The sequence below is a fragment of the Callospermophilus lateralis genome, chromosome 2 (genome assembly GCF_048772815.1).
Source record: "Callospermophilus lateralis isolate mCalLat2 chromosome 2, mCalLat2.hap1, whole genome shotgun sequence".
Taxonomy (NCBI): domain Eukaryota; kingdom Metazoa; phylum Chordata; class Mammalia; order Rodentia; family Sciuridae; genus Callospermophilus; species Callospermophilus lateralis.
This window is the reverse complement of record NC_135306.1, coordinates 32236685-32372871: the sequence shown is the minus strand read 5'-3', so window position 1 is coordinate 32372871 and position 136187 is coordinate 32236685. Positions and strand designations below refer to the sequence as shown.

The 136187-nt window shown below is 41.1% G+C and overlaps 3 protein-coding genes across 4 annotated transcripts in view; 2 read left to right on the top strand and 1 right to left on the bottom strand.

The window, feature by feature from the left end:
- The first annotated feature begins 23997 nt into the window (after positions 1-23997).
- Tgfbr1 (transforming growth factor beta receptor 1) lies at positions 23998-81891 on the top strand. 2 transcript variants are annotated; one of them, XM_076845771.1, is made up of 9 exons: positions 23998-24148; positions 55095-55340; positions 58390-58620; positions 64003-64233; positions 68556-68723; positions 70700-70856; positions 72759-72883; positions 73915-74045; positions 77537-81891. In XM_076845771.1, exons 1-9 carry the CDS (start codon positions 24064-24066, stop codon positions 77660-77662), a joined length of 1500 nt encoding a protein of 499 aa, XP_076701886.1. In that variant the 5' UTR covers positions 23998-24063; the 3' UTR covers positions 77663-81891. The 2 variants fall into 2 exon arrangements, with proteins under 2 accessions (XP_076701886.1, XP_076701884.1); XM_076845769.1 differs by having other exon boundaries at positions 58378-58620.
- A 44711-nt stretch (positions 81892-126602) lies between these two features.
- Positions 126603-130836, bottom strand: Alg2 (ALG2 alpha-1,3/1,6-mannosyltransferase). The gene is made up of 2 exons (XM_076843248.2): positions 130470-130836; positions 126603-128034 (listed from the first exon to the last, which is right to left on the bottom strand). The coding sequence occupies exons 1-2, from the start codon at positions 130815-130817 to the stop codon at positions 127132-127134; spliced, it is 1251 nt and encodes a 416-aa protein (XP_076699363.2). The 5' UTR covers positions 130818-130836; the 3' UTR covers positions 126603-127131.
- A 341-nt stretch (positions 130837-131177) lies between these two features.
- The window catches only part of Sec61b (SEC61 translocon subunit beta), an 8349-nt gene continuing 3339 nt past the window's right edge, over positions 131178-136187 (top strand). Inside the window, exons 1-3 of the mRNA XM_076843247.2 lie at positions 131178-131269; positions 131464-131561; positions 135987-136088. Coding sequence (XP_076699362.1) covers positions 131267-131269; positions 131464-131561; positions 135987-136088 — 203 coding nt within the window. The 5' untranslated portion in view covers positions 131178-131266. The remainder of the gene's footprint in view (positions 131270-131463; positions 131562-135986; positions 136089-136187) is intronic.

Sequence of the window (136187 nt, the reverse complement as noted above, 5' to 3'; positions counted from 1 at the left end):
GCCAAAGGGGCATGAGGCATATATGGGAGGCACCTACTATAATCCCATTTAGCAGCCAGCCCCTGTTCTCATCAAGCCCCCATCTGTTCTAGACAATAATTCCGCCTTGTCTGTACTTTCCCTTTCTGTCATTTCAGTTACTCGGGGTCCACTGAAGTCCAAAAATATTAAATGGAAAATTCCAGAACAAAAAATTCCTAAGTTTTAAATTGTGCTCCATTCTGCACTGTGCTATGAAAGCTCACACTGTCCCCCTCCATCCTTCCTGGTATGTGCATCATGCCTCTGTCCAGCATATCTGTGCTGTATATACTACACGCTCACTAGTCATTTAGGAGCTATTCCGGTTATCAGATCAACTACCACAGTATTTCAGGGCTTGTGTAACTGAAAAATGGCCCCAAAACACAGGAGACCTGTCAAACCTGGCAGGCAGGCTTCTGGCAAAAGAAAGAAAAACACATACACACATATAAAATTATAATGAAAAGATATGAACCACAGAACCAGAAGGCATTTTAAAATATAAAGAATTCTATATACAATTTACAAATTTAGATTTTAAAATATAGAGACAATTGATAATGTGTTATAAAAATGTGATGATCAAAATTGATGCAAAAATAAATTAAAAACCTGAGTATTTTACTAACCATGTATGAAATTTAAAGGAATATCAAAAAGCTTCTCACCTGACAATGAATTCCAACATCATGTATAATATGTGTATGTATACAGCAACGATACATTTTTAAAAGCAAATTAATTAAATACAGTTAAAACAGCAGTTAAAACAAAAACCTAGTGGTAAAACACTATCTATTAATGATATTATACTAAGTTATGTATATTTTATGTGAATAAAATTTATTAAAAAAATCTCCTCACCTTACATACACAAATACTCTGCATTCTTTGCTGGTTTTACGGGTGGGATAGGTGTCATTTCTCCTAGAAAGGAGGATGCTACAGAAACAATATAAAAGTGTGGACAAAGTGAAAATAAAAGCTATCATTGCATTCCACCTTTTGTATGTTCAACAGACAACACACACACAAATTTCCACATACACAATTTCAAGAATGCTCTAACTCACCGACAAAAAAAAATTCACTCACTTTCTTCTTAGGGGTTGACAAGCAAAGTAATATCCAGCTATCTCATCCAGCTTCAAGCCCAGGGTCTCTGGGTGGTGTCAACTCCAACCAATCAGGTCCTAATGATGGTCTGTCAATTATCAATCATTTATTGAGCACAGATATACACAAAACTGGAGCAACTGCCCTTGAAGATCTTATATTCCAGTAGCAGGGACACATAATAAACATGCAAGCAAATAAATAGTTGAGGTGAACTCAGGTCGTTCTGAAATCCGCTAAAAGAAGACAGGTGACGGGGTTGAGTGTAATGGGGGCAGGGGAGCTACTTCACCTGCAGAGACACTTCTGAAGAGTTGACATTTAAGTTGATCTCACCTTTTGATACTCTTGATGACATCTTAAGTTGTGGTTGGTTTACTAAGATATCTGGATTCAGGTATAAGTATAAAACTATTTGATTTCTTGTAACTGTTGTTCCCAACTCTGCTCTCTATGGCATAGTCCCTTATTGCACAGACCCGTAGAGACCTCCAGGGAAGTGTATTAGTGAAGGTCCAATCAAAAACCAGAAGGCACTTTAAGTAATTGAAACAGAAGGAATTCAATGCAGATAATTAATTACATGGTTGATGGAAAAACCAATAAATGAACTGAGGACAGAAAGTCTATCCAGGTATTATCGAGAGGGGAAAGTGAAGGAGAAGGTGTTACAGGAGCCCGAGGCTGGAATCAAAGACCAAGAGTCGGATGGTGTTAGGCCTGGAGACAGGAAGGAGGAAGAGCCCACAGCTAGAAATACCACTGAGACAGAGTGGGTGGAGGAGAAGTATCTGGATTCTCTATTTCCTTCTGTATCTAGTTCCTTGCCTGCCTTGGACCATGTAGCCAGCAGTCAGCTGACCCAGAGCTTGGGAAACACAGTCCCTGCCAGAGTAGGGTGGAGAGGAGAGGGGCACAGAGCCCCAGGACAGACACAGGAAGGTTGCGTAACTTCCGTTAATCAGAGTCCATCCACCTAAGTCTTCAGTCTCCTAGTCTATTTCCAGCTGTTCTCTCTTCTCTGCCCTCAACTGAGATCCTGACTCCGAGGAAGATGGAAAGGAGGGTGATCCAGGCCTGGGATCCGCCTGCCGCTTCCTCTTCTAGGCCCAGTCCTTCCCTCGTATTTTGTTTGGTGTCGGGTCACCCCTCACCACAGACATTGCAGTCCCCGCAGGGCAGAAGTTTCTTACCTAGCTCCTGTCCTTCTCCACTTCCCAGTCATCTCAGGAACTTTAGAAAGGCGGGAAGGGGGACAGCTGGTAGGATAAATCTGACGCCCTTCAGTAAGCAAGGCCTGGGGTAGGGGGGGTGACATGGTGGGCAGCTCTCTTGAGAAGGTGGCATGCTTTAGAGTTCTGTTGTCCCACCTCTGGGCTTTAGCTGGAATTCCCAGCTAACAGGGAAATCCCAGAGAACATCCTGTTATGTTTGAACAATGCAAAGGAGGCAGGCTCACAGAGATCTGGGCAAAGAGTGTCCCAGGAAGATGAGACAGCAAATGTGAAGACCTTGAGGGGCAAAGTAACCAGGTGTGACTAAGCAGCAAAAGGAAGTCATAGGAGCGGGGACAAGAGTAAATGAGGAGAAACCGACAAGCAGGCAGATAAAGAGCATGGGTTCTTCAGATTTTATGTCTGCTTCTTTGAGAAACTGCTAGAGAGAGTTTCTACAATTTAACTGATTTTTTTTTTTTGAGACAGCAGATTAGATAACTGAATGTATTATTATGGCATTTTTTTCCCCTGTCAGTGAACACAAAACCCATATTGACTCTTCATATACCCCAAGAGTCTCACAAACACATGTTCCCCTTCTGCAACTCAATGAATTTAATTACTGAGATACATACACCTGTCTACATGTTAGTTCTCTGCAGATCTATTAGGTTTATTAGTATGTGAACTTGTTTTGGGAGAACCGCTCTGACTTTTGGGTGCTGCCGAGACTAGGGAGCAAAGGGAGCAGTTATGGCAGTGGTGCAGTGGTTTAGCTGAGAGCTGCCAATGTCCTGGGCTGGGGCTGAGGCAGAGGAGGTGGAGAGGAGCCGACAGGTCAAGATGAACTCAGGCGGAGGAGCCCTGCCCAAAGTCTGTTATGTGAGATTCCTGGTGTTTCAGCCTGGCTGGTTGCCTGGACAGTGATGCTATTTCCTGGTGTGGGGATGACTCCATAATGAGATTTGTTTATGATTCTTTGTTTTCTTCGTTTTTCTAGCCCCAAGTAGAGTATCCGCCCCTTAGCAGTTGCTCACTAAATATATGATGAATAAATGAGAAGGCTTTTGGATGGATCAGGTTACAGATGAGAAACCTGATGGATATACTCATGTGCTTCTTGCCACTTATGATTCAGTGATACATTGGATCACTCTATGTGTATTTGCCAAATTTCTATTTTAAAATGGGGGAAGAGTTGGGGATGTTGCTCAGGGGTAGAGCACTTGCCTCATAGGCATGAGGCCCTGGGTTCCATTCCCATCACTGCAAAACAAAACTAAAATAAAAGAAAAGAAACACATCAGCACATATAAATATATAAATAAACACATCCAGCGTAAATAAAAGGGGAGAGGGGAAACATTTCCAGTTGTTACCAGCCAAGAACCTCTATGCTTCCCTTCTGGATGGGGACAGCAAAATGCTCTTTGCTGGCAGAGGAGCAAGCTCTTCCTGTCCACCTATGGGTCTTGCCCATGGGACACATGGGAGAGAATCCATTGAGCAGCTGAAAATGGGCCCCACCCCTGAGAGACTTCTGCTGTTCCACACAGGCCCAGAGGAGTGTCCACTCCCCAGCCAATCAGCTCTGAGTGAGGAAAGTCCACACCAGCCCTGGGCTGAGTTCCAGTCAATGCTGCTTCACCACGGTGCTCCTCCATACTCCAGCTTCCTGTCGCCGATGGGTGCTTTTGCAATTCTTTAAGGAAAAAGATCATCAAACCCTCAGCACTCTTGGGGTCTATTGCAAATAGAGGGAATCTCTCTTTTTCCACCTGCTGCTCTCCCCTGCTTTTAAACAGCCTGGCTTTGATGGAAATATCCTTTCTGATAGTTCCTCATTAAAGGACACAGGAAATGGCCAACACACTTCAGCCTCCCCACATCTTTGGACCTCAGACCTTTCGAAGCAGCTGGTGCAGCCTGCCTGGCAGTTCACAATCACTGGGCTGCCAGCTTCTCCACCCAGAAGGGAGGAGACCCCCCCCCCCGGCTCCTCCCACCTAGCATTAGCCACTGGAGTTACCTACAAGTCCCTGTGTGCAAGTACTAACTTCTGTATTATTTAGGTTTCCTTAATTATGGGACAGAGTTCCAAGTAAAATTAGTTTTCCTAAAAAACAAGAGTTACTGATTCTTGTTAAAAAAAAAAAAAAGGAGGGGGTATACCTGGCCTGGGCATCCAGATCAGCATATAATATCGTCAAATCCTTCTCCTCCCCCTCTCACCCCTCTCCCTCCATTGCTGCTTCAACTTCTCTCTGTGCTTGGGCCTCGTGGTCTCTTACTTCCCTGTCTGCACCCTTGCAAGGACAGGCACGGGAAGCGTGGCCCTGAGAAGCTCCTGGCTCATATTATTAGCTCAGTTCTGCCAAAGCAGTAAGAGGGCTTCTCTCTCCTCTCCCTGCTTGCCTGGACACAAATCCAGCTGATGGGCCCAGCTTTGATCAGTGTCCTCATTCAGTCTTGGTGGCTGGATGTGATACTATATTTGGTTTTTGTCCATGCTTCCTGGGTCGTAAGTCCCTCCCTATGTCAGGCCAGAGAGACTAGAATTTCTCTTCCCCAAAGCAGGTCAGATGCTGGAATCTTCCTCTGAGTTACTGGCTTGGAGCTGGCTATAAAGATATCCTCTGACCTTTTTGTCTGATAGTAAGCCCCCCATTTGAGGAGGGGTCCTTACTGTGCCCTCCAGGAAGGAATGCTGCACAGAGACCAAGAAGAATCTGAACAGAAGGGACTTGCTGAACAGGTGGGGGTTCCTAGAGGTGACACTCCCAGAGAGGGCATGTTATCTCTGTGTCCCTTTCTTCATACTTCTCCCTTCATACCCATTTCATTGTCTGCATCCTTTTTAGTATCCTTTGTAATAAACTAGTAAACGTACGGATTTCCCTGACTTCTGTGAGCCACTCTAGCTAATGACTCAAACCTGAAGAAGGGGGTTATGGGAACCTCAGTACATTGCCAGATGTCAGAAGCACAGGTAAAATGACTTAGGGCTTGCAACTAGCACCTGAAGGGAAGGGGGTTGGTTTGGGGGACTGAGCCTTCAACCTGTGGGGCCTCACATTATCTCCAGATAGATAGCATCAGAACAGAACTGGATTAGAGGACAGTGTCTTCTGCAAAATTAAATGCTTACTTGCTGATGGAGAGAAACCCCACCCCTTTGGGGGATACAGAAGTGATCTCTGTAGTAAGCACATAGTAGGAGAAATTGAGTGTGCATCAGAGGCTTGTTTTCCGTGGCAACCACAGGCCAGGCATGGTCCGGCCCAGGTCCTGTCATCATCTCTGTATTCTGGCAGCAGGAATCTGTGATTGGCAGCCGAGACTCCCCAGGGGAGGAGCAGGTCTACACAGGAGGGTGAGGATGGTAGGAGAGAGAAGCTGGGTAGGCAGACAAGACAGATCCCCTTGTGGCAAGTCAGATGGAAGGCAAACAGTGAGTGTTCAGAGGCTGCTTTTTGTTTTCTTTTCTAACTGAAACAAGCAAATGGAGCTGGTGGACTGGGATTGCAGGACGTGAGCACAAACATCTTCCTTTGTGAAGAAATGAACTGAGGGGGAAATGGCGGGGTCAGTCCTTCCCAGTCCAGGGGGCTCAGAGGCTCTGGGAGAAGGAGGCCTTTCCAGATGATGACTCAGTGTGGCCTGTCATGCCTTCTCCAGTCCTGTGCCATCCAATTTGCCAAAGCCAAATAAATAGGAAGTGTGGCAGACAGATTCTTTTTAGTAGCAGTACGCTTGGGTTTGTTTTCACGGGCATGAGGCCACTGGAAAGCAATTATTTTCCCTTGCTTCTTTGCCGCATCAGAGAACGGAGCAATTTTAAAGGGCAATTTCAAACAAGCAATATTGTAGCCTACGAAATGGATGGGTGTAGGGACTGCCAAGCCGGCTGGGCTAAAATGTCATGACTCGTTCTGATCGTAGTCTTTATGATTGAGTCTTAGTGTGCCAGACCTTGACATCACAGCCAACCCTCTCACACTCCAGAGAAGGAAACTGTAGCCCGGAGATGGGCATGGAGCACTTAAAGGGCCCCATGAGTTACCGGCAGAGTGAGGACTACCGATGAGGTCTTTTAAATTGCTGAACGGGATCTTGTCATCAAGTTCCTCAATGATGCTTAATGAAGTCAATAAAGGGGCATCTGCTGCGAATTTGCTTCCAAATGTCCTTGAAAGCAGTTGATGGGAAATTCCTACCTGGTATTGAATTGAATTATTACGTCAATTCACTCCTGGCGGCCAAAAATTTCTCTCCAAAGCTACGGAGATGTAAAGATGTGGCTCTGTCCTGCTTTAAGCATAGGGGTTTTGATTTCAGCTACCAAGGTCATCCTTTTGCTGATAGTCCTTTGCTTTCCTGATTTCTGAATTCCTGTGGTCTGGAGTTTTCGTACCAAGGAGACTGCTTGACCCGTGATTTTTAGAATCTTTGGTGCCCTCTGGGTTTCCCCATCTGGTCTGCTAGGCTGCGCTGCTCAAGTCTGGCCCCCATGTTCCTCCCTCAGCACAGTGAGGCCAGAAGGTCATTTGCTCCTCCACATCCCCCAGGGCTCTGTCCCTGCAACCTGACCCTTGCAGAATGCCCTTTGGCTGCTCCCTGTGTTGAGCCAGCTGGGGGCAGGGAGATGGGAGGGAGGAGAGTGAGCTCAGGTACATATTGCCCAATTCCCCTCTCTGTGGGACCTCCAAGGGCTGGATGTGTCCCTCCATTGAAAACCACACCTCCTGTCAAGTGGCTCCGCCCTTCACAGAACTCTGCTGGTCCCAGTAATTGTCCCTCCCCTCACCTGTTAGGTCATGGGCTGATGCAGCACCCACAGAACCCAGTGCTCTGGTGAGTCCTGTGGGGTTCTGGATTCTCCCTTGTGGCTTCTCCACACCCTGCTATCCCTTTCAAAGACAATCCTTTATTAAACTCACCTGAAATTACCTGATTTGAATGTGCCACCTGTGCAGCTGGGACTCTGGCTGGCCAACTACGATGTGGCTCCATCCTAGGTCTCAGTCTACCACAGTCTCTGGGACGATATTCTGTCCCAAGAGGGGGACTCTTCAGAGCCTACTTTTAGGAGTCAATGTGTCTACAAGGTTCTTGAACGTGGACTCCTACATCCTAATAAGTTCTTACCTTATTCCTGAGAAGGAGCCTCTAAAAACTTATAGCTGAACCCCTCACAGAGACGGCCAGGAGCCAGGAAATCAAACTCTGAGCAAAGAGGTTGCAGAGCTGTGCTGGCTGGCTGGCTAGCCCCGGGTCTCATGCAGCAGAGGGAAAAGGACAGGGTCTGGTGATCTTGAAAGAGCATCTACCTGGCATCAGAAGTAGATGGTTCTTGTGCTTCTTCCTGGGCACAGGGAAAGGATCTATGTTCATGCTTAGCCCCAGCTCTAAGAAGGAGCAGCACCCCACTGAGGGCTTCAGGGAAGGTAAAACTCAGTACTTTACTCCTTCTCTAGTCCTCTCCCCCAGTAATCCCTGAATTCAAAGTCCTCATCTCCTCAAGTCTAGTCATCAGGCCGCAAGTTCCTGTTCTGAGAATTGAGCTATTCAGCAATAGCCAGTGTGGTCGTCGTCTTTATTTCTATCCCTCATCGTGCTAGACACAAAATATGTTAGATTGGGAATAATTTACAGTCACTTACAACCTGCTTGTTTCAGACTGCCACTTGAGCACAAAACTGTGTGGGATAGCAGTTTTGCAGAAGTAATAGACAGTTAGTTGCAAAGATACCCAAAGTGATAATATTATCTCACATTTTTTGCAGTGTTTCACAGTTTGTCAGACATTTTCTCATGCATTATGTATACCAGTTGACGCTCATAATAAACCTATTATATATGTGTATATGCATATCATATATAATATACATATGTAACAGATACACATCCATGTGGATGTGTGTGTGAGTATAAAATGTATAGAAAGAACGAGTCTTCAACAAATAAAACGACTTACCCAAGGTCATGTAATCAGCCAGAATCAATTACCTCTTGGTATTTGATGTGATCTCATTGTGTAATATATTGGTTATGATGATATCTGCCTTCCACTAGAGTCTGTGAGCTCATCAAACACAGAGTTCATGGCCTATTAAATTGTCATACATACCGACAGGTGTGCATACGTGTGTACCATGCATCTTAAATGGCTGGTGCATACTGAAACGCCTGGTCCTGTATTTCACCACTTAAACTAGGAAACTAAAGGCTACTGTTACTGTGGAGGCTTCTCTCCACTCTTCTCTGTGTCTTTATTTCTCAATCCCTTAAACTCTATTCTGAATTTTGTCTTTATTGTGTGAATTCATTCTTAAAAACATGTTATTCATCTCTGTATATCATTTAGCTTTTTATAAGTGGGTACATGGCTTATTTATCCTCACCTGTCCCTCCTGCCATGTCCTTCACCTACACAGTTTTACACATAGTAGGTCCTCGGGCTAGCCTGGTTCTGGCATAACAAAATAGAATCTGCCTGCTCACTGTCATTTTCAAGGTGTCAAAGCAGTCTGGTTACAGGATAGAGCTGAGTTCTGGGTATCAAAAGTCATGGGGAAAAAACACACTGGAGCATGCCTCTATATTGTGTGCCCAGGCTGCTGCTCCAGGGGTCCTTTGGAGCACAGGGGAAGTCCTAATGAGCTGCCCTACTACTTGAAGCTGCTGCAGTCCCATTTGGAACTCAAAAAAAATTTCTTTCAAGTTCTTTCTTCTGAGTCCCTAGTGACAGTCACCATCCACTCCTGTCCCCTTAATAACTCTCCATTAATCCAACCTCCACTTCTTTACACATTTCCCTCTCAAATTCCTGGACCACATTTTACCACCATTGCAAAAATGCAAGTAGTTTATTCAAACTTTACAAATAGCATTTTTAGAGGCTTGCATGGAGCTCAGTGATAGAGTGCCTGCCTAGAATGCACAAGGCCCTAGGTTCAACCCCCAGCATGCCCACCCCCCCCACACACACATACACACACACGATGGCATTTTTCAAACTGTGGCTCATGGTCCATTTGTAAGTTATAAACTCAATTCAATGGGCTCAGACTAGAATTCTTTTAAAAGTAGAATTGGGCATGACCTTGTCAAGTAGCCAAGATTACAAAATATAGGAATGTGTTCCCAGTAACAGAGGAGAAAAAATATTTGTGAAAATGTGTTTTTGGTGTGTATGTGTGTATGTGTATGTGTGTGTGTGTGTGTATTCTAGGCCACAGTATAAAATGTTTTTATTACTATGGATTGTGTTCAAAACTTGTTTTCAAGCCACTGCCCAAGTGGAATCTTGCAGAATGCTGGCTGCTCACTCATAGGGCTCTGATCTCTCCCCTGTGGTAGGAGAGTCCATGGTTTGGATGGCTGGAGGAGTGGCCATGAATGAATCCAACCAGTGACCACAGTCTCAACTCTACTGCCACCGTGATTGGTTTAGGGATGGGCACTAATTCTAGACCTTGGATCAACTAGGACATGTCATTCCCTGACCACAGTGAGGGGGTGAGGGCACATGACCCAATTGATCTAGAGATTCAACTTTCAGGGATTCCAACCAAATCCTTTCACAGGCCAGGAAATCTTACAAATACATGCTTTGGTGAATCCCAATCTGGTCGAGACACAAAAGGGCTATTCACTGTCTACCCCACCCCCACCCCGACCAGAAATTGCTGGGGAGGGAGAAGGTCAGATCCCCAACCAGATAAGACACAAGGTAATTTCCAAGTGACATCATTAGTAATCCACTTATAAAATTCATGGTTTTGCTGCCCCAAGATAGCTCTCTTGGTGACCACAGTCCCCTCTCAAGCTCTGGGTCCCCTTTAAGCAGTAGTTTATATATTTTTTTAAAAAAATGTGGGTTCTCAGAAGGCTGAATTCCTAAAGAAACAGAGATTTGGGAGTCATCAGCAGGTCTGTCCAGGGCAGCAGGTCTGTCTGGTTGTCCAGGGAGAGACATAAGCCAAATAAATATGGCCTGGGGAGCGCTAATGCTTAACAGAAGAAAGATCAGGCAGAGAAAAGACCTGAGTGCCTATTGCACTATGGTGGGCACAAACAGGACAGTCTTCCCTCCTGCTCCCCTCTGGCAGCCTGCCAAGACCTGGTTTCCATTCCCTTGCCAGACTCCAGACTGGGTAGTGGGAGAAGGAGAGGGAGAAGGCCCACTAGGTCAACTAGATATATTTTATTTGGAATGGGCCATGATCTCTCTGGAAGGAAGAAGACATCCAGGAAAGAGGATGGGGTGGGGTGGGGTGGGCATAGAAAATTAAATTTGCAGAGAAAATTAAATGCAAACCCTTCCGATACCATTAAAAGTTTTCTTTTCAACCAAAGTTTAAATGACTTTTGATGTTTAGAGAGGAGTCCGACTGCTGTTTCTTTGGATGAAACATTATAATGAGAGAGCATAGGAGGTGGTTAGAGGTAACAATACTACCATGTTAGAGGTAACAATACTAAGACAGATAATTAATTGTAGGTGGCCCTCTCCCTCACTGAACTGTGAGCTTCTGGAAGGGAGAGAGAAAGAGAAGGATACAGGAGGGGATCTACTAATGTTTGAGGGAGGAAAGAAGAAGGGATGCAGCAAAGAACTCATGCTTTATTATACAGTCCTGTCCCTCCAAGGGTATCTGCCCTTTCCCACTAAACCTTGTTCTTAAAGGCCAAGAGAGGAAAGCAGTGCATCCAGGGAATATTGATTCCACACTGGCTTTTTGTTGGAATCATAAGGAAAGAATTCACCAAGAAAGTAATATGGAGTCCAGTCAGAATAACACTTATCAAGAATACAAGTAAGAATGAATGTTGATGAGGATGTGGGGGGAAAGGTACACTATACATTGCTGGTGGGACTGCAAATTGGTGCAACCACTTTGGAAAGCAATATGAAGATTCCTCAGAAAACTTGGAATGGAACCACCATTTGATCCAGTTATCCTACTCCTGGGTACATACCCAAATAACTTAAAATTAATTCAGTGATGCAGCCACACCAATGTTTATAGCAGCCCAATTCACAGTAGCTAAGCTATGGAACCAACTTAGGTGCCCTTCAACAGAAGAATGGAAAAAATTGTGGTATGTATCCACAATGGAATATTACTCAGCCATAAAGAAGAATGAAATTATGGCATTTGCCAGTAAATGGGTAGAACTAGAGATTATTATGCTAAATGAAATAAGTCCCCCAAAACCAAAGGCCAATGTTCTCTCTGATATGCAGATGCTAACACATAATGAGGGGGGAGGGAAGAATAGAAGTTTAGTGGATTATACAATGGGAATGAAGGGAAGGGAGGAGGTTGAAAGAGAAGGGAGGGAGGATGAGAATAGGAAATACAGTAGAATAAATTGAACATAACTTTCCTGTGTTCATATACGAATACACCACAGTGAAACTCCACACCATGGGATCCTAATTAGAGCTCCACAGAAATGAGATCCTAATTAGAATAAGTCATACTCCATACATGTGTAATATGTCAATATATTCTCTACTGTCATATATATATATATATGGTACAAATTTTAAAAATAAAAAAAAGAATATGGAGTCCTCTATAAATGGAACTCTAAAATTGGCATAGAGCAGAACCTTCCAAAAGCTCAGACACCCATTCTGTAAAGTTAGTGGACTTTGGGCGATTTCTTCTTCCATTTCCCTTAGCTTTGCAGTTAAATTCCTTTGGAAAGCACCTAACTATCTCAACTATCTATCTTAGTGCAAATAAGGAAGGGGTTGGAGTTACATTCTAGGGCACAAGGGAGGAGCCAGGAACTACACTTCATTGGGGCTGTGAATAATGACCAGCAGGCAGAGTTGGGGGTGTTGGCATGGTCTACCTCACATGAGCAGGACTCATCCATTGCTCAGGCTCTGTGAAATCTCTCCTAAAAATGCATCCTGGCCTCCGTACTTGACTCATGTGAGATATTTCCCAGAGTCCAAGTTCTCTAGCCACATGACTTGTCAGTGTGGCTCAGCTATGGTGCCTTGGAGATGCTGGAGCTCTTATGAACAATCCCGCTTCCTTTTCTTCTCAGGATCCAAAGATTTGGGGCCTCTGGGCCTCTCGGCTCTTTCCTGGAAATGCCACATGGCTCCTTATGATGGGCTCATTTGCTCTGGCTATCATGAGTCCTCAGATCTTCCCTTTGGGCTCTTGTTTGATCCAACACGTTTCTGGGCTGAGTCTCCTGTGCAGAGCACTACAGATAAAAGGGCCATTGACCCTATTGGAGATTGTAGTTCAGGGAGCATGTCAAGGGGCCAAAATAAGAGATCACAGGACCTCAATGCCCCATCAATGAGGGTTGTTTTAGAGCTAGATCCTGGGATTAAGAGACACAGTAGCTGAGACATGGAGGATGGTTGATTGGGAGGAGGGTGGTAATCCTTTCTGCCTGAGAGCACTCTCTTTTCCCATCAGGGATAGTGACAACCAACAGCTATTGCTCTCTGTCTGAGAAACGTCCCTTCTGGTAACTGGAACCCGGTGACAGTTCCTTGGGGAACAACTTTTTTGACTTCTCCTTAATCGCCAGTGCTGTATAGGTCTGGTGGGGCTGCCAATCACAGTGCCCCATCTGTCCTGACCTCCCTCCAGCAGAGGCAGGCACTTGAGGAGGATTAGCCAATCACAGCAGCACCCTGAGATTCCGGCTGCAGGAGCTGCTACCAGGCCACGGTTCTCAGCATTAGGCAGCACGGCATGCTGCACCCCATCATCGGAAATGGGGAGCAGGCATTTTTATTTTTGTGGTGGTGACTGAACAGTTTTGGAAGCACTTCTGGCATTTAGTGGCCAGGGGTGCTGAACATCAGCATAACCCAGGACAGTGGCAAAGAATTGTCCCATTAAGAGACTACTGGCTTCTCTATAGAGAAACCCTGACCCTAAGAATGAAGAGAGTCTGTCCCTGGGATTTTATTTAAGAATGTCTGGCAAGAGAAGTCCTCTTCCCTTGAGTTCCCCAGCTGGGGTGAGCCCAAAGCCACTCTGGCCAACCCCTCCCACCCACAAGGGATGCAAGAAAATGTCTGGGGCTGGGGCTGGGGCTCAGTGGCAGAGCGCTTGCCTTGCACATGGGAAGCACTGGGTTCAATCCTCAGCACAACGTAAAAATAAATAAACAGAATAAAGATATGTGTCCATCTAGAAGTAAAAAAAAAAAATAGAAAATGTCTGAAGGAGAGAGCAAGGCCACTCCAAGAAAGGCTGAAGGGGCGATGGTGAGGCACAAGGGAGCTGGTGACATCATCTGCCCTTGTCTTTTTCTGTTATGACAGCCAATTTTTTTTTTTTTTCTTAAGCACTCTTGATTCAGGTTTGTTTCTTTTGTAACCTAAAGAACCCTGGCCTAGAATTTAGGCCTAGAATCTGATGCTTCAAGAAGTGATGCTCTTCTTCCCTGGGACAGAGGGAAGGGACCCAGGTTTTAGAAAGCAGCCTCAACCCCATTCTTCCCCCACCTCCCTTTGTACTTTCTAAAAATAGAGAAAACTGTCCATAAGAGGCCAGACTAGAAGTCAGGGTCTCAGCTCAAACAGCCTGCCTGTCATTAATTAAGTCAAATCTAAGCTCCTGTCTCTGGGGTGGAGATGTGACCGTGTCCTTATTACTCCATCTTGCAGTGGACGGATGCTGAGATACATGAAGGCCTAGGCTCAGGTCATGGGAACTTGTGAGCTGGCGGGGCCCCTTGGCTGCCTGATCCTGTTGATTTGGCTTTGAAGTGGGATGTGCCAATGGAACTAGGAACTCAAGACACAAACAGAAGGGCAGAGAATTTCCGGTGTGCTGAGACTCGTCACCCTTCTTGCTGGCTTTTCCAGGTGAGGTTGTATGTCGGCTCTCTGAGAGGTCCGATTTCCTCTGCAGACCAGCAAGGGCAGTTGGCATCCCTCTTGGGCCCGGAGCATTCTTAGAGGCTCCTTGTGGCCAGGACACCATGATCAGATGAAGATGGGATCTTTTGTCCTTCCTCTGTTAGGCAGGAAGGATTTCTAGAAGGCTGGGACTTGCCTGACTTAGGGGAGGTGGGGAATCTGCTCACCTTTAAGTTTCCTTGATACAGAACGGCTGGCCACACCTAGACCCTCATCATGTCCACTCTTCACCGCCCACCACCTTCCCACTTCCTACCCCCATTGCACAGAAAAACTTGAAGTCATTGTCAAAATTATTATTATTATTATTATTATTTTTGGTGCAGCAGAATGCAGGCTTAACTACTGTAGGTATGAAAGGGAGTCAGGAAAAAAAAAGCTATCTGGCCACAGAGTACAGAAAAGTTCTGCTTCTGAGGTTCTCTCCACTTCTCTAAATTCTAGTATGTTCTCTCCAGCACTTTCTCCTCCTCTCTTTTTCAAGCAGATATCTCCAAATGTTTGAGTTACTTTGGGAGAGTCTTTTTAGTGTTTCTGAATATTTTGTTTAATTTTCACTTGAACCAAGGGTTTGCTCTCTACTGTCTCTGCTTCTAAGGGATTCCTTGAGTTTTCTTAACTTATGATCAGTTTTGTAAACGTCCTACAAATACTGGAAATTGGAAGGGGGCTCTGTCCACATAAGAGTGTATTTGTGTGTGCAGACCTAGTCTTGGTTGTTATCCTTGCTTATTTTTTAACTGCTTGACTAGCCAAATAGAGCTGATTAACTCTCGGTGGTTCTGCTGTGCTTCTGTTAAATCCAGTCATCAAAAGAGGACACTGCTGTTTGTATAATTCTGAATGTGCATGTGAATGTGTGTGTGTCTGTGTTTATAAAATTGAATTTGTGCTGGTCTCTGGCAAAGAGGCCACAGAGGCAAGCACTCTGTGTCTCGTGGTCTCCCCTCACCCCTTTTTCTTTGTGCTTTTTTCAGAACATGTGATTAAAGGGAAATTTGAGCCAGAGGAAGGGGCAGTGGCAACCTATTGAAAACCTTCAATTTGTTTGGACCACAAGCAAATCTTCCCGATTGACCAGGAGAAAGGCCAAGCTCCACCGGAAACGATGCAACAGTATGGGGCAGACGAATACAGAGGGAAGGTGGAGGATTTTAGTGGGGCAAGGCCTCTAGTCGGGCAGGCTGGAAACAAGGGAAGACTGGTAGGTGACAGGCAGGCAGGCAGTTCTGGAGTCTCTAACAAGGAAGCAAGATATTTTAATAGAGAGCAGCCGCAGGTTCTTGAAAAGCAGAGAGACAACTTCATTAGGAAGGTGATCTGTACAGAGAAAACACTCATCCTCTGGGCTGGGTTTGGGCCTGAAATGATAAGAGGGAGGCTGGGCCTGACCGGGAAGAATTGACAACACCAGGGACAGCCGTGTGGGTAGGGGCCTAAGACTGAAGCCTAGTCACCAGCTGTGTCCTGGGGAGATTGTGTCCAGGAAAGGAGGCTGGGATGGCTCAGAATATCCAGGATCCGAAGGCAGTACTAGGAACTGCAGAGCCACGGACTGCAGCTGTGGACCACCTCTTAGGGCCAGAGGGAAGATGCTCAAACTGCTGGTCCCCAACCCTAACTTAGAGGGGCCAGGAAGCCCACATCTCACTGTAGATCTCTAATGGAGTAGGGAGGGTGATGGCGCTGGATGTGTCTCCAGGGAAAATGGGGAAAGCAGCAGCGAGTAGGAACAGCTTAATGGACCTCAGTCCTTGACAGATCAACCAGGCAAAAAAGAAGCAAGGATTAACTTCCAGGATTAAGTGCACTTAAACACACCCACAGACACACATGCCCCCACACACAGATTCACACGCATAAAAATTAGAGTCCACTTCCATTTTCTAGTTTCCATTGGACATTGATAAAACTAAACATAAATTAAGAAAGAAATGAATTTCCTAAAGCAAATAAATGTTTATCCACAGGTAATATTCTTTATCCACAGTGTGTTTAAAATTTGACATTCATGACAAAAGTGTATGTGAAAACAAAACAATACAAAACCCCAGACCAAAGAAAATAAAACATTTTCCTGAAGCGAGCATTTGGGGGAACCAGCTTGAAGACAGGAGTGGGGGTAGACAGTCTGTGGGCATATTTCTAATGTTAGAGAGGCACAGCAACAATGCCAGAAGCTGACTTTCTCTGGTACTCTATTTGCAAAATAGCTTTTGTTTCGATCGTTTTGGATCTCTATAGTAGTTAAAAATGTGTTCTGCTGTAACAGTGATTTTTAATTTGAATAATGCAGGAAGTCAGGTAGTAAGAGTTTTGTTCCTGGGAATTAGTAGATTGGACCTCCTCTGAAAACACAACAAACAAAACCCACAAATAAACAGACCAGTGAAACTGCAGGGGAAATGTATTGCTAACTGCGTTTATGAATTGGCAAGAGAGTAAGAGATTCTCAGGCCAAAAACCTAAGTGAAAGAAGGAATTCAGCAGAGCATATTGAGCGCTGCAGCTGGCTGTTGCTTTGAGGGTATTTACGGAACCAGATGAACTTGAGCTTCTGTTGTGAGGTCTCAGAGGGCACGAGGAATCAGGAGGCAATGATCAGGGCCATCCAAGGCCCCTGCCTACTTCCTCCTCTATAGATGGAACCCCAAAAGTCTACACCCCCAGTGAAAAGATGAAGCAGAAATAACTACTAACCTCGTCAACCCTCAGGAGCTTGCAAGAATCTATGTGCTGAACCAAAAAGGAAAAATAATGTTATCGCTGAGAATTTACAACCAGTTATCTGTCACTTTGGTAGTTTGAAGCTCAAATTCATATTGCCTATGTGTTCCAAACAACAAACAAATGAAAAAAAAAAAAAAAGAAAAAAAAACCCACTCAAGCCAATAAGTAATTTAGAGTAATTAGAGACTGGTGGTTGTCCAGGTGGCAAAACCCAAATGCAAAGCCTGGATAGAAAAACTTATTTTTATATGAGATCTCAGAGAATTTTCACAAATAAAATCTCAAGGAAAATAAGCAGCTTTCAGTAAAAAGTAACTGTAGTTATGTACAGGCACTGAGAATGACAAACGATAGCAGAAATAGGCCTACAAGAATTCAAATACCATCATCACACACAAACACAACTAGGAAATAACTATGATTGCTAAGCTGTTTTTTTTTTTTTTTTTTAAAAAGATCAAACTGAACAAGATAAGTTGGAAATCTGGAACTCGGGAATTAAAGTTAAATCTTCATGGAAAAAAAGAGAAGATAAAATTTAATAATCAACTTCATTTAAAGTTTTATTTATAGGATAAAAACTTACCGAGAAATAGCTTTGACAAATATTATGAAATTCTTCTACTTATAAAACTACAAAACACTGTTGAGAGAAATTAAATACTAGAATAGATGAAGAAATATACCATACTCTTGGATGAAAAGATTTAATATTGTAAAAATATAAAGCATCCCCAAATTTACTCATTGATTCAATATAATTGCAATAAAAATCCTAGCAGGCATTTTTTTGATTAGAAAAATTAAAAACTATCACTGAAATTTACCTGGGACTATAAGTATTTGAGAATAGGCCAAATAATGTTGATGACAAAGAAGAACCAAGTTGGAGAATCTCCTCTAAGACTTACCATAATGTACAGTAATCAAGACTGTGACACTAAGATAGGCAATAGATCAGTGGAAAAGAAAAGGAAGTCCAGAAATAGACCCATAGATATACAAATGATTTTTGACAAAGGCACCAGTGTAATTCAATGGGAGAAAGGAAAGTTTTTTTTTTTTCAATAAATCATGCTGGATTAACAAAAATGGTAGTACAAGAAGAGCTGAATTCAGGCTTCACTTCTTACATAAGAGTTAATTCAAGATAGCTTTTTAAGGGCTTAAATGTAAAAGCTAAAAATATACAACAGAGGAACACATAGGAAGACATCCTTGTGATTGTAAATACTCTTTATATATTTATCAAAACCCATAAAATTTATAGTACCAAGAGTGAACCCAGGGCTGGGGTTGTAGCTCAGTGATAGAGCTCTTGCCTAGCATGTATGAGGCCCTAGGTTTGATCCTTAGTACCACATAAAGATAAATAAATAAAATAAAGGTATTGTATCCATCTAAACTACAAAAATATATTATTTTTTTTAAAAAAAGTGAACCCAAATGTAAACCGTGTCAGTGTAGGCTTGTCCATTGTAATGAATGGACCATTTTGGTACTAGAAGTCAGTATAGGGGAGGCTGTGTGTGGGTAGAGGGCAGGAGATATATAGGAATGCTACATAATTTTGACTCAGCTTTACTGTGAACCTAAAACTGCTCTAAAAAATAAAAATAAAAACAAATAAACAATAAAATCAACCCAGAAGAAAACATCGATTGCCTATGAAGAAGAAACCACTAGACTATTACCTGATTTCACCTTAATAATGGAGGCAGAAACAATGAAATGCTATCTTCAATTGTTGAAAGAAAACAATTACCAACCTAGAATTATATCTAGTAAAAACATTGTTCAAAAAAAGATTACATAAACCATTTTCTAACATTTTAAACACCAAGATTGCTTGCCTCTAGTAGACTCCCACCAAAGGAAATTTGAAAGAATATACTTCATGCAAAATGAAAGTGATTTGAGATGGCAAGTCTGAGAGGTAAAAAGAAAGTTCTGAAGAAAGTGGTAGAAAAGTATTTGCGAAAGTGGACAAACCTATTTGTCTCTTGATATCCATGCCTCTTTGCAATATGGATTTTCAGTTCCTTTTATTAAAAAAATGGAGCCTGTTTCCCAATTGAATAGAAAAAAGCAAACTCCATTGCAGTTTCTGCTATAGTCTCACTCCACTCAGATCACTACTGATACCAGATGTGTTTGGGGTTTCTCCACACACCTGGCAACTCTTGGGTTCTGCAGTAAATACCAGCTGGGTGTCCTTGGATTCAATTATAATTCTGCATTATCTACTGGGAGATAGAATTAGACCCTACAGGTCAAGGGCTCAGTCCCCACCAATTTACCCTCTTCCTTCTGACACACCAGCTATAAATTAGGGTTTCTAAGTGCCTTCCTTTGCTAGAGCAGCTCACAGAATTCATGTATATTCACGTATGTTTCTCACAGAGAAACATGTACGTTTACCACTTTGTTATAAGGATATTTCAAAAGATACTGAAAAAGAGACACATAGGCCCAGGTGTGAGGGAAAGATTGTCACTTCCATGAAGAGCACCACCCTCCAGGAGTCTATGTATTTAGCTATCAGAAGATCTCTGAATCCTGTCTTATGGGAGTTTTTAATAGAAACTTCATTATATAGGCATGATTGATGCATGAACAACTATGTCAAAATGTAATTGGACAAAAAGGGAATGATCCAATGTTAATAATCTGGGTGGGAAAACTCAACAAGGCCTCTCTGTTCGGATTCTGCAGCATTCCTTCGTGGGGGTGATGGATAGGACCCTTTCTCCAATGCAGTCTCATGATCTGCTATCAAGCAAGGTAGGCCAGGGAATTTCATTATGGCCAGTTCCAAGACAGAAAGATTAGTGTCTATGACCAGCTTCATGGAAGAGAAATTCTTTGGCCTACCTTGGGAAGACAGAAATTCTATGGCCTACCTTGGGGAGCCAGGAACCATGGATAAAACCCAAAATATATATGCATCATAATATTACCCCCCAAATTTGGGCTTGGTTCAATTCATGCCCCAAACAAACAGCAGGGTGTGGTAGAAATGAACCCAATGATGTGCTGGTTCTAAATCTAAGACTCTAGAGGTCTTGCACACTTTCTCTCATTATCTTGGACCTCTGGACTGCCTTGTTAGCAAGCCCAAGCTAGCCTGCTGGAGGATGAAACACCACCTGGAGGCGCTGATCTAGACCATCACCCCAGTTAACCTGTCACCTGACAGCAGATTCCTGGGAGAGCTCAGCTGAGATCAGCTTAAATTGGCCTAGACCAGAGAAAGTGTTTAGCTTACCCACAGTCTCATGAGAAATAATACATGGTTGTTACTCTAAGCTACAAACTTTTGGAGTAGACTGTTACACAGTTAAGAGTTCCAAGATATTAGCAATAGCTTGTATATTGGTATAAATTAATAATAACTTGTAGGTTAAAATAGAAAAACAATATACAATAATAATGGCCACACCTGTAATAATATATAGAATGGACCTATGACTAGAGGCAAAATGTTCCAAGATTAAAAAATATAAGAGGTTTAGTTTTCTCACATAGTAAGAAATAATAATTTCAGAACTGGTTCAGTTGTTCCAGGAATATATAAGAACCCAGCCTCTCTTTTTCTCTCCACTATCCCTAGTTTCTGATGTCACCCTTATATTTAGAAGAGGCTGTTGTTATCTCTAGGCATTGCAACTGTGTTCTAGGCAGAAAAAAAGTGAAAATGAGATGAGTCTGTTTCTTTTTTTATAGGGAAACAAACTTTACTTTGTAGAAAGTAAACTTCTGTTTGTGCCTGGTGGGCCACACCTGTAATCCCAGCTACCTGAGAGGCTGAGGCAGGAGGATCACAAGTTCAAAGCCAGCCTCAGCAACTTAGCTTAGTGAGATCCTGTCTCAAAATAAAAATGAAGAAAGGGGCTGAGACTGTAAGTCAGTGGCAAAGCACTTGCCTAGCATGTGTGAGCCCCAAGTTCAATCCCTAGTATGTGATAATAATAATAATAATAATAATAACAACAACAACAACAACAACAACAACAAGTAACATATTTCTAGACATGAGCATACCTAGGTGCAAAAGCCTGTGGGAAATTGAGATTTTTTTTTCCTTTAACCTGGGTGAATTGCTTTCCTGAAAGAAATTAGTATTCTGCTATGAAGCAAATGTTGGAATTAATACAGATTAGGCAACTCTGCTCTTTATTTTGGAGAAAGCATCTTACTTGAGGGAATAATCCAGAAGAAAAAGCAATAATATACTCAGCATAAAGATTGAGAGGAAGCATTGTTCAGGGGACAAGGAATTGGAGGGAGTCTTCTAGTTCTAGCTCCATAGCTGACTTGCTGGGGGATGATTCTCAGTTTCTTCCCCCTTGAAATTAAGTCATTGGAGTCAACAACCTCTAAGCTTTTTTGAGAATTTTTGGAGATAGTGAAGGAATTAACATTTATGATGAATTTCTTATGTGCAATAGCTCATTTAGACCTCACAACAAAAACATGCGTAGGTGTCATTATCCCACTTTATACTACAGAATGCTGAATCTCAAAGAGCTCAAGTAGCATTCATAGATTCAGATCTTGTGAGTGACAGAGTCAGAATTCCAATCAGAATTTCCAAGCCTTCAAAGCCCTAGGCTTCTTTCCATGGCCTAAACTTTCTCCAAAGGCAAACAGGCTCATTCATTTTTATTTACTGAATTTTAAATAAACCAGTGTCTTTTGAAGTGAATCTGGGCCAGGTGTAGCAGAATCACTCAGGATGGAGTGATAGTGTGTGTGGGGTGTGGGGTGTGGGTTAGGGGTGGGGGGCTAGTGTTCATTACAAATGCAGATTCTCACACTGCCTCCTGAGGATCTGAAGCTTTCTAGGTCTAGCCCCAGGAATCTGCAGTAGAAAAAGCTCTATAGGTAATTTGGAGACACTTTAAAGTTGAAGAACCATGATTTTAAACTTACAATTTATTGTTCCATTCTAGCATAACTTATTTATGGATCTGTGGCTCATGGAAATTTCCTTCCAATATCAGGAAGATAAAATTTAAAAATAGTTTGTTTCTCCTTCCTGTTCCTCAGTTTTCTATTGAGCACACTTGATTCCATGGAAAATGTTAAGGACCTGGAGGTGTGTCATAGAAGAGATCCTCACACTGATTAACATAGGATCTGTAAGGCAAAAGCATGGATTAATATGAACTTAGATGCTGATTGGAATCACACAGAGCTGGAAAGGGGATGGGCAAAGGAAATGGCATTAACTAAATATTTACTATGTTCCAGACACTGTTCCAGACACATTATGTCATTTAAGGGACCCAAGACATGTGATTCAATCTCTTTTATTTATAAATGGGGTAGATACTATTATTTTTTTACATTTTAAAGATGGCTAGAGAAAAGCAACCACTTTCTGAGATGAAACATTCATGCATACAATAAAAATCTCTTGAGGTTTTATATCATGTAAACCACTGAGAACAGAACAGCAAAAAGGCAGTGTAAAAAAACCTCAGGTGTGACAAGGTCCGTCAAGCCTCCATTGAAGCCCCTGGAACCAGAGGCCGTCTCTTTGGACAGGGTGAGTCTGAGCCAAGGAGAGTTTGCTGCTGGTGGGCCTGGAGCCCCAGATAGCAGGCTGTAGGCCTCCAAGTTGCAGGAGACGCAGGCTGGGAATGGTTAACTGACTTGTTCACATAAATGTCCTAGCGTGAGGAGAATAGAGCAGGTCTCAGACCCCAGATCCAGTCCCTGAAGGAAGTCCCTCAGATAACTTGCTCAGCGAGCAGCTCTACAGTAATTTACCAATCGATACTGGAGGCTGGTTGATTCCTACCAAGCTTTATTTAATTCCGAGTTCAAATCACACACAAAATAAATTTTTTTCCTTAAAAGGTTCTGCGGAAAAATGTTCTCTGTGCTATGGAACAGCCTCCTTGGCTGTGTTTGTGTCTGAAGAAAGGACTAGTCTGACAGGAAGAATTACAAATCTGGAGCTCATTTTGGCGTCCCAGAGGGAAGGTGGGTGGAGCGTCTCACAGTAAATTAGGAATTCAGAATGAAAACGTAGTGGAGTTTATTTGGGTTTTTAGTGACACCTCAGAATTATTACACAGGCGTGTCGGAGACAACTCAAAGTAATGATGACTGCTCGCCCTCCGCCCCGCGGAGGAGCTGGGTGCTAAGTAAGGGAATCCCTCTCCTTCGTGGGATGGGGTGAAGGACCCTCGGGTTCCAACCTGAAGTAGGTGTTAGAAGAGGGCAAGAGAGCGGCTTGGCTCCTCGAGTGGGTTTGTTCTGGAGAGAGGAGGGAGGCTACTCGGGGGGTGTGTCTGAGCTCAGGATCTGGATTCTGAGGGTTTGGGGGCCTGGAATTTGGGGAGAGGCCAGGTTTGGGGTGGACACTAAGAGTAGTCAGAAATAGGTGCCTGGGTCGTATATGAATGACACTGAGGAAGAGTCTTGGCGGAGATCTGTTGAAAGTTGAGGCATAGGTCTGGGGAGGGGAAGTTGGAGAAGATGCAGGGGCTGACCACAGAGCGGATCTGGGTGGCGCGTGTTGGGGGTTTGCTGATGCAGGGCTGTGAATGGGGGGGGTCATGGTGCAGTTGGAGGTGAAAGAAAAGAGCGTCAAGTGGCCACAGCAACTCACACAGAGACCCACCCATCGGCTCGGCCCCGCGCTAAGAGGGCTGAAGGCTGTGCAGGCCAGGGGCTGGCTAGACCCTGCCCCCACTCGCCTCCGAAGCCGGGAGCCAGGAGCAGCTCCGGCTAGGGCCGGGGTCTGGCAGCTTGGCCCCCGGGAGTGCAGGGGCGTGCCCAGAGGCTGGCGCCCGCGGCTCCACATTGGCTGTCTGACGGGCCCGCGGGCGGGGCTCCGGGCCGGGTCCCGCTCGGGCGCTCTCAGCCTGCGGGAGGCGGGGCCGGCGGGAGCCCGGCAGCCAATGGGCGCGCGTCCCCGGAGCAGTTACAAAGGGCCGGAGCGAGGCCGCCGCGGCGGCGGGGGAGGTGGGGCGAGGCGAGGCTTGCTGAGGCGAAGCGGCGGCCGGGCCGGGCCGGGCCACAGGCGGTGGCGGCGGGACCATGGAGGCGGGAGCCGCTGCTCCGCGTCGCCAGCTGCTTCTCCTCGTGCTGGCAGCGGCCGCCACGTTGCTCCCGAGGGCGACGGGTGAGCGGCGGCGGGCAGGCGGGCGGCCTCGGGGCGCGCGGGCCGGGCCCGGCCTCTGGCTCGCTCCTGCTCTTTCTCAAACATGGCGCGGGGCCGGGGGCGCAGGTGGCGGTGCTGGGCCCTGGCAGCGGCCGCCACGCGAGCCGCAGGCGGGCGGGAGCGTGGGTCGGAGCGCGGCGGACGTGCCCCGCAGCCCGAGGCCGCCCCACTTGGGGCTCCCCGGGGGCGGTGGCGTCGGGAAGAGCCGTCCGAGGTCTGGGGCTGTGCTCTGGAGAGTGAGTGGGCGAGGACCGGAGGTGAGAGGCTGGCGGGCACTGGCCGAACCGCTGCTGCCCTCCCGCTCTGACACCGTGTGGCTTTGCACTGGGCACCCCAGCCCCAGGCGGGTCGGGGCTGCCGGGGCCCGGGCGGGGTTGGGGTCGGCGGCGGCTTCCCGGCCCGGGTGTGGGCTCTGAGCCCGAAGGGCGTCCCAGGGCGGTGGGAGGGGGCGCCCTGTGGCCCAGACCCCCGGCTCGGCTGTGCTGCCCTGGGCTTTGGCGCCGGCCCGGGCCAATCCTGCGGAAAGGGCTGCTTCTCCAGCCAGGGGGTGGTGGAAGGGGAGCTGCGAAGCTTTGTGTGAGGAGGCACGAAGATGCGCGGAATGTTTCTTCTTTTCGTGCGTCTGGAAGTGTTGAAGTGAGTCCAGTAACCAGAAGGCTACGGATTGTTTTCGTAGTAGAAAACTTGAACGTTTGCTCACTCGGCAGGGTTTGGAATGTTTGAATGGGAATGACTCTGTGAATTGATCAAATGCTTTCATTTCCTCGAAGGAACATTGCTTGTGATGTTCCTTTTAATCAGTCACAGTATTTTAGAACCAGAAGTCTGTGTGACTAGTTTTCAAGGGAGAATGCTTGCGCGGCTTTCCAAAATATGAAATCGGGTAATAATAAATGGTTGTCATCTACTCTGGCGAGGGTAGGAGTGAAAAACTTTTGTTAGCGACCGAACTAAAATATAGAGTCTCAACATTAGCATCTAAAATAGAGCAAAAGTACATTTCTGTTTCTGAAATCGGGTAGCAAATGTCGAAATAAACAACCTCTTAAGACTGGAGATGCCAATTACTATTAATACTAATAGCTTCTGTTTATTGAGATTATTATTTTGTAAATGCATAAAGAACACCAAAGTTCATTAATTCCCACAGCCAAACCATCAGGGCTAGTGGCTTTTGCCCCATTTTATTGTAGATGTGAAAACTGAGGTGCAAGGCAAGTATTTACCAAGTGTTCAAGTTAGAATTTGCACTTACTGTTCACTATTTCCAAAATATATACTCCTGATATATACACCAAATTAGTATAGCCCATTTTAACTTTTCAATCTTCTGATAGGCAGTTGATTTCATTACTCACTTTTTTATTTTGCCCCCACAGTTTGAGTATCAAATTGGCTTTTCTCTGATTCCTCGCACATTCTTGAGTCCCTTTACACAGGTCTGCATTAGAGGAAACAATTGTGCTTTTGACCTTGGCATAAGGAGGAAGGCAGGATGACTGTGTGAATAAGTGGAAGAATTAATGTAATTATTCATCAAACAAAATAATATTTCAGTACTACTACTTGAATACTTCACTGTTTTCCACCTACAGTACTTCAAGTGTTTGTGGGTTTAAGAAACAGTGTTGGATTTAATTGGATGTTCAAAATATTTCTTCATCCAATCCCAGGAGGAGTTCACAGCCTACATGGGCACACATACAGTATAAAGTTGATGTAAATGCCTATGTTACTTGAAGCCCAGACTTCCTCCCCTTATCTGGTTAAGTTGATATTTCAGTTCTTCACTCTATACATTCTGAAGAAGTGCTCTTTTTTTTTTTTTTTTTTTTTTTAATAATTTAGCTTCCCTGTTTAAGACTTGCTATCATTCCTTATTGTTTGAGGATCAATTTTGTATTTCTTTGCTCAGCTTCTGGTCTTTCCAACATAAATTGCTCTAGGGAAATTGGTTTATTGTCCCTGTTACACAGTTTAGTACCACGATATCTACATACATATCCCATGTGAGAATGCTGTTTACTTCCTTTATACCTAAAACTCAACTCTGCTGCCTTTTTTGACTTGTTGCCATCCGCTTAGTTCTGCCTGTTGTTACCCACCTCTAGTTGCTTTCCAGTGTTTCTCTCATCTAGGCTTTTCCATGGGCTATTGCCAAGCTAATCTTCCTGTATCATCCTGTACAAATTTATAGGATTTCCCATTTGTAGTCAGCACCTAGAGCAAAACTTGAGGCTTCTGATTGGGTCATCTTAGCGAATCCAATCAGAAATCTCACTTCTCACAACTGCAAACCCTCAGTTCCAGTAATCTCTATTTTCCCACTAACTCCAGATTGTTGAGCCTTTTCACTACCTATTTAATTTGCATCTTTTGTGGAGCATGAGGAGAGTATTTTCAGTCTTTACTTCCTATACTGGTTTAGTTCTCTTTGAGCTCTTTACTTCCTTGACCCTATAGCACTTAAAGCTTGTGCTGTCCATTTCTACCATCTTGCACTGTTATTTAACTGCATTGGTGTATTTTAGGTACCCAGAGGGCAAGAATCACACCTTTTCTTTCTTTCATGGCCTCAGAACCTAGTACTGTGTTTTATATCCTGTTCTGCATAAATACTTGTTGATTAAATGAATTCCATTTGAGCAGTCCTACTATTTTATGCTAGTATAGGTTATGCAATATTAATTTATGATTCTCTGTATATAACCAGGAAATGTTATATGGTGTGATGAAAGAAGCAGTTATTTGATTTGGTTATTAGTCCCCAATTCACCTCTACTTTTGCAGAAAATGGGTGATAACCTGTTTTGCCTAATTCACATGGTTGTGAAGATCAGATGAGAAGCTGTGTGCATATTTGAGTTTCAGGATACTCTTTTGTATTGTTAGTAGTAATTAGGACTGATGTTCAATCAGCAATTCCCATTGGGTCACTTATGTTTTGATTGGTTAAATATCCTTTCTGATTGATTTTTTTACCCTTGTAGTGCCAATTATTACATATTTTTAATTCCACTCCTGTATAGAAGCATTAGTATTCAAAGAGTGAAATAGTGTAGGCTGAGTGTCTAAGGAAGCCTTCCTGGACACTGTGGGACTTAAACTGGCTTTGAAGTGTGGCTAGAATTCAGATAGGCAGACAGTAGGATTTGATGAGTATTAAAGTTTTTTAAGTTATATCCCCCACTGACCTGGGCCCTACTTTAGGACAGGAAATAAAAGCTTTTGACTGACTGACAAGTTACCCTTTGGTAATAGGTTTCTTATTCTGTACTGTAGGGTTTGGATGTATTAACCTCTATTTCCTCCCCACCCCCAACCCCAATCCTAAAAACTACAGTAAATGGCTGGAAACAAAATAGAAAGGTAACATAGATAGGCTGAGTGATGGAAAATAACATGATGGGATGTCCGCCAGGCTTTCTAATGGTAAAGTCAAAGGTGTATCATCACTTCTGTTTACAGGTGCAAAAATACAACTCAGATTCAGTGAATTCCTCAGGGTTGCACAAAAGTAGGACTTGGCCAGGAACAATGCTTTCTGATTCCAAATCTTGAAAATGTGAAGAAATCAAAGATGGAGGAGAAATAGGATTAGTGGGATGACCTCTCTAAGTGAAACTGGTCTTGAATTTCTCAGAATTTATGAAAAGTGAGTTCTGAAAAAAAAAAAAAGTGAGTTCTGCAGTTGGGAGGGAGGGAGAATGATTATAGGTTAAAAGTTTTCAAGGGAAAGGTCAGTTTTTAAAAATTTTTTTTTCTTTTTATTGCTGATAAAAGGACACCTGGTATAGTGATTACTGATGGAGAAAAGTGAGTTTGTAGTAGTTTGGAAGACAATCTTGGGTTAAGTAGTATAATTGAGTTAGGCTGGATTTGAACAACCTTGGTTAGATTAGAATTTTAGATGATATCCTTTGCTGTTGGAATTGCATAAGGGAATTGTTGTGATCAAACTAATCATGTGGAAGATAAATCTTGTTCTTGTTGCGGCAGGGGGGTGCTAATGTGGGGGTGACCCTTGCTGAAAGGTTCTAGGTCTGGTTGAAAGTTATCCAGATTCTACACCATTCTTGTAATGCCTTTATATTGCATCAGATATGCTCATATATAATTGAAGTGAGTTTTGAAAATGCTGTTACCCTACGGATGGCCCTTTTGATATAAGAGCATATCTCTTTAGACCACAGAGCCCCCTGCAGATGTTGGCTGACCACATTCCTTTTGCTGTTCTTTTTGGTCATGTCTTACATAATGCAGCATCCTCTGAACAGATGGACTGTGGTTTGATAGCATGTGATTGGGTCACATCTTTGCTTCCTGCTTCTGGAATTAAGGGCAGATGCTGGCATGTCTCTCAGGGATTTTTATGTTTTGTCTCATAGAACTAGCTCCAGGAAATTTTTAGAGTCTTCTCAAATTTATGATCTATCTTGACCCAATCAAATTCTTAATTCATAGGCTATTATTTAATGCCTTTCTTAATTGCATTTTCTCAATGACAAATCTAAGCAGTTGCCACAAACATTAAAATTTGCTGCCATTCTGAATTGTATACATTTTTAGTTGTGTAGTTTGCTTTCAGCCCAAATATTACAGGTAGATTTTATTAGATGTCTGGTGCTTGCTTATCTTCAGCATGAACTTAAAATTGGTTGACTTGTCAGTTTTCTCCTTTTGGACATCCCTTATCAAGCACTAATGGGGTACATATGATTAGTTTTTTGGGTCCAATTTTATAGATCATGTTTGGCCTTTTATAAAACTGCTTGCTCATTTTGGCAACATGAAATAATTTCTAACTTTAGTAAGAATGACTTGCAGGCTGTGTACACATGAGTTGCTTTGACATTTCTTGAAAGAATATAATAATGTGCCAGCCATTCTACCTGCCTTGTCTCATTTAATTCTCATAACCAACCCTGAATGGTAGTTGTGTAGTAACATACAAATTTTTTACTTATGTGCTGGTTAATTCCCAAAAGATTATTTTTAAGTCCATTTGTTTCCAGGGCCGGGTGACCAGAAGATATCTGCGTTTTTTTGTTTTGTTTTTAAATCAAGGACCATTTATTGATCTTTTTATGTGTATATCTTCGTTTTGATGACATTGATTCTAACCATTCTTTTCAACTCTCTTTAACAATAACCAAAGATGTTAGTATTTTGTCTTTCATCCTTTAATCATAAATTTATGAAAGGAAGACCCTTCTTGAATTAGAACAATTGTAGATTAACAATAGTCCAATCTCTGAAACTCAAATGATTGTTTGTTACCATTAACTCCATTTGCCTGGATAATCAGAGTTGACCAGAGGAGTTTGTTCGTATTGGGACCTATTTTCTATCTATGAACGTTTATAAATAGAAGAGCATCTGGTTTCCATTTGACAAACAAGGAAACTGAGGTCATGCTGTTAATCAATGGGGCAGCCTACATGTAAGCACTTCAGGGTAAGTGCTCTTTTGCATTTATTGTGCTGTTTTTTTTTTTTTTTTTTTTTTTTTTTATACAGTAAATATATTGTTAGAGCCACTTCAGTAGGAAGGATGTCTTCTTTCAGCCACGGGAATTTGCTTCAGCTTAATTGCAGTTTGGCTCTTTTGCAACGGCAGTTTACTCAGGTGCTTGCCATCTTTGACCTTATATTTTAAGATAATTTGAATTTCACTGATGAATTTCACTAATGATAGTTGATCGCTTATTTTTATCAATTTATATATGTTCATAGAAAACTTTGCTTCTGTAAGTAACACAAGCATGGAACTAGAAATTTGAACTATGGGGGGAAAATCTGTTATTAACAGTTTATCTTTTCCTGTCCCTGTGCATTTTTTTTAAGTAAAAATGATTCCACTTCAGCAGTTAAGCAAAGCTAATAAAAGTGGTTTTTTGTTTGTTTTTTTTTTTTTTTTAATGAGGCTGGGGTTGTAGCTCAGTGGCAGAGTGTATGTTTAGCATGTACAAGACCTTGAGTTCAAATCTTAGCACAAAAAGAATTTTTAAAAAAGTGTTTTTAAGTTGGCAAAGAGCTTTAACTTGTAGAAGTAGCTAACTCATTTTTAGCAAATATTTAATAATGAGCAACATGATGGGAAGTATTAAAAAAGATGAAACTGACTTGCTTTTAAGAAATAGCCTGGGCTTGGGGTTTAGGTCAGTGAGAGTTACGAGTGTGAGACTCTGGGTTTAATCCCAGTACAGGGCAGGGAGTGGGGAGGAGAAGAAGAAAAAAAGAAAGAGAAAAGAAATACAAGGTTGGAGGAATATAGTATATTCAGACTCAGTAATAGCAACTATGAGAACTACTTTACAGAAATGGTATGGGATTTGATCTCTGTGCCTTGCAGCAAGGCAGGGTTTGGAGTGGATGACATCTGGAAGGGAAGTGTTCCTAGGCTGGGGAAGATGACATGTGTGGAGAAGTAACATGTTGCCTTTCAAGAATTTTAAAGAAAGAGTGAAAAGGTCATGATATAAAAAGGTAGGGTGAGAGAATTATCGGCCTTGAAAATTAGGCAGGTTGTTTAGTATGGAAAAAAATGTTTTCTTGTATGCCAGAGGAAATGGAGCAGAGGGGAGTTACCTAGGGAGGTTTGGGAGTTGTTTTGAAGGCATCTGGAATGGAGTAGAAGTGTGGCTCTAAGGCATTTCAAACATCAGAGGAGTTGATCTGTTCTTTACATGCATGCTCTTATTCCCCCACATAATCTCCATGGCCTCCTCCCTCATGACTTGCAAGTCTTTGTTCACATGTCACCTTCTTCTCAGTGATGTTTACCCTGACTACTTTCAAAAAAATTGTTATTATCTACTCTGCTTTTCTGTTGTAACCCTTCCTTCTGATATCAGTATTTACTTACCATGTATACTTTCTTACTATGGTTATCATTTCCAACTAAAATATAAATTTCATGAAAGCAGATACCTTTATTTTGTTCACTAATGTATTTCAAGTACATAGAAAGTGCCTGGTGCATCATAGGCATGAGTAGATGTCTGTTAAATGGCAGTGGATCTCAGCTTTAAAAAGATAGTGCAGAGGGCTGGCGATGTGGCTGAAGCGGTAGCGAGCTCTCCTGGCATGTGCGGGATGCTGGGTTCGATCCTCAGCACCACATAAAAATAAAATAAAGATGTGTCCACTGAAAACTAAAAAATAAATATTAAAAAAAAAAAAGATAATGCAGAAATCGGGGCTTGTGGTTCAGTGGTAGAGCACTTGCCTGGCACTGAGTTCAATCCTCAGCACCACATAAAAACAAAGAAATAAAATAAAGGTATTGTGTTCATCTACAACTAAAAAAAATATTTTAAAAAAAGATAGTACAGAAATTAAGAAGGACTTCATAAAAGGAAAAAAGTGAAGTTTTTACACCTGGAAGATGTCTTTAATAAGAAATTTGGTGAGAGAAGGATTAAAGGGAAATTAATTCTGGCTTGAGCATGTTGAGTTAGAGGTAAAGGTAGCCAAAGGAATTGTTCAGTAGTCAATGAAGGTAAAAGACTGGATCCTGTTTGGAAATGGGAGAGAACCTACAAAGAAAGGACTTATCAGTGTTTCCCTTTTACCTTATTCTCTTTTTCTTTTGGATTCCAGTGGCCCAAAAGACCACCTTACATGGTGTATTTTAATCCCGAAGTCCTAGTTTGGGTCTGGGAGCTCTGCTCAGCTCACCACAGTGTTCTTTCCTCCTAGGTTGCAGGTCCATGTTTTGTGTTTTCCCCCTAACTCTATAACACCAAAGCAGTATGTATTCAAAACATGATCTTTTGGTTGTACTAAAGTGAGTAAAATGTAGGTCTCTTGGGAATCTGCTCTAGTGTCTATTAAGATAGAACATGGGAAGTTTTCTGTTTGGAGGATGAGTTTATACTACTGGTCAGGTTGTAATTGCAGTGTTATAGATGTCACCTTAGTTATCGCTTAGAGTTCTCTGATGGCTCTCTTATTAAATGAGTTTCCTGCTACTGTTTTGTTCCATGAGCCAAACACTGGTCCCATTGTATCTCTAGAACATCTTTAATTTTCTGTTCAGATTGATCCAATCAAAGTTTGCTTTCTTTCCAGTTTTGAAGGCAGATTCAGTTCATGTGACTTGGTTCCCAGCAATTTAATATAATCTTTGTTTATCGGAATAGGTGTCAAGGAGGATAACTCCTAACTTACATGGCCCTTGTAAAGATAGTATACAGCGATGTTTATGAAGTTCCTAGCACAAGCCTGACAACTGTTGGTATTTTTGTAAAGATAGTGTACAGCGATGTTTATGAAGTTCCTAGCACAAGCCTGACAACTGTTGGTATTAGATAAGTGGGAATTATATATTTAAATGAGCAGAAGACTGACTTTTGGGAGAATTAGAATGATTGATAGTGAGAGACAAATTTCAGCTCAATGTGAAAAAGGTCTTTCTATCAAAAGTAGCTGTCATAAAAAATGGAACATTATAAGAGAGTTTGTTAACTGTCATTGGAAATATCCAGATAAAAGCTAGATAATCTCTCTGAGAAGTTGTAGAAAAAACTTGCATTGGGTAGTAGATTGGATTTGATTATGTTTAAGCTCTGTTTCTACTTCAGAATTTTGTACTTTTAGGTATAATCCCAATTTACTTGTTTACTATTGAACATACAGGCTAAACCAGGATTCATGGTTTTAAAATAAGCACTATCTTGTAACTTTCTTGTTGTATGATAAAAATTTACTTACTGATTGGCTCATGTTCCAGTCATTTTCCAGAAAAGGATTTAGTAAGCTTGAAATAAAAAAATCAATAATGCCAAAACTGTGACCACAAAAGGTAAGAACAAGTCAGTAAAAGGAGAAGAAATTATCTATAATTTTAACTGAGGAAAGCTTTGACAATTTAGACTTAACTTTTACTTTTCTAGCAGCAAGGGCAAATAAGGAAACTTGATAGTTTACATAGTTCTCATTGCCTGTTATTGAGAATTCATGAGGAGCCTGCCACTTTCATTAAAACGCCAAGATTGCAACCCTCAGAGAATCTCCAAGTGGATAATGAGATATCACTGGACCTGGCAGTGTTAATTCTCAGGCTTGGTTTCTTTCTTTCTTTTTTTATTTTATTTTTTTTTTAATTTTTTATGTACTGGGGTTGAATCCAGGGGTGCTCTACCACTGAGATACATCCTCAGCTCTTTTAATTTTTGTTTTGAAACTGTTATGCTGAGTTGCTGAGGCTGGCCTCAAACCTGACATCCTCTTGCCTCAGCCTCTTTAGTCACTGGAATTACTGGTATATGCCACCATTCCTGCTTCAGGCTTTCTTTTTAACACGTGTTGAGGGTCTGGTTTAGTACTATTGCCACTGTCTTTCTTGTCCAGTTTAAACTTCTGATTCAAGTGTGGACACTAGTCTTTCTCTCATGCCAGTGGAACAGCTGATGTAAGACTAGGATATTTAAATCAAGCTTTGCTAAAAGCTAGGGCATAATGAATAGAGAGCAACATGAAACTATTTAGCCTGGCTTACAAAGCATTTTCCTAATGTTCTTATCTTTTTGGCCTATTTCCATTTGGCAGACATCATCAGAGTACTACCACCAAAGATGAACAGAGTCAGATGTTTACCTTTCTTCACACAGGCCCAAGTAGGCCAAGTAGGTCTAGACTATTTTTGCTTGGGTTTCCTGCTTAAAGAGCTGTGTCATTTCTGGCTGATGAATGTTGGGAATAATGACTTTAGGAGAAACCACATTTAATCAAAAAGTGTGGCCCTACTGTACCAGTCTCACAGTAACCCTATATTAATATAAAAGATACCCACATGCATTTGCATCAGAGGCATTCTTTGGTTAGAGGCATTCTGATTTGGGGGCAGAAAAACAAGCTTCCTGTACTTCGGTAGAATCTGTTGTAGAAGTCTTTGTATAGGACCATTTGGAAATAAAGTGAACGATTTGTTTTTATCACTTCATGATTCATAAGGATTTACTTTCCTTATTCTGGCTACTTCAAATCTGTTCCAGCATTTCCTTGTTCTCACCGACTCAACAAGGAAAGGACTGAACCTTCCTATTTTTTTGACATGCTTCAGGGTAACCATTCCATCTAGATTTCCTAGGTGTGAACCTCACTGATTACATAATAGTGTATATTTATAGTTCTAGGACACCTTGTGCAGGCATCCTATTACATTTCTACAATATAAGATTCTTAAATATGCATTGAAGTACAAACAGGTTTCATGAGAAAAACAAAACTGGCTCTTTTTTTACTAGAAGCAAGAACTAATATACATATTTGTGAGCTCTGAACATGGAGGATATCTCATATACCTGAAGAGGAGAAACATGGAAATAGAAAAGCAGAAATCGTGGACTTTCATTTGTGTATATGCACACACGTGCACACAAACACACAAAATATGTATGGTTTTTTATTTTTTTTGGCTTGATGTATTCATTCCCAAATTGAACTATAATGTGCTCTAATTGAGGGTCTTTGTTTAGCACATGGCTGTTGATTTGAGTATTCTCCAATTGAGAAACTGACATTTTAATTTTGTTATTCAGTGTGCAACAGATTTAAATAAAAACATCAAGATGGTCTATTGTAGATTTCCTTCAACAATAATTATATGTAATTATTTTACCAAAATAAACAAGTTAAAGTAGTTTTACTTATTTCATCTCATTTCACATTTGGTGGAAAAAAAAAATATATATATATATATATATCCCAGACGCAAGTTTGCTTGTGTTTCTCAATGAGAGAAAATAAATTCTGATTCCACATCCCTCCAAAGCATTGTAAAATTAGTCTTGATACTGAAAATGTAATATAGCACTGCAGATTGCTTTCCTATTTCTTTTTTCATTATTTTTCTTTCCTCCTTTCCACGGTGCATTTTACTTTCATTCTTTGCCCTCTTATTTTTTTATCCATGTATAAATTTGAATCTTTATGTTCTCAATACTCATTTTCCCCATGATTATAATTATTTCTTCTCCTTTATCTTTTATGTTTTTTTTAAAGGCTACATAAATATTCTTCAAGCTAGATTGCTAGATTTCATCATTTAAGTTTTGTCAGATGTAGTTTACCCTTACTAAGGTAATCAGTTAAGAGTAGTATGTGGGCTATGTGCTCCTCCCTATTTGACAGACAGCCACATATTCTTGGGTAGAGCCAGCTGTGTCCCTGAGACATGGTGGTAAAGGTTGGTGAAATGGATTTGGCTATATTGGGCACCTGGTTATCCAACTCCAACAAAGTGGGTATTGTTTGCCATTGATGGCCCCTTCATTGACCTCAGCTACGTGGTTTACTTGTTCCAATATGATTCCACACATAACAAGTTCAATGGCACAATCAAGACAAAGAACTGGAAGCTTGTCATCAATGGAAAACCCATCTTCATCTTTTAGGAGCAAGATCCTGGGGTGATGCTGATGTTGAATATGTTGTGGAGTCTGATGGTGTCTTCACTACCATGAAGAAGGCTGGGGCTCACTTGAAGTTGGAGCTAAAAGGGTCATTGTTTCTGCCTTTTCTGCTGATGCCCCCAGGTCTTCTAAGGTTGAGAAGTACAGCTCCCTCAAATTTGTTTGCAGTGCTTCCTGTACCACTGTATAAAACCTGGCTAAGGCATGACAACCTTGGAATCATAGAGGGCCTCATGACCATAGTCCCTCTGGTAAACTGACATGATGCCATGGGGCTTCCCAGAATATCATCAGGGCATCCACTCATGCTATCAGGGCTATAAGGTCATCCTTAAGGTGAATGGGAAGCTCACTGGCATGGCCTTCAGAGTGCCTAACCCCAGTGTGTTGGTCACGGATCTGATGTGCTGTTTGGAAAAAGCTGCCAAAAATGATATCAAGAAGGTGATGAAGTGGGCATTGGAGGTCCTCCTAAAGGACATCCTAGACTACACCAAGAACCAGATTGTCTCCTGCAACTTTACAGTTCCACCTTTGATACTGAGGCTGAAAATACCTCTCATACTACTTCAGCAACATTCTTGGGTTAACCCTTTTTAAACAATCATATTGCTAGAAAACTGCATGAGAGAAAGCTCCTGTGAATGTTCATGTGCCTATAGTGTACGTTGTGTTCTATCAATGTTGCTTCCTACAGCTGTCTGAAGGCCAGTTCTGATTTTCTATCCAACATCTAGAACATGAACTGGCACGTTGTAGGAGCTCAAAGAAATACTTGTTGAATGAATGCATAAACAAAATTTTAAGCATTTGATTAGATGTTGGACACTGATTCATTTTAGCCCTCAAATAATCTTCATTTAGCCCATAAATCTTCAGTGACTGAGCTATTATAAATTTAGGAAGTAAGTTGAAGAAATTTAGGCTCAAATAAGTGACTTCCTAAGGATTACTTAGCATATGACTGGAAAAGATAGGAGTCAAACTAAGTCTTTTTGTCTCTGAATTCCATGGACTTAATCACTATATTCTTAATAACAAGGGGTCAAATTAAAATCTAATAAGGAACTATACAAAAGTATGTTTAGATTGGGGAAAATAAGAAATTTAGTTATTGTTTTAACACTGGTAGAAATAGAAGTTTCCCATTTCTTTTTAAGGCCTTGGGTAACATTAAGTGCACACATCTGCTTTCTGTGTTAACACACCACTCTCAACTCACTGAAGTGAAACAAAAATAAAAGAAAGGTCACTTGACAGAACCACAATCATAATTATACCAAATGCAGTTTTAATTCCTACCCTTCCTGATCAGTTAATAATGTGTCCATTTTCCTATCCTTAAACATGCTTTTAGAATATCAGTTTTGATATTCATATAGTCTTCCATTTATGATTGTATCATAATTTATTCTGTCATCATTTTGTCATTCATACAGATTTTCCATCATAAAATTGTAACAGACATTTGTGTGCTTATATTTTTGCTCTCATCTATTATTCAAATTCTAAGGATAAGAATGAATAGATTAAAAGGGATAAACTTTTAAAAAGCTTTTAGTGAATATTGGCAGATTATTTTCTAGAAAGAACATAAATTTTGAAATTAGTGTAAAGTGGCTATACTCCATATAGTGAGTATGCTGAGTTACAGTTTTGAAGAAGTGAGGGGAAAAGGATGAAGCATGGACAGGCATTTTAATTTTTTTATAACTTCAGTAGGTATAATATACTCAAGTGTTTCCAAGCTCACAACACATTTTTCAAAAGTATAAGTGAGTGTGTAATGAAGTCTCTTCCCACTCCCATCTTCTTGGCACCCAGTACCTTTCCTGGGAAACGAGGTTACCTATTTTTTTTTTGTACCTTCATAGGGAGATAATTTGTAGTGTACAGTATTTAAGCCAGTATCTTTCTCGCTGTCTTCTTTCCTTCCTTCCTCCCTTCTTCTTTTTTTTTTTTTTTTTTTTTTTAAAGAACTGATGTTACCACATATTAAATACACTGTTCTACACAATGGTTTTTCACTTAATACATATTAGGTGAAACAGTCTACATTGCTACATATAAATATCATCTTTTCTTTTTTGATAAATAACTGCATGGTCTTCCATAATAGAATCATCATTTTACTTTCCCAGTTCTATTGATAGATACATAGTAAAGGTTAGAAACAATGTAATATAAAAAATTAGGAAATTAATAACAGAATATAAGCTGTGTATATAATATGCTACATTTCTTCTGGTTCAGATTGTTTATTCATTTGTTATTTGGAACATGTCCTATTGCTCTCCATTTATATGAAGAGCAGATCTCTAGTGAGATCTGTTACATTGAATGGGCTTGAGGGAGAGGTTTCAATGTGGGAATTTGGGGTAGTTGAAAGGAGAGCACTGATAGGAAAAGAACTTCAAAATGAAAGGTGGTAACAAATGAAAGAAAATTTGTTTCTTGCCATTGGACAGCCTATTCTTAGCAAACAAATTTTGCTTCGCTGTTTATTGAGGATCCTGGTGGTAACAACTACCTGCATGCCAATGGAATATTCTGCCAATGTTTATTTAAGAAACACTGGATTTATCCTATATACCAAATAATGAACAAAAACCTAATGATACAGATGTGCAAAAAAGCATTCAGTCCTCACCCTGAAGAATCTCACATTTGGAGTTTAGTAGATTAGCAGTTAAAAAAATGAGGGGTATTGTAGCATCTTGAAGGTGTGAACCTACATTAAATTGGTTGTAAAATGAATTGGGTGTATGACTTGATATAACTTGTAAAATAGCAATCTTGCTAAACTTACGAGTGTCAAATTTTAGACCAACCTGTCATTCAGTGCAGGTGATTCCTGTTTTAGGAAACAAAACTTACTATATCTTGATGTCATTGTTTAGGTTGTTTTCGTACTGGGGATTGAACCTAGGGGTTCTTTACCACGTCCCCAACCTTTTTTAAATATTTTATTTAGAGACAAGGTCTCACTGAATTGCTTAGGGCCTCAGCCTCCTGATCTGCTGGGATTACAGTTGTATACCAATATGCATGGTGTGGTTTAGTGTTATAGTAAGATAAATGGACTTGGTTGCTACATCTATAAAGTGAGGTATTTGTTTCCATAGCTAGGATAACTTTCAGTTCCTACTTTAATTATTTGATTTTTCTGAGTGATATGGCAGATTTATATTCAAGGAACACTAAATATTTATCATATTGAACGTTTGTGGGATTTTGTACCCTATTTTCCCTACCATCCTGGATACAGTTAACTGTAAATTGTCTATTCTCTTAAAATTTGTAGTTAAATCAGTTTCCCAAGTCAGCTAAGCAGATCTTTTATCTAGTACTTGTGTAATTTATTTTATTTTGAACTTAAATGAGAGCCTTTGTATTAGTCCCCTCTGTTAAGTCTCATCTTGCCACTGGGCAGTCTATTCTTAGTACTATTTTCTCCAATATCATTTAACATTACATTAGCTAATTCCATGGACTGTAGGAGATCAGAAAATGAAAGTATTGTATAAAAAAAAATAGTGGTTGGGAATCCAGGGGTGCCTCCATTCTTCTGAGATATGGATAAATATAATTTATCTGTGAAGATAATATTTTTGTTCTGAAGTCCTAAATTTGGTGTCAAAGAGTCATTTAGATTAGATTGCTCTTCGTTTTGACAAGCTCACTTTAACATTACTGCTGCAGGGTAACCCCAAGGCGGTTGAGTTGAGAAGAATCAATGAATGCTTGAGAGAGTAGGTAGTCAGAATTTTAGCATTGTCTACACAGATAAGCAGCATATTGAAAAAAGAAAAAAGAATTTACATGATTCTTTAGCTGATGGAAGAGAGCCAAGAAAGGGGGATGGTTTCTTGAGAGAGGGGCGCAGCCTTGGGAGTGGAGAAAAGGGGGAAGGAAGATGACTCAGAAGAATGGCACAGAAGAATAGGTTAGATGATAGAAGAGATTAACGTTAGTACCTGAAAAGATTTGTTATACCTTCTGACTTTTCCTTTCACCTTTGCCAACAGTGGTGCAGTCTGCTTTTAACTGTAGCTCAGTGAACTGAATAAAGGACTTGTTTAGGTCTTTCATGTGTCTGTTGGTGCATATTTGTAATATGTGGGAATGCACTCACTGCAAAGTAAAGTATGATTATGCACTAGTGGTCAGGGCAAGGGATTCAGAGATTATCACCTGCAAAGTCAGAATGGTGGAAATATTGGATTGCTATCTTTGATCAGAGAAATCTTCATCCCTGTATTCCTTTTTAGCTGCTGAGCTACCAGCAAGAAGGAGCCTACGGTTTTGTTTTGTTTTGTTTTGTTAATCATGGTATTGGTGGAGTAATGCCGCATTTGGTTTTGAATATTTTGGCTTTTCATTAAAAGGCAAGCCTAGCAGAGGATTTTCTGGAGGCAGTTATATATGAATTTGGAGCACAGGTGAAAGGCCAGGAAGTTCAGAGATGTAGATTTGAGATGTAGTAAAGGGCTGAGAGCACAATAAGTTCAGGAAGTATAATGTCATGTCAACTAATTAAGGAAGGGTGTCACTGTGTTTCATATCCTAGGACATTATTTAGAAAAGAACATTGAATTCAGCCAGAAGGTCATCCTCAGAGAATTTCAGAGAGATGTTTCAGAAGAGTTTTGGATTGGGGAGAATAAGTGATGGAAGGATAGAGAGGGCAATTAGCAAGAGTTGGAAAAGGAAAGTGTTTTCATAAAAAGAGGGTAGATTGGGTAGACACTTTCACTTTAGGCCTGGGAAGACAAGGTTTTTGATGCACATTTTTTATTTCTTTGGCAAGGGTGATAATGTCTGCTTCATGTACTATACAAATCTCTCTGTCTCTTCACTTCTCTTGACAGGTGGGCTTGTGAATCAATCCTTGGTAGTCCTGAAGGTATAGAAGTAATAGTGCTTCCTTGTGTCACCTCCACACATTTTGAAATGAGATAACTATGGTCATCCTTTTCAACTTGGGATTTATCACTCTGATTTATTTTAATAATACAATAAAGATAACCCTAATAATGGTCCTGCTGTTTCTTTGTATAATTATCACATGCTAGGTGATAATTTATTTAACATGCTAGGTGTTTGGTTTCTGGTTGTCCTTCACATCACTCCAACATCTACAGACTTTGAAAACTCTGATTTATTCTGCAATATTTGGAAATTTCATTGCTGGTATTTGGATTTCCTGGCAAGGGACTGATGCTTTTCTGTGAACATAAAAGCTTTTCCTTTAGTACTGAATGTAGTGAAATCTTTATGCAGACCTTTTTTATTACAATCAGTTATACATGACAGTAAGAAAGCTTTTCTATTCATTGTACACAAATAGAGCAGAATTTTTTACTTCTCTGATTGTACATGAAGTATGGTCATACCATTCGTGCAATCATACATATACCTAGGGTAATGATGGCCGTCTCATTTCACCATCTTTCCTACCCCTTTCCCCCTCCCCCTCCCCTTGACCCATCTAAAGTTCCTTCATTCATCTGATGCCCTCCACCCCCCAATTATAGATTAGCATTCACTACCAGAGAAACATTTGGCCCCTGTTTTTTTGGTATTTGCTTATTTCACTTAGCATGATGTTCTCCAGTTTTATCCATTTACCTGCAAATGCCATAATTTTATTCTCTTTTAATGCTGAGTAATATTCCATTGTGTTTCTTTATCCATTCATCTATTGAAGGGAATCTAGATTGATTCCACAGGTTAGCAATTGTGAATTGTGCTGCTATAAAATGCTGTTTTTAAGTCCTTTGGGTATATACCCAGGGGTAGGATACCTGGGTCAAATGATGGTTCCATTCCAAGTTTTCTAAGGAATATCCATACTGTTTTCTAGATAGGTTGTATCAGTTTGCAGTCCCATCAGCAATGTATGAGTGTATGCAGACCATTTAATAAGGTCTTAAGTTAAGTCTTGAGACTTTAACTTAAGTTGAATTTTAGTTGCAGAAGAGCTACCTATGCAGACTTAATTATAAAGTGATGGTTAAATGAATAACACCTTCTGTGCATAGCCAAATTTGCACATGGATAGGTTGCTACAGCTCCTTCTGTCTTGCCTGTTGAGGAAACTGGAGTTTCCCTTTGATCTTTATTGTGAGGTGTATCCAGATTTCAAAAATGCTGAAGTATGAGGAAATGTGCATCTCAGAATTAAGAAAGCCATGTCTACTGGTAGAAATTGGAGCATAGAAGCAAAGTTGGGCAGTATAGTATAAAGGTATGAGGTAAGGAATTGAATTCTAGGGGTCTAAGAAGGAAACTGTCCTTGATCTACCAGGGAGCCTTTAAAGTTTAGAGTTACTTAGTATAGGGATATCAGGACAGAAAGTATTCACATGTATTTCATTCATGTTCATGATGATAATCCACTAGGAATTCACATCCACCTGTAATCTGCATAGAATATCATTATAGATCATTTTGGAAGTCAAGTTTTGTTTTCCTCATTCGTAATACAACAAAATTGAATTACAACTAGTTGATCTTCAAGGTTTCATGTGATTCTGTCAATCTAGGATTCTACAGTGGAATTTTAGGTACCACTTTTTTGAAGAAGTATTTTATTGTTGGTGGGTTTTTATCATATAGTAATTCTGTGTATTTACATAATAATTTGTATTAGTTTCAAAGTGTGTTAATGTATAGTATCTCATTTGGCGATCTCAATAAGATGATGAACTAGGTTATGAAGGTATGTTCATTTTGCTGATGAAATGAAACCATTATGTTTAGCAACTTGGATAGTTATTTAAACTTGGTGAACTTACTTGGATTCTAACCATTAAGGATGAAATCCTGCCACTGAGAGGAAACCAATAAAAAACCCAAAACAAAGCCACCCTCAAAACAAACAAAAACAACCCAGTCAGAATTTCTTGCTTATAAGTATCCACCTAGCAGATTGTACATAATCTCCAAGTTCCAGTTTGAATGCCCTGTGCTGCTTTTCTTGATACATTTTCTACCTCAGCAGAATTGAAGTACTTAATTTTCCTTTGTACAGATCTATTTAGTGCTTTACTCATCCACACCAATGAACTACTTAAGTGCAGATAACTTTGTTGTCCATCCCTACACCCCATATTAGCACTTAGAGATGCTCAATGAATAATTGCTGAAATGATGAAAAAGTCAAATTGGTGATGGTATTGCACAGTGGGAAAATGAACTTTGGCTCTGGGTATGGTGGGAAGGAGACACCATTTTACATTTCTTTTAGATGAAATATTGCTCTATGCATGCATTTAAAAATTAAAACAAAAACCTAGTTTAATAAAAGATTGAGGTGTAGCCAGGGGTCAAGATCTTTTAGTAAAATTAATTTGAATTTTTAAGAAATGAGTATTAAAGTTCATGTGTTCATGGAAATCTTTAAATTCCTGTTTTAATTTTTCTCTAAACTGTTTTGCCATGTCACATAACAATAATTTTGTATTTAATTGAGAGTGGCAAAACAGAATTTTAAAATTCCCTGAAGAGATAAATTTGTATTGTATGATGTTTATGTTTGTCTAGTGACCTGTTCTTATTGAAAGAGTAGTTAAGAGAAGCACTTTTTTCAGTGCACTTTTTCATGTTTACCATAATATAATGATTTCTTTGAAAGAAAAAGTACTGAATGTATTTTTCATGATGTTACGTAAATTGTATAGACATGAAACTAGATACAACCCCTTATGTTTCTGTCTCATTTACCACTATAAATCAAATCTGCAAATTAAATACAAAGACAACTATAAAAAAACTCAAATTAATTCAGTTATTCAGTGTGACAGATGATGTTTAGGTTTCACAGTAGAAAATGAATAGCCTTAGGTCTGATTCCACTTTAAATCTGTTTCAGTATTTTTACTTCAGTGGTAATAAAAGCTGCAAGTGCCTATTCTCATCAGTAATGTTGTGTAAGATGATACTAATGACTCCAGGACTTTGTTGGTAATTTCAGAATAATGAGATTTGATACCTAACCAAAACACTTGCCAGCAAACATTCCTTAAAATAGCAGTTTTAATGAGATCTCAGCTGTTTTATTCACTGGTATATAAGGTTAACAACATTATATTATTGAAATCTTCATTAAATGGTTTTCTAAACCAATTAATTATTGCCAGAAATGAGAATAGAGAAATGTCATTCTATACTTAGAATCACATTCACTACTAATGAACTTTTGCGGATTGAACTACAAAGTTAAGAATCATGTAAGATTTCCATATATTATAGTGCATACATAGTATTGGCTTTTAGGCTTTTGGATTTTGGTTATGCCGTACCTATATTGCCAGATGCTTCTATGATTCAAATTCCCTATATTTTTTATTGTTACAATTATTGTGAAATTTTTCTCTGTGTAAAGTTTGTCACAAAGGCATTTGACCCAAATGAGATCTTCACACAGCTACAGAAGCAACGGTAAAAGCTTAGTGACAGTGCTTTTTAGCCAGTGGCTATTTATGATCCAGAATATCCAGAATGTTTATTATTATTTTTAGATTATCTTTGAAATGAAAATATTTTTTTTAATGTGCACACAACTCTTAAACTCCTTTTCCCATTATGTTTGTGACCTCTTGAATCCAAAACATTGTTTTAGCAAATATTTTTCTGATCCTTACCTAGGGATCCAGAATTGAAAGACATGAATAACAACAAAATATGGCCCTTCTTAAGGTAATGAGAGGCACTTTAACAGCAAACTATAAATAGATTGATTTGCACTCATCTTCAAGGTATGCAGAGGAATGTGGGAACATATTGAAAGGATCTACCAGTTATCTGAAGGCAAGAGGTATAGAGCATATTTGGAGAAGATCTTGTTTGAATAGAATCTTAAGGATGAGAGACAGAAGTGAGGGGTTTAAACTTGGTTGAGAGAGTACGTGTAAAGATCAAGGTCAAGAACTAGTGATCATTGTAATAGTTAAGAGTTTTACCCTAGTAAGTTTTGATTGTTAGACAAATATTTAGCTCTTATTTACTCAAGGGCAGCCATGGTGGTCTTTGAATACTAGAAGCATATTCATGACCGTGTTTTAGATGTAGCAGTTACCACATTGTATTATAATTTTCTCCTTCAGTAGTCATTGGAACTCTTTGAGGACTACAGCTGTGAGTTATTAATTTTTTGTACTAAGCTTTTGGTAGAGTAACCAGTAAAGGTAATAATTAGACTGCATAGGTGTGGGAAGCCCTCACTGAATGACTGGCATTCTCCTTCCCAGGATTGGAGAGCTCTGTCGGTTACTTTCGTAGGGACCTGGATATTGCCCCGATCCACGAAGTAGCAGAATGTGTCTTCAGACATAGGCTTGCCTTTCTGCAGCCCCATGGGTCGAATTACTCTCATCTGTCCTTGTAACCCTGCCCCTCCTGACCTTTTTTGGATGGAACTTTCTAAGAATGAAGGTCCACCCAATAAAAGCTCACTTCCGAACGCGCTCTCTCTCTCTTGCCAGCCTCTCGTGACTTTCCTCACTCTCCCATTTGGGGAGCTTGAGGCCGAGAGTAGAGGAGCTATCTTGAAGCTTGACTTAAAGTGTGTGTCTGTGTTTTATTTGGTGTCCCAGGAAATTCACACAAGCGACCTTAAGTTCAGCTGTCCATGCTGGCCCAGGGTGGCAGGTGGCGCCCAAATAGGAATCGCTTATAGGTGAATTTCCAGGTTGATTGAGAGTGCGCTATAGACATTTAGTGTACAGTGAATTTTTTGAAGGGTAATGGAGGAAGCAGAAAGTTTTAGAGCCAAGAACATTAAAGAATTATCATGGGAAGTTCCATGTCTTCAGATAAAGAAATGTATTTAACAATTCTGGAGATGATAATCACCCAGAGAGGAAAACAAGTGAAAAGGAGCTAGCTAGCCCAGTTCCTAAAAATGTTTAGCAAGATGTTCCCATGGTTTTGTCAGCAAGATTTATGGGGTTTATGAACTTGGGAGAAACTAGATAGGAAACTATATAAAGGGTATCTCTCTGCCAAGCTGTCTAGAACTATAATAGAGAGTGTTCAGAGGGTCTGGACTGCGTTAGAAATGTGTGTCTTTTTGATGACCTAGATCAAGACCAATGGTCCCCTGAGGACCTATTAAAAGAACTTCAAAGGCAGTTAGAAGTTTGGAGCAAGAGGCTGCTTTGAAAAGGTTTTCTCTTTACCTACTGGGATTGAGGGTGGAATCATTTTTCACTCACAACTGCAGCTTGGGAGTCATAGACAAGCTGCCTTGAGGCAAGACCTAAAATCAAAAGCTCAGTCTCCATTGAGCCAGGCAGACTCAGCAGCTCAGAAGAGCGCCAAAGGGCGTGTTTCAGAGAGGAGACTAGTCCCGACTGGATTTCTGTGAGGCAAATTCAAAATGGAGAGGAACAAAATGGACTGGAAACAGATGAGAAAGAGTCACAGTCTGAGGGCACTCAATCCATAGATGAAGAAGAAATAGAGGAAGGTTATGCTAGATTATGTTTAGCTGGGCCAGCACCCGCCATCCAAATTCCACCGCTCTCTGGGAGAATAAGGTTCAGTCATTTCTCTGAACTGGCAGTTGCCATGTTTATGCCGTTATAACGTGGCCTTAGAAGAGTACAGAAAGTGGAGGAAAACATTACAAGTTTTCAGCTTTTTCCAGATTCATGAGCAGAAAAACCAGTGTGTTTGTGTGCATGCTGTTGTTCCCTTTAAAACTCTAAAAGAACTCAAAAAACACTTGGGGTACCTATGGCTGTAACTCGCCATTTCTTTAAAGCCTGGTCAGTTCGTTGTGTCAAGAGCCTTTACCCCCAAATGACTGGATCTCAACGGCAAAGGCTTGTCTCTCTGGCGGTGACTACCTCTTCTAGCAGTCCCAGTGGACCGATTTTGTACCGATCGGGCTGAGAGAAACAGGAGGCGATATCTTGAAGCTCCCTTACAAATGTTAACGGAACTGGAGAATTTGCGGACCCAGAGAGACAGTTAAACTATGATTTAGCAATTCATGATCAGATTACTGCATGTGCCATAAAAGCTTGGCTGAAAATTTCTTCCCAAGATCAATAAGATAAACAGCTCAAAGAACAATTCTTCGATTTCGTAGCGTGCCCGTACCAGGCAGCTAACAGATCAATCGAGGATTTGAATGCTTCCCATTCATAGTTAAACAGCTAGCATTTGAAAATGCCAATAAAGTTTGTCTGGACATCCTTTGACCTCATCAGAAAAAAGGGACAGTCTCAGAATTTATTTGCTTTTGTGTGGAAGTTGGCCCCACACAATTACAATGTTTTACGCTCACTGCTGCTTTAAAGCAGGTACTTCAGCCCTAATCCCAGAGATGCCATTCTAGCCGGTAGTATTTTAATTGTGGGAGGACCAGACATTGGGCGTGTGACCAGACTGTGAATCTCAGCACAACAGGACAGAAGCAATTCCCAGTTCATGCCAGCAGCATTACAGAACAAAATGCCACATGGTAAGGGGGAGTGGAACTGATATGGTGGTGGCCCGCCTCCATTTTTGCCTTCACTTCCGCCTCCTTTGGTGCCTAAAACCAGAAGTCGGGGCCTTCCCCAGGCCCACCAAATAAAGGGCAAAGGAGGAGCTAGAGTCTCAGGCTTTGATGTCATCACAACTGACCAGGGCGGATCATCCTTATTACCAGTCACCTCCACCGAGACTGTACTTTTATGACCAGCCATGGTAATAGATTTAGCACCTGAAATGGGACCACAGCGAGTTCCTACTGGAGTCTGTGGGCCATTATCCCCAGGTACTGTAGGCCTAATTTGGGGACGAAATAATTTTAAAGCGCAATCCAGGTAATACCAAGAGTTGTTGATCCAGGTTTTAGAGATAAGCTAAAAATCACTGTAAAATCAGAATATGCTATTAGGCTCTCTACTGAAGACTGCTAACACAATTAGTACTTTTACCCTGTCCTTCCGTGGACAGCCCACTTAAAACCTTAACTTCCGGGTCCCCGCATCTAGCGTATTGGGCTCAATTAGTCCAGCAGGAGCACCCCCTACTGGAACTTAAAATCAATCATAAAAAATTTCGAGGAATCTTAGATACTGGAGTAGATAAATCTGTTTTATCTCACTGATTTTGACCTAAAACCTGGCCTTTACCTACCGCGCCAGCCAACTTAGAAGGCAGGGCCGATTTCTCAGCCTGCCCAGAGTGCCCAGTATCTTCTCTAGGAAGATGGAGATGGAAATACTGGAATTTAGTGTGTTTTGGACACACTAATTGAAGGACATACAATCTGTCCTCAAACTTATGGGGAAGAGATATCCTAAGCAGTTTAGCATTATTATTAGAAACTCCAAATTCTATCAGGTCATTTAAAGAACTTAATCAAGGGTCTACTCCTAGGGAAATTGAGAGAAACTTACAGGACGAATACCTACTTATGACCCAGTCTCCTCTACAGATTAATTAATGCACCCAGCCAAAATTTTTGGTAGGGGCCCTGACCTTTTCCCTGACCCAAAAAACAACAGAAAAAGTCAATTGGCTCATGGAAGAGCCAATCTGGGTTAGTCAGTGGCCCCTAACAGGGAAAAAAACTTAAAATAGCCCATATGTTAATTGAGGAACAGCTTCAAGCTGGTCATTTAGAGCCTATGGTCAGCCCTTGGAACACACCCATCTTTGTAATTAAGAAAAAATCTGGCAATTGGAGATTATTAGAGCTATTGACCGTGTTATAGAGCCCATGGGAGCATTACAATATGGGCTTCCTTCTCTAACAGGTAACTCTTTAAATTATAATTTGATAGTAGTAGATCTAAAAGATTGTTTTTTCTTTATACCTTTGCACCCAGATGACTGTAAAAAGTTTGCCTTGAGTGTCCCGGCAATTAATTTTAAAGAACCAGTCAAAGGTATTGCTGGAAAGTGTTGCCTCAGGGAATGTGTAACAGTCCTACCCTGTGTCAAAATTTTGTGGCACAGGCTATTGCGCCTGTGAGGAAAAAATTCCCTGATGTATATATTATTCATTTTATGGATGACATACTTTTAGCTCATGCTAATTCAGATGTACTTTAAAAAACTTTTGCCCAATTAGAGACTTTACTCACAGCAATGGGTTTGTGCATTGCACCTCAGAAGGTGCAACAGATATCTCTTTTTCAATATTTAGGTCATGTAATTGAAGGACATACAATCTGTCCTCAAAACTTACAAATAAGAGTCAAGGAGTTACACACCCTTAATGATTTTCAAAAATTATTAGGAGCTATTAATTGGCTGAGGCCATCTTTAAAGCTAACTACTTCAGATTTAAGTCCTTTATTCTAGATATTATAGGGAGATCCTTCTCCAACTTCTCATCAGCTCATAGCAGAGGTGAGAGGGGCTTTAAAGGAAGTTGAAGTTGCTATTAAAAATGTTCAACTTACTAGAATTAATCCACAAGAGCCTATATGTTTATTGATATTTCCAACTGTTCATGCTCCTACAGGGGTGATACAGCAAACATTTGGAATTATTGAGTGGATTCATTTAGCCCACTCTCCTCAAAACTCATTAACTCCTTTTCATGATTTTATTGCTCAATTAGTGATAAAGGGCAGAACAAGAGTTTTACAACTAGTTGGATCAGAACCTAATGGTATAATCATTCCACTTTCTGCTTAACAGAATGATTGGCTCTTTCAAACTTCTAATTTATGGCAAGTAGCTTTTGCTGATTTTCCTGGTCAGATAGAGAGTCATTATCCTCATGATAAAATTATTCAATTTGCATTAATAATGCCATTTATTTTTCCAAGGATTGTATGTGCTTAACCAATAAATGGTGCACTGACAGTATTCACTGATGCTCAAGTTCAGGTAAAGCAGGTTTTTATAGTCATGTTCATCAGAGGTAATACAAACCTTATATGCTTCTGCCCAGTGAGCAGAACTACAAGCTCTCATTTGTGCTTTAAGTTATTTTACAAATGAGCCAATTAATATTTATTCTGACAGCTTATATGCAGTTGGAAAATATTGAAACTTCAATTATTGTATATACATCATCACAAGAGTTACTCAATTTGTTTCATATCCTACAGAGGACAATGCAAATGCGAAAGCACCCACGTTTTTATAGGCCACATATGGGCCCTCACTAATCTTCCAGGGCCTCTAACATCAGGTAATGATAATATTGATAACTTAATTGCTGTTTGTCAGCAAATGTATGACTGGGCACAAGCTTTGCATTCTTTACATCATCAAAATGCTTCTAGCTTACGTAAAAAATTTACCAGAGAACAAGCTCATCAAATTGTACATCATGGCCTCCAGTATGTTTTATACGCTCCATCTTTAAATCCCCGTGGATTAAAACCAAATCAATTATGACAAATGGATGTAACTCACATTCCTCAATTTGGTAAACAATGCTATGTTCATGTAATTGTAGATACTTATTCTAGATTTATCTTTGCTATAGCCCATACAAAAGAAAATATTCAACATGTTATTTCTCATGTTTAGCTGCTTTTTCAGCATTAGGATGTCCTTTACAGATTAAAACTGATACTGCATCAGCTTATGTAAGCTTCTTTTCAACAATTTTGCCAAGAGTTTCGGATTAATCATAAAACAGGTATTCCTTATAATCTTCAAGTTCAAGCCATTGTAGAATGAGCTCATTTATCTACAATTACAAAAACTAAATGAACTCATTTAACTACAATTACAAAAACTAAATGAACTCATTTAACTACAATTACAAAAACTAAAAGGGGGAGATAGGATTATGACTCCCCAAAATAACCTCAATCATGTTCTGTTTCTTTTAAATTTTCTAAATTGTGACTCAGAAGATCACACTGCAGCTAGCAACACATGTCTTCCATAGCAACAGGCTCTTTAGGCCGAGTTTGGTGGAAAGACTTACAGACTGGTCAATGGAAAGGACCAGATCCAGTGATTATGTAGGGCAGAGGTCATGCTTGTATTTTTCCAGAAGGTGCTTTTCATCCTATTTGGGTACCTGAACGTGTCGCCAGGCATAGAGGACTTAGAACCAAGATTCAAAGGACTAAAGATCTACCCAGAGAAGACTTCCCTCAAAAAGAAGAAACCTCAAAAGAAGAGAAGAAGAGTGATGACCCTGAGAAACCGAATGAGGAAGCTAATCTCGTGGAAGGACCTGAAGAAATTGATGCTGTGGGCTACACGAATGATTCAACAGCAAGGGAAAGTTAAAATTCCAACAATGATGCTTGCTGCAGTAATAGCTTTATTGAGCTGTCAAGTAAAAGGGAATCAGGGAGAGAATTATTGAACATATTTTCCAGATCCACCTCTAGTACACCCAGCATTGTGGACTGGAGAATCCATCCTGGTATTTACTAATGACTCACGGAAGGATTTACAGACATTCATATTACTCCCAATCATGTGACTGGATTTAATTATTCTGGCTATAGTGCCCAATTACCTTTGCATTGGTCCCACAATAAACATGCTGGCTGTCTAAAAGTATCATTTGAGGAAAAGACAGCAATTGGGAGACCTAGACCAACTAATCATACTGGTAATGGAGATGTAAAACCTTTTATCAGATCAGTTATTAAAATGGGACTTTCTCATAACAAACCAGTCATCTCAGCAGACCATTCTGCGATAGAAATTGGCAACTTTCCTAAGTGAATGGATTGTATAAATACTTTTCCAGTAAAACATAAGGTGTCCAGAAATAGAGGGTATATTTTGGACTGGTCTCCTAAAATTGAAAAAAGGCAGTTGTGCAAAAGTACTGCCATAATGACTCCTGGAGGATTTGTTAGCAACATCTTGACCTTCATTGAAGGTGGCATTCAGAAAGATGTTTGGTGCTTAATTGCTGCCTCAGGATTCTTACATTTTACTAACAGACCTTTACCAGATTTTGTAGGCAAGAACTATAAGGAAGGTTCTTGCTATAGCTTAGAGCCTGTGTTCAATCTCCTTACGTTTTAATTACTGGAAATATAAAAGTTGAATGGAAAGATGATAGATATCTTGTAACATGTAGTAAATGTAATTTAACTAACTATGTCACCAGATATAATAGAGAAAAAGGAATGCCGATAGTCCATCAGCCCTCTTTTGTCTTATTGCCAGCTAATATTTCAGAGGCATGGTAAGCTGATGCTGGTTTTCAAGTCTTACAACAGCTAGTGACACCTAAACGTGCTCTTATAAGAGTGGGAGTTGTTGCCTTGGTTTCTTTTTTCGCTTCAACGGTCACAGCTTTGGTGGCCATATCCCAAAATATTCAACATGAAAATTTTCTTAATAATTTGGCTCAGAATACTGAGCCAAATAAATATTGATGAAAGTATTGAGACTGAGCTAAGTGCCTTAGAGGCTACTGTCATAAATATTGGTAATGAACTTTCGGCTTTGAAATTCAAGGAAAGACTTAAATGTCATGCTAGCTATAAGTATGTATGTGTTACTGCTGCCAAATACAGGGCTTCCCAATGAGATTGGGAGAAGGTTAAAAACCATTTGTTGGGTATTTGGCAAAATAATAATAACAGCTTGGATCTTTTGGAGCTCCATCATCATATTCAAAATATATAAAAAGCAAGATTGATTTTTCAGATCCTACTTCTTTTGCCGATCAAATATTAAATGGCTCTAACCCTGGAAACACTTTCAAACATTCTTCATGGTATATTCTTGTATTGTTCTCTTTGCTACTAATTCTCTTTGGTAGGATGGTGAGCCTTCAAAGCAAGGATTCGGGGACTCAAAAAAGTGACCCATCATCTGCTTTTTCAAAGAAAAAAGTGGGGATATGTTGGAAGCCCTCCTTGAATGACTGGCATTCTCCTTCCCGGGATCGGAGAGACTCTGTCGGTGACTTTCATAGTGACCTGGATATTGCCCCATCCTTGAAGTAGCAGAATGTGTCTTCAGACATAGGCGTGTCTTTCTGTAGTCCCATGGGTCGAATTACTCTCACCTGTCCTTGTAACCCTGCCCTTCCTGACCTTTTTTGGATGGAACTTTCTAAGAATGAGGGTCCCCCCAATAAAAGCTCATCCGAACGTGCTCTCTGTCTCTCTTACCAGCCTCTCGTGACTTTCCTCACTCTCCAATTTGGGGAGCTTGAGGCCGAGAGTGGAGGAGCCGACCTGAAGCTTGATTTAAAAGTAAAGTGTGTGTCTGTGTTTTATTTGGTGACCCAGGAAATTCACACGAGCGACCTTAAGTTCAGCTGCTTGCACTGGTTGAGGGCGGCACTTAGGTTGAAATGCTACTTGTGAGCAAGGAGGAGTCGGGAGAAGATGATAACAGTATTGGTGGTTTTAATCGTTTGTGGATAACAGATCCCTTTGTGAATTCTGTTGAAAGCTATAGACTTTCTGCTTGTAAATGCAAATATATATGATATTTGGTCTTATAGTTAATGGGATTTATGGACTTCAGAAGCTGGACCATGAATTCCCAGCTCAGAATCCCTTCTTAGAAAATTATATCCAGGGATTTTATACTCACCAGCAAACATGATCATGAAAGTCAGCTGTCTCTTAACTTAGGTTATAATCGTGTCTCTTGTAGTCTTCTTGAGTTCCCTTCAGACTTGGGAAGACTTAAGTCAAATAGGTGTCTATGAAGAAAAAGAACTTTTTTTTTTTATAATGATTATAGTAATACTGCTCTTGTCTGTAAAGGTAGTAGACAAGTGTGATAATTATACCAGCAGTCAAGAAACAACTGCTTGAGGAGAACCTGTCATTCATGAGTTTGAGTTTAGCAAGGCAGTTGGGAGTCCCAACTTGGGCATTATGATTTGGTAGAAGGACTCACAGAACTCAGAAAAGTTATTATCATCATGACTATGGTTTGTTACAGTGAAATGATATAGGTTAAAATTAGCAAAGGGGAAAGGCATCTAGGGTGCAGTCCAGGTTCCATGTGTCTATCATGGTAGAGTAGATGATAGAATAGACAAGTGGCCTTCATTCTCTCAACAGTAACACACGACAGTGTGTGTAAAATGTTGCCAACCAAGGCAGCTCACCAGCTTCGATGACCAGGGGTTTTATTGGAGGGTCTGTCATGTAGGTTTGTAGTCTGTGTAACTTGACTTCAACTACTCAGACTTCACTGCCCTTCCAACTCCAACATCAAAGAGAGGTATTCACTATAAATCACATTATTAGCATAAATTATCTGATCAAATTGGTACTGAAGGCCTCAGGCAAACAGAAGCATTGTTATCAGGGAGAATATTCCAGAGACTAGGCAGCCCATCTCCCAGGAACCAGTCAAGGCTAGTCCTGAAAATAGGGCTTTGTTGGAAATGTGCCGGGTTTGAGCAGCTTGGACCTGCTGAGTTAACTCCTATACTGTAAGTTAGTTATTCAGGGAGTTAGCATTCTCCTGGCCTGCCTATCTGCCTAGCCAGTATATACCTGATCTCATCTTAGATGGCCATTCCCCATATCTGGACTTTTTCTTTTCCCTTGCCAATGAGTATGAAGAAAGTTTGATTGAACTTAAGGACACATCTGTGCCTTATAACTTCGTGAGAACGTGGTGAGATGTAAGTGCCCATTCTGTTCATTGTTTGATGCTGTGTAACATGTGTAGTGCTAGATGATAGAGTTACAGAAATGAATAATAGATCTCTGGCTTCAAGGAATTTATAGTTTCATATGGGGAAGAAAAACAAATAGCAATTGTGGTAAGCAATGTGTATCTTGGGGAGCACTTAAGAGAGCATGATTTAGTGTGTGTAGGTGTCTGTGTATATGGGAAGGTGTTGGTGGTAATTAGACTTCCCTAGAGGGGTCATTCCTGGAGTTGAGCTGTGAAGATTAAATAAACGTAAGTGGACATTGAACTTGTGTTTCTCCAGTTATTTATGTAACGAGGTTGCCTGTAAGGGTGGAGCATATTTGAATTGTTGCTTGACTTTACTGAGAGAGAATACCCCCATCCTAGCTGGAAGATAAATGTCTTTCTCAGGGTTTACAGAAGATGAATAAAGAGTATCTGACTCAATATGAATCTATTTCCAATATTCCGTTACCATAAATCCACTGAAATGGTATTTCCAACCCACAGTGGTGTTGGTTATTTCACACATTTGCTCCCCAGGGGGGATATATATGAATGCAGTTGGGAACTAAGAACAGGTATTTAAAATTCAAAAATTTTAAATTAAAAATTTAAATGCACTTTGTTTCAAATAAGAGGGCAATGTTTTATGAAATTTTGCTTAACATTTTTTATGTTTGATTAAACATAAACATTTTTAGAAAAAGCCTGGACCCAAACTTTATTTCCTTGGGCTTCTATGTGTATGTGGCTCTCAACAGACTTTGGAAGGTCTAAGGGCAAAAGGTTGTTTTTGAATAGTGCATTGAAATTATGTAATAAAAAGATTGAGAATATAATAATAGTGTAAATGTCAAATAATTTTAAGCTGTTAATCTTGAGATTTATTTTCCTAATAGAATCTTGTTTTTCCTCCCCCAGCACTACAGTGTTTCTGCCACCTCTGTACAAAAGATAATTTTACCTGTGTGACAGATGGGCTTTGCTTTGTCTCTGTCACGGAGACCACAGACAAAGTTATACATAATAGCATGTGTATAGCTGAAATTGACCTAATTCCTCGAGATAGACCATTTGTATGTGCACCCTCTTCAAAAACTGGGTCTGTTACTACAACATATTGTTGCAATCAGGACCACTGCAATAAAATAGAGCTCCCAACTACTGGTAAGTTGTTGTATACTTTTTTTCTGGCTACTACTAAGAAAGCTCTTAAATTCTATGATTGCAGAGAAATTCCTTCAGAAACTGAACGGGGTTATATAAATTGTCCCACACAACTTGTTTTAAGGTAGAAGCAAGAAGTGACTTTTTCATAGTTGTAGTGTTGTAAGAATAGCCAAGATCCTGAATCCTGGATACATGTGTTGTTAGAGAAGATTGTTTCAGTGAGATTTGTTATGCCTAAAAGGGTAGTCTTTTAAAAGCAAATTCTGACACGTTCCAAAGTAGCAGTTTGTCCTCACAGTTTCCCTACCTTGTGCTCAGAATAGTTTCTTCTTTGTGTAATGCTCTTGCCTATAAAAGCAATAAACAGACGGTTAATGGGCAGGAATTGAGAATAGCACTTAATAGTCTAGATGTTTTCATTTTGTAATTTCACCTTATTTTATGATCTTTATGTATAAATTAAGTGTACATGATTTCTAGATTTTTGGTATCACCCATAGTTTATATTTTAAAATGTCCTGGTAGAGTCAACAATTTGAATATTTCATCAACTCTTAAGATTGGATTGATTTTGAAGTTTTGGGTTAAGATGGAACTTTGACTACATATATTTTAAACATTTACCACTTTCCTCAAATTCCTTTGTAATAATCAAAGGAATATAAAAATGGGGGGAATTTACATGAATGCTAGCAGAATTAATGGAAGAATGCCACTTACATGCTAACACTTGTGAGGAATTTCTTTATTTATAAACAAATGACACCAGACTAGTGAAGAATGGACCTACCATATAATAAGGACATGAGTGAAAGGACCTTTTTGCAAAATCCCACTGGAAACTTAAGCTGAGGGACTAGACTTCAGGGGCAAACTCCTTCCTTCTTTTAGGGAGCCTCCGGTTCCATTGCTTAAAGTCAGACCTCAGTGTTCACTTTTAACTCAGTTGGGCCAAGCTATACACTGATTAAAGTAGGAAACAAGGCTGCAGCTCAGAAGAAAGAGGGAGCCCTCTTCCTGGTTTTAGCAAGGTAGCGCAGCACCCTGTGATAGCACTGTCAGCCTATAATGTCTTTATATAGGCACCTGCAATTCTAAAATGGCAAAGAAAGTGATAATTCCCAAATTTCCCATTTCCATTGCTTGAACTTTGAACACCTGAGTAGAAATTTAAAAAACCTTAGGTAATCACCTAATTTTTAATTCTAAATATTCACAAACTCCTCATTTCCAACTCAAAATAATCAAGAGTAAAAAATTATTAAATGAAAGGATGCCAGTGGTTCAAATAAGTGGACTGAACTGGATAAGTTAGAATAGATGTAATCCTATGAAATAAGCTTCCAGTTGTTAGGGAAGAACTTTTAGACAGCCCAAGGTCTGTTTTTAGTTGTTCACTACAAAATGAGAACATCTCATAGTTATTAAAAGATTGTTTTCAGAGAAAAGCTCAGTTGATGGATGCTTTTAAAAATGCAATATTGGGAGTGAACAGCAGACTGGATGTTGTGATTTTATAGCCGAGTTGGAGAAATTGTTACAATTCAGAGGAAAAAGACAGTTGGTGAGCAATTTAAGAGAGATGGGGAACAGTTCTAGGTGACACAGTATGCTTATTAGAATTCCAGAAAATGACACAAGAGCAGAAAGAAGAGAGAAAAATGTCAGGTAAGATTAATGAAAAAATAATTATTCAAACACAAATAATTTAAAAAGTATCATTTTCAAGAATGAAAAAAATCTATAAGCATTTAGTGCATGTAAACACTGGTTACCCATAAAAGGAAAAAACTGTTTGGACTTTCTGCTTTTTTAAATATCAAGAAGGCAGTGGAACATTCTGTATTGATTGTCAGAATATTTGAATAAGCCCAGATTTTTTTTGTGTGTGTACAAAGGCAAGAGCCATGTTTGGATAATTATTAAATGTATAAGGATCTAAATATTATTCCTAAAAGAAATTACTAGAAATAGTATTTGATATAAGAAATTAATACAGTTGAAGATCTGAAGAATAGATAAGATGTGATATGAAAAGAAATGGTAGTGAACAATGAACCAGTCAGGCTCAGGATTCATGTGGTTCTGAAACAATGCAAAATGTTAATTATTGAGACAATAAATGATCTGGAATTTAAAGTTCAGATGGTTAAAATAGGGAAAAATATATATGCATATAAACCATTGAAAAAACAAAGGACATACTTGGCCTTAAAAAATTGTTGAAGCCAGCTCTGCATGCCTGTAATCCCAGTAATGTGGGACGCTGAGGCAGGAGTTCAAAGCCAGCTTCAGCGTTGTATCAAGGCCCTAAGCAACTTAGCCAAAATAAAGCATAAAAAAGGGCTGGAGATGTGGCTCAGTTATTAAGCACCCCTGAGTTTAATCCCTGGTATTAAAAAAAAAAAATTATTACATGTTGAAGACACTTGTACTAAAATGTGAACTGTTTTGAGATGGTGAGGTGATAATTTTTTTTCACTTTTTTGTATTTATGCATTTTTTTCCCTCTGCTATCAGCATGTACTAGTCAAGCATGTGCTAGACAAGCCAAAAACACTTACGGGGGTTGGGGAATGGGGCTGAGGATGTAGCTCAGGGGTAGAACACTTGCCTTCCATACCTAAGGCCCTGGGTTCAATCCTGTACTGAGAAAAACAAACAAGCAAGCAAAAACATTCTCAAAGACAGAGTGCAAGTTGTTTTAGGTTATTGATTCCTTTACTAGTGATCTGAGGTGACAAATGGGGGAAATCCTAGGATTTGGTGGTAGTTGGCCTTGTGATTTAGATGATGGCTGGAGAATACGGGAAGAGTGAGAAGGTGTTGACAGTGCTTGAGATCATGAAAGGGGGTGGGAAGACAATGGGAGAAGACTGAATCTCTACTCCTGGATTTGAGCCTGATGAGCAGCTTTGATGACCTATGACTAAGTGGTGGCAGTAGCTAATTGTAGGAAATGAGGAGGGTGAGGAAAATGTAGGTGCTGCCTCAACATTGTTATTTGTTGTTGTTGATGTTTATTTCACTTGAGGCCCTTTTTCAGTGAAGCAGTCTCCTGGCCTTGGTCCCGTCGAGCTGGCAGCTGTCATTGCTGGACCAGTCTGCTTCGTCTGCATCTCACTCATGTTGATGGTCTATATCTGCCATAACCGCACTGTCATTCACCATCGAGTGCCAAATGAAGAGGATCCTTCATTAGATCGCCCTTTTATTTCAGAGGGTACTACATTAAAAGATTTAATTTATGATATGACAACATCAGGGTCTGGATCAGGTAATGTAATTGTTTCTCCTTTTTCCTAAAATGTCTTCTTTGCTATTGTTTATTATTAGTTATATATAACATTAGTCTTTTAAAACTTGTGGGCTGGGGATGTGGCTCAAGTGGTAGCGCCCTCTCCTGGCATGCGCGGGGCTCTGGGTTCGATCCTTAGCACCACATAAAAATAAAATAAAGATGTTGTGTCCACCGAAAACTAAAAAATAAATATTAAAAAAAATTCTCTCTCTCAAAAGAAAAAAAAACAACTTTTATTTATTACATGGCTAAGCCATTTTCCTTGGTTTATTAAAACAAATAGTATTTCTAGGGTAAACAGTATTTCTAGGTTTTTAATTTTTTAAAATTTTTTAGTACCAGAGATTGAACCCAGAGGTACTTAACCACTGAGCCACATCTCCAGCTTTTTTTATGTTTTATTTAGAGAGAGGGTATCGTTAAGTTGCCTAGGACCTCACTAAATCTCTGAGGCTGGCTTTGAACTCACAATCCTCCTACTTTGGCAGTCAGCACTCCCCATCCATCGCCCCCTAGCCATTGAGATTACAGCCATGTGCCAACATGCAGCTAGTATTCCAGGTTTGATCCTATGTAAAGCCTATATAAAGATCTTTAAGCTTGTTCTTACTGTGGGTAGTTTAATATAAACAAATTGGAGCTTGCTTTTACTGTTGAAACAAGACAGTAAGTCAGCTCCACAATTGTATAACTTCTAAAGCATTCTTGCTATATAATCTCATTTGCTTCTCATTACTATGTGAGATAGAAAGGATAGGGACAACTGTACTACAGATAATGCTCAAGTTCAAAGATGTTTAAATGATCAGCTCCTTATTCTATTCAGGACTATTTGGCAGCTTTAGTTTTGTATTTGAAAGTAGGCATGACTAAACTTGGCACGTGCTTGGAACTAGGAAGGTTATTTGCTATTTTAACAATAGATGAAATTGCTGTTCTTTAACTCAGTTCTGGTTTTTCATTAAACTAATGAATTTTAAGTCTTTTTTTCCCCCAGAAGAATGTCTAACCACCTTATTTACTTAATGTGCTTTATGGATCTATGACCCTTGTCATGTTTGCTTTTATCAGGTTGTTTTGGTTGATTTTTGTGGGATAAGAAATTGCCAGAATCATCCTGAGGTAGATTTTAAAAATACTTTACTTTTAAAGGGATGGGGAATTATCTTTTACTTTTTCCTACTCATGGTTTGGAAGGAGACTGAGAGAGGAACACCCCTATACCCTACAATTTTGAATTTTGATACTTGGTGAGGAATCAATAGATCTAGATTGCAGTAGAAGATTTGTCATTGATTGGCTCTATGACCTTGGTTAAACCCTTTTTTTCTTTGGGCTTCTGTTTCCTCATCAGAAATATGAAACATATGCCATTGATAAAAATACTTAAACTATTTTTTAGGACTTTTAAATGTGATATACTCTTTGAAAACTGTAAGTCAACTCTATATAAGGGCTAAAGTCATGGAAAAAGTGAAAATCTGAAAATATACATAATGAAAAATTAGTAATTTTATGACCAAGTGATAATAAGGAACATTAAAGCAGAAGTGACTGAGGAAGATAGCTCTGAAGCATAAAAATCACATTAATGGAAAGTTCATGTAATGACAAATGTCTGTGTTTTAAGGAGACAAATATATATGGTATGAATATCTGTTCACTCATTTAAGTAACACAAGGAAATTAATTCCACCTGAAGCCTTCTGTAGAATTTAGCCTTACATATTCAGTAGACAAGTTCTTTCTCTGACTGCTAAAACAGGCTTGTACAGGAACCATGAGAGGTTGAACTGAGAAGGAGCAGCCGTAGTACAGAAGATAATGAAAATCTCTGTATAAGAAGCGGGAGACAAAAGGGTATTTTAGGGCTTCCCTAGGGTTTCTCATTGATTCTTAGTTTAAAGTTCAAAAGGTTCCCAGAGAAAATTTTTCTCACAGGTTATTCTGGTCCAAAACTATGCTAAGGACCAAAGTTACAGAAATCAGGGTGGCCTGTATTTTTATTGCCAAACTTACACCTAGGGTCATGAAGCCCCTTATGTCCACAAGCCCACCTAAACAATTTTAGGGCATTGCTGTATGGATGGCAGTTGATTTCTGAATAATAATATATGTGTTTACCTTTTAAAATGTAGACAGGAGCCAAGAGTAGAATTATTCTTTTTTTACATTTTGTATGTATTTCTAAGTTCATCAAGGATCACAGCTCTCTGTTGTCCAAAAGCTGCTCTCTCTCCTCTCCAGCCTTCCCTTGTAAAGTGTTTTAGGCAGTTAGCTGATGTCACATGCTTGAGTTATTTTATCTTTAAAATGAAAGTGATGAATTCTGCATAGTACATGGCATTGGGCTGTTGTGAAGTTCAGATGGGACAAGATGTTTGTGTAAAAGCACTTGGCAAATTTAGAGCTATGTCCAAATGACAGCATGTACTGACAACATGTAGAAGAAAATTCTGATATACAGCATCAAGTTGTAACATTATACCCAAAAAAGAAAAAACTCTAAACAAAAAAGTTTAAGACCTTTCTCCATGATAGTTTATTGTTAGCTAAATTGTTTCTGAACGTATCTAAGCAGAAACCATCTTCTATTGAATGATAGCAGAAAAGGCCGTTTTTCCTTTATATTCATTAGAAAGCCTCATTGCTACCTTATGCATAGGACTCACGCCTGTGAATAAGTAAAATATCTATTCATAAATTCTATTTTAGTTCTTTCACTTATTGAGGAAAAGGTAAAACTAAGCATTCCTTATTTTGAATTCACATGTTTATTACTCAGTACCATGATCATATTTGAGGAAAAACCTTATCTCTACCTGTTACAGACTTTAATTTTAACTTGGGAACTATAGGGAAGACAGCAAAGAATTGGGTTGTAGTAGCTCTAACGTTGAAGATAACTTAATCCCTTTTATATTAGTTTTTGTTTTTTAACTTTTTAGTTGAAGATGGACACACGACCTTTATTTATTTTTATTTTGTGTGGTGCTAAGAAACGAATCCAGTGCCTCACTCATGCTAGGCAAAAGCTTACCAATGAGCTACAGCCCCAGCCCCTTGTTGCATTAGTTTTAATCACAGGTTATACATGGACTCATTCTTAAACTGTAATGAGATTATAAAGCAGTGCCAGTTTTTGAAGGAATGAATGTCTTACACAGTGGTCATTAGGTCTTTTGCATGTTTAAGATCTCTTGAAATATGTGCATACTGTCCATTTCTTATTTCCATTGTTGACTGTATGTACAGCTTTTTTGGGATGTTTTCCCTATTGATGCTTCCTCTCAAGCAGTTTTAAAGGTACAGAAGAGTAAAACAAAGAGTATAGAGATCTAAAATAGGCCTGTTTATTTTTATCTTTAGAAGAAAATCATTAAATAAAAATTCTCAAGTATTCATGTGGGTTATGGTAACCAAATATGGATAACATGGCCGACCTACATTTGGGTTTTAATTTTAATTCTCTATCTAGTGATGAAGGGAAAGACAACAAACTTCTCTTATCCTGTGCTACTTTCTTCACTATACACTTACATAAGCCCCTAAATCTGTGATGCATTTTCAAACGTGGTGTCTTTTTTTTTCTTTTTTATTACTTGCCTATGTAACTTCCAGATTATCCTCTGAAACTTTTTAGTATAAAAAGTTTTATATCATATATTGAATACATGATGCAGCCCTATACAAGACTTGGATAAAATGTAATAAGTTAGTACTTAACATGTTGTATGTATTTAAACAACATGTAGTAATTAGGAGTTAATTGTTCATAGAACAAAAGAGCTCCTTAATTTTAAATAAGAATTTGTCACAGATCTGTTTTTAACTAGCGGTCTCATTGTACATAAAAGTAATTATCTATAATTACACTGCCAACTGCTTTGCAATAAGAAAAGGAAAGAGTTATGTGAGAAATGCACAGATGAAAAGAGAAGATTTTCTGATCCCCTAAAGACTTTAACATTTAGATTTATGAGCATTTCACACCAGGGAACCTAAGGATAGATAATTTTTTACTGTCATTGAGTTAATTTGACCTAGTAAGTGGCTCTGAGTATAATTTATAAATGACACTAATTTATGCATACATTGATTGTATAAATAAAATACTAGCATAGAACATGGTGGATTCTGGTATTTTACTTGTTAATGTCAGTATAACTTAGAATCTGACAGTTATTTAGTGAACTGGGGATATGTTATTAAGTGATTATGCCAGATACAGAGTTGTTTAATGTTGTAGGTAGGTACTTAATTCTTTTAAATGAAATTAGTATAGTGATATCTAAAATTATATATTTTGGAATAAGACAAGGTTAATTAGTTAAAATATAAATGTCCCATTATCAAGGTAAGTTCCTTGGTGTCATTTATTCAGATTCTAGGTAGCCTAAGTCATCAGTTCCTAGCAAGTAAATTATTTGCCTTGAAATGATTTCTGTGATAATTTCTACTGATTTATTAAAAGTAAAGTCAGCGGGCTGGGGTTGTGGCTCAGCAATAAAGTGCTCGCCCTAGCACTAAAAAATAAATATTTAAAAAAATGTTAAGTCAAAATTTATTTTTCTTTTGTTCACATCCTTTCTCCTCCCATCAGTAAAATCATTACCAAATTCATGCTTCTTCTTTTTTTTTTTAATTAAACATTTATTTTGTAGGTGTAATTGGGCACAATGCCTTTATTTAATTTATTTATTTATATGTGGTGCTGAGGATTGAACCCAGGGCCTCACATTTGCTGGGCAAGAGCTCTACTGCTGAGCTACAACCCCAACCCGCTAAGTTCATCCGTCCAAAATAAAATTTTAACTTCTTCCCTGTACTCCCACCCCACCTCTGCATTTCTGGCACCCTTTTCAGACATGTTTAATAAGTCCTCTTTTATCCATAGCCCTCATTGGTCATTGTGATCCTGGCCTTTACTACTGTTCATTTCCTGGCTCTTATGTTCTCTTGCACTGCTCTTCCACATATATCCTCTCTGATTAAACAAGCTGGTTCCCAAAATAGTCATTATTAATTCCCTTCCTCTGACTTTGCTTGCATACTCCTCCTACCCAACCACCGTACTTCTTTCTCTCTCCTTTGGTCCTGTCCCTTCTGCAAATGACAGTCAAAATTCAGCTTATTTTATAAAACCAATCCCGGCCCTCTCGGCAGGAGTTTTCTGGATTCTTTTATTGTATTTATTATCTTATTTTCCACTTTTCATGGATTATTTTTTTGCCAACATGGTCTGTAAATCTAGTGAGGTTTTAATTCTTAAAGGTACCTGTCTGGGGCACATCTTTAGTTTCATGATGTTTGAAACACATTGTTGACTGTTTTGCATACCATTTATTTTGTCTTTAGGTTTACCATTGCTGGTTCAGAGAACAATTGCAAGAACTATTGTGTTACAAGAAAGTATTGGAAAAGGTCGATTTGGAGAAGTTTGGCGAGGAAAGTGGCGGGGAGAAGAAGTTGCCGTTAAGATATTCTCCTCCAGAGAAGAACGTTCATGGTTCCGCGAGGCAGAAATTTATCAAACTGTAATGTTGCGCCATGAAAACATCCTGGGATTTATAGCAGCAGACAATAAAGGTCAGTAAAATTTGCTTATCCTTATGTTAAATATAATAAAGTCTATATAAGTCTTTTTCCAGATATGACTGCAAAACATTGTCAAATTAGGTGAGAAATAGATGTTTATCATGTAGACAAGACCTATTAAGTCAAATACAATTTTATGACAACATGTTTCAAAATGTATAGAAGGTTTATAAAATATATACTCTATCAAAGAAAGCCATATACTTTGGTTATTTTAGTTCTGGACAGTTAATTGATTATAGTCATAATATAGAAAAATTTACAAATTTTGATTGCTTAAAATTTTGAGTAGGATAGGGATCAACTACTTGTTTCCTTTTAATTTCTTCTTGACTGGTATGGACAAGTCAGTATAGACCAGTGACCTCATTTATAGGAGGAGTAAAAATAACTTCTTGATGTATCCTATTGTCTAAGTTGTGTGGGACAAGATTGGTCAACTTTTTAAGTAAACTTAATTAAACAGAAATGGTTTCTACCAAATTCCCTCACTTCTGGTGACCATGCGGACATTTTTCTTGACCCGTAGTGTGGGTACTGAGGAAGTTTTATCAGTGGAGTCAGGATGAGTGATTACATTAGCAGGGACCTCACTTTGCTTCTCCCACTTTCTTGGCTTCAGTACCCACAATTCCTACTTTTACAGCTTCTCTCAAAAGGCTTCTGTTACAACTCAACTCTCAACCATCCTAGACCTCAATCAAGTGTATTTTCCAGCTTTCCTGGTTTTTTGTTTTTGTTTTAAATGCTGTCATTGTCTTTTGTGGCTTGGCCAGACCTGTAGTCATCTTTTCCTTCTTTTCTGTCCCCACCCCGCCCCCCCTTTTTTTTAAGCAGTATTTATTTCTTTAAAGTATTGGCAGTGTATATTCTCAATTGGTAGTTATGAGTGATTTCTGTGATTTTTTTTTTTTGCTTCTTTGTATTTTCAAATTTATTTACAACAAGCATACGTTGTTTTGTCTTTTTAAAAATTTATTTATAGAACACTTTTAACATTTCAGAAAAGTGGAGCACAGTATATTATTTCCCCATCAACCAACTTCAACAATTATTAACTTACTGCCAATCCTTGATTTCTGATGCTACCTATTTTCCCCTGATCAAATTGTGTGAAGCCAGTCCCAGATAATATATCTTTTCATCCATAAACATTTTCAATTCATATCTTTAGATTATGAGAAATCTACCATTGTACTTTTTAGAAAAAAGTAATGTCATCAAATATCCTTTCTGGTTCAAATCTGTAGTTACCTCCTAAAAACAACAACAACAACAAAACCCCCACAATAGTTTATTCAGATAGGATTCCAAGTTTACATATTGTCACGTTGGGTTGATATTTCTTATACATCCCTTAAAATCCTTAGGTTTCCCCATCTTTTTTTCTTCCTTGCAGTTGGTTGAAGAAACTGGGTTGTTTGTCTTGTGGGCTTACTATCATATTCTGTAATTTGGTGATTGAATTTCTGTAGTGTCTCTTAACTACTCTACATAAAACTGGCAATTAGATTTTGAATCTAATTAAGGCTTTATTGGTTTCCCCAAAATACATATCAGGTATATTATATACTTCCTATTGTATCATATCAGGAGGTATATAATGATAGGGACAGTGATGGATGTAAGCAGTGATTATCAATGGCTATTATTCAGTATCAATTAATTTTAAAACAAAATAAGTTGACAAAAGCAGTAATCATAATCTGACCAGATCCTTAGTTTTTATTATCGTCTGCCTTTGACCCTAATATTTAGCTCCTTCCCCACCTTTATATATATATGTGTGTGTGTATATATATATATACACACACACATACATAAATACATACATACATACACACACACACACACACATACTTACACACACACACATACATACACATACTGGGGATTGAACCCAAGGGCACTTGACCCCGAGCCACATCCCCATCCTATTTTATATTTTATTTAGAGATAGGGTCTTGCTAAGTTGCATAGATCCTCGCTAAGTTGCTGAGGCTAGCTTTGAACGTGCAATTTTCCTGCTTCAGCCTCCTGAGCCACTGGGATTACAGGTGTGTGCCACCATGTCTGGCCTCCCCCACCCTTAAAACAACTTTCTTTTTATTATATTGTCTGACTTTCTTAGTTTATTCTTTTTTTTTTTTTTTTTAAAGAGAGAGTGAGGAGAGAGAAAGAGAGAGAGAGAGAGAGAGAGAATTTTAATATTTTATTTCTTAGTTTTCGGCAGACACAACATCTTTGCTTGTATGTGGTGCTGAGGATCGAACCCGGGCCGCGCGCATGCCAGAAGGGCGCGCTACCACTTGAGCCACATCCCCAGCCCTCTTAGTTTATTCTTATATCTTAATAGTTGTTTCCTTCTCTCAAAGTCTTACTCTCCTTACTGATTCATAAGACAAATAGTAGTTAATAACTGCTATAAAGGACTTACTTACATTCATGGTTTCAAAGTCTATCATAGTAGTGACTTTCAATCTTCATTTTGAAGCTTAAGCCTGTTGGACATGTTTCTAGTTGCAAACACATGAGCACAAATTGCTGGGGCTGCTATGCCTTGAACTTTTCTTTTCCTGTTGAAGTGGATGCTGTCACCTGGTGGTCACCATGGGAAGTAGCTGACCCTACTGGCTCTTCCCTTCTTTCCCCTCTTTTCCCCTTTCTTTTTTGTCAGGGTTTAATGGTCTTTGTTCAGAACCTAGCCTTTCCACCCCAATTCCCTTTTTCTTTTTCTTCATCCTCCTAATTCAGTTAATTCCACCTGAGACTGCTCTTTCTATGCACAGCTTCTTACATAACTTTCCTTCTGCCTCTGGTTAGTTACCTCAGAAAATCTCCCCTTTTCATCTACCAGTGTTCCTCTATTTCTTGTGTTTGTGAGTCTTTCAGAATTCAGTTATAGTTAATGGCATGCTGGTGATATGCCTTTATCAAGGAAAAGAACAGACATAAGTTTGGATAGTCAGTTTATAGTTTTTGAAGAATAAGTTAATCAAAAACTAGTATCATGAATCTCTTAAGACCTTTTAAAGCTGAAAAATCCTCTCCAAAATCTGGGGCGTTCCCATCTCCTTCCTTAATCTCTTTTCATTAATATTGCTTTTCAGAAAGTAACAATCTTCAAAATAAAGAAGTTATTTTATATCAATTTGGGGCATTTTCTTCTTTCTATAATTTGTAGGGGACAAAATAGCACATTTTAAGCTCTCATGTGCCAAGCAATATACTAATTGCTTTTTAAAAAAAATATAGTACTGTGTTCTGTTTTTATTTTAGTCTTTTTAGCACAAAGTACCATATTATTCTTGTATAAAAGTAAATAGAGAGGCCCATTAGTTAAGAAACTTGTTTGAGGTTGTGTAATGGATAACAGGCCCTAGATTTCTAGCCCAGGTCAGAATGACTCAAGGGTTTGTCTTTTATTGAACTGTACTGTGTTTTAAAAGTTGTAAAGCTTTTTGTTTTGTTTTCCTTCATGATTTGATCAAATATACAACTTTCCAGTTACTTCCAGGTTAAATAACTCTTATGGGATAGTCTAACCTAGGAGCCACCTAGTATTAATCTGTTCCTGTGAAAAAACACATTTTCAAATCCATGTTCAGCTTACAAAAGAACTCCTAGAATCCACGTTCCTAACTGTTCAGGTTTAAAATCACTTTGTGTATTTTGTTCAGTCCCAACCTTTTCAGTTTTCCTCTTCCTGACATTTTAATTTTCATCTGAGCTTCCTGTGTTTCAGAGGTACCACTCATTTTGTTTTTCTAAGCCAGCAACCTTGGAGCCATAATCATATTGTCTGGCATTATTGTGAAATATATACGCTATTCTGTCACTAAAGCTATGTCTCTTCTCACTGAAACTTATTTAAGTTTTGTTTTATACTATTTTTTTCCCCACTGTGGCCACACGGGGCTTACAATGCTTTTCATCTCCTTCCCTCACTATTGCCCTCCTTTTTTCCTTCCAGAAATAGCCTTTGAACATTTAATCTGATCCAAGTATTCTTCTAGGTACGTAAGAGTTCCAGCTCTGCAACTTGCTTGTATAGACTCAAGAAAGTCACCACCTGTGTCTCTTAAATGAGATTAATTATCCTTGCCTTATCTCAAGAGTAGGGGACTTAAAGAGTGTGTATGTGAAAGCACATGACAAGCTGAATATACAGGAAATACAAGCTGAGGTGGTATGATATTGCAATTGTATGGTTCAGAATTAAGAATAAAAGGTAGTAATTTTTATATTTTAAAATTTTTGAGTAAATCTCAAATGTTCTAGAGCCAACTGAAACACGTTATTCTGTTTTGCAGACAATGGTACATGGACTCAGCTCTGGCTGGTGTCAGATTATCATGAGCATGGATCCCTTTTTGATTACTTGAACAGATACACAGTTACTGTGGAAGGAATGATCAAACTCGCTCTGTCCACAGCAAGCGGTCTTGCCCATCTTCACATGGAGATTGTTGGTACCCAAGGTAACTCTTCAAACAAACAGTTTAATGTCTATTTAAAACTAGAAGTCGGCTTAACTGAAGATATTTGAAATGAAGTTTTAGATGAGAAATCCTTTTCTGTTAGAAATCTCAGAGTTAGGAAATTTGTTTAGAGATTCTCTACTCATTTTAACAACATTGATATTTTTTAAGTTCTTAAAGGTAGCATTCAGTTTTTGTTTTTTTGGGGGGGTTACCAGGGATTGAACTCGGGGGCACTTGACCACTGAGCCACATCCCCAGCCCTATTTTTTGTATTTTACTTAGAGACAGGGACTCACTGAGTTGCTTATTAGCACTTCACTTTTGCTGAAGCTGGCTTTGAACTCGTGATCTTCCTGTCTCAGCCTCCCATGCCGCTTCGATTATAGGCATGCACCACTGCACCCAGAAGCATTCAGTTTTATTTACAATTTTTGAGGATTTTAGTTCTAGAATTCAAGCCTCAAAATATATTCTTTTATGTACTATCAAATGGAATATGAAAGTGCTTTTTAAACACCAACATGCTATATACATTGTATCTGGCCATCTAATAATTATATTTGATCCTTAGATTAGGAGACTGAATGAGATAGTTTAATAGTTGACAAATTAAATACTAAGTTTTAGTTAGGAAGTTTCACTCCTCCCTCAAATCTTAAAACAATCTGTTCCTTATTATATTCTGTGAGCCTAGACTTTCTTTGTTTTTCTTATTTCTCAAAGCTGTACTCTTCTTACTGGTTTGTATGAAGGCTCTGAGTATAAAAAATAACTTTATGTCATGGTTTTTGTGTCCTGTAGGCTATCAGAGACTGATAGAGCTCTGTGCTCAAGCTGCCATCCATTCACTACCTGGTGGCTTGCCTACTCTTCTGTTCGCATCTCAGCCAGCCCCATCTGTGTAATTACTGATTATAACAACTTTTTGAGTTATAATTCACACATCCCACAGTTTTGCCCATTTTAAAGTGTACAATTCATTGGTTTTTAAAGTACTCACACAGTTGTGCAGCCATCACCACAACCATTTACTACATCTTCATCACCCTGTAAAGAAACCTTGTCCGCTATTAGCAGTCTTTCTCTTTTAACCCCCAAATTCCTTAGTCTTAGCACTCCTCATCTGCTTTCTGTCTCTATAGATTTGCTTATTCTGGGCATTAGTTATATAGATGGAGTCTTATAATATGTGGTCTTTTGTGAAGGTTGTTTTTTACACTTAGCATGTTTTCAAGGTTCACCTATATCAGTATTTCATTCATTTTTATGACTAATATTCCATTGTATGGATATATCACATTTTGTGTGTTCATGATGAACTTTTGGGTTGTTTCTGATTTGGACTATAATAAATAATAATATAGTGACTGTTAGTGTACAAATTTTTATGTAGATGCATTTTTTAGTTATCTTGGGTAGGACTTGAGAATAGCTGAATCATATGGTAACTACTTAATGGCTTGAGGAACTGCCAGACTGTTTTTCCTCCACTATTCTATCTTCTTCCTACCATCAGGGTTCTAGATTTTCCACATTGTAATGATTGTTTTTTAATAGCACCTTTTCTAGTAGTTGGTATTAAAGATAGCATATTTAGTATTGTATTCTTTCCAGGAATGATAGGCATATGATCTACATGTTTGGTTCCTGAACTAGAAGAGCAATTTATAGACTGTAGTTCTCGTAAAGAATGCACAAGATACCAACAAACTGACAACTTTTTTCACAACCCCAGTCTTTGAATTGATAGACTTTTATTGTTTGAGTATCAGTTTTTAGAGCATATTATTGTCTCCATTTCCTTTAAAGAAATGTAATTCCAACCAACTTTGGGTATAATGCTTCAGTTGAGGTTATTTAATACTCCCCTGAGTATGGCAGGTGATGGGACTGAAATGCTTTTATACTGGGCAGAAGGAGACGCTTTTGGTATTACTTCTTAAGCAGTCATTTTTAATTTTTGGGTTATTCAGGAAAACCAGCTATTGCTCATAGAGATTTGAAATCAAAGAATATCTTGGTGAAGAAGAATGGAACATGCTGTATTGCAGACTTAGGACTGGCAGTAAGACATGATTCAGCCACAGATACAATTGATATTGCTCCAAACCACAGAGTGGGAACAAAAAGGTATACTTGTGAATAAATGATATTTAATATCTCCTGAAATCTATTTCTTTTCCATCTCCTTATTTGTATATACGTATCTTTTTTGAAACTGGAACTTGTACTTATTAGATTGCCCACAGGTAAGTCTCATGGTCTTACCTTCTCTGAAGCCAATGTCACCTGACTTTAAAATGATGCCTGCTGATGAAAGGCAGCCCTTTCTGAAAATATCATTAGTTATGTTAATTATAATAATGGTAGCTAATGTTTATGGGGCACCTACTATGTGGCAATCATCTTAATAGGTATTTTACACATATTGCCTCATTCAGTGCCCTCAAATGAGGTGCTGTAGCTATATGCCTTTCTCTCTTTCTTAGAACTTTTTGCATGTATTGTTTCCTAGAACATACTTTCCCTGACTACTTCCTTAACTTACACCCTTTCTTTCTCACAGGAAGCCTTTTCTAGTCCTCACTACTCTTAGGTGTCCCTGATAAGGGCACTCATAGCCCTTACCTCATTAAGTTGTAACTATCAGTTTGTTTTTTGTTTTTTTTTTTTTTTTTTTGTCTATATGTAACATTGATCATAACATATGATCTCAGTTATGTAATATTGTGTGTATGTGTTTTTGTATAGAGAGAGGTCTGAAATAATCTTCATCTAAACATTTACACTGTGGTAGGAAGGAGATGAGGTTTTGCACTTGGTACTTTGTTAACATTGTAAGCTTCTTGAGAGCAGTCTTGTATCCCCAGCATCCATCATGTTACCTAGTATGTAGTAGGTCCTTAATAAATATTTGTTGAGTCCATGAGTTCTCAAAAGAACCTAATTTGGTAGGCACCATTACCATTAATTCAGAGGTGGGGAAACCACCTCCTGGAAGTTATGTGACCAACCATGTATATGGTAAGCTAAAGAGCTGAGATTTTTGCCCCAAAAGCCCTTCCTCTATATATGACATCATATTGTCACAAATGTTTCTTCAAAACTATTGCCTTGACCTTGAAGAGAGCTAGCAGTTTTAGTCTATCTAAATTGTACTTATGATTTCTAGATTCATAGAGGGTATTCAGAACCCTCTCCTAGGTAAGTGGTTGCTATAAGCCTTCACGGGTCTGATCTGTAACTTTGACAGGGCTTTTGAAACTTCAGAACCCTGTACGGTAGCATCAGTATGAAGACTGCCATTCATTTCTGTTATTTTGTTTCCTGGAGTATGTCCCTACCCTTTTCATCTTCTTTTAGTGAGTAGACTTCCAGATAAAATACATATTCCCGGGGTTGGGGATGTGGCTCAAGCGGTAGTGTGCTCGCCTGGCATGCATGCGGCCCGGGTTCGATCCTCAGCACCACATACAAACAAAGATGTTGTTTCCGCCAAAAGCTAAAAAAATAAATTTAAAAAAAATACATATTCCCTATACAGTATACAAGGTGGTGTATATTAGTGTATTTATTAAGTCATACCTATTATATGTGTGTCTTCCACTGGAAGCCAAAATCAGAAGACAGATGGCATGAAACTGCAGTTTCAGCATTTTGTGGGATTTAGTTGACATCATTAATTTGCAAACCAGTGCAGATATTTAATATTTTTCTTGAGTCTAGTATGATCTCAGTTATGTAATATTGTGTGTATGTGTTTTTGTATAGAGAGAGGTCTGAAATAATCTTCATCTAAACATTTACATTGTGGTAGGAAGGAGATGAGGTTTTGCATTTGGTACTTTGTTTACTTGGGGAAATTTTTATAAATGTGAATCATTTTTAAAAGCAGAACTTTGCTAAAGAGGGGAAAAATTAATAATGAGTTTGTTTTATTATTTTATTTTCAGGGATAAAAGAAAATGTGTGAAACAGTTAAAAATGATGTTGTTACCCTTCAATAAAATGAAATGTCAATTTCTTTTTTAGGTACATGGCCCCTGAAGTTCTAGATGATTCCATAAATATGAAACATTTTGAATCCTTCAAACGTGCTGACATCTATGCAATGGGCTTAGTGTTCTGGGAAATTGCTCGACGATGTTCCATTGGTGGTAAATTGCTCTCCCTTCTCCCAACAGTTTGTCATGAACAGAAGTTGTTCAAGAATTGCCTTCTTTTTTATTGAATGAAATTCTGTAGTCAACAATCTGATAGGTGATCACTGAGAGTACCAGAGCAAACAAAGAAGGTAAAACCTGGACCGAGGGGAATGACATGGCATGCCAGTGCCCAGCTTTACCCTAGTATCTTCCTTTTCCTGTTTCTGTTTGAATTTTGGGAAGCATCAGAACCCAGCCCCTTGTTATCCTGGACTGTAATATTTAGAATGGGGAATGGCTTGGGAGGCCACCCAAAGAAGCTGTTTCTAGCATGTATCTGGATCAAACTTCTTTTCCTTGAGATTATGGTTATTTTTTCCAGCTTGATCACTGGAGATAAATGGTAATGCAGTTGCTATCATGTTACATTATTTTTTAGAGTAATATAATTTTAACTTTTAGGTTTCACTTTATATTAAACAGTTGTTAGTGTTTATGCAAGAAATAGTCTCTTAGACTTGGGGGTCCAGGCTTGAATAAGACCTAGGAGGACCTGAGGTCTTTGTGGCAGTGAGGGACAGAGTATATCTTGGTATTATAGCAAATAGGACATGTTATTTAAAGATGCAAGTCCCAGACTTATACTTCATGCTTGCCTTGGAGAATTCATATCTTACTGAGAGAGTAGTACTTGTACCCAGTAAGATACTGTGTCCTCATAGAATGAAATCTCATTTAATATACAGTACAGTTATAGGGGAAAATGTTAATCTAGTCATCATGGCTCATAGTTAATCATCATTTAAAATGTCCTTTGCCAATCTCACAGCAGTGTTGAATTTCAAGGTGTGGGCTCAGTTCTCAGGGAGGTGAATTGTTGATGCATATATGGATTTAAGGTACAGTAAACTGTGAGCCTTATTCTACATACCTGATTTAGTAATGGGAAACTGTTATAGACATCTTAGGAAAGACTTCTAATGGTTTGGCATTAGCTAAATAAATTCTTAAAAATAGACTTTTTTTTTTTTTTGCCCATATAGGAATTCATGAAGATTACCAGCTGCCTTATTATGATCTTGTACCTTCTGATCCGTCAGTTGAAGAAATGAGAAAAGTAGTTTGTGAACAGAAATTAAGGCCAAATATTCCAAACAGATGGCAGAGCTGTGAAGTGAGTATTGATTTTTAATATAAGGCCCTTTTCTAAACTTCTTCTGCTTAGTAAGTGGAAATTTGCTACTTTTCTTTAAGGAAAGCAGACAAGAATTCTCTTTTCTTATTTTCATAATAGTTAGACCATGGGTAAAAATAGAATAATTTGGTTTTCTGTTTTCAATTTTAAACACATTTAAAAAGAGTGGAGTACTGCAGTAGCCACCAGCCTATCAGAACATTGTTAGATCTGCCAAATGAAGGAAGGCACCTGCTTTTTAAATGAATGCCTCCTTTTAGCCAGGGCAGCCAAGAATATTGCTTTGAGTACGGGACAAGAATTAAGAGACCTGGATTCTAGAGAAGCCTGCTCCTGTTCATAGTTGGACTTTGGGCAGGCCAGTTCACTTCCCTGGAACTGAACGTCCCTTTGTAAAATGGGGAACTTGGATGAGGGGATTGCAAAGCAGCTTCAGAAGAATTTGCATTTTGGTCATCTGCTTGCCCAGATGACTAGGACTTTGGGGAAAATGGCTTCCATCAATGTCAGAGCCTCTCATCTTCAGCTATTACAAAAAGTTTGAAATGTTTTCTTAGTTGTAAATTTAAAGAATTCATGGTACAAATTCTGTTGAATCTCTTCAAAATTGCCAGTCATTATTGTTGTGATATTAGTGAATCAGGGTATAGCTTTCCAGGTTTGAAGTTGTAGAGCTTAGGAAGAATAAAAAGCTGGTTACTTCGTTGGCTAATTTTACATCTTAGAATAATGTGGGACTGCACATAGCCTCTGTTATCAAAAGAAAGTGCTATCTCCAACAAAATGATATGTCCAGCCCAGAAAAGAGTTGGCTTTTGACATAGTTTAACAAATGAGTTTCTTTTTAAAATTGCTTCTGGGTACTGCAAATTATAGACTAGATGTATTCATACACTCTAATAATTAGAGTGAGTATTATTAAATGATTTTTAAGTATGAAGAAAAGACAGTTAATATTAACACATAATTTACTATCACATCAACTAAATCAATATGATCACTGTCATTTTAATTTTTTTCTCGATTTCTTTAGCTATCGGTGTACTTATTGCTAGTTCGATCCTTTACTTTTCTGAGTTTTACAAATTTTTTCTTGATAGTTTCATTTCAAGAAAATGAAACTCATTCTCTTTGCAGTCTGGACTGGTTGCTCTCAAGACCCAACTGTGCCGCTTTCGTCTTGGGATAACCCTCATTTTTCATATTGGAAATCCCTTTGCCTTTTATATTGAATCCTCCTTCCTGGATCTCATGTCTTCCTATTTTTGGTTTATTCATTTACTCTGTTCTTTCAGGTCTCTGTTCAAATGTTGCCTTGTCAGGGAGACATTATCTTTCTACCTATTTAAAGTAGCACCCTCCTTTCTGACATTTTATCTCTAAATTATTTCTTTCCTTAGCACTTACTACTATCTGACTGGCCACGTATTTTACAGTAGTTTGTTATGTGGTTTGGCTCCCTAGATTGTAAACTGCTTTAGGACAAGGGTTTTGTCTATCTGTTCGCTGCTATGTTCCTAGCATCTAAAAATGGTATCTGGTGTATAGTAGGTATTCATTAACTATTTTTTGAGTATGTGCTGGCACATGGTTCCTGTGTGAGCCTTATTCTACATACCTGATTTAGTAATGACTAGGACTTTGGGGAAAATGGCTTCCATCAATGTCAGAGCCTCTCATCTTCAGCTATTACAAATAGCCTCTCATCTTCAGCCTCTCATCTTCAGCTATTACATCAGCTATTACATCTGGAAATAGATGTTCTTTTCTAGGAAAAGTTCATGAGGTTGCTTTCTCCTATTTTCCTTTCTTCTGTTTCTTTAGTTTTCATTACTTGAATGTTAGACCTCCTGAAGAAACCCTCTCATTTTCTTTCTGAGTTTCTCATTCATCAGTTGAGTCTTTTTTTTTTTTCCTTCTTTGTGTCCTGGGAAGTTTATCAGGTTCATCTTCCAGTTCCTCCATTCTGTTATTATATTTATGCTCTTATATTTTAGTTTACAGGAGCACTCATTTATTCTCTGAATGTTCCTCCTGTTCATTAGTAGACATTAGAGGAAAACATCTAATATGAAGTACCGGGACTGAAAGAAACACTGGGGAGGATGTAAAGCAATTTTGAGTAAAGAGACTATGGAGAGAAAATAAAGTGTGAAGCCAATCAAAAACAACTATCAATGATAGATACAATATCAGTATTTTATCTTTTTGAGGATAATAATAATTTTGTTTTTGTTTTTCGGTACTGGAAATTTAACCTACTTCATGCATGCAGGGAAAGCTCTCTATCACTGAGCTGCATTCCCAGCCCCTAATGATTGACTTTTTTATATATTCTCTCTCTCTCTCTCTCCAGTTTGTTTTCTCTAAGTTGCTTTTTTTGTTTGTCTGTTTCAGTTTCTCCATTTCATGTTACTTTCCTCAAATGTATGATCATACTTCTTTCATGTTTAAAAAGGGATAGGAAACTGTACATGTGAATGGGGCTTATTCACTGCTCTTTAGGTGATCTCATTGGGTTGCTTCCTTGGGAAATTATTGATTCTGTCTCTTTAGGTCTTTCTTCTTAAGCTACACAGATTTCCAGAAAAGATTCTTGCAATCTCCTGCATGGAAGAATTTGTACATAGGGACTACCTATGTTTCTGGGAGGAAGCTTATGGTCTTAGCATTCAGTATGTTTCCAGTATGAAACTTCCGCTTTCCATGTTCCTCAAGCTGGAAATCTGTTTTTTCTCTCAGATTTAAAACAAAATAAAACAAAACATAGGCAATGCCTCTAGTTTTCTGCTGGAGTAGAGGTGGACAGCCACCTGCCCAGGTTATGGGGGCTGGAGCAGGTACCTGGGTTCTAACACTTTGAACTGATCCTCCCCCTGCCTTTTTTTTTTTTTTTTTTTTTAATCCTGAACTTCATCCTAGAGGTATTTCATGCAGTGAACATGCAGTGAATTTCTCAATTTTGGGGAGACTCTGGGTGAGTCAAGTTCCTGCTTTGCCTTCTGGAGCACTGGTTTAGGATTCAGCCTTTTTAGATCTACCAAGTAGTTATCCCTTGCCCATCTGCTTTCCAACTGTTGGCATCAGTACCCTATAGATAGAAACTTAGGACATTTTCAATTACAAATAATGCCCTCCAAAACTTGTACATATGTCATTTCAAAGGAGATTTTGTAGGTAAAGATGCCTTTCCTGGCCAAGTGTGGTGGTGCATGCCTATAATCCCAGCTACTTAGGGGGCTGAGGCAGGAGGATCATAAATTTAAGACTAGCCTGGGCAAATTAGCAAGACCCTTGTTTCAAGAAATTAAAAAGAGGCTGGGGATGTAGCTCAATGGTAGAATGCTTGCCTAACATGTGCAAGGCCTTGGGTGCCGTCCCCACTGCCCAAGTAAGTAAATAAATAACTGATCTAGATGGATGGAAAAGTGGTGCACGCATTAATTATTTTTCTTATATTTTTTTCTTAGGCCTTGAGAGTGATGGCTAAAATCATGAGAGAATGTTGGTATGCCAATGGAGCAGCTAGGCTGACAGCCTTACGGATTAAGAAGACATTGTCACAACTCAGTCAACAGGAAGGCATCAAAATGTAATTCTGCAGCTTTGCCTGAACTCTGCTTTTTTCTTCAGATCTGCTCCTGGGTTCTTGTTTGGGAGGTCAATTGTTCTACCTCACTGAGAGGGAACGGAAGGATATTGCTTCCTTTTGCAACAGTATATAAGATTGATTAAAAACTTCCCAGGATTCTTTGGACCCAGGAAACAGCCATGTGGGTCCTTTCTGTGCACTATGAACGATTCTTTCCCAGGACAGTTATAAAATGTTGTGTAGTCTATCTTTATTTTTGATTAACAAAACTTGTTTGTTTTTTTTTTAAAGAATATTGCTGGTCTTAACTTTAGGTAACTCTGCTGTGCTGAAGATCATATGTAAGGTTAAAGGAACTGGATTGTTGGGTTATATGAAACATTTCTTATTTTTAAAGAAAGTGATTTACTCCTGGTTAGTACATTCTCAGAGGATTCTGAACCACTAAAGAGTTTCCTTGATTCAGACTTTGAATGTACTGTTCTATAATTTTTCAGGATCTTAAAGCTAATACTTATAAAACTCTTGAGTCTAAAAATGACCTCATATAGGGATGAGGAACATAATTTATGCAATTGTATTTTGTACACTGTTGTTCTTTCACATATTCAGAACATTACATGCCTTCAAAAGGGATTGTACTATACCAGTAAGTGCCACTTCTATGTCTTTCAAATGGAAATGAGTAGAATTGCTTAAAGTTTGTTTGTTAAATCCTATAGTGTTTGAATTGAAAAAGTTTATTTATCTGGGTAACCCAAACCTTTTCTATTTTGTTTTTTTGGAAGGGTTTTGTGACATGTCATTGGGTATTCCATTTTGAAAATGCCTTCTCCTACCAAAATGTGCTTGAACCACTAAAGAAATGCAGTGTCATGAAATCAGTTGTTCCATGGTCATGTTGGAGTAATCTCACCTCTAGCTTTTGCAGTTGAGTTGTGTGGTCTGAGTGTACTTTAAACATTCAAGCAGCACTCGAGATGCTCACAGTGCTTTAACTTAATCTTGATAGCATTCAGACTCATTTTCTATAAGGGAAAGTTTTTCTGGCTCTTGTGAGAAGTTGTGTGGTATTCTGTAAGCCATTTTGTTCCTTATTTGATCAAAGACAGTGTTATTTTTTTAAGAAATGAATTACATTTAAATTAGAATATGGTTGATGTTAAATAATAGACCTTTTTCTAGGAAGGCAAATGTAGTTAATAATTTGAATAGACAACAGATGGGTACAAAAGTCACATTTGTTTTGTAGGTGTAAGTGTTCAGTGGATTCCTGTTTTTGTGAAGTTAGAGTTAGTGTAGATTGGAGGTCTCCCTACACTTTGAGGAAAGCAGCTTTTAATTCAGTCTTTCCTTATCTCATACGTGCAGATATTGCAACTGCTTAATTTACATGGTTATATAATGAATTCAGTGCACCTTGATATTGGGAGAGCTGATAACTAATGGACACTGAGTAGGTTTTCCATTTACAGATGTTTTCAGTCAAATTAAATGTTTAAAGTAAACTTTTCATGGTCTTCTCAAGTGAAGTTGGAACTATCTTGTAACAACTGGTTTTTACTTCTAGTACTGTAAAGTCTCTTTGTAGGGATTTTACAGTTTGCAGAGTCTTTCTTATCACTGTGATCTTATTCTGAGGCGGGGAAAACTATCTCATAGCTAAGAGGGGAACTGACCTTGTAGTGCTGTCCCTGAGAAGAGGGTCACAATAACCTTCACAGTATTTTGGTCAGAAAGATTGTGGTTATTTACACTGAATGAGTTGCATTCTGATAATGTCTTCTTATACATAGAATAAATTTGAAAGACTATTTGGTCTTAAAACCAAAGTAATTTTAGAATGAATGACATATTCCATAGGAACTTAGTGTAAATTTCATGTGTTTAAAAACATCCCGGGGAAAATGTGCTTAGAGGCTAATACTTTGACCACAAATCTGAGGTTTTTTTCCTGTAGTTACTATGATTTTATTGAAGTAAATGAATAATTTTGAGAGGTTTGTTTTTATAGTTGAGTTATATTACCTGTTTGATATTCTCTAGCTCTATGATCAGGTACTAGGTTTTCTTGTTTTTGTTTTTGTCTTGGCCTTTTCTAAGCTTACAAGATCTGCTTTATGAAATCCAGGGACCAACGCATTTTATCACAAAACTATTTTTATATAATTTTAAGAATGTACCAAAAGTTGTTTGAATTAAAGTTGTAATACATGATTTCTCACTTTCAAATAAGATAATCAACTTTTAGTAAAGATAACATCAAAAATTGAGTCATACTGTTCTTGCCTAAGTGGATAAAATGTACTTTTGATGAATCAGGGAATTTTTTTTTAAAGTTGAAATTTAGTTCTAAATTGAGTTTACATATTACTGCAGCTAATTTCTTTTTTGCCTAGGGACAGCTTGATGAACCCCAATTAAGTAATATTGAAAATGAAAATAATATTAAAAGATGAGATAAGTCATAACTTCAGATAAATTTGGCTGGAGTAATACTTGTGTCATTTAGAAACATAGTCCTTTGTTTATACTGCCTGTGCTAAATGTTCACCCTCCAAGATTTAGCAGGCTAAAAAATATCTTCTAGAAAATCACTTGCCCACATCGTGTTGTCAGTACCTTGAGGAGTGAGAGTGGGAAAGAATGACATAATGGGGCATCAACATCCCTGGTCCTTCCTCTCTATCTTCAGTTCTCTTTCTTCCAGCCTGTCTTCCTGCTGGCCACTGCTCCCTACCCTTTTGACTGGAGAGTTGCTTTTGAGACCTGGAGTGAGGTGGTTGATGAAAGTTGTAGGACATAACTTCCATTTCCTTGAGTCACTGGATGTGGCAGGGATGAGTGGATGAGGCTTAGGATGTTCTGCATTAATTTTAGCTAAGTAGAGTGACAGCAAGGTGGCAGCTGTGACAGTGGGAGTTGTGCCAGAAACAGTGGCCACTCATGTCCCTTGTAGGACAGTAAAGCCTAAAGAGCTGAGCCTGTAATTCTGCTGTAACAATAGTGCTCAAGAAGTGCCTTGAGTCAGTGAACAGTGCCACGCCATTAAGAAATCCAGATTTCACTTCTTACTGTAAAATTTAAGTGGTCACTTGTCCAATTTGAAGTCCATGGGTGAGTTACTTTTTTTCCCCTCATGTTTGAGAAGTGTCAGAGACTTTTTGTAAAACAAATGAAAAAGTGCTGATTAACATGCACAACAAAATTAGTATCACATTATCTATCAAAAGGTTGTTTTTATCCATGTACCGAAGAGTGATTGTAAATCAACTGTTTTGTTTCTTGATTGTCACAGTGTTCTGGCTCCAAATGGTGGATACTCCAAATAAGGTTCTGTTACAGCAAGGCAGAAAATATTCAGTTATTTTGAGATCCTAAAGAATAGGATAGCTTCACACATGTATTGCAGCTTCTGTGTTTTGGAATGCAAGAATACCTGTGGGCTCTCTCTCTGGGAATGCTGGACTCCTAAGACACCATGAGGACTGTCAGTACACTATTTTCAGTCCCATTATGCAATCTTATTTTTAAATGGAAACTTTTAAAAATATGATTAATAACATTCAACCTGTTACTTAAAATTTACGATCTTCAGTGAATTTGTTTTTATTTTTAACAAGATTTGTGAATTAAATATCATGAACCGTGTTTTGATATCCCTTTTTTCACGTTGTGCCAATGGAATAGGGTGTTTTGTATTTCTTTATATGTCAAGGAGATGCTTCAAAATGTCAATTGCTTTAAACTTAAATTACCTCTCAAGAGACCAAGGTACATTTACCTCATTGTGTATATAATGTTTAATATTTGTCAGAGCATTCTCCAGGTTTGCAGTTTTATTTCTATAAAGTATGGGTATTATGTTGCTAAATTCAAATGGTACTGTATTGTTTATATTTGTACCCCAAATAACATCATCTGTACTTTTTGTTTTCTGTATTTTATTGTATTTGTGCAGAATTCTTTTGACTTTATCAGTGTAGTCTCTGCGCTTTCAGATATGTACAGAAATGTCCATATAAATTTTCATTTAAGTTGAATGATTTTGAAAAGCCTGTAAAGAGGAGAGAAAACATAAACTGCATTTCCCCATAAGTTTTTTAATATTGTATATTGTATTTGTAGTAATATTCCAAATGAACTGTAAATAGAAAATAGAAGAGTGAAACTTAAGTCCTAACACTACAGTAGAAAATGAAAGCAATGCAAATAAATTACTTTTTTTCCCAAGTGCCAGTGGCTGCAGTCTTTTCTAGAAGCTTGGGATGAATAAGCTTCCAAGCTCGTTCAGTTTGTTTTCAAAATGCATTCAATTTCCTGAAGTTGAAGGATTGGGATGTCCCATTTCCTTGCTAACTATTGCCTCTTAGTGGCTCCCTCCTCCATCCCTAAAGCCAGTTGCAGTCGGTTGAGTCCTTCACACATTTCCTTTCTCTGATCACCCTTTGGCCTCATCTCTCCTCTGCTTCTCTCTTCCATCATCTCTCTCTTTGCTTCTTGTGCTTTGCTCTTCTGCTTTTAAGGGCTCATGTTAGGGTGGTCTTTCTAGTTAGTAACCTCAGTTTTATCTGCAAAGTCCTTTCACAGTAGTCCCAAGATTGGAGTTTGATTAAGTAATGGAGAATGGGAATCTACCTAACAGCAAACATGTTTTCTTTAAGTGGCATTAAGTCGCATAAAGCAATAAAACTATATTGTTGGCTTTACAGCATAGATGTGATGTATAATGTGGCACAAAAGAGGGCACAGGAGATGGAGCAATACTGGAACAAGGTTTATTTTATTGGAATTTTATTAACCTTAATCTGAGGAAGATTGTGATAAATTTTGACATTCATGCCAAGATAATTCAATTGGAGAAATGACAATCTTTTCAATAAATGGTGCTGGAACAATAGGAACCTATATTTAAAAAGAAAGAGAGATCCTTACCTCTTTACCATTAGAGTCAAAGATTGGGAAAGTATTTGCAAATTATATAAAAAGATTTGTTTTCAGAATATATAAAGCACTTTTACAAATCAATAAGACAAATAACCCAATTAAAAACTGCTCCAAAGATTTGATAAGACATTTTCTCAAAAAAAAAATGAATGTCCAATAAACAATTCCTTATAAAGACTTAATGAAATTAAAACCACAAAAAGAAAACACACACATTAGGTTGTTTTTTGTATTTTGTTTGCTTGTTTGTTTTGGTAACTCCCCAGAACCCAGAGGGGCTTACTCACTGAGCAACATCCCCCTTTTTGTTTTTTATTTTGAGACGGTCTCAGGTTCTTAGGGCCTTGCTAAAGCTGGCTTTCAACTCTTAATCCTCCTGCCTCAGCCTCCTGAGCTGCTGGGAGAACAAGAATGTGCCACTGCACCCGGCTAGAATGGTTATTTTTAAAAAAGAATACAATAAATACCAAGTGTTAGGGAGGCTGACAATAATTCCTGACACATCGCCGGAGTGTCTAGTGGTATATATAGGCCCTTGGGAAAACAAATTGGCAATTCTTTAAAAAGTTAAATATGAACCTATTTTATGACCCAGCAATTCAGTTACTAGGTATCTATGCACAATAGAATTGCTAGATAAAGTTCAAGATGCCTAGTTAAATTTGAATATCAGATGAAGACCACATAATCGTTTAGTATAAATATGTCCCAAGTATTGAATAGGAATATACTTACACTAAAAAAAAATCGTTATTCATGTGACATTTAAATTTAATTGGGCATTCTGTGCTTTATCTTGCTGAATCTGGCAGCTCTAATTCAAGAAAGATGAATATATAGGGTTGGGGATGTGGCTCAAGTGGTAACGCGCTCGCCTGGCATGCGCAGGGTGCTGGGTTCAATTCTCCATACCACATAAAAATAAAATAAAGATGTTGTGTCCACTGAAAACTAAAAATATTTTAAAAAAGAAAGATGAATATATGTTAAAGGTTTGTATGTAAATGTTTGCCATTATTTTTATGTATTATGAATAATGCTATAATCTAAATGTTCATCAGCTGGTAAATTGATGTAGAAAGCAGTATTAACTGGGTGGGGAAGTTCATGCCTGTTTAGTTACTTAAAAACTCAGAAAAAGGACTAGTGATTGAAAGGAAACTGGATGCAGGACTGACCATTCGGACACACCAAGGACGAAGCCAAAAGCAGATTTATTGTCTGACACCTGACAGGCTTTCTCACCCAGGGAGAAACAGCAGCACTTCCCTTTAGCCCTTGCTATTGCAGGTGGAGAGCAGGCTTTAAGACCCCAAAAACCAAAAACCATAAACGAAAACCGGGGGCAGGAGGGGTAAGTGCACTGTCATTAATTTCTTAGAACTGTCACCCCCTATAGATACTCAGAAAGTAGGCTAGCATCTGCAAGTGTCAGGGTACAGGTGTGTGAAGGTATCAACTTGTTTGTGAGTGGGCTTTTGCAGGAAGAGGAAGGGGTGTGCAGGGTGAGATGTCTGAGCAGAATGGAGTTAGCTTGACTTAACTGTTGGACCAGCCTATAGTTATGCTAACAGGCTAACAGTGGTCCTTTTTTTTTGGTGGGTCTGGACATTCAACAGACAAAGAGATAGAGAAAATCTTCTGTTATTCTCTGAACTCCTTTAATTAAAAATAACCAACATTCCAGGGTGCTATATTTGGGGGTGATAACCCCTGGACTTTACCATTATGCTAAGTGGAAGAAGGAGAACAAAGAGACTGTACACAGGTGGGAGGGGATTTTTTCAGGTGATGGGTATATTCTAAAACTTGATTTGGGTGGTGGATGCACAACTCTATAAATTTACTATACATCATTCATTGTGCACAGGAAATGGTAGATTTTACCGTGTGTAAATTATACTCCAAGAGACCTGTTAAAGAAACATAAAACTACTTTTTTGCCATTCTTCCCACCCCCCTGTTATGTGCCAGTCAGACTGAGTAACTCTTCTGTTCCCCACACACCTGCTCCCTGCCCTCTGCTCAGGCTCTGCCCATTGCTGTGCTTCCCACTCCAGCTCCTGTGAATCCTCCCCTGGGCTCACCCTAAAGGGAATTTCCTCTGAATTCCTGTCCAGCCTTGGTAGATCACAGATCCCCCACTGATTACCAAATCACTTGGCTCACCTTCTAACACCTTCTAATTGTACTTCATTCTCATTTTAACCCCTTGAGATTTTTTTTTTTTTTTAAGGATTCTCTCTTTCTCCCTCTTCCCTTTGAAGGAAGCACATGATTTTCACACGTTTCCAAACACCCAGCCTGTGAATTAACAAAACAAGTTCAGTGATCACTTGGGTGCTGGATCCTTGGGTTCTGAGGGAACCTGGCTTATTTGGGGTGCTCTGTGAGAACCACAATACCACTTCCAGGGGGGGTGTCTTCTCTGAATGGTTCCCCAACATGCTCTAATTCTGATGTCATATTGTAGACATGCTCCCCACCAAGCCCTTGCACTATATTAATTTTTCATTCTTGCGTGTTTCTGAGACTGTTGCTACAATTAGATACAAATGCCCAGAGATCAAGAAGCTTGTCTGTATTTCCCTGAACCTTCTAGCCTGGCCCAGGACTGGGCTCAAAGCAGGAAGAAGCGCTCATTGAATGAATGAACCTCAGGTAAAGGAATCCTAAATAAATATGAACGCATCTGACAAGATGCTGCTATGGAGATGGACACTGGATAGAATCAGAGTCCTTCACCATCAGGTAAGGGGTGAAGGTAAGGTCTTTATTAAACTGCTCATGAAGGCACGCCTCACCCCAGCTTCCCCTCCAGTCTTTTTGTCTTTTGTTTTGAGGGATTTTGTTTGTTTGCAGGGTGCTGTTTTGTTTTTTGCTTGTTTAATTGGGTGGCAGTGGTGGGTTCTCCATCAGATTTCTTATTTCCTTATTGCCCACGGATCTCCGTTCACCTTGCTATTGTGAGCTTTTTATTTATTTCATGAACTACTTTCATTTTACTAGTTTGTATTTTTCTCATACTTGGTGTTTAAAATTAAAACAACAGCTCTCCTTAGTCAAAACCTTGAAAGAAAGATGAAAGTGTGGGACCTTTCTGGTTATTTAAATGAAAGAGCATTTTTACCTTCTTACTACCCTTTAGCATTGACTATATTACAAATTTCATACATGTTATTTGCCTCCTTATTTCTTTTCTCATATGTTCTCCCAAATAAAAAATGATTAGAATTCTTATTTCCATCATTCTCAGCCTAGCATATGAAGCTTAGCGTACCAGCTGAGTTGGGAAGTCTTTCCAGCTCTACTATTTTGTGATTTTAATATAGATTTTAATCTATATTTCTTTTTTTAAACCAAAAAAGTTAGTGAAGCTTGTTTTGATCTTATTTGGATATTTATATTTTCAGTTTCTTACTTATAAAAAGAGCAAAAGTTTGGTTCATCAGACTGTAGGGCCTGAGTTTTGAATGAATGTGTTTTAAACATGGAGGTGTGATATGGAAATCCAGGGCTTGCCAAACACAGGCTGGGTTTTGCAGGATGGCTCACCAAGTATGTAGTTTGATTCCTCTGGGACTCCTTGACACCTTAGTTATGTTTGAGTCATTCCAGAAGCTTTTCTACTGGGATCTGTGACTCTGAGAAGGGTCCTTGCACAGAAAAGTAATAGAAGTAATAGAAGACACCAGTAAATACCTGTTGAATACATGCATGTATTCTGAAGCCCTGGAATCTCAATTCCCTTAGAAAAGCAAACATCCTTTCCAGAATGGAAGGTCACATTGCCTGTTCATACATTATCAGTGAGTAGGACAAATTCACTTTTTCGGTAACATAATGCTATTTTTGGAATGTAATCATTATTTCTTTCTAGCAGAGCAAAATATGTCACCCTATTGCTTCTCCCCACACGTCCTCCTGGGTACCACATGCTAAGCCTTTGCCCTGACATAGCCCTGTCAGAAATTTGAAACCATGTCCCTTGGGTGGGCTTTTTAATGGGGTGAACAGTCTTTGTTTCTTCAGCTGTCACCCATACATTCCCAAGCATCTCTCAGGAAGACCCTGATTTCTTCCTATGCTCTTGACCCAAGGTCCCTGGTGGAAGATAACCCAGATAACCGGTTTCTGAAGATCTCAGAAGATGATATCATGTAAAAAAACAAAAACTCTTTCCAGGTTAGCCTGTTCTTCAGTACATCCTCAGTAGGTGGCAGTGTTGATCTTTCGTTGGTTTTTGGTCTGTGGGAGTTCTTGGTTTTGGATGAGTTAGAATAGTTGAGGTTGTTTAGCTTTAGACTGAGGCCTCCACAAAATGTAGGGTTTTTATTTTTTTATACTCAATTTGATTACTCAAGGTCCTTATAAGAGCTTTAAGTCTCCTAGGCAGGCCAAAAACCTAAGTAAATTCTTAATATATATGTATATATGTATACGTATATGATAATGTTACATATATATACATTTATATATTATATATAATATATATGTGTATATATATATATATTTCTGCAACTTACATTGCTTATTTACATAGAGTGTGTTCTTCCACACCCATACATAGGAACTTCATCCTTCCCACTCTCGTGGTTTATAACATTTGCGTTATGTTCCGGAACTATAGTTAAGTCTTCCAGGCTTGAACTTCTGAATAATTAAACCAAATAAAAATAGCACTTACCATATTGTGGTTATATAAATATTATTCACTGCCAAGGACTGCAAATCAAATCTATAGAGAAAGAAAAAAATTCCAGTTATTTACCCCTGCCATGCAGTTGTTGAGGTTCAGAGCTTTGTCTTTTAATTTCCCTCAGCTAGCCCTTCTTTACATTTGTTTTCATCTCAAATTTTTTGTTTTGCAGTGGTGGGAATTGAACCCTGTGCTCTACCACTGAGCCACTCCACCGCCCCCAATCCCATGTTTTTTTGAAACCTCATTCTTATATTCCTCTGCTTTTCTCAAGTAATCCCCTGTGTCATATTTAAGTTTGAGTGCACACATGATACATTTTCCTTGCAGAACTGACTGCTGGTTTGACCTGCAGTTTATATATAACTCATATTCCTTTTGGAATTTTAAAGGCATTTTTTTTTTTTTACCCCAAATTGAACCCAGAGACTCTTAATCACTGAGCCACATCCCCAGCCCTTTTTTATGTTTTATTGAGAGACAGGGTCTCACTGAGTTGCTTAGGGCCTCACTAAGTTGCTGAAGCTGGCTTTGAACATTCGATCCTGCTGCCTCAGCCTTTCGAGCCCTGGGATTACAGTTGTGCACCACCATGCACAGCTTTTTAAAGCATATCTGATGGGAAATATTATGGTAGTTGGATTCTCACTCCTTTGTAGATGATCTGTGCTTTCTTTCTGAAAGTTTTTGAGACTTTCTCATTGTTCATGAGTTTTTGAAATTTTTTTTTCTAAGTAGCTAGATATGGGTCTTGTTTTCATTTATCCTTCTTGGTCTTTTAAAATCAAAAGCTTGTGTTTCCCCCCTCCCCCATTCAGGAAGATTTTCTGTTATGTGATTACCACCCACTTTTTTCTTTGCTTCTGCAACTCTTGAATGAGTGAGTGTTGACTTCCTTTATCTTTCCTTTATCTTTCCTCTATCCCTAGACTTTTCTGTCATTGTTCACCTCTTCTTTTTGTGTGTGTGTGTTCTCAGACATTTCACTGACTTGTAGATAACTGGTCTGGTTTTTAGTCTTAACAAAATTCTCTTCTTCCTTCTGTTTGCTGGATCTTAAAAATTTTGACCATCATTTTAAATATTTAGGAATTACTTCTTCCTCTCTGCTTTTTTTTTTCTCTCTCTCTCTCTTATAGCCACTTGCTCTGATTTTAGAGATTACACATTCTCTCAAATCTCTCCAAAGATAGTAATTAGCCAGGCACAGTGGCACACTCCTGTGATCCCAGTGGCTCAGGCCGCTGAGACAGGAGAAGGATCATGAGTTCAAAGCCAGCCTCAGCAACATCAAGGTGCTAAGCAACTCAGTGAGACCCTGTCTCTAAATAATAAACACAAAATAGGGCTGGACATGTGGCTCAGAGCTGAGTGCCACTGAGTTCAAACCCTGGTTACTCCCCACTCCCAACATAAAAAGGCAGTAATTAGAGTTTTCCTCCCTAACATTCCCCACTGTGCCTGGATTTTCCCAGGGTGGCTTGTTCTGTTTGTCTTTCTTTGACTCTTTTGTGTTGTTGGTTTTCCTCAAATGTGTGGTGACCCCTGGCTTTTCGTGCAATTTTATAATGCAGGATTCATCTGCATCAACAGTTGCTATGGCCTGTCCCCTAAAAGGCTTCTCCCTTAAGTGAAGGGCTGGTTGCAGGTTCCATAAGTGTCTGGCCCTTGCTGTCAGCAGGCGTCTGTCCCAAGCCATCCATGGGATGTGTGTGTGAGCTATGCGCATTTGGGCATATGAGGGGACTGGTCTGATGTTGTGTGCTGATTGGGCTGTGTCACGCAAGTGTACCTTTCCTCCCTCTCTGCCTGTGATCCTACACAGCACCTGAGATGGATGTGACTTGCCAAGATGTCAATCAGTCTGCTGACCACAAGACATTACCAAGCAAGACTCTACCCCTCAAAATCCTACCCCTTGCTTTATTTGGGTAGAATATTCTATCAAATGTCTTCTCCCCAGTAAAAAGGAGTAGGGTGGGGTGTGCTTGCTCTCTTGCTCTTTCCAGCACTGCCCAGAGTGGAGCTGACCCTTGGGGTCACCAAGCCATCCTGCCCTCGTTCTTAGAAACTCATGTCTGAGTGCTGCATGGTTTCTTTGCCATTTTCTTAGTTATTGATACAGGCAGCTCCTTTGAACCCGGGTTATCTGTCCAGCCCGGCCAGCTGGTGACAGGTGTCCTCCTAGGCGTTAGCAGGCGTTGCAGAGGGATGCCCACACTTGCCAAAATACAGGGGGGATGTTTTTAAATCTGGACTGCAGTGCTTTGCTGTATTTTCTTGTGAGGCTGAGGAATTTCTGACTGACTCAACTTGCTGTATATGTCTATGTGGAGCTCTAGTTGGACCAAAGTCCTGTTCTGCTTCTCTCTTACGTTCTAACATCTATATTCAGATATTTTCTTCCATAAGTCACCCACATTTTATTTCTTGGAAATAATTCTGTGAAATGAGGTCCCCAAAGACAAAATCTCCACTGCCAGTTGCTCCCAGTTGGTTGAGGGTATGTTGAGAGATAGAGGAAGAGAGGAGGGTCGTTCAGCACTGATGTGGCCTTTGCCAATCACTCTCTGATTGCTGTGAGCCTGCCCTTGCTTTCTGTGTTTTGTCTGGGGATTTCTCTGAGGATCCCTGAAGAGGGAACATTTAGGTCCTGCTGCTGGGCTGTGGTTTATCTGGGCTCACTCTCACCTAGGTTCTAGCTGCCAGTATTTTGTCAAACTTCCTGATCTGCTGCATCATGTCTCATTTTCTAGCACTGATAAGATTTCACTTTTAATAACGCCTTATATTTTATTCTCATAGGCCATGGTATAGTGGAGAGATGGATGAGTGTGCTCAACTTGTGAATTCCAATCTATTTTTCAGGCATATAAAGTGAAGCAGCTTTTTTATCCTATCCCAGATTATTAAAAAAAAAAAAAAAAAGCTACACAACAAAAGTATGTCTCACCTCATGCAGTGGCTCCACCCCATCCCCATCCCTGACTATGTCAGTAATTTATTTATCCTTCCAGCATTTCTTTATGTAAATATGAACATGTATTCTTATTCTTCCCTCCTTTTATGTAGAAGTCTAATGTTTTGTTTTTATTCTTTTCAATTATAACCTGGAGTTTTTAAAATTAACAAATTAAAAATGTCCATTTTCTTTTTCACAAGAAACCATATATATTGTTAGAGTAATTTATGTTTTTTTGAAAGAAAAATCTATCCATTCACTGCCTTTTCCTGAGGAAGCTTTCAGGGGAGAAGTTGTCCTGATGATGGTAACATCCTCAGTCTCAACGACAGCTGAACTTGGGGGACTTTGGATCCCCAGAATGGGCTCTGAGAGCTGGAAGATGAGCCAGCCCCATTCCCATTTCTGAGATTGGCAGACAGGGGAACTAAGCGTGGCTCAGAGGACTGTCCTTCAGCCCCGAGTGACCTTTGGGTTGTGTATCAATCAACTTTTGGGTTGTGACAGGTTCAAGTCCCCAGAATCCAAAGGGGATATGTGTTAAGAGATACATCGCAAGGGGATGATCTTATGTAATTATGGAGCTGAAATTTGAAATCCTCTGGATGGGCCATGGGGAAAGGAGGGTTGGGACTCAGGGAAGAACTGAAGCTGCCGCCCTTAGACAGAACATCTTCAGGGAAGCCTCAGGTCGGCCCTTAGGGCCATCCAACCAATCTGGGCCACCTAGGGTTCTCTCCCCTGTTGCAATGCCAACAGACTTTTAATATGATCCACAATACACTTTCATGGCAATACCTAGCCTTGCATCTGAGTAACGGGGCTGTCATCTGGCCAAGTTGACACATCCACCTGGTCTCCCCAGGTCCACTTGGCCGAAAGGGATTAAGTGAGGGCAGAGTCTTAGTGGGGGCTTTTGGAGGTGTTTTTTGTTTTGTTTTGTTTTTGTTTTTGTTTTTAATCAATTTAACTTCCCCAGATGAAAATATCTCAGAGTAACCACTGGGCCAGTGAGTTATTCCTTCCACCGGGGGAATGAAGCAGTTTTGCCAGCATTCTCATGACAGACACGTGGCTTCCCGGGCATACTGGCGGCAGGGACTCCTCACTTAACCTGTTCCATAGGTGAGGAACACATCCCAGGGGGACTTGTTCACCTAGTAAGTGCCACTGGGATTTTTCTCTCTTCTCTTTCTGGCCACTGAGGGGTTAAGCCTGCACAGCCTGGGTGACCTCAGGGGTTCCAGTGGGTACTCCAAGGCCATTAATCATCCAGGACTAGGGCTTCGGGACAACACTTCCCAGCAATTAACCTACAGTAGAGGGAACATTGTTCCCCTCTGCAAGCCCCATCATCTGCACGCCCAATTACTCTAAATTAACATTTACCAAGCAAAGTGCCTGTTAATTGGAAGGGCACTCGAAAGAAAGGCCACACACCTTCCCTGGTCTAACTTAATAACCGCAAATGCAGCCATTAATTAACAGGGAAGCATTTCCATTCAGATCTTGTTTAGGCGGTTCGAAGTTAACTATGTGTCTGTGTTTCTGAGCTCGGCTCTGATCCCACCTCCCTGACCCACTGACAGCAGCTCAGATGATAAATAACACGCTCACAAAGAAAACTTCCCTTTGGAGAATGTCCACCCTGGTCAGGGGCCTCAGGGATTCCTGGACACATTGTTCTTATTGTCTAGGTGGGAAACTGAGACTGGGAAAAAGAAGAGAAGGGCCTAGGGACCACCCTAGCAGGTGGCCTCCCTGGCCTGGTTTCCTCTCTGCTCTGCCATGGGTAGGCAAGATTGAAATGCTGGTCTTGGTGAGTGGGTCCAGTTTCCTACCTTTCCTGGACAGGAGTGGGGAGGTAATGCTCTGGGGGCTTCTGAGAGGGGCTGGAGAGAAAGAGGACACCCTCTCACAGTGCAAATGTCCCAGGCTGGCTTCCCTTATCCATCCCCACAAATGCAGTTGGGTTAATTGGTACCTGTATGCCCCATGACAATAACCAGAGGTCCTTGTAGACACCCCCTTCTCCCTGCCTTGCCTGCCATCAGTCTCCAAGTCCTGTCCATTTAGGATCGCAAGTACTAGGCCAGCCTCAGGGAGTTGATGCAACTGGTTTCAACCTCGCAGCCCCACTTTCCCCCCGCTGTACTGCAGCTACAGCCTGCCCTCCTTTCCTTTGGTGTGAACATGATATGCAGGGCGCAGGGCGTGTTCTCACCTCCTGGCCCCACTGACGCAGCCTTGCACAAGTTCATAACACCTCCTTGTGGTGACCTCCAGGGAGATGTTTCAGGTTTTTGTTTATTAAATATGACCCTTTTGTCAAATGTCCCACTGTTGGTCACTCCCCCACCCCCTCTGTTGAGTTCCAGGGTACCGCTCTGTCTGGTTCTGCAGGCGTCTCCTTCTGCCTGTCCCCTTAGGATTTTGTGTGCTGGCTTCTTCTCATCACGGTCTCCATGGGAACCACATCCACTCTGGCTTCCACCACCAACTAGACGTGGTGATGAGGAGGAGGAAGAGGAGGAGGGGAAGGAGAACAAGGAGGACCTTGATGACTGTGGCCACCATGATGCCTGAATCTCCATGCTGAGCCCCAATCTGATGCCCAAACACCAGGCTCCTATCTTACCACGCATGGGAGCCCAATAAGCATCTCACACGCACCATGTTCAAAATGAGACCGTCACCTTCCCCAGGTACCGCTTCCTCTTCCGGCTTCCTGTCTTACTGACAGCCTCCCCTGCCTCCGTCTCACATCCAATCAATAAGTTAACTTCAAATGCCACAATCCAACAAGCCTCGGAATTCCACTGCCATGACCTTAGCTGTGACGAATTCCAGGCTCACCTTCCTGCAGGCAGAAAGGTCTTGATAAACCTCTGTTTCACCAAGTCACCCCATTCAGTGGCATTGCACTGGCCAGCTCCCTGGAACATCATACACAGCCTACATTTATTTAAGTGCTGGAGAGTCCTTGAGATCACCAACGGACATGGCACATTGGGGAAATTTCTCTCTCTCTCTCTCTCTCTCTTTTTTTTTAATGAACATCCCATCAATAGAGTTGGTTCTTAGAACTTTGATGTACATTTTCTAATTTAAGTCTGGTAACTCTTCTGTGAGGTAGGTATCATTGTGCCCATTGTACAGATGAGAAAATTTAATGTCACGGAGTTCAAGCTCACAAAACACATTTAGGCACCACGAAATGACGTTTTGGCCAACAACAGATCACATGCACTATGGTGATCCCCTAACATGGCCTGGTGACATCGTAGCCAGCTTTGTGGAAGGATGCTCTGTGATGTTGGCACAGTGATGACTGTGCCTAAGGATGCATTTCTCAGACTGTGCCTTCATTAAGCAGCACCTGACAGTGATTAAAGCAGATCTCAAACTCAAGCCTGACATTTAATATTCTCTTTCCATGATCCCACAAGGGAACAGAGGCAGGGGTTTCTCGTGACTCAGAGGCCACCCTGACCAGGCCACAGACCAGAAGACACCCCTGGAATCTGTGCCTGGGGCCTGAGTGCCCACCTGAGTTCTGGGGTCAGAGTGCCTGCCCCTGCACCTTGCTTCAGATGGGACAGGATGACAGCTTTGTGGAGGATCAATAGCCATCTGTCTGGGCTCCAGTGACAAGCTAATCTTTCCAGTAAACATCTCATTAGCTCCTGCCAGGCAGCTGCACCTGCTGACAGGAGAGGCCTGGGGGTGGGGGAGAGGGCTCTGCTTTATAAAAAAAAAATGGCTCAGATGTTGGCAGGGGTCTCAGGCAGCTGAGAACTAGCTAGGCTCAACTAGAGCACCCCTGCCGTGCACTCATGCACTCGCCCCCAAGAGTTTTGTAAATTCTGGACAAGTGTTCTTTCCATTTCCTTTAGCTTCACCTCGTGACCCGCCACAAAACAAGAGCCACCCCCACCATCCCATAGGTTCTCAGGGCTCTCCTCTTCCTCATTGTGCTGTCATGCCTGCTGCTGCCACCACTAGTGATGTCTCCAGGTGTGTTAATAATCACAGTATGAATGTCCCTGTGCAAGGGACTGTGCCAAGTGTCCCCACCATAGGAGCTGTTAACACTTCCCTATTTTGCAGATGAGCAAAGAGTCTCGGAGAAGTTAAGTGGAGGAGGACTGGTTTATCTCACTCCAAAACCCAAGTTCTTACCATTGTGTTAGCTCCCTGTTATTGTGTCAAAAATGTAACAACCTAAAGAGAAAAGTTTATTTGGGCTCAGGTTTCAGAGATTTCTGTCTTGGCTGCTGGGCCCTTTGTTTTGGGCCTGTGGCAAGGAATCACATCACGACAAGGAACGGGTAGTGAAGCAATGCTGCTCATCTCTTGGCCACTGGGAAGCAAAGAGCAAGGAAGAGGCCAGGGTCCTAGTATCCCCTTCAAGACACACCCCCCCAATGACCTAACTTCCTCCCATTAGGCCCCGCCTCTTAAAGGTACTACTACCTTACAATAGCACCAAGCTGAGGACCACACTTGGTCCCCATGGACCTTTGCAGGCCATTCCAGGTCAAGACTATGGCATTTACCAGGTCACATTTGCAATTTGTGGATTTATTTGACTAACATCTGGCTCCTCCAGCAATTGTGAGCTCTACAAAGTTAGGGCTTCACCACCATGTCCCCAGCACAATGTTTAGGCTTAAAAATAGCCAGCTGGGTATGTTCCCAGCAGCTCTGGAAGCTGAGACAGGAGGAGTGAGAGTTCAAAGCCAGCTTCAGCAAAAGTGAGGTACTAAGCAACTCAGTTGAGACCCTGTCTCTAAATAAAATACAAAATAGGGCTGGGGATGTGACTCAGCAGCTGAGTGCCCTTGAGTTCAATCCCTGGTACCACTCCCCCCCAAAAATAGCAATGATTTTATTTTACTTCATGATATTTGGAGCAAAGAATTCAAGTAGAAATTGGTGGGATTATTCCATGACTTCATATGGTATTGACCAGAGTCACCTGCTGTGTTCAGGTCAGCTGGCACTTTGGTAGGGACGACTGGAACACCATGCCTAACTGAGCTTTCTTTCCTTCACATGCAATATCAGGGGCTTTCCAAGCTTTCTCTATATCTGAGTTAGGGGACTTCTTGGACAGTGGTTCAGGATGTTTCTGGAGGTCTCAGTCTACAGATGGCCAACTCCAAAGCTATGGGCCCAACGTGAAGCATGGAGGAAGGAGTAGGGAGGAGAAAGGTGGCCCAGGACAGGGCAAAAAAAGAAGCAAAGTCTTACAAGGACAGAGCCCAGCTAGAGCTCTCACTAACACGAAGGTCCTTTTCTGAAACAGTGCATTCAAAGGTTCACTGGCCATCCAACTGGAAGAAAAATAGAAAACAGTAAGATAAAATAAACAATTGAAATCACCCAAAATTCTTGGACCTAGAGACAATCACTTTTTAAAAAAATGTTTATTTTTGAGTCACAGTTGGACACAATACCTTTATTTCACTTATTTATTTTTATGTGGTGCTGAGGATTGAACCCAGAGTCTTGCACATGCGAGGCGAGTGCTCTACCGCTAAGCCACAGTCCCAACCTGAGACAACCACCTTTAAACGTGCAATTTGGTAGTTAAAAGTTTTCAAATTTTTTTCTAGACATATACACCATATGCATGCAAAGGCTGCTTCTGCTAGGCATGGGATTCTGCTACTGGTTGTTCTCCCAAAGCAATATATGATGGGTGTGTTTCCATGTCTATGAACACAGGTTTATCTAATTTTTAATGGCATGGCATTCTCCTGAATGCACAGCATGTGATTTCCTTAGCAGGTCGCCTCCTGATGAGGAGTTTCTAATGCACTGACTTTTTAAACTATGCGGCACTGAATACCGTTGTCACATATTCCTGTGTCCTTACGTGAGGACCTCTCCTCTCATGGCAGGGTTCTCAATGGCAGCACCATTATTTGGGACCAATAATTCTTCTCCTGAGGGGCTGTCCTTAAGTTGTTTAGCGGCCTGTGTCACTCGAAGCCAGCGAAGCCCATCCCCCTAACATGGGGATCATCAATGTCCGCAGATTGCCCAATGTCCCCTGGGTGGCAAAATGGCTCTTGCATGAGAAACACTCTCCTTGGGGCCAAGTTCTCAAGATAAAAGATTAAAGAATATGCACAGTTCAAACATTTGTTATTTGTTGTCAAGTTACCTTCCAAACTTGAACTGATTTTTATCACCATAGACGCTAAACAAAAATTTTGTCTAATTAAAACAAACAAAAACAAAACCCAAAACATTTGATCAATCTCATAAACTAGAAAGTTCTCTCACTGATTTTTTTTTTTTTGAATTACTAAAGTCAAATATGTTTAGAGAAAAAAAAAAAGAAAGAAAAGAAAAAATGTTTACGTATTTATTGGCTACTTATCTATGTGGTGAATTATCTTTCCTTAAAATTTACTGTTCTTCCTTTGGGAAATTCTTTTTCTTTTTTAATTTTTTCATGTTAGCTCCTACTATGTACTTTCCTATATTGCTGATTGTCTTTGTGTGTTGATGTTTGCGGGTTTTTTGTCTTGCAATCCTAAGCGAGTTGGCACAGTTGTCTCTGGGGCTCTGTGCTGTGTCCCCACCAGCACCCTTCCAGCCAGCCGAGTCTTCCCCTTGCAGAGACTCCTGATCCCTCATATTCCTTTATATTAAAATCTGCTGAAGGTTCCAGTGTTCCTTTGGCATCTGAGGGAAAAATTCTGGCTCTGAAAACCCGGCTGTCAGGAGGGAGCCTTGGTCTGGGAACCTGACCTGAGGCCTGACAATAATTAGTTCAGGTTAATTATTGCCAATCTGTGGATCTGCAGCAAGGAGCCTCTTTCCCCCCTAAGCTGTGGCCTCTGGAGGTTTCTTTTATGAGCTCTGAGCCCTGAGGGAGGTCTTAAAGTAATGAATTTTCCTGTAATCAGATTTGAGGGCTTGTTCCCTGAGCCACACAGTCAATTGGAGAATTGAGCCCTGACTGGTTTATTTGGCCACAGGAAGCGGAACACAGGCTCTCAGCATCTGATAAGCAGCAAAGTGAGTGTATTGGAAAAAAAAAAAAACCCTCCATGACATTTTAGAGACACCTACCTCTGCTTCTACGGGGAGCAGTTTTATTTTCAAGGGGGAGGGACCATCTGGGAGCTATTCGGAAAAGAGGGGGGTGGTTTTATTTGGAGTATCAGGGAGTAGGTCTTGCTCATCCTGGAGGGGAGCCTGGTGACGTTCGCTGTGAACTTGAACTTCTTTCCTATGGGAGCAGCACAGCGAGTCCATGTTTATAGATATTTAATTTGAGCAATATTTATTTAGCTCTCATTCTGTTCATTCATCCATTCCATTGATGGGCGGCCCTGGAGAGGTGGATGTGGGATGCCGGCTGGGCTCCTGCATGATTCTGTAAAATTGGGGAGAAAACAGATGCTCCAGGTGGATCTGCGTCATGTCCACCAGAGCCCACAGCGTGGGGACTCATGGAGGCTGGGCGTGGGGGAGAGCTGGAGGGGCAGCTGGTTGGGTTGGGGAACCACAGAGAAAGGGGAGCCTCACCCCTATAAGGGACAGCTTGTTCCCAGCACTGCTACACCAGCCAGTTTTCCAAGAGTGACGGAAATCCAGACTCAGTGGGGTTCTTAAAAAAAAAAAAAAATCTTTATTTAAAAATTTTAGCTCATATTTTATTAAGCATTCTCTGTCCAACAAGACATGTCAGCTGGTTGGATTTGGCTTATAGGCGGCTGGACATGACTATAAATACTTCTGCCAAGGATGAGGATATTCAGTTTAATAAACACACCTATAAACAGGATGAGAATACTCCACAGCAGTTAGATACAAAATAGAGTGGTGGAATGAAGCTGGGAGAGAGAAGAAATATTTATACCAGAATATTTATACAAGGCCAAGTGCCTATTACAACCTGAAGCATAAAATGAGTTTAAGGTTCCCTGGTAGCCAAGGAAAAAAGGGAAATGTGTGAGAGTAAAAATAATGTAGCTTTTTTTTTTCCTGATAAAAGGACATCCGCAAATGTCTTTAATTTTTTCTAAGGTGTTCAATCAAGCAGGTGTGTACTATCCTAGATTCCTTGCTCACTTCCACTCTCAGAGCTGCTGTGAGTTAGAGAGGAGCAGCCCCATTTTTCAGGTGAGGAAACTGAGGTCCAGTCTTCAGCTGGAAGTCGGCTTTTTCAGAAATCGAATCTAAGACAAGAAAACATTTCAGAGGGGAAAACTGAATTTGGAAAAGGGGCGGGGCCCTCTCTAAGCCACCCCAGGTAGTGAGTAGTAGAGGAGGCTTCATGGGGCTGTAGTCCCTGAGCTGGGACCCATGGGTGGCTCTGTCCTCTCTTCAGCCTTTCTGAACCTTCCTTTCGTTCTCCTTTCTTTATAGAGGGATTGAGGGTAACTGAAGTCAGGATTGCAGGTGTTTCTCCAGTTTGGGGGACTTCCTGCCCATGTACTGCCGCAGCTCCGCCCTGCATTTCCGTCTGTGGAGCCTGTTACCCTGCTGCCCATCACTGATACCCATCTCCTGCCCCTCTCCTCTTGTTATTTAGTCATCTCTTCTCTGGAAATGTCTCCTGCGTTCTCTGCCTGCGTCACTGATCTGATGAGCTGGTGTTGAGTTTGTGGCTTGTTTTGCTCTCAATTTTATCCTGAAATTATTTTGCTTCCAGTTGCCTTTTCTTCTTACTCTATTCTTGCTTTGGAGACCTTACCTGCTCCGGGATCCAATTCAGATCACGTCCCCATCTGTTTCCAAATTCTCCTGCTCTTTCCTGAAGTGGCTGCATTGAAAGCCAGGGATTCCTTTGGACCTGGTGACCTGGCGCCTGTTCTCTGCGTGCATGGATCTTAGAAGGTCCCACGCCGTGCTTGGTTCTGTTTGGTGGCTCATGAGCACATCCTTGAGGAAAGGGGTCTGTCTGGGCCCCGTGTCGAATTTGCCAGAAGCAAGGAGACCACTCGTGTTCCTTGGGGTGGGCGACTCGGCCAACTGCTCCTGTCTGCTCTTGACCAGACACCGGTGCTGATCCTCCTGCCAGGGAATGTCCCCTGGGGTGTTCAGAAAATGCAACAGTGTCCCTGGGCAAACAGCTCCTGGCACATGGGCTCCCCGGTGGAAGCAGAGGAGGAAAGTGCAGAGGCTACCAGCACCAGAAGCGGAAGGAAACCCTGGGAATGTACTTGATGGGTGCCTAAGTGGCACATGTGGGCCTCTCTAGGCCAGGTGAGGCCAGGGAGACTCTGAGAGGCTGGACCAGCAGCCAGGAGAGGGCAGGCAGCCAGAGACTGAGGCAGGGCTGCTTCAAAACTCCTGGCTTGGAGCAGGGTAACTGTCTTGGCTCAAAGATGTCGAGAAAGCCCCCCGCCCCCACTCCTGCCCCAAGACACACACAACACACAGAGGAACAGAAAAAACATCGAGGGACAGGGTCAGGATGGTGTCCGAGTGGCTGATATTTGTGGAAAATAACAAAAGGCTTTGCTGGTTCAGCTCTGTGTGAATTCAAAGTTGCATCCGACTGCTAGAAATGAAGACCTGAAAAATATTGGCTTAAACAAAATAGAGGAGCATCTTGAGCAGTTCACGATTGTTCTGGTGGCTTCATAATGCCACCAAAATCTTAGGCTATTCTTTTCTGCCATCCATAGCAAGTAGCTTCCAGCTACAAGTTTACCTTGTGGCCCAAGATAGCTGCCAATGCTCCTACTATACATGTCTGTGTTCCGGGCAGGCAAGAAGAAGAAAGTGAGGAAGAGCAAAGAGAATGCCTTCTAAATGTGACAGTCCCCTATTAAGTAATTCCTTAGAAATCTGTCCAGTGGGTTCCACATACATCTGACTGACCACCCCCTGTTTGCAAAGAAGACGTGAGAAATGTAGCGGAAGCAGCGCATATTGCACATGAGACAATAGGGGGATTCTGTTCTCAAGGGAGGGGATAAAATAGACAATGGGGAGGCAACTAGCAGTTTTTCACACAAGCTCAAGAAAAACAACAGGCCAAAGAAAGAAAAGCCCTCTTCTCCCCAGTCTGGGGTACCTGGGCACTATTAACAGGCCCACAAAGCCCAAGACTCCTGAAGCTGTTCACTCTTGTGTCAGAGGAAAGTTCAGACCCAGGACAGTGGGGGAAGCAGCAGCCTTGAATGATGCCAAGTCCCAGCTCCCCACACAGGTTTGAGCACAGCACTGGGAAGGGGCCAGGACTGAGCAACCCTGGGGGATTCGATGGGGGAGAGGCGTGAGCAGGAACAGCATTTCCTGAAGTGTGTTCCAGAAGATGCTGCTGGAGGTTACATGGGGGGGTGGGGGTGGGGAGATCTCCTTGGTTGAAAAGTTTGGGACACTGCAGTTAATTTGATTGTGGAAAAATTTGGAGCCATTTGTATGTTGACTTGCCTTGTGAATTATTTTTCTGTCTAAAAGGAAATATTCCCAAGCTATGGAACTCAGGTCTTCAGAGAATCCATGGAGTAAGTGTTCCATGTGTAAACATCTGGGAAGTCCCAGGATGCTGGGACAGCAGCCCTTTCCTCTGCCAGCTTTCTCAAAGCATGGGCCATGGACCACCTATATCAGAGTCCCCTTAGCTTTGCTCCACAACTACCAATGCACTGTCTCAGGCCTGGGGCCTGGAAATCTGCAATTTGCTCAGCTCTCCCAGTTGTTCTTAAGTTCACTGAAGCTTGAGATCTACCAGGTGACAGAGCAGAGGCTCCACTTTACAAATCCCGTGACTCGATCAATTTCCATCCAGGGACCTCCTCCAGGCTCCTCAGAGCTCATTTCTCTCACCACCATTTGGTATCTGATAATTTTCTCAGCTCTGTTCAAAGCGGCTTGCATTTATCTTTATTGCCCCTCTCTTTATTGATTTAGCTCCATCTCTGCAATTCGTCAAGCTTGGATTGCATTTTAATCTTGTCCTCCAAAGTGGCCAAGATCCCTTCCAGCTTTGTAGCATCCAGAAATCTCATTAGCTGGGCCTCGATTCCATCCTTCAAGCCATTAATGAAAATATTAAATGGGTCCTGGTTTGGCATGATGGTCTTCAGGGTCCTCAGAAGATACATGGCCACCATGCCCATCACTAGCTCTGCTGGGTGCATTGTGGATGGGACATTGCACACATTTCAGTTGTAGGTTGTCACTTCCAAGCACATAGAGAAAATCTCTGCAGGAAAAAAAAGCTTATTCATTAATTGGTTCATTCATTCATTCAATGAACATTAGAGCAACAAATGGCTTTAGGACACTACAGTTTTCCTTTCTCATGAGTGGCTGGCCTCAGAATGAAGAAGCTTATATGGAGTGGATCGCTAGAAAGATCAGTTTGTACATAAAATGCATCTCAGCTCCTGAGAAGCACCATTCCAGGCTGAGTGGCCTCATAACCAGCAGCTGCTACCTGAGAGCCAGAACTTTCCCTGGCTCTGAGCTCTCCTCCCCCACTCACAGTCACTGCCCTAACTTCTCTTTCTAGGCGTGCTCAGTCCCTTCATCCTAGGAGGTGATGATGATGATGACTACGATGACTGGACTCTTTCCAGATTTGACCCTGAGGGAGTCAGCTGCCAAACCCACTGACATAAATCACCCCCCCTTTCTACATTAGCTGTCTGAGGCTCAGAGAAATGAGACAGCATGCCGGAGGGCTGAGCAAGGGTCAGAGCCAGCATTCAGCGCAGGCAGTTCAGTTCCAGCACCTAGGCTAGAGCCCCTGTTCTATATGACTGGGGCAGTGACCAAGGAGTGATTTAGGGGAAGTGCCTTCTCAGGCTCAGACCCAGCCCCTGCCATGGTTAGAATCACTGACCACGGTGCTAAGGGACCAACTATTTTCTTTGTTGTTTGCAAACTCTTGACAATACTCTTTGTTCCCATTGTATCCATGGGGAAATAAATGCACCAAGATAACTCCCCAGGGTCAACTCTGGCAAGAGTCCAGGCAGTTTCCCACCAGGGAGGCTGCTCAACAGGCACCACTAGGAGGACTCCTTGGAGAGGCTGAGACTGGAAAAGCCGATGAAGGAACAAGCCCTGGGGATCGGGGTTCTGTTCCCCCCCAACTCCATCCAGAAACTCCTGTGGCCATATCCTCAAACCTGCGAAAAGCAGGACAGGCCCACAGAGCTACTTTTCCAGAGCAGGCTGATTTCCCTGTGGGGACTGGGCTGGGCTGAATGGAGCTCTCATTCAACCCTCTGTCTGATCCTGCTGGGTCCTGCCTGGCCTGACTCCCCTGCTGAACAAGAAACCTGCCCTTAGAAATCCAAGAGCTGAGCTGACCTCTGCACTGTCTTGGCTCTGGAGATGGGACCAGGGCACAGCTGCTGATCCCTGGCAGAGGGGGAGAAAGAGGGAAGTCAGTTGGCCTCTGAGTCCTTCTCCCTGACAGCTGAGGGGAGGTGCGGCGGTGGGGGCTGGTGAGGGCCAGCCATGCTCAGGTGTTGGCCTCGTGAGCCTAGAGTGGCTCTGGTGGCTGGTGATTTCTTAGCTGCCATAGCAACTGACATAAATCAATTTTTCATTTCATTCCTTTAGACTCAACCCCTCGGTCAGGCCCTGAACAGCTGTTTCCCGAGCTGATGTGCATCTCATTAGTCAGTGGATCCACAACAGCCAATGCCAGCACCCCCTGCCATTCACCCCCCCACCCCCGTTTAAAAATCCAACTTGCCACCCTTCCTGTGCCAGGCTGAGTCCCCGGGAGACACAGGCAGCCTTTGTTCTCTGTGTCAAAACTGTAGGGCACTTTGTCCGTCGGCCACTAGGGGGCGGTGGTCGCCCACACATTGCATTGCATTTTCCCCTGGAGCCCGCTCAGCATCCACCCGGAATGGGAACATTGAGGAAGAGGACGTTGTTAAGGAAAGATGGTGGGCATTCCCTCCTTTAAAACCTTTAAGGTGGCAAGTTCGGATTCAGGAGAGCATCTAGTTTAAGGATAGATCTTTAGGTACAGGCAGAGCTGACAGTGGACACTCCGGTCTGACTCTGAAGTCCTGAGAACCAGGACAGTTCATGGTGGAAGTTCTGGTCTTGAGTCTGAGCCCAAAGGCAGGAGAAGGCCCAAGACCACTGGCAGTTTGAAGACAGACAGAGAGACAGACATGCGCACACACACACACATACACAGAGAGAGAGAGAGAGGAGTTCTTTCTTAGCCTTTCTTTTGGTCAGGCCTTTGGCAGACTGAAAGAGGCCCAGCCCACTGGGAAGGGCCATCACTTTGTCCACCAATTCAAATGCCAGCCTTATCCAAAAATTTGCACATGGGACACCCCCATAAATGATGTTTAACCATGACTTTGGGCATCCCATGGTCTGGTCGGGTCATGCCCTCTTGGCATTTCAGGTCAGGAAGCTCCTGATGCCATTTTTGTCTCAGTACTGGTAAAACTAATTCTGATGATAAGCAGGGTCCTCCTGTTTCTCTACTGTGGTGAGGATATTTTCACCTTGTATTTGATAAGTATCTTGTGATAAGATAGTTGAGACTATGTAAACAACCTATTGCCATTATTACACTTCTGCCTACTAATTTTAGCATCCACTAATGATTCTTGACTGGGATCATTATTACTCTATTGTTTATCAAATAAGGATTTTATGGTTCCATCATTACTTCTACATTTATTGTTTGGAATTCTACTAAATTTATTTATATCACCATGGACTCATGAATACATGTTCTATTTTCTGGGTTATAATCCATCATTCTTTTATTTTGTTGCTCAGAGTGTTCTAGATTTGGGTATTAGGAGCCTGCTTTAAAGTACACTTAAACAGCTTTGCTCTAGGAAGTCTTATGTTCAGGAATGTAAGATTAGTATAAATAAACAGGGTTTCTCTATGATTACAGCATTACAGATTTCTTTGCTTAGAAATATTTTAAGAACTTTTTTACTTCTGTAAATGTTTAATTGAAGACATTCTGCTGGATTCAGGGAACTTAATGGCCACCCCGGATCAGAACAAGACAAAGCAAGAAGAGCAGCCACAGGGACCCTCCCACCACAAGGCTGCTCTGCGATTCCTCCTCCATAACTGCTGGTGGACATTGTGCCAAAATATCACCGAGATGTCTTCACCAGAGACACTATTTCAAGTAAAATGTGAAGAAACATGCAAACATTGGCACTTTAAAGTGATCCCTGTGGATTTCATTTTATGAATAATAAATATGTAGCATTAAAAACATGGATCTTTAGGTGCAAGGATACTTGATTTAGGAAAGGAATTGGATTTGGACCCAGTTCTGATATGCTCAGACTTGGGTGCCCCATCTGTACAGTGGGATGATGCAGTTTGTCCCTCCTGCCTCACACGGCCATCACAAGGTTTAAATGAGACAGAGGAGGTAGCAGAGCTCCTAAATGCATGGTGTGTGAAGACGTGAGATTTTGATCATTCTTGCTGCGGCTTCTCGTGTTCACTTCCAGGTTCCTTCCTGCCATGGAGATGGGCTGCAGCCGGCTGCTTGTTAAATAAAGGTGGCTGCTCTGGGGTCATCCTGTGTCCCTACATCTGAGGACTGAAGGGCCACAGGGAGGCAGGGCAGTTGGGAGAAGGCTGGGTGTGGTTCCCAGGGTGAACTCCCCAGCCCTGGTCTTCCCACAGCTTCCTGTGTAACCCTAGGTGTGCCTCATGGTGACAGGTAAGTGGAATCTCTTTGTGCCCTTCCAGCTCTGTCTTTCTACATCTCCCGGTCTCAGAGTTCTCTGAGCTGGTCTGATATGAGAGGCAATGGCAAGGAGAAAGAGATCACAGACATGGGGAGCTGGTGTATTTGGGGAGGGATGGAGTAGCCCCTGAGGCACAAGGATCCCAGAGACAAATGTTCCTCCCAGTATTTGGGCTTTGACACTCATCTGTGGGATGGGCACGTTGGAGTAGTTCATGTGTAACCATGGCTTTCTGCCAACCCCGTCCCAATAAACGTACACAGATCCATACTGGTGCTAAAACCATTAAAAATACTCCAACGTGCTAAAACCCTTGGCTATTTCTGATCTCTATGATACTCCATGGTGTCCCAGCTGAGTAGTGGTTGGGGACTATTACCAGGAACTCATGTGTGATCTTTCTCCAAACTGTGCATTCAGGGAGAAATGTTAGAACACTATTCCAGTTAGATAACAGTCTTACAGATGGGCATGAGGACCCGGCATTGGGTTGTCTCCCTGATGCTGGCTCCTGGGTCCATCTACAGAGCAGCTCCACCTTCCATTCTGCTGTAGTCCCCTTGTCCAGACTCTGATGTCCTGCTCTCCAGATGACTGAGACTGTGCTCGCTCCATGTTGGAACATGGTCCCTTTGTAGCCCCATGGCCCATTCTTTGTGTCATATATTTTCAAAGCTTCCATTGATTTTTAAAATTTTGGTGCAGATATAAAGCAAACTGAAGTTTATGGAATGTAGGAGAATCCATCTGAAAACTCCCAGAGTGGCACCAGAGATTGTAATATTGGTTGCGCAAAGAAAGAATCTCAATGGCAGCACACTGCTTAACCCAGCGGTGAATGATACCTATGTGGTTACCAAGCCCAGAGCACAGAGATTTAATCGTGGTTACTGGAGCATACAGGAGAGTTAGCAAACTTGACCAGGACCCAAATAAGCAAAACAGGGAAAAGCAAAGCTGAAAGAAGCCAGGAAGCAAAGCAGGAGGAGAGATGGAAGGAAAGGAAGTGGCCAGTAGCAACAGTAATCTCCTCTTACAAGCAGGAGCCAATACATAAATGCCTAAAGTCAATGTTTACAAGAAAGAGGTTTAAGTATTTTATGTCAAGTAGCAAAGTTAACCATGTTAGACATTTATGCCACTTGCCAGGATATTTTCGGTTCTCCTTTGTTCTGGACACTTCCTGTGGTTGGACAGGGCCATGGAATTAGTTCTGGTAATTGCATTGTGCACTTAAAATAAGTGAGTTGCTTCTAGAATGAGAGTTTCATTGCCAATGTGACCCCTTTCTTTCTGGATCATGACTAGCCTTGTATGAGATGATGGCTGTCCCTTCAGTCTTGGTCTTTTAATAACTATGTAGATTCAGCTTTCCCCACAGACCTGAAATAGACATGTAGCATGATTGAGAAGTAAACCTTTTCTTGATGGAAGACACTGAGATCTGGTATTGTTTGTTACTGCAGCATTACCTAATGTATGCTGACTAACTCATGATACTTCTGTATTAGCAGGAGAGGTTGAAGACCTATTAGAAGAGAGATCAGGGTTATAGTAAGCAATTACCAAAACAGAAAATCAGTAAATAATATAGAAAATAATTGATCCAGGAAATAGCTATGTTAACTAATTATTTGAGAGAACAAGAAGCAAAAATCATGAAAAGTGTTTCCACTTTGCAAGTGGGACTAGGGATAGAGAGTGATAAGACAAAGGAATTTGCTTTGTCATTACAAACCTTTCTCTACTATTTGACTTTTGACGCTAAAGTTTGTCAGTTTTAAAGAAAGGTAAAGAGGTCCAAAAGGGGATACAGGAAGCTAGGCTACTTCCCGCTTCTGTTCCCCAACCTAGAGGTGACCTCTTACCAGCTTCTTGTGTGTTCTCACAGGAGTGATCAGAGAAGATAAGCCATGCACATGCTCACATTCCTACATTCCCACTTAATATCATGTCTTAGAGATCGCTGTGTAACAATAGCGTTGAGGCTTTTCCAAGGCAGGTGGGCAGTGCCCTGGTGTGAGTGTGCTATCATTCAGCAGCTCCCTGTCCTTCCACACTGAGATTCATTGGTAATATTATGTAACAGTGCTCCACATCATCTCTGGAAGATGTCATTGTGCACACGTGCCAGGCTAGCTAAATCCTAAATCCTGAAAGTGGAATCACTGGGCATGTGCTTTTGTAATTTTGAGAGGGTGTACAAATTACCTACAGAAGTTGTTCAACATACACTCCCACCACTCCTGGGTTCGGTGACCTGAGCCTGAGTCTTACAAGATCTACTGATGTAATTTAATAAGAGTTAAAAAAAAAAAAGTGGGGATTTGTTTCCCAAATCATCCTTTGAATTATCTGTTGAAATAAATGAACTCAAGACAGTTTTGCAATGAGGTGTTCTAAGTGAGATTTCACATTCTTCAAAACATTTTTGGTGTTTGCTCATTCCTTCCTGGCTTGGCCAATATTTGTCAAGTTTATTTTATAGTCCAGAGCAGGCAGACAAGGTGTGGATAGGTGGATATGTGAATGGGTGGATGGATGGATAGATGGATAAATGGACAAACTGATAATCAGGCAATCCCCCCCGCTCTCTCTCTATATATAATTTATATATATATATAAATACATATTATATATTTATTTATTATGTACCAGGGATTGATCCCAGGGGAGCTTAATCACTGAACCACATCCCCAGCTTTTGTATCTTATTTAGAGGCAGGGTCTTGCTGAGCTTCTTAGGGCCTCACTAACTTGTTGAGATGGTTTTTAAACTCGTGTTCCTCCTGCCTCAGCCTCCTGAGCCTCTGGGATCACAGGTGTGGGCCACTGTGCGTGGCATAACCAAGCTATATTTCATCTATTGCTCAAGTATTGGGATTACTGCAAGAAAATTTTAGAAATTAAGAATATTATTTCTTCTTTTAAAACACACACACACACACGCACACGCACGGTTCTGCCCTCTCTCTTGTTAAGTGCAGGGCTGCAGAAGCATTTCTTTGGGGGTGCTATTGTAGCCCCTGTGGCCCATCACCCCCCGTCCTGTCCTTGGGGCTGTGATGGCCTCCCTTCCACCCCAGCATCTCCATGGCTACCACCGCCCTCTCCTTGGCTTCTTACAGGCCTGTGCTTCCCAGGTCCACATGAGCCTTCTTCCCGGTTCCCTGGTTGTGACGTCAGCACCACACGTTCCATTCTCCTCCCTAAAATGAAGGCTGGAGCCAGTCCCTGTCTTGGATCCGGCTCAGTGGCACCCTTTACCCTTGGGTAAAGCTTGGCCTCCAGGTGCGCAGGTTTAGTAAGGCTCCCTTGTGCAGACCTTTGACGTGCGCTGGCTCTGCTCTGTGCATGCCCTTCTACTCCATCCTCACACCTGTCTTGGAGACCATATCATGTTATCACCCACATTTGACAGATGGGAGAATTAGGTCTGAGAAGTGGCCCCAGGTCAGCTTGTTAGAAAGGGAGGGTGCAGCAATTTGAGTCTTGTTTTCAAAAACTGCCCTAATGATACCACAGCTTGAGTGGTGTCTTAGATAAGCTTTCTGAGATTACCCCCAAGTGACAGAATTCAAGGTTCCTTCTCCCTTGCTTGACAGTTCTTTTTCTGGTCTCCCTTGTAAGACCACGCTCTGCACCCACGTGTCTTTGTCTCTGTGACTAGACTGGGATGTTGGTTAAACAGAAGTCCTCTCCGTTCTTGTGGCTTCCCTGAACCAGGCCTCTCTCCCTACCCTGGCTTTAACCTCTGTGCAGCTGGGCTGCTAGGGTTGGATCTTAAATGTCCTTCAAGGCCCTTTAGTTAAAGGCTTCATCTTCAGGGTGGCACTCCTTGGAGGTGTGCAATCTTCAGGACACAGTGGCTACTGAGAAGTCCTCGGGTCCCTGGAGGTACACCCTTGAAGGGAATAAGGGACCCTGGCCTTGTCCTCTTTTTTTTGGTTCCCTATCCACAGAGGAACAGTTTTTGCCACATGCTCTTGCCATGATGCATTGCCTTGCTTCAGGCCCAGAGCAACGGGGACTGGAACCTCCACACTGTGAGCCTGTGCAAACCTTTGCTCTTGGGAGTTATCTCAGGTGCTGCTTGCAGTGAGGGACAGCTGACAACACATGAGTTCTGCAGACACCCTGCCCATCCCCACAAAGGCTCCCAGGACAGAAATCTTGTGGCCACATACAGTGTCCACCCTGAGCTCTGCCGTGGCCTCCTCCTTATCTCAGCATGATGCTGCCAACTGGTCGCCTTGCTCATGATGGCCTCTTGTCTTCTGTGTCCAACCACCGTCCTCTTACCCCAAGTCAGGGAATGGAACCTAGCTTTATCTTCAACCTGTCCCCAAGGCTTGATCACCCTCAGTCCCTATGGGGGTGTAGGAGCCATCCCATAAACAGAGCCGGATGAATATTTAAAGGGAAGTAGTATATTAACAACTTGCGTGGCTGTTGTAACGATCACGGTGAAATATTCCCTCACCTCTTGGTGAAATTATCATTCCAAACCACGGAATACATTAGGTTTTATGATCTACTTGCTTCTTTGGGGAAATATAAATCTTGAAACATCATCTTCATATGACAGGGCAAAGAGTCCCCTGAGGCACAAGATGTTTAAGAACATTAACCAAGAATCAGAAATAGTTTGCGATTAATATCAGGGTTTTGTTTATGGGCACAAATAAATCCCGGGTCTAGGGCGGACCTGTAAAAAAATGTGTCTGCAACAAAAACTCCGATTGCAAATGATGGAATGAAAACAACCTGAATTTAAAGAAGTGATTCTGGGGGCAGGAGTGCAGGGTTTAGAAGCTAATATTTTCTGACTATAAATTTGTATGCCGTTCACACATTCCTAGTCACCAACTCAAATAAATATGATAAGACTAGGGATTTATGTTGCTGGTGTTCCGTCATCCAAGTTTTGTAGGTAGATCATGTGAAATGTGACGGTTTCTTTTCTAGGATCACTGAAGGAGGCTCTCTCTTCCTTCTTTCGCCACCAAGATGAGGAACCTGCGGTCATACTTGACATGGGAGGGTGGGCAGAGGACAATGCGTTGGCACTGGAAGCCTTGCATGATGAGGGTAGGGTGAGGGATTCTCCAGAAAGAGACTGCTTTGGGAGTGAGAAGACCCCTGTTTACTTCCCTACTTGCTGGTCCTGTGACTCTTCCTTATCCAAACCTGGCCAGGCCTCTTCCTTGGTCTGGAGCCCATCACAGACTACCCATGGTTTTCAAAATCCTCTGTGCTTTGGCCCTGCCCCCTTGCCAAACTCATTTCCCATCACTCTAGGATTTTGTGATTCAGTGCATGCTGTGTCACTTTTAGTCCTTTTTCAGAACCTGCAACTCTGCCACGATGCTCTTCTTCTTCATCCATTTGGTAGAAAATGGCTGTTCTTTAAAACAGCTCAGAGGTCATCTTCCCTCTGGGAACTTCTCAGAGTCCCCTGGGAAGAGGTAGTATACTAGTTAGCTTTCTCTTAATGTAACAAAATACCTGAGGTCATTGATTTAAAAAGAGGGAAGGGTTATTTTGGCTCCAATTTTGGAGGTCTCAGCTCATGGGCTCATGGGTCACAGGACCTATGGTGAGGCAGAACATCATGGTAGAAGGAGTGGCTCACTTCCAGGAAACAAAAAGAGAACAAGAAGGAAATTGGGGTCCTACATACCCTTTGAGAGCATGCTCTAATGGCCTAAGGCCTCCCACTAGGTTCCACCTCTTAAAGATTCATCACCTCTACTAGCACCAAGCTGGGGACCCAACCTTTAAAACATGGGCCTCCGAGGGCCACTGAGATCCAAAGTGTGTCAGGTAGTCTCTCCCTCTTCTGGCTTTCTTTCTTTAATATTTATTTTACTTGTTGATGAACCTTTATTTTATTTACTTATATGTGGTGCTGAGGCTGGAACCCAGTGCCTCACACATGCCAGGCAAGCGCTCTACCCCTGGGCCACAGCCCCTCTTCTGGCTTTCTAATAAACCCTGAACGTCACTTTCTCTCTCTCTGTCTTGTGACCTTGCAGGACACAGAATGAGTAGAATGTATTTCCTGATCTTGTTGGTGATGGACTTGGTCATGTGATTGAGATCTGAGGGATGGACTCTGAGCTGAGTCACACGAGGCAAGGCACTTCTATGTTTCCTTGGGCTTCTTTGACTTTTCATGAGAAGAATGTATCTCTGGAAGTTATTGTTCCTGGGGGAGTATTGGCCACATGGCGTACCCAGCCTGAGCCTGGAGTCAGTCCCTGCAGCCTGAAGCAGAGCTTCCCCTGCCACTAAAGACCTGTAAGCAAAAGGCCAAATGCTTGTCGTTGGAAGCCGTTGAGTCCTGCGGTGGCTTGCTGTGCAGCATCAGTGAGACTGGAGCTGACTTCTGCACCTTCACCTTGGGGCTTCACATATGTAAAATGTTCGGAGGAATTAAAATATATCAGGGCAAATGATCTAAGCCTTTTGGAGAAGTCCTCCTTTGGTGTGTCACCATGTCTAATTCAGCATGGAAGTGGCTCTAGAGAGGTAGGGATCGGGAGAAAGGGGGTGGGGGAAGAGTGCTTCTGGGGGAACATTTGATTCTTGGATAGGGACCAGGAAGTCCCACACGCCTGGCGGTGGAGAAACCTCTAGGAGAAATATTTGACCTCTATAGTTTAGGGGTCAGCATGGGGAAGCTACAAAGTACAGGCCTTAGGATCCCAGTCCATGAGAGGTGACGGGGTCTGGGGGGAGTAACTGCAGCACACTCCTCCTGGACAGAGGTGAAGGGAAATGTGTGAGGACACACGTGAGTTGGGGGGTCAGCCTGGGACTGCGTAGATTGTATGTTAGGAAGAAACCAGCAATGGGGTTGGTTAGTTTCCAAAAACTCATGATGAGGGTCAGGGTGGGCAGAAGGCTGTCCCTCATGGAGACCTAAAGTGTGGGGTGAGGATGACAGAGGAGACTCAGTGCTCACACCTCTAGGCAAGCACTCCAGCACTCCTCCAGCACTCCCCGCTAGTTGAGGATCTTGAGGTGGGGAGATCATCTTGGTATCCAGGTGGGCCTGACTCAATCACAAGCATCTATAAGAGGGATGAAGCAGTAGCAGAGAGGAGGCCATGGAAGCAGTGACGAGGGTCCTGGGGCCACGTGCCCAGGAATACAGGCAGCCTCTACAAGTTGGAAGAGGCAGGAGCCGGTGCTCTTGGGAAGGCTTCTGGGGAAGCAGCCCTGCCAGCACTTGGATCTTAGCCCCAGGGGACTCATTTCAGACGTCTAACTTCCAGGGTGGTAGGAGAACGGATCCGTGGTGTGGTGAGCTGCTGAGTTGTAGTAACTGGTTATAGCAGCAAAGAAGGACACACACAAGTCAGAAGCAATATAATAGCTCGACAGTTAGAGACTGAATCTCATAGGGAAAAATGCCTGGGAGAGGGAGTGGAGCGCTGCAGTGAGGAGGAGTGGAGTCTGGTTCTACCCTTATCAGCCAGGACCATGGGCAAGTGATGTGCCCTCTCTAAGCCTCAACTTCTTCATCTGTGAAATGGGGATAAAGACCTCAAAGTCTTGTTGTGAGAACTAAACTGTGTGTGGAACGCAGTTGGCACTCACTAAGCAGTGACATCGCTCCTCCTCCTCCTCCTCCTCCTCCTCCTCCTCCTCCTCCTCCAAAAGGAATCTGAAAGGATTGACAGCTACATGGCAGTCACCCAGGGTGAAGAAGGAGCCCTGTGAAGGGAGCAGTGCCTGGAGGGCAGGTGATGGGGTCAGGGGGAGTAGATGCACTCCCTCTGTCCTTGCCTTGAGTGGACACAGGGAGAGGTGGCCATCTGAAGGTCAGGAAGAGCGTCCCCACCAGTGCCCAGGTGCCCTGGTCCCCTGGTCTTGGTATCCAGCTTCTAGAATGGTAAGAAAATAAGCTTCTGTTGTTTAGGCCACGCAGGTTCTGGTATTTTATTATGGCAGCCCAGTCAGACTTGGACAATCTCCTGAGAGTAAGAGCATGCTCCTACACGGCCAGATACTCTCATTATGAAGACGATTCATGATCGTTCTGTGACCTCACCTAACATCAGGTCTGTATCCAATTGTCCCGGAAATGAGTTTCAGAGCTGTTTTATTTTAATCTACTCGGTTTCATCCTGGTTGTTTTACTTATCTGAGTTAAACTGACCTCAGGATAGCCCAAGGCTATTTTCCGTAGAGCATTTGTTCACTCTGCAGAGCCCTGTTTAAAAGAAAACCAGGTCTGTAGCAGAGCCTCATCCAGGGACGACAAAACCATGTCTTATAAGAAAAGCTAGACTTTTTCAACTCCCTTTCTGACCGCCTGCAGAGGAGCCTTGGCTCTCATCTCCAGGGCCATCTGATGGAAAGAAACGCAAGAAATCAGGTTCTCAGGCCCCTTCCTCAGCTACCAACTTTGAATTGATTCGACTCAGCAAACTTTTAATAAGTCTCTCCCATGTGCTGGGTCCTTCCACATGCATGGTCTTGTTCAAGGCCACAGAAACTCTGCAGAGCAGTTTAGTGGGTATGATTCTAGAACCCCAGGTATACAAGAAATGTTCTCGTTCTTTATTTCCTTGAAGGTAACTCTGGCTCGGAGTTCTTACTTTACCATTCTTTCGCAGCTATTGTTGGGGCCCCCTCTCCCCCTCTTTCCTTTCTTCAACCCCTCCCTTAGTCCCTCCACCCTCTTTCATTCCCCTCTTGCTCTTCCCTCCTCCGCCTCCCACCTCCCGCTCTGGCCTGAGCTTGCTCTGCTCTCCCTTCCCTCTGCCCTCTCTCCTTCCCTCGGCCACTCTGAGCCCTGGAGGATGTTGAGTCCCAGCAGTGAATCCTCTTTGTGGAGTGCACAGCAGGCGTATGGGGGATTCTAGACACTCTTCATAACCAAAAACCCAACCAACACAGGCCTGGACCATGGGGACGTCTCTCCTTTACCTAACAGGACAGGGGAGGAGCCGTGTTGCTGGCCTCAGTTCAGCTCTCCAACAATGGCATCAAGGACCCCAGCCTTCTGCTCTGCTCATTCTTTGAGCTTTTTTCTTCATGGTTATAAGATGCTGTTGAATCCATGTCTGTATTCAGAAACAAGGAGCAGACAAAGGGGAATGGGGGGATGGCGGGGATGGGAATGGGAAAGACAGTAGAATGAATCGGACGTAACTTTCTTATGTTCATATATGAATACATATGAATACATGATCAGTGAAACTCCTTATCATGTACAACCACAAGAATGGGAAGTGATACTCCATGCATGTATGTCAAAATATATTCTACTGTCATGTATAACTAAAAAGAATTTTTAAAAGTTTATATTAAACAAAAAAAAAAAAAAAAAAGGAGCAAGGCAGAGGCTGTGGATGGAGTCTTTCTCACCCGTGCTTGCTTTTAGGGAAAGAACATCTTTCCCTAAACTTCCCTTTCTTAAATCATTGGCCTAAAATGAGCTCTCAGGCTACTGCTAGTTACAGGGAGGCTAAGGGGCTGAGTTTTCAGCTTCCTTGTCCTCTGTAGAGGTGAGCCCAGAAGGGACATGGGACTTTCCTTTGAGGAGCCCTTTAATACTGTCTGCCTTATGACTGGCCCCACTTTTACAAAATGAAATCTGAGGCTCGGAGAAGTTATGACTACTCCAAGGGACATACTGCTAACAAATGGAAGGAAGGGACTTGAATCCACCTCTCTTTGACTTCAAATTCACAGAAGTTTTTTAACACACCATACCTATTGACTGAGAGCACTCCATGGGGCACGTAGCTGTCACTTGCCTCACGCACACCTCCATTCAAACGTCTCTGAGTGCTTGCTGTCATGGGCCCTGGACCAAACACCTGAGAGTCCACAGACGGATGAGGTGGATGTAGTCTAGGGGGCTCAGGATGTGCCACCAGATGACTGCAGTGTGGAGTGCTGAGTGCTCAGGGACAGCTGGCCTGTGAGCTTCCGCAAGGAGGGTGTGAATGACCAAGCCTTGGAAAGGCACCTTGCCAACGTCACCAGACAGAAGGCAGTGGAGCAGGTCGCACAATCTGAGTTCTCTAATTACAAAACCAGCCCTTTGCCTCTCTTGCCTTGCACCTTCTGCCACATACAATGGAGGGGACAACGGTACCTAAGCAAGCTACAGGACCCTCCTGGGGGAGGTGGTTTCTGAATGATGGTGGCTCTCTGTGCGCCTGTTCCACAGAAAGGATGCTGTGCCCAAGGACAACAAAAGCTCCACCACTCCAGAGGAAGTCCCTTAGCCTGCTCTGAGTGGCTTTAGAAAGAATGTCTGGCCCCATCTATAAGGCGGGCTCAGCAGAGCCCAGACCACCATCTGGACCTCCATCTCTCAGATGTTTGTTTTTCTTCAATGGTAGCATTTTCCCTGTTGCCTAAGTGCCCTCACTCCCCACCTGGCTTTGTTCGTAGGATGTGAGTGAAAGGAAAGGCCAGTTGCTCCAACTTGGAGGAGAATCTTGCTCAGCCCCCAGTCTCGTTATCTTCCCACTATAGATGCTGAAAACAGCAGACACGTGCCAGTCTCCCTTGGACCAGGCAGAACTGTGGTCTGGGCTCAGGTGGACAGACTTGTAGCTCCTGGTTGGAATTACAAGTGAATGGAGTAGAGAAAGAGGGATCCTGCAAGAAGACCTTCTGGCAAGGATGTTGGCAGCTCTAGCAGCTACACCATCCCTCGAGGTGGCAGATCTGATGGCTGAATCTGAATCTAATAGCAGAATGAATACCCAACCAATGAAACAAGAATGGGAAGTGATATTCCACATATGTACGCTGTGTCATAGTTCATGCTAGCAGCATGAACTATGGTGGGTGGGTCTGTGGCAGCAACAGTGGGGTCTCCACGGGTTCGTTCTGCGGCCCATTTCCAACACTGCAGCTGCGTAGCCTCCAAGGTTGGCTTTGAGCCTTCTTAGAGACTGTGCTGTCCGGTGTCCTGAAAGCATTCATTTTCTGTGCAAACGAGTCAGAGCAGATGTCTGCAGCTGCAAACAGGGACCTTGGCTGAAACCTGCGTGACCTCTAGAAGGGCGTCTAGAAACAATCCATTCCTAAAAAGAATAGACTCACCACCAGCTTACTACTACGCGTTCAACAGGTACAGAAAACTTCCTTTTCTCTAAATCAACTTTTAATTTTAGAATCATTTTAGACATACAGAACAAGTGCCAAAGTAGTACAGAGAGCTTTTGTAGACACCACACCCAGTTTCCCCTGTGTCAACATCTTACATTAGTCTGCATGTTACAGTTGTCACGAAACATCATTGATGTATTATTTTTTAACATCAGCTCAAAAATTATACAGATTTTCTTAGTTTTTACCCATTTTATCAAAGTCCCATTTTACCCTTTTCATGTCGCCGGTTCCCACGCAGGATGTTATGTTGTATTTATTATGTCTCTGGTGTGACAGTCTTTCAGGTTCCTTATTTCTGAGGATCTTGATGGTTTTGAGGTGTACCAGTTGGGTATTTTGTATGATGTCCTCTACTGAAATGTGTTCGAGGCTTTTTGCATGACTCGTCTGGGGTTATGGATTTAGGGGGAGGAGACCACAGAGGTGAAGTGTCATTCTCATCTTATTGCTCTAAGGGCACATCCTATCAACGTGAGTTAGCACTGCTGACCTTGGCCTTGATCACCTGAATGGGATAGTGGTTCCTGGTTTCTCCACTGCAGAGTTACTCTTCTCCCGCTTCCCTTATTGAACTCTTTGGAAGGAAGTAATTGTACCAGCCCCAAGTTAGAGAGGAGGGGGTTATGCTCCCCCTCCTCTTTTCTACATAAATTATGTGGCTTTCTTTTGCATGGGAGATTTATCTGTTCTACTGTGTCCTATTTATTTATTTATTCAATCATCCATTTATATCTCTGTGGAGTCAAGAGTATGTGTTTATCCTTTAGGTTGTACCTGAGTTCCGCTTTTTTTTTTTTTGTCCTTCCTGTGTCTCATTAACACACCTTCGACCAGGGTGGGGTTGGTTTTTTCAAAGCACTTCCTTCCTGACTTTCTGAAGATGCTCTGGGTTTATCTGGTATATTTCCTGTGCCATCCTAAAGTTGGCCATTTCTCTAAGGGGCTCTGGACCTCTTTTGGACAACGGCACCAAGGTCTGGGGCCAGGTGTGTTGCTTGCCACTGCAATGTCATTGCATCTTGATCCTCTCAGCTGGTAAAGCAAGGAAATATGTGTTCGTGTACCTACCTATTATATTTATATACCTATAAATATTTGTGTGTACCATCTGGGTCTATGGTAAGTGAAGTAGGAGTCCATATGATGTTTCCTGCTCTTATCCATTGCCACCTTGATCATCTAAGACCCTCCCCTTGCTTGCCTGTAAGCTCCCACTCTAACCTTGAGAAGTTAATCTTTTAACCAGGCAGCCACCATCTGCCATGCATTTCATGGTCTGGTTCCAGTGCACATGCATAGTGGCTGCAGGAATGCTACTCTAAATCCCCAGGGGAAACAACTTGGTCAATTATATTACAGTGCTTACGCACCATTTCTTTTGCCTTAGTTTTCCAGAGCTTACTAATTTCCAGAGTTACCTAGGTCGGCACCCTTTTTAATCACCCATTTCAGTGAGGCTGTTTCAGATGCTTGTACAAAATTTCTTTTTCTCTTATTAGGCTGACTTTCTGTCTAGATAGCTTTAGCCTCACACAATCTCCTGGGCATGACCTATCTGCCTCCTTTCTACCATTTTCCCTCCTTCCTGAAATCGTAGCTTTATCCTGCCAGCCCTTCACCTTGTGCTGGCCTTGGAACACACATTTGTTTTCTTTCCTGATGGAGTAAACCTGAGTTCACACAATGTGGAGAATGTCCCATAAGCCTCTGGGGGAGCAGGTCCAGACCCCCAGATCTGTGAAACAAGAAAATTGTCCCCTTCCTGATATGCATGCCTTTAAGAGCTTAAGAATGCTATTATGATAACCCCCACCCAGAAGTAATAATCGAAAGGAAAGAAAAAAAAAAACGAGGTGACTGAGGTCAGAGAACATCATTCTGCCTGTGGAAGACCAGGAGAACCTGCTGCAAACCTGGGTGGGACTCACTCATGCTATATAGTCCTGCAGAACGGAGATTTTCCAAAACCAAGTTTTTCATGTAACAAAATTTTATTTGCCTTGAAACATTATGTTCTTCAAAATTCTCTATTATGTTTATTAAAAAGAAACACACAACATTAGAATACTTTGAAAAATCACTCACTCCTCCGGGAAAGGTGACCTAAATAACATTCTCATTTGGTGGCTCTGGGGTGAGGGGCCTGGAGTGAAATGACATCTCTCATGAATTCTGTCCTTGGGGATGGGGTGGGAGCCTACAGCTGATCACTTCTTGCTTTGATAAGCACCTTTCTTATTCTAATTACACCTTTCCCTAAAGTAACTTTTCCAGCTTCCCTCCTCACACCACCCCTTGCAGCCCTGTTTGAAAGGAGCTTATTCAGACAGCTGGTGGACAATGGTGCTCTGGGATGGTTTAATTGGGGAAAGGAAACCTGTAGAGGGTCTTATCTGGGGTGAGCGTCTCAAGCATCCAAGATTATGTCCCTGTCACCCTGTGACCCATCTTCTTCATGCCACCTTTTAATTTTGGTAGCAATTACAGTGTATCTGGATAATGCCCATTAGCATATTCATGGTCATCTCTTCATATTTATTGTCCACACAACTCATTAATCTTCATCTACTTTGTGTGCTTGACAGCTCAATCTATTTTGCAATCTCTGGGAAGCTGCCATAGCCCCCCAAAGCCTTTGTTTTCCTGTAAATAAACTGTGTTGGGGACCAGAGGACAATGGTGCATCCTGTGGTGATTGACACCAGCCACGGCTACTAATCAGGATGGGACTTCGTTGCCAGCTGAGTCAAGTGCATTATGGGGCCATTGTTCCAACGCTGCCAGGGCAAGAACACACACAGCCAGTCACCTTCGCAAGATGGGCTGATTGTTCTTCAAGATTAGACTGAGTTGCTTTATTATCCACCCTAGACAACAAGGCATCTCACCCAAGCAGACGCAATTGCAGGAATGGCCAGCGCACCAGCCACATTTGAATTGCTAATGTATAATCTGCCCGGCACAGATGTGCAATGAATATTTGGATGTTGTTTTGCCCGTCACTTGAGGAGGATGAATTGATGAGGTGATGAGTATCCAGTGATGGGTCCTGGACGTTGGCCAACAGCAGAGTTGGAGCACTTATATGGGTGATAATCAGATTACCCCCCAAAGTGCCTTTGCCACAGTGCAGCAGCAAATTCTGTGACAGTCTAGCAAGTCATATTTCTGGTTGGTGGAAAGTTATCTTTCTCTTCTGGTACAATTAGGTGCTTTGCTATGTTTTTTAGACTTGGGAAAGATATATAGAAGTTGCTTTTATTTTACTCTTACCTGCCAACTCTTAAGACCATGAATGGAGTGATGAGCGCTGTCTGGGTTTGAATTCGTCTTCGCTGTTTTCTAGCTTGTTTTCTTCAGCTCTTTGTGCCTGAGATTCCTCATCTGTTAAAACAGGTTGGAAAATTCCACCAACCAGATGGAGCTGATGCGAGGATTAAACTAGTTGATATACATCGACTGAATCCTAGAACAGTGCCAAGTGAGTAAGAACGTGACAAATGTTACCAGTTCTCATATTACTGGCCATTTGCGTTCTCTCAATATAACTAATCAAATAGAGTGGGAAATAAAGTTCAACCATCTTCATTACCTCAGGATGTCTCCTGGCCTTTACTGTACTACTTGTCAGGGTACATTTCCAATAGAATGCAACATTTCTTCTATCTAGGGGACCACAGAACTCTTTTTCCAGAACCATCTCTGCAGCTTATTTTCCCTATAACACTCTATAGGAAAGGCTGCCTTGGAAGACGATGACATACCATATACAAAGCTTTGAAAGAAAAACATGTGATTCAAGAATTTTAATCAAGCTATTTATTTTGGAGAACAATGGAAATTATGCAAATGCACACTACATATTCTCTCTGAAAAAATATTACTTAAAGAGAAGTCCAATAGGAAGGAAACACTGAACCATAGGTGGAAACTCAAGAATATCAGATAAGTTTATCAGATAAGAATATCAGATAAGAACCAGTCTCACTGGTAGGAAGCAGTGAGACCCCTTGATTGTATTGATATAAGCCCAAACAATTGCAGCAAATATATTGCCAAAACTAAAATAAAAAAGAGTAAAATATTTGAAATTATTTACACCCAAATAATGGGACAATAGCATTTAATAATGGAGAGCAAAAGAATAAAGAAATGAGGAAGGGAAATCAGAGGGTATATGTCCGTCATATGCCAGTATAATAATAGAAACCCCAGTTGTCCTTTTTTCCTTTCTTTAGCCCTTGGTTTTAACCCAGGGCCTTGTGGATGGTAGGCAAGTGCTGTTCCACTGAGCTAACTCCCTAGCCCCCAGCACTTGAGCACTTGTGTGGGTGATAATCAGTCTGTATCCCAAAGTGCTTTTGCTACAATGCAGCAGCAAATTCTGTGATACAATTTATTGCTTTAATGAAGCATTAAATGTCAATACTATTAGATCAAAAAAATAAATAAATTTTTAAAAAAAGATCAAATCACAACGAGCAAATCTTAAGTCCAAGTTTCTCTGCTTATCAGAAAAAGAAAGCAAAAATTAAAAATTAAAAATCTGGGTAAGATATACTTCTTCAAATGTGAAAAAAGAGAAAGTCAGGCTTGGGAATATGAATATCAAATATTACAGAATTATATAAGCTTCTGTGGTTTGGATTTAAATGTCCCCCACAGGTTTATGTATAAAAGGCTTGGTTTCCAGGTTGTGGTGTTAGTGGGAGATGGCACCTTTAAAACATGGGGCCTTAGTGGAAAGAAGGTGGGTCATTGGTGGTGTGCCTTTGAAGGGGATATTGGCATGCTAGCCCATTCTCTTTTCTCTTATAAACATAAGTGGCTTCCTGGCCATGAAATGAAAAGTTCTCTTTGCCACATGCTCCTACCATGATGTGCTGTTTTGCCAAAGACCCAAAGCAATAGGAAAAAGCAACCATGTAACTGAAATCTCTATGAGCCAAAATAAACCTTCCTCATTTTAAATTGATTGGCTTAGTCTTAGGTGTTTTGTCATAGTGGCAGAAAGCTGAGTAACAGAGAAGTTGAAGAGTATTAAACTATTTATTTATGTGTAGTTTAGTCTCTTGCACAAGGTAGGTCATAAATTATATTAGTAAAATTGATTTATTATGGAAGTGGAAGCAATGAACAGAAGGTGTGTGGGAAGGGATGGATTACTTGCTAGGCCCCTTGGGTATAAGTTATTAAGGCTTTTCTATTTCTGAGCACTGGAGAGAACACTGCCCAGGTTACCTTCTTTAGGGGACTGCTTGCTCTTCTTTCTATAATACCCCATTCCCCCAACTCCTCTTGCAGCTATATGATTCCTGCTGTTATGTAATCTTGAACCTGGGCCCCAGTTGCTGGGCTCAAGGTTAGGTTGGTCACATGAACCTGCCTATCCCTAATAGCATCTTAATCCTCCATTAGTGTTTTATCTCTGGTAACAGAACCAGTGAGAGGGAGCTCTTATCCACATTTCCTGCCATAAGGAAGAAACTAGTCTACAATGAAAGACAATGATATATTGTATAAAGAAAGGGTGTTCGGGTGACATTTGAATTCCTGGTTTCTTTTGCGTCTCAAGCGTAACGCTGCATCCCTGCATTTCACCTAGACCAACTGTGTAACTCTTCCTTTGTCTGATCCAATCAAGTAGCTTCCCAAGCATTTCCCTTTTCTAAGCAGCACACATTTATGGCATATGCTGTGGTTTTGACACATGGATATATTGTATAATATATATCAGGTATTGAGCATTTCCATTACCTCACACATTTATCATTTCTTTGTAGTGAAAATAATAAAAATCCTGTCTTCTAGCATTTTGAAATAGTCAATACAATATTTTCACCATAGTCACCCCACACTAGAACATATCCCTCCTGTCTGTACACTGTACCTGATCACCAATCTCCCCATCACCACCTCACTACTCTCCCTATCCTCTGGCCACCACTATTCTATTCTACATCTATGAACCTGCTTCTTTAGGTTCTCTATAAAAGATTGTGGAGTCTGTGTCTTCCTGTGGTTGGCTTATTTCACTTAACTCAATGTCCTCCAGGTTCATCCACGTTACGCCAACATACTTTATTGTTGGGAAAAACCCTCCTAATTTATGAATATCAAAAATGGTTAGAAAACTTTAACTTATGGACTATCAGGAAATACAAAAGGACAAATGAAAGATTTCTGGCCTGGTTCCTCTCAGGTTAAGTTGCTGACATAAACCTGGCAAACCCTAATGGCACCTTGTTTCTCAGCCTTGCTTCACTAGGTTTAGGGAAGGTCCCTGAACTAAAAAGGTCCATCATAATCCCCCATTAGTGTCTTTTCTCTCTGATAACAGAACCAGAGGACAGTAGTGTTTGGGAGCCTCATTTCCTTTAAATAAGGTGCTAGGTCCTTGACAAGGACCTAGCAGTTGTTCCAGCAGACTGTTGACTCAGAATCAGCAGATAAAATTCCTGTTCCTTCTCTTCCCTCCCAAGAGCAACTGTTCAACTAAGGACAGTTAGAAACTGGTCTGTCACTGGGAAATGCCCCCACCCCAGAGTTAGCAGTCATGAGGGCACTAGGGTCTGAATGGTGGCACTCACACAGGGAACAAAGCTGTTGAGAGTTGAGATTAGGAACAAAGGATTAAGTTGGAAGTGGCAGAAAATGAGGTATGTGTGTGATAAAAGAAGAGGTGATGGCAGGGGGTTCAGAAAGAAGATAGAGGAGGCTGCAACTGTCCTGTGATCTCAGGAAGGTCCCTTTCTCTTTCTGGGCCTGTTACCCATCTATGCAAGAGCAAATTTGGTTGGGTGATCATTGGGGTCCCAGTTTGCTTTGAATCTGGGAGCTGGAAATACAAAGAAAGGAAGTCACAGGATAGTTAGTGACGCTGGTAGAGGCGGGTAGAAGGGTTGACTGGGTGAGTAAAGGGGATAGTAGTGTTTGGGAGCCTCATTTCCTTTAAAGAAGGTATTATGATTTAGATGTGGTGTCCCTTAAAAGCTCACATGTAAAACAATGCAAGAAGATTTGGAGGAGAAATGATTGGGTTATAGCCTTAGCATAATCAGTGAATTAATCCCTGATGGGATTAACTGAGTGGTAACTGGAGAAAGGTGGGGTGTGCCTGGAGGAAGTGGCTTATTGAGGGCGTGTCTATGGGGTATATATTTGTATCTAGAGAATGAAGTCCCTGCATCCTGATCATTATGTGAGCTGGTTCCCTCTGCCACACTCTTCCTCTATGATGTCTTGCCTCACCTCAAGCCCCAAGGCATAGAGCCCATCTTCTATAGACTAAGACCTCTGAGACCATGAGCTCTCAAACTTTTCCTCCTGTACAATTGTTCTGGTGAGATCTTTTAGTCATAGTATCTAAAAGCTGACTAAAACAGGAGGAGATGATGTAGAATATTGCAGACAGAACCGGTGCCTGGGGTAGATTAGAAGGTGAAGCATTTGTGGAGGAGGTGTTCTTACTTCAATTGAAAGAATTCTTGACCCACAGTTGCACTGACCCAGGCTTGAACTCTTGCTCTATTGCCTCCTGGTTTTAAGCCTCAGGTTTCCCACCTGTAAAAATGTTTGTAATAATTACCTGGAAGGATGCTGTGAAGAGCACATGGCATTACAGAGCAAGGACCTGCTGCAGAGCTGAGACAGCCATGGAGCTCCTGATACTGGTTCTTATGATCATGCCAGAAAGATTTCAGACATGTCACTGAGCAGCCGGTGAATTTATCAGAAGGGATAGGAAATGGCGAGAAGGGGACATTCTCAGGGGAAAGTGTCCAGAAAAGTTTCCAGAGTCCCACCCAGTCCGCCTCTTGACATCTGACAGCGGGACTGCCTCAGACTTCCAAGGCCCCACTGCTCATGGTAAAGGTCCAAGGCAGCTTTGGGTCACTTCAGCCCACACTGATTCTAACTGGAACTTCTTTGTCTTCCTGAGTTCTGGAATCTAGTCTGGGTAAGGATAACAAAAGTCCCCCCATGTTAGGGTAAACTGTGTTCTTACCAGCAGGGAGACTTTCTGTCTGGATTTGTCCTGCAGATCATAGGTTGTATGCTGAGGAACGTAACATTTCTATTGACTTAAGCCAAGGCTGCAAGTAAATTGCCTTTTACAAGAAAGCATGTGGGGGTCAGCTCAGTGGGCCCAGTTTACAGAATCATCCCCTTAACCTCGTGTTCCCACTGCTCATGTTTATTACCTACCAATGGGACAACTTGGAATGAGCTTTGCAGACTCTAAAGGCCACCCATAGGGGCTCAATTGTCAGTCATGGATCACTGTCAGGCAGGAAGAATTGCAATTCTGCTCCCCCTTAGTTGAGTGGGTGAATTGCATTTATGTGCAACATGACCACCCCAGCCCCCCACTGGACGAGTATGTATGAGAGACATACAATATTTCTTCATACCTAAGGGAAGCAGGCTGAGAAATGCTGGTCTGTGTGGAGTCCTGAATGGACTAGGTAACACTGACACACTCAGTCCCTTTTCAGTTCTTTGGTACTCTTTCACTTTTCTGAACTTTGTGCACAAAGTGGAGAATTTTATCCACCTCACAGATGGCCCCAAAGATGAAAAGAGAAAATGAAGAACAAAGTCTTTCTGAACTGGTGGATCTGAGCAAGTGCCCCTGCAGAGGTGCAAGGGGAGGTGGGTGAATTGCATTTATGTGCAACACGACCACACATGGGGCTTGCTGATGAGGTGGGACTTCAGAATCAGAGCCTTGAGACTCTGCCTATTCCTCAAAAACTGTGACCCAGGCAAGTTGTTCAACTACAGTTATCTACAAAGGGAAGTGTATCTACACCTCCTAGACAATGAGAGGATGGAATGAGCTGTCCTCTCTGTATCTCCTGTTGTACCCAGCAAACAGAGAAGAGCCAATTATTTAAGCACTAGGGTTATTATTGATGAAGTCCCTGACAAGTCACCTCCAAAGTTCCACACTGATTTTCCCTAATTCACATGTTAGAAATTTGAACACGTCCTGTATGCAAAACTCCATTCTTAGCTGGCATCCAGTCAGGAGCCAATGGAAGCTTGCTGGGTGCAGTGGTACACGCCTGTAATCTTAGCAGCTTGGGAGGCTGAGACAGGAGGATTGCAAGTTCAAAGCCAGCCTCAGCAATGGCGAGGATCTAAGCAACTCAGTGAGACCCTGTCTCTAAACAAAAGACAAAACAGGGCTGGGGATGTGGCTCAGTGGTCGAGTGTCCCTGAGTTCAATCCCTGGTACCCCTCCCAAACACCCCCCCCAATTAAAAAAAAAAAAAAACCTGGAAGCTCATGGCAGGCAAGGGTTTGCAATCCTCTCAGACCATGAAGACCTAGTGTCACCACCGGGGCTGAGGGTAATGAAGTCAAGCTAAACTAAAGCTCTATGAACACATCTATTCCATTTTGAAAGGATCTGCACAAAATAATGGTCAAATAAGCAGATCATTAGTGCTTGGAAGGGATGACAGTCATAAATTCTGCTCATCCTAAACCCAGTGGCCAGTCACCAGATTTTCTGGAAAGACACAATTCCCATAAACACAGCACACCAATCCACAAAATGGGGATCACCTACTTTACCAGATGGTGAACTTTCACAATGCCAAAGGAAATGGAATTGTATTTGGCACTTCACTTTGTAGAAAGCCTTTTGGTGGTGTTATTTGGGTAAAATACTCTTGTGTTATTGATGCACATGATGAATTATAAACTAGAATTTCAACCTCTAAAGAATCCCCCCAAAATATGGTAGTGTGGAATGAACCTACATGAAACTTGTAATAATTTCCATATCCCCAAATTGCAAAATAGCAGCAGTTAACATTATGTGCCAACTATTAAGTACTTTAAATTACTGAAATCTATCATAATCACACTATGAGGAAAGTATGACAGGACAATTATCCCATTTACCATAGATAAAGAAACTGAGGTGCAGAGATAACTTTTCCTCAGGCCATACAGGCTGTTAGGCTCTCAAGTCTGTGCTCTTAAGAGATGATTAACATGGAACCTCTGACTAGTAATGTTTGCTAGTTTTCAAGAAATTAATTATCTTTAAATACACTGAAAATTTTGCTTTGTTTACTATTTGTACTTAGACCAATAGGTGAATACTGAACTCTAGGACTGGTTAGAGTCCTAGAATATATGAAAGGGACATTACCTCCAGTTTGAGAGGTAAGTTAAGGGTCAAGGCAAACTTCACAGCAGTGGCATTTAAGCCAGGCCTTGACAGATAATTGTGTACTATGTTTACTTAGTAGGAACCTAGTTAATATAACAGATATTAACAAAACTGGAACTCAGACAACATCAGGAAACAGGTCCTAAACAAAGTGCACGTTGCACGTTGTGACAACGTGACCTCTTCAGTCAACATCCAGTTTACTCAGCTTTCTAATTTCAGGTTTGGCTCTTACCTATATTTCTAATACCAACACAGATCAAGGAAGCCAAAACCTAATCTTTTGTCTCCTCTTTTGATAAAAATCTTTTATTGTCATGTCTCAGTGTGCAAAAATACAATATCATCTTTGTAAAAAAATAAAAACAAAAAATAGAGCACTCTTGCTGTGGATCTAGGCAAAAGTCTAACAAAATTTCCTAACACTATAGTAACCCTGTTCTCATTATGCCGTAAAGTCAAATTAATGAACTTTGATGATATACTTAAACCATCAAAACCAATTAAGGCATAATATAATTCAAAATTCACATGCAGAGAAACAATAATCCAGAGAAAATATAATTACAATATTTTGCTGAAGATGGATTTGTACTTTTTAAAATTTCATACTGGTAAGACTTGGATTGATGATAGCATAAAAGATACAGGATAGTATGCACTGCATATACATAGCATAATATTTTTCTGAGACAGGGATTTGTGGTATATAGGAAGAAGAGCTCACATTCAAGACTTGGGTTTATTAAAAAAATCTCTTCTGTGCTAGATTCTGGATTTCTTTTTTTTTTCAAAACTGTATCATAGAGCTTAAAAATTTTGATTATATTAGCAGTTTGGTGACATATTGGTAGAGCTGTTCTGTAAATGCTTCAGAAGAAAACTTCTCCTTCACCCTGGCTCTTCCAGCCAGACCCATTGTGGCTTTTAAAGAAGGGTCACGGATGAACTTTTCTATTGCTTCTGAGAAGTGCAAGGGGTCAGGCTCACACAGAAACCCCGTGACACTGTGGATGATGGACTCCAAGGGCCCACCAGAATTAACAGCAATGACTGGGCACTGCATGTACATGGCCTCCACAGGGACAATGCCAAAGTGTTCATTGCTTGGTGTGTAAAGCACACATGTGCAGTTATGGAGGAGTGAAATTTTTTGTTTGTCTGAGAAGGACCGCAGGAAGGTCACATACCCTCCAAGGTCAGATTGCTGGACCATTTTCTTCAATTCCTGATAGTGTTCCACGTTCTCCAGGACTCTCTCATCATAACCACCTGCCATGATCAGATGAACCCTCTCCCAATCTTGAGATGTCAATCGTGCACGTAGCTGTACTAGGGCTTCTAGGGCCAAAGACAGATTTTTCTTCCTTTCATATCTGTTAATGGAGAGGAACAGGAATTCTTTTTCTTTGGGGACTAGGTCATCAAGTTTTTCAGGAACAGTTGAGTCAAAGCTGGTGACATTCAGAGATGGGTAGAGAACATCAGGGTCTATGTGAGATAAGGACTTGAAGGTTTCCTTAAAAATGGCAGCTGTGAACTGGCTGTTTACCAAGATGCAGTCTGCCATGCCTGTGGTGTATTCCTCTATCCAGTCAATTGGGGCCCTGTATAGCCGTTTAAGAAAAGAGTCTCTCCGGGTGAGCAGCAGATCTGGGAAGTGACAGTAAAACAGGATCTTCTTAGGCCGTCTGGCCAGCTTGAACACTGGGATACAGGCAGACACCTAACCAAAGCAAAAATTAACAGCAGATAAAGTGACTGGTCAACTCAGCCTCAACCACAGCAGAAGAACAGACAGCCTGCCCTCCCTGCCAATGGGTGGCTCCATGGGCACCTCTGATTTGCTTTGTATCCTCCTTTCTAAGTCTAGTACAATGACTGGTATAGAGAAGGGCAGCAGACTTTTGCAGAATGTGTGCTAAACATTCAACACTTCAAGTCCAGTGGTTTCCTCCCAGTGTCATCCAACAGAAATAAAATAAAAACCCAGTAACATTCAACATTTCAGGATGAAATTGATTTTAATATATTTTTATCATTTCAAAATGTAATCGATTCTAAAAAATATGAACGAAATGCTTGTTTTTCATATTAAATCTTCAAAATCAGGTTTATATTTTATACTTCAGCATATCTCAGGTCAGACTTGCCATGTTCCAAGTGCTCAACAGCCATATGTGACTACCATGTTGTACAAGGTAGCTGTGGGATCTTTCTCCTCCTAAGGAATTAATAAATGAGCAACAGTAGTTTAGAGAATAGATTCTGGAATCAAGATTGCTAGGGTTTAAATCTCAGTTCTATTAACTGTGTGACCATGATCAAATAATCAACCCCTCTTTGCATTTCAGTTTCTTCTTATGTAACATGGTGACCATCATTAGACAAAAAACTAGTATAGTTTTTGTGACTATGAAATGTACTGATAAGTTTTATACTTACCAATTTATATTGAGAATTTAATATACAGAATGTGCTCCATAAAACTCAATCAAAATCATTACTGAGAATGAACTACAAACATCACCAGAGATTTTCCTATTGGGTAACCTTTACAAATCACTTAATCCCCTGCTCACTTGAATAAGACCTGAAGATGCTGAGGATATGGCTCAGTTGGTAGAGTGCTTGCCTTGCATGCACAAGGCCCCGGCTTCAGTCCCCAACACCACAAAACAACAAAACAAAACAAAAAAACTAAAACACTTGAAGAAGGTGAGCTTTAGGGATATTGTGCAAATATATACAAAGCTGCTTAAAGCAGCAGATATAGAACTTTAATATTCCTACCTCCAAGCCCCCTTTTTTTTCTCTACCCAGTATATCTCAACTGGCTGACACATGCAGGTGTTTGGAATGTTTGCATTTTTTGAAAAGAAATGACTTCCACATAAGCAAGGATGATCAAAAAAGTAATTGAGGAGTCATAATTAAGGAAACAAATGCAAATATGATGCTATTTCCACTTATCAGTTTGGCAAAGATTAAAATGGTTGATGATATTCAATGTGGACAAGAGCACAGAGTAATAGGCTCTATCACAGACTAAGGGAGATTTAAGCTACACAACCTCTTTAGAAAGCAAATTTTGTGACCAGTACTGACATTTAAAATGAAGTGCTCTTTGACCTACAACTTTATTTCAAGGAATTCACTCAAAGGATATGTTTGCAGAAGTTAACAAAAAAGTGTAGAAATGTTTACCACACCACCAGCATCCTTCAACAGAATTCATAAATTATGTTAAATTCAAACAAAAGTGCATTTCCTGCCATTACAAAAAATGAAGTGAATCTCTATAATGATATCTAAAGATTCTCCAAATAAGAGATTTTTGCTGAAAAAAAGCAAAGTTCTCAATAGTAGGTATGTCATAATCCCAATTATGTACAAATAAGATGTATCTATAAATAGATACACACATACTGGTATAGCCACAACTTTTGGGAGGATACAGGCACTGTTGACTATGGCTACCTTAAGGGACCAGGATGGGGGACCTTTACATTGTATTCTTTAATACTACTTGAAATTTCAGTTTAAAATTAAAAGTCCTGAAGAAATGTTACTTTTTAAAATGAAAAATTGAGTGTCGGGGAAAAAGTCTAGAATAGCCACAGATAAAGAACTTGGACTTTCCCTCAAAGACCAATAGGGAGCCATGTTAAAGTTTTATCGGGGATATAATGTGTTTAGTTGGGTGTTTTATTTTTAATGTATTTTGAATTTTGAGACGGAATCTTGCTAAGTTGCCTGGCCTGGTCTTGAACACACAAGGCTCCTGCTTCGACCTCCCAGCTTTGTGTTTTAACATCAAAACATTGCTGATGGATTAGGGTGGCCTGGAAGCCGAGTCAAGGAGTATAATGGAAAAGAGGGAAGACCACACACGAGTTAGATGTAAAAGGTGACAGAAGTGGACTGCTAATGCGAATGTGCTTTAGGGCTATTCCCAAGTCCCATCTGTGGCAGAGCGCCTGAAGACCTGGTTAAAATGCAGATTTCTGGCCCCACTTCAGGGCTCCAGGATGAAAGTTTCCTGGAATGCGAGCCCTGCGACATGCAATGACTAGAAAACAGTCTCAATCCCGGTCTACAGGCCAGTTCCGACCTACACTGGGCAGAGGTCCTCCCTCCGAGGCCCGGTGGCCTCCTCACCTGGTCGCACACAACCACGTCGAATTCCTCGTCTGCGAGGAACAACACGTAGAGCGCCAAAAAGATCATGCGCACGTAGGCGCAGACCGCGGCACCGCGGCCGCCCCAGCCCAGGCTGCGCGGCAGCCAGTCCCCAGCGCAGCGCACGGGTAGCTCGCGACTTTCAGTGAAGCAGTGGCCCGGGTCATAGTGTGCTGTCCAGATCTTCACTCTACACCCGCGCGCCTGCAACGCCAGCGCCGCGTCCAGCACCAGCCGCTCGGCGCCGCCGACGCCCAGATCTGGGTGTAGGAACAGCACCGACGGGCCGGGCCCAGAACTCCCTCCCGGATCCTGCCTCTGCGCCATGGCCCGGAAGCCGCGTCTACACCCCGAGCCCGAAAGAGGGCTTCCCGCAAGCTCCGCCCCCGGAACCCGCTGGCCACTGAGGGCTGACTCCGCCCCGCCGCGCGTGCGTCCGTTAGGACACATCAGCACAAATATGTGGTCGCCTAGTAACTGCCGGAGAAAATTTCTCGTTTGACTTGGCTATAGCCTCCCTGTGGGAGATATTTGTCCCCGTGAAGGAAGCTTTTAACCAAGGAAAGGATACTGACGGTCTGTTCTTTCCACTAGCCAAGTCGCTACAAGCAGGATTTCTACCGGCACATCGTGGGGCAACTCTAGCGTCCTTGGAGTCAGCGAGGACCCTGCCAGCAGGTTTGGGGGCGGGGCCTGGGCCAGTCTCTCTATCCGTGGGTTCTCAACGCGTCCGGCAACTTTCCTGCCTTCTCCTCAGTTCCCTGTCTACCTTCAGCATGGTATGCGGCCCCAGACTTCTCTTTGGTCCCGCCTCTCCCGGGAGTGCTGCCTCTAGCCTTGTGTCTCGCTCTTCCCCCGGGGTTCCCTTGCTTTCCCAAGCTTCGAATGCGGGTGCCGGTCTCGGCGGTGTCAGCCAGCGGACCGGGGTGGGCCCGCGATGTTCACCGTCTGTCTTGTTTTTCTCCTTCTGCAGCCGGGTCCGACCCCCAGCGGCACTAACGTGGGCTCTTCTGGGCGTTCTCCCAGCAAAGCGGTGGCTGCCCGGGCGGCGGGATCCACTGTCCGGCAGAGGTGAGGATCTCCGCGGCCCACCCTCTGGCGGACTTCGGAGAGTTGTGCCCTGAGATTCATTGGATAAGGGGAGGAGAGCTTTGGATAGTAAGACTTACAAGGGCAAGATGAGCCTGAGGTGACGTGACCATTGGGAGGGAGCTCAGTTTGGGGGTGCCACTCTTAAAAAGTAAAAGCTAAACTGGAATAGGATCTGGGACAACTTTGAAAAAATGAGGTCATTAAGCCAATGTCTGTGAACTTGAGCTTTTGTCCTCACATTTCCATCAGGAGGTCCCCTACACATTTGAATTTAACATAACTTGGTGGCAGAACTTTCTCCTTTCACTGTAACCGCCTCCCCGCCCCCCCCCCCCCGCCCCGTGTCTTCTTACTTCCCTATGGCACTGCCATGCAGTCATTCAGTCAATACCAGAAACTTAAGCATCATTTTTTTCTCATGCTCTCCGTGCAGTCATATACTAGACTTTAAATTCTGTATGAAAAATCTTCTCATTAGTTCATTTCTTCTCCATTTCCCGTGTCCTTTCATCTACTTTTGCATTAGTGGGTAATTTTTTTGTCCAAGCCATTTCCATTCCAATCCACCCTCCAGTCTGCTTTACTCTTCTGATTAGTTTCTCTGTTAGTTTTTCCTTGCTGATCATTTAGAAAAGAGCGACACCAAGGATTGGTGGTCTTTCCAGTCTAACCTCTCTCTTCCATCTCTTCTGTAATCTACCATTAGTGAATTTTTTTTTTTTAACTGTTTTTTGAACTGACTAGCTCCTAGCTTGGTTTCTCACCCCCAGTTTATATTTATTTTCCCAAACTAGCTCAGGTTATTTCCTTGTGAGACCTCTGACAGTAGGCAGAGCAGCTACTACCCCCCCCCCAATACCATTTTGTTCATGTTATTTTAAGACCATTTATGTTTCCATATTTATCTCCTCCTTTAGGTTTTGCTAGAGCAACTGCTCAAGTCTTCTCTCTCCCCATTTTCTATAAGTCCTAACAAAATGATGAATTAATGAAGGGATCAAGCAACCCTATTGTTTTTGGATTTTTGAAGTAACTAGTAAGGTGGTATCTAGAGAGGAGATGAACTTAGGATCTATGAAAACTCTCCTTAAGGATGTGAAGAGGGATGATTAAGATAGAAAATCTAGATTTATGGAAGAAAATCTAAAACTGATGATTTGAAAGTACATGAACTATTTCAACTCAGAGCAAGAAATTCTAATAGGCCTGTCAGAAAGAGTATCCTGAAGAGAGAATTGGCAGTACTGAGGCAGGGGAGTTTGGCAATTTGAGAGTTTTTAGAGAAACAGCAAATGTTTAACTCACACACATAAATGTGCTATGTGCATGACTTGTTTGCATAATAAATAAGAATGAAGTAACAAATGAGTGGATAAATGCAACTTCTAAAGTTGTGAAAAAAAAGTTGATGTCATCTTTTAGGTTCAGTATGGTAGGGCTACCGTAACTGAGAACATTTTTTTTTAATTTATTTTTTTATTTATATATGAATATCTTTATTTTGTTTTTATGTGGTGCTGAGGATTGAACCCAGTGCCTCACACATGCTAGGCAAGCACTCTACCTCCGAGCCACAATCCCAGCCCTTGAGAATATTTTTATATCATTGAGAGACCCTGCAATAGTCTATTCTACAAGTTTGGTCCTGGTTAAGTATTACTTCAAGAATATAATGTAAAAGTATTGGCTAAGAACATATTCACATTTTGTAAGTCTTTGAGAAAAAGTTGAAGCTAATGGTTAATAATAATGCTGTTATAGTTTGAAGATTTGCATTCTACATGAATGAAGTAATAGAAGTGATGCAGGACTTAAATGATATTGGGCTGGAGTTGGAGTCTTTCCTCTGTTTGATAAAAGGTAAAAGGAACTTTCTATGAGGATGAAAAGTAACAATAATGCATTAAAAACTGTAGAACTCTGAAGTGCTACACAGTATTCAAGCAGAATTAATGGGATTCAGGAATATTAAGATGGTAGTATATTAAGATGGTCATCAAGTAATTAATAATTAGGGGTCTACTACATGCCGAACACTGTTGTAGCTTGAACGATATATCTGTGAATGAATTAGTCAGGGTTTGTCCTCATGAACCTTGTATGCCAGTGTGGCATATTTATTTTGCAAGCCAAATAAATAAGTAACATAATTTTAGGCAGTAAAGGCTATGAAGAAAATAAAGCTGAGTGGGGAATAGAGAGTGTAGGGATAGGGTGGGAGTGGATAGTGTTTTTGGATAGGGTGTTCAGAGTGGTATTTGAGTAGAGAACTGAAAGAAGTAAGGGAGCAAATCATGAGGTGGTCTGGAGAGGAATTTAGACTTCTAGGTGGAAGGAATGGTTAAGTGTAAAACTGAGGTCAGTGAACTTGGGTTGTTTGAGAAACAGCCAGCAAGTCATTGTGTTAGAACAAAGTGTGTAAATAGGTCTGAAAATCATTTTGTTAGGGTATAGAAGGAGGAAGCAGTTACAGGCCAGAAAGAATTGATAAAATAGATCCCAAATAGAAATTTAAGAGATTAAAGTGGGCTCTGTTATTAACCTCTGCTTAGTTACTAGTGATGGAATGAGGTATTTTGACTATATTTTGGTATTTCTAGGGGCCCTGATTTTCAAATCCTCTGCTATGTCCCATGTACCACCAGATGTAAGAAATATTAAAAGAGATTACACTGATTCTGCTGGGGGTGCTGTAATTCCAACTTTAAAGGCAGGAAATTGAGAGAATATTGACAAGAATGTGGGTCCTAGTCCTGGCTGAGCCAGTGACTTACAATGTTGACAATGGGTTTTACCTTCTAGGTCAAATTTCTCTTTAGGAACAAGGAGGAAAGTTTCAGGTACCTGCAACGTGGGTTAAAGGCTGTGTATCTTTGTGAGTGAAAGCTTTTCAAAGTTCATGAATTATTCCGTAAATTATATTTGTTATTCACAATGAGTTTTTCCATAGAAACAGTTATACAAATAGAGTTGTAAGTGCCTAGTTGACCAAGTAGCCCATAATTAATGTGTCTGAAATATAATTCTCTAGTACATAGACCAAAATTATTGTTTGACACTAATTGCTTTCAGAGTTATATCATGAACATAGCTTTTCCTGATGAAACCAAACTGGAAGTAGACCTTGATTTATCCCCTCATCAGTAGAGAAAGCTCCTTGAGCTATAGACAATGCTTTTTGCATTTAGAGTGTGATGTAAAAGCGGGGTGAGGTGGCCATTAAGACCAGAGTTGGGAGGAAAGCAAGAGGAATGGGTTTTCACTTGCATTTCCTCCCAATATACTCTTCCCTTTTTCAAAAATCTAGAACCTGCAGTCCACATCTACTGGAATGGTATTTTAAGGGAGTGTATATTGGGACTTGGTTAATGATGGGGGCAGGGAATAAGACAGGTTTTTCCCTCTCTGCTCTTTATTTCTGCTCACTTAGGACTTCTGAGTTGGTGATAAGTGGGCTGGAAAAGATTCCTTTTGACTTCTCCTTTCACCACTTACTACTTACCTCCATATTATACACTAGCATAGGGTGGGGATGAGCAGTTGGGATTGGGATAATGTGTGGATAATTGCTGGGTGGGGTTCCCTAGTGACTGAGGGGTGACACCAGAGAGGAGGGAATGGACTCTCTGGGCCTGTTCCTGGTCAGCAGTATCAATGCTGCTTGTCTGCTGTCTGCCAGGGCTGCCTGTCCTGTACCTCATCCTATAAGCCTTGTCTCTTTGGGAGGGACAGTTCTGTTTGGGTGTTTTCTCCATTTTTCACATCCTATCTCTCTGTCCAAGATGTATGATCAGTATATAAAATTGACAAAAACAAATTACAAAGTTCTTTTTCATAAAATAAAATATATTCCATTTTTGGAATCTGGATATAATTGAAGCTTATGCTTTTTCTTCTTTCTTTTAGTAAATATAGTAATTTGAATATCTTTTAAAGTAGGATTTTAAGACTGATTATATAGATTTAGGGCATTTTAAAACAGAGGTTTATTACTTGACTTCACCAAAATAAATGTATACAGAAACTGAAATGCACTGTCCAAATTAGAAGACTGTATATGGTGGGCAATGGATGGGTGCTAGGGTCAGAACTGGGTCCACATTCCCTGTTGGCCACCTGCTGGCCATGTGGTCTTAAGACACTTTGCTTAACCTTCTGAATCTAATTTCCTCATTTTTGAAATGAGAAATAGTAACTACCTTTTAGGGTTATTGTATACATTGCCATGAGACAGGTGCTTACTTCATAGTGGTTATGATCAGACAGTAAAAGCAGGAATTTGAGTCTTAATAGCAAAAAAATTTTTCTTATTGATTCTTTAACCACATTATGGTAGCATTTGTTATACTGCTATTAAAAGAATTTCCAAGAAAAGTCTGTTGGTAACATTTTTCTCTTTCACAGGAAAAATGCCAGCTGTGGAACAAGGAGCGCAGGCCGCACGACTTCAGCAGGCACCGGGGGGATGTGGCGATTCTACACGGAAGATTCACCAGGGCTCAAAGTGTAAGTCTTGGGAGCAGACCTTGTGTATCTGTCCAGTGTGGCAGAGTAGAGCAGTGCTGTCTGTCTCTGCCACATGTGGCACTTGGCTCCTCACAACAG

Excerpts from the sequence above, each read along its gene's own strand:
- Tgfbr1 (XM_076845769.1), top strand. The coding sequence starts at position 24,064 with ATGGAGGCGGGAGCCGCTGCTCCGCGTCGCCAGCTGCTTCTCCTCGTG. Across the intron at positions 24,149-55,094 it reads GTTGCTCCCGAGGGCGACGG|CACTACAGTGTTTCTGCCAC; the intron begins GTGAGCGGCGGC and ends TTCCTCCCCCAG. Across the intron at positions 72,884-73,914 it reads TCGACGATGTTCCATTGGTG|GAATTCATGAAGATTACCAG; the intron begins GTAAATTGCTCT and ends TTGCCCATATAG.
- Alg2 (XM_076843248.2), bottom strand. The coding sequence starts at position 130,817 with ATGGCGCAGAGGCAGGATCCGGGAGGGAGTTCTGGGCCCGGCCCGTCG. Across the intron at positions 128,035-130,469 it reads ACGTGGTTGTGTGCGACCAG|GTGTCTGCCTGTATCCCAGT; the intron begins GTGAGGAGGCCA and ends TGCTTTGGTTAG.